Source organism: Myzus persicae, unplaced genomic scaffold (genome assembly GCF_001856785.1).
Source record: "Myzus persicae strain clone G006 unplaced genomic scaffold, MPER_G0061.0, whole genome shotgun sequence".
Lineage (NCBI taxonomy): Eukaryota > Metazoa > Arthropoda > Insecta > Hemiptera > Aphididae > Myzus > Myzus persicae.
In genome coordinates, this window is record NW_019100736.1 from 49,517 (window position 1) to 193,695 (window position 144,179).

Below are 144,179 nucleotides of genomic sequence, written 5' to 3' on the forward strand. Positions count from 1 at the left end.
AACTCGCCAAAAAATTAATATTGATTTTTAATAAGTAATAACCAGTTCGGTGTATTTTGTACAGTTTTCTTTACCTAATTAAAAACTATTATATTGACCATAAGAAACTATTTATTATACTAATTTCTTTTTACATCTATACCTACCTGTTTGATAAACATAATACACGCAAATAAAATATGGAGTTGAATTCTATACAAATTCCAGTTGAGTAAGAAGAAACAACAGCGGTCTAGTTCGCATAATGCCATAATATATCACCACAGTAAATATCTAGTTATATTCTAAAGGTTTATAAAAATTAATGTTTAGTTTGATGAGGTATCTAATAATTATTTTAAGAGCAGTAAGTTGATGTATTATTAACTAATATTGTTCGGATGTTTCCTGATCTGAGTATTACTATAACGAGGCGCTCTGAATTAAATGTTTTTCGATTGGTAATTTTGGTTCAATATTTATTTTCTATTTTACAGTTTAAGCAAAACACAAAAAAATGTATTATTTATTTTCATTATAATTTTCAACAAAATATCATTGTTAAAATGCAGCATCGTACTTCTACTTATTTTTGCTTTTTCAAAGTTGTTAAATTCAATCTTAGTGATTGTTGCTCTTTTTACAATGAAAGTTACTTAAAAAAAACGTTGTAATTTCAATAAAAACATGTAAAACCGATATTTTCCATTATTTATTATTCTTAGAAGGAAGAGGGGATGAATTACAATGATCTCCTGTTGCAATGGCAATTTTAACTTAGAAAAAAGAATTTTATGTAGGTAAATTTATTTTTATTTTTTAATGAATAAACTTAATGTTATTAAGTTTTTGTTGATATTAATCATTATAGATAACAATAATGATTATAAATACATTTTTTTTTTTTTATTGAAACCACTACAGTTTTGGTAAACTTCCAATGTATTCAAGAGCTACAATTTTTTTAATCACTTTCAAATTAGCTGTCTGTAACATACATTGTTATGTATGAGTACTAAATAATTGCGTTTATTCTATACTAAGTATTAATTACTAAATGGATAATATGTATAAAACAGGTTAGAAGATAAATAGGTAATTTTATGCAATATTGTCTTATCGAAAGTATTTTTCTCAAAAAGTAAAAATATATGCTACATACAGTATTAAAAATTAGTTAAATTTTTTTTTACATTTAGATTACTTTTAGTAAATGTTTACATGCCATTATATAATTTAAAGGCATTATGATTAAATTGGTTTTTTTTAAGGGATTTGATGAGCCTATTAAACTTCATGATTTAAACAAGAGGTTTGGCAAGAATCAAGATATTATGTGTTTTGTGTGATAATTGATCATGCTAGTGCAGCTGCTATATGCTACATTTTTATTCACCAACATTGCTAGATCTTTCAGTTTGATCATTCATGATAGTTTTAAACGAAAACTTATTTGTTTTAATTAATAGTATAAAAATAATTATTTATATCTTTGTTTTGTTTATATACTTGGTTCAATAGTTATTTGATGATATACAAAATGGCATGTAAATGTTGTGGAAAAATAAAGCGTGAAGGATACCCATCAACTTGGAGAGATATAAGATCATTAGATCCATACCATTATGAATCTATATTTTAATGTTGATGTTAAAGTGTTAAAATTAATTTTTAATGTTTATTTTTTTAATATTTACAAGTGTCATTCAAAACATTTTAAAATGTATTCCATAACTCAGAATAGTATTAACTGTACATTAATCAAATTATAATTTTAAAAGTGAAATAAATGTAGTTTATTATATTTAATATGAATACATAACTGAACTATTTTATAAACAATTTATAATGACATTTTTTTTTTGCAATTTAGCATTAAATCAAATCTCCTATTATTATTTTTAAATGATTCATATCATTGATTTTCCTCATAGTTCATCATACTCTTTTTTCATTTTATTATGTTTTTAAACTTAAGTTCTTAAATATTGATGTTGTGTCAAATTGTATTGAAATTTCCTCCTGTAGTTTTCATATTGCATGTAAGTAGATTACATAACTTTTACTAGTATAGTAGTATATAAGTATATACTAAATAGGAAATAGTAGTCAAATTACCTTGACTTGGTCAAGCTATTTCTATCCAGGGGTCTTCAGCCTTTTTATACAGCGGGCCACGTATTATTATTTTTTAAATCTTGTGTGCCACATTTGTAGTAAAAAATGTATTTTATACAAAAATTGAGATTAATTATTACAATTTTTATGATTAATTACACACAATACAAACTATTATTATTTTAAAAATAACCTAACCTAAGAAAACAATCTCTAAGATTTTAGTAAAATCAGTCAAGTAGTAGTTGAATATTTATAAGCTACAAATATACATTCGTTTTTAAAATATAGCTTCGAGACTATGTAAGTGCAACAAATTTATGCATTAGATGTTTAACCTCATTTGTACTATAGTAACCAATTAATTACCATTTGAAAGAAATAATATTAATTTCTACTAATTTTTTATATTTCTAACATTATCTGTAACCCATCGTAACTTGCAACTAAAGTATAAACAAAAAAGTGTTGATGATAGTTAGCCATAGGGAATTTCAAAATCCTTGTGTGAGCACCTTTTTAAAATGAGAGTTTTAGAAAATTCTTACTTAGTGCACCCTTATATGCTGGTACCAATTTACTCTGAAAATGTCAAGTATTTAGCTAGTAAAAGTCTAGTAGTATTTCACTAGATGACCTTTTTTGTGTGCCACTATTCACTACAATTGGCCCTTTCTGTGCACCCATAATACATCGCCCGAAAAAAAAGCTATCCTCATATATACATCCTACTATAATTTGTTTTGCTTATTAAGGTACCTTTAATGTTAGTTACAAACTAATCTCCTAATATTGTACATATGTAAACTAAACAAAAATTGTATATTACCTACCTATTTTTTTTACTATATAACCTTCAGACGGTCATACCTATCATTAAATGATAGTTTAAAAATGTAAAAGTGTGCACTCGCCGCTCTTGAACATTCGCTAATGCAGTAGCTCTAGTGGCTTACTCCGCTTTTTTGAAAGAGAAGGGGGATTTGAATTTTGGCTTTTTTCAGACCACGTTATAATATAATAAACATCCTTTTCATACATTTTATACTTAAAAAATAAGTCAAAGGGGGGATATGACACCCTCCCCTTGTAAGTCAGCTACTGAGCAGCTCAAATTTGTTTTGGTGGAAGACGTAGGCGCCAAAATTAGAAAGGTTCGAAAACAAAGTCGTATCGTATACAAAAGTGCCAAAATCTTATAGATAGTAGGTATCTGTGTACCATTATAGTATATTTGAGTATATTAAATTTATACTTATTTGTTGACATATTATTAATTTTGGCGCGAATGATATGTTATTTTTGCATCTTTGACTTTTATGTCATAGATTGGGTATAACAAATGTATAATATTAGATTGGCGCTTACGTGCTACACATTTTGGAGCAAATGATGAGTTATTTTATATGTCATATAACCATTTGCATTTACTTGTCTTCATTCATCTCCCATTTCTTATTCATTATAAATTAATGAGGTAATATAATATAAAAGAGGTAATCAATGTATTATATTTTGTTTCTGGTATAGGATTGTATACTAATTACAAGCTGATCCTACAAGGCGTTAGATTTCTTGTAGATTTAACTCTTATTTATATTCCGTTAAGTATTGTACACATTTTTTCACAGTTACTTGGGTTGTTTTTACTAAATTTAAAATACAAGACTAATACCTATGATATAATACTATTATATTATACTAATACCTAATACTAATGTAAAGACATTTTAAAAAGTTTAAAGTTAACAGTTAGCCTATTTTTTTTTTAAATCCAGTTAAGTTAAAAGTTATATGAAAATTTTCCATTAACTTATTAACTTAAGTAATTTTTTTTTTAATGTCTATATAAATAACCAGCAATATGGTATCAAATAATAAAAATCATATATATTATTGAACACAGAAAATAGCCAATAGCTTTTCTATCTATAGAATTAAATTATTAGATGCGAATGAATAAAATATTAGGTAGTAGGTACCAAAAGAATAGAAAATACAGAAATAAAAACAACCTTTTGATTTATTAATACATTATACATTTTTTTAAATCATTAAATAAAAATGGCATGTTATTAAGGAATGTATTTAATTTTAAATTCTGAATACTTTTTCAGGGAACTAAAACTAAAAGAAATCTCCAAGTCTCCAATTGGAGTGGACTGAATGTTGTAAAAATTTAAAATTGTATAATTTAATATTTAATTTAATCAAAAACATAAACCTATTTCACTTTACACAGATAATCACATCATACTATCTTAGTAACACAACAACTGAAACACAATATTTAATATTCTACATTCAATATTGTAAATCTTGAGTGCTAAGAGAACTGAGAACAAAAATGTGAACCCATGTAGGCTATGACTATTTTGTTTACTGGCAATATTGGCTGCTTATAAATATAAACGTTTGAAATATAAATATAAATATATATGAGCAATAACCCAATTGGTTTTAATTTAAAAATATTTTATTTATGGCAAAAATATTAAATAATATGTTCTTGAGAATTGTACATTTGTGTTTACTAATTTGTATCTAAATAACTATCTCAATATAATAATATAGTATCATATTACTCATTAGTTATTAGTAGTTATTAATTATTATTACTGTTATTATTACAATATGCCCATATGCCGAGGTATGGTATGAAATATATTTATATTATATACGATACAGTCGTATATCATTGATACATCTTTACCTATATGGCTATATATTACGTATTTAATTAAGTTATTTTTCTTTAAGATTTGAATTTCTGGTAAATGGAACAAGAAATAAATAAAATTATATTTTTAATTTCCTATTCTAGTAAAATGGTTTTGTAGTATGCATCATCAATAATAATTTTGTTATATTTATTGTTTGATCATTTATAAATTAACTTAACTTGAATTTGATTAAAAGTAACTCGTTAATTAGTAAGTTAATATCAATTAAAATAAGTTACGTTAAAAATAAAGTTATTGAAAATTAAATTCAAAACAGTTAAGTTAAAAGTTAAAATTAACTTAGCTTTAACTTTTTAACTTGTTTATGCCCAGGTTTGACAAAATCATCAGCCCCGCCTCCACTACGACGTCTACTACTGTCTAGAAGAAGGTGATCTGGTTGTACGTGCTCCAACATGACCATGTGAATGGCTACGATATCTAAGTGTTCGATGGCTAAGAAGATATTCATGTACTTCTGGTGATATTGGTTTCCAGTGCATGAAATTACAAAATCCACTATGTGTACACACTCTAGAAATTAAAAATTACTTATGTCTTATAACAGATATTACAAACATTTACAATAAATACACACATTTTAAATTGACAATTTATTACAATGACAAAAGTATTATGAAAATCATAAATATTATTATAACTTATTTAGTTCTAAATAGTTCTTATATGTACCGATGTATTGTTTAAAGTTCTATTTGAAACTCATTATAAATTAATTCGACTGTTTTATTTTTGGTTTCTATCCTCACCCCATTTCATGTGGCCGATAAGAAGCATCTTCAAACTCTGATACAGGGCTTAATTCAGCATAAATTGGACGTTTACCAAACCAACGGTTATTTAAATCCTTGACAAGCTGCATCTGCATGTTCTTCTCGACAAAACTAGTATTTTTTAAAAAATAAATATAAATTATGCCGAAAAATAAGAATAAACCACTAACAATGTCTGAGTTTAATTGTATTGTCGTGAAAAAATTCAACTCCCGCAAAAAATTTGGTTAGGCTCAAAAAAATAATTGATGTACAAACAAATGAGTTTGATATGAATAATAATTCTTAATATTCTGTCTATACATAAATATATTTTACCTTGATATAAACATTGCCGGCCAGATGTCTTACAAAATTGTCACAAACTTTCATTGCTTCAATTTCACCATACTAAGTAAACAAATGGTTTGATTTAAAATGACAAGCAAAATTTAAATACAGTAATACATATATTAATTCAAACTCAATAATTTAAGTAAAAACTTGAGACATTTATTATGAACATTAACAAATTGGTTAATTTTAATAACCTTAACTTGAATGTATTCTATATTTATCCTTAATTTGAGTTTAACTTAAAAAATGTAAACAACAAAGTTTAAAACTTACCTTATCTTCACATTCTATGAAAATATCTTCGAAGAAATCATCAAAATGTTTTTGCATTTCTTCATCAGTTACATTTGAAACCACTAAAAAAAAATAATAATAAATAATAGTTACAAAATATATTATGTCACATGCTTAAATAATAATGTTTATTTTTAATTAAAAAATGGTATACAATATTGTATAATTCAAAATATAATAAAAACTAATATTTTTGGCTAATAACAAATAGTGGCTTATAAGTTATAAGTAACCACACAAAACATAACATAAACACACTGAATTACTCATATTACCACATTTATAAATCAACATAATATAGTATTGAAAAGTATTTTACAATTAGGTAAACTGAATAAACAATGATCGACAAAATAATTAAAGCTGGTAGCAAACATGGAGAGGTCTAGGTTTTTATCCATGGTTTAAATTAACCACCTACGATTGAGCATGGGTTATTCAAATTACATATTATTCAAAAAAGGGCAGACAACGGCCTTAAACCACAAGGGTTTTTTAAAATCCCATTGTTAAAAAAATATACTGTATAAATTTGCCCAACAAAAAAAAAATAAAACATTTATATTTTTGCATTCATGCAAGGAAACTATTGCACTTTAGTTGGTTATTATTACTTACAGTGTGATCCATCAGCAGACTTTGCAGAATTCTGTGGGTTTAAGTACAGATTTTTCATTAGTATAGTCTAAAAAAATGAAACCAACAAAGATTAACTTAAAAAATACTAACAATGAAATCATAAGTATAAATAAATAATAATAATAATCATAATAATTCTATCCATAATAAAAGTAAAGATACTTGTGACTAAATCAAGGAGGGTGTTCAAGCCCCTCCCTTGACATTATTTTCACTACACATAATTAAGTAAAAATATGTAATTTAATAATTTATAAAAAAAAGACAACAATAAAAAATAAAATAAACAAATTGCAGTGTTACCATTATCATCGAGTTTCGATTAAAAATGTGGGAAGAACATTGCCAACAAAGTTATTATTAGAATAATTATTGAATATTGAATATTATTCTCCATTACATAAACGATAAACTTTGCTGTAGACATAACTGAAAACTGATTACAAATTAGTGAAATTATTGGAAAGTTTTTCAAACGTAAACATGCAGGCCGATGATTGACGAATATACTTTATAGAACTGTGTGTAATCTGATGTAAGCATATGAAAATCATTATAATATCTAAACGTTTCAATTACTTATCACTTGATGTTTAAATTTTGATACCGCAGACGTTTAATAACTATTTAAATAACTAAGAACTAATATTTATGATTAATTTATTATACGCCAATACAACTTTTTAATTAATTAAAAAATTATAAATACAAAACTGTAGATCTGATCAACTACAATATTGCTAAATTAATATGGAGCCTATCATAAAGGATTATTTTTATTTTCATTAAGAAAACTAAGGTGCTATACGGATTGTAATAAAATTGTATTAAATATTATTAGCTTACAGTAAAATGTATGATATATTTAACTTTAATTACTTGTAAAACATCAAATAGTAAAATTCAAAATTACAATTCTCACAGAGTCACGGAGGTTATCCTTTAGAAATTTAATTTCCATATTTTAACGATACTTAGTACATTATATTCTTGTTTGTTTATAATATTTGTATGTAATGGTTTATATGACTATCAATAGTTCTTTATAACAACAAATTGTATTTATAAAGGGATGATTAACGAAGGAATTCTTAAGTTTATGTAACCCAATTTACTTATAGTGATTGAAATGTTAGACTAACGTTTTTCAACAAAAATATGGTTTTATGAATTTTTAAAATAAAATCTACATAATTTATATAATTAGCGTTCTGTAAGTACCTGTACAGATACATTGATATTTCTAAATGATTACTTGATAACAACAATATTATGGCCTATTAAATTTTAGTGATGAAACAATTAATTTGTTAATCAATCTTATAGAAAATAGAAGCCACTTAAATGAAAACTTACCTGACCGAAAGTAGGCTTAATAAGGATTCTTGAAGAGCGTTTACCATGACGGCAGGCACCGGTTTTATAATAAAAAGAACAGTTGACCTTAGGGTGAAAAAAGATGACAATTATAAAAATGCCTGACTTAGTTTTAAGCAAAAGACTCACTCTGCTTTATAAAATTCTAAATTCTATCGAAATAAATATAACTACAACTGAACAAGCCAGTTAGTTTTGCTTACTTATCTTTCTCGGTTCGAATATAGATGCCAGGAACTCTGCCATGTCGACAGTCTAAAATCCAAACTAGAAAAATGTTTTTAAAAAAGGCATAAATCATAAATGGTTGAGTAAAACATTGTGTAATAAGGGCTTGCAACTATAGCAAGCTTGCCTGTTTCATATAAAGATTGATTATAAAAAAGAAGAAAATTGAATAGTGGACTGTATATTTATTTTAAAATATAATGTAATAATAATAATAATCAGACTATTGTAATAATTATAATAATGAACCAAGTATTGATAATAGTATAAATATTTATAATTATACGTATAATAATAGACAACAGTGACAACAACAAATTATTAATTATAATAGTAGATATATGAAAATAATAATACAGCCAACAGTGACTTTAATAAATTAATGATTATAATAGTAGATAAATGAAAATGAGGTGCACCAGCTTACCCTGACTAATAATAATAATGATTTGTATGCACATTGATGCCGGTTGACAACACATATACAAGAACATTGACCACGTGGAAAACAAATAATATCACAAAAACCCTAACGTTGGAAAGCTCAGATAGATAAATAAAAAAAAGACAAATAACATGAAACGATATTTACTATGAAGTAATGTAATGTAGTCAGAGGTCTTATAGTTAGAGCGTGACTATACAATAATGCACAGTGAACTACAAAATGTGTTGAAGAAACAAAGAACAAATAAGGGACGGTGTTGCTGAAACCGTGGAGTAGAAAAGAAAGAAAGAGCATAAAAAAGATCAGTTACATATAATATTAAAAAGTTCGTTAAAAAAGAATTGAAGTTTGCAACGAAAAACTTGACAAATTACATTATCGTGGTCAATGATAATATGATTACAACTTTTAACATAGTGATTAACAGATATGTGACTGGTGCGTTTGGCGGGCAGATTTGAAATGGTTGTATGGCGCCAACATATTCCCACCCCGTGAAAATACAATGGGTATTTCGACAGAACATAAAATTACATTGAACAACAATTTAAACTTAAGACTTGAGGGGTAACTTGAACTTGAATAGATTGAGTTGATTGAATTGAATGAACTTGACTAGATTGAATTGATTGATATTGTTGATTCTTCAGCATTTACAAAGGGTAGTGGACATAGTTTCACTAGAGGCCGCCTCAATGATTTGATGCCAGGCATAGTAATAGTTACAACACGAATGATGTCGTCGGCGCCAGGATGAACTTGTGTCACTCGACCAATGCGCCAATTTAATGGTGGCTGATTGTCTTCTATAACCAGCACTAGATCACCTAATTTTATGACTGCATTTTTAGTCACTACATTCCACTTAGAATAGACTTATAATGTGCTAAGATATTCTGTGGATCACCTGTGCCAAAAACTTTACGATATTCCATCGCTTGAGATGATTATGGGTTTCTAGGGATGTTCTTCCTCTGGAGGTAAAGTTAAGCAACCTCCCGCCAAGAAGTAGGCAGGTGTTAATACTGCCAAACTTTCAGGATCACTTTAGTGAAGAGTCAATGGTCTGCTATTTAGGCATACCTTAATCCGACACAACAATGTGGATAATTCCTCAAAATTGAGCTTTGCTGACTTTAGTGTTCTTACAAGATGATGTTTAATGGATTTAACCATAGACCTATTAACAAATGGACAGCGCTACCAGTACCACCGACGTATCGATAATTGTCACCAAAATAGTGTAAGGGCAATCATGGAGGGATTTATATTATTGATTTATTAATCCATGATAAATAATTTTCTTATCGAGTGATTATGACTGATAATTAAATTTTAATTTTTAAGTGGATATTGGATACTCGAGTTTAAATTTTATTTTATTGTTTTAACGTTTTTAATATTATTTAGAGCAATATTTTCTATATTTTGAATTCTTCTTATAATCATTTTATATACATAAATATTACAATAACTGATTTAGTTAATATCATAATATACACAAATAAGTAACAACAAATGTAACATTTAGTTAAAATATGACACAAAAACTATAGCTATTAAATTTCAATTTTTACTGGTTCTTAAAGTGAATAATTTTGGTGAGAGATGATCGTATTCTTTGTTGCGGCTGACTTATACAGAGGTTATAATGATGCACTCTTATTTTGAAATAACATTGAAATTACATTTTTATTAATTGTAATAGATGATTATCTAATGGAGATTGATCTAAAATATGTTCAGAAATTTCGTTTAAAATATTTGTAATATTTAATTTTGAAGTTGCTTTTATTGTTAAGTATTCAATAATATCATTCTTGATTGAAGGTAAATTTTGTTGGAAAGTCCGAAATGTAATTTCTGTTGTTTTACACAGGTATGTCATATCTTTTGTTGGTTTTGTTAAGCCTCCTCTGTTTTTAATATCCAATAATGATACTTGTTTTGGAATCATTTTATCATCAGATAATAATTTCAGACATGTGTTACAAGTTATTTTTGTTTAGCTTTCTTACTACAGAACCCGCAATATATTGAATTACATTATCAAACATTAATTCTTTAATAAACAATATACATATCTACAAAAGTATCTGTTTCCTCATAATCTTCCGCACATAATAAGTCTAAATTTCCAATTGCATTTTCAAGTTTTTTATTTGAGCTTACAGTTAAAATCGGTGTATAGTCTAATACTTGGCGTTGGCAATTAGCTTCTTTTGAAACTTTTAATTCTGTGTGAATTATAAGGCGTTTATATGATGCCTCAAATTGTAAGGTTATTACATCATTTCGGTGTTTTCCATACAACTCTTAACTAAATGAAAATGGGGCATACGTAAACTGCGGCCGAATGATCTTTTTTTTTTGTAAGCTGCGCCCGAATTTTTATCTATGTTAAAAATGTATAGTGTGAACTGAGCCCGACTTATTAACTTATTAAATTTTGACTTATTAAAGTCTCTATGTTTGAAGATTGTGTACTTTTTCAAGTATATCACAGAAATTTTATTTTTGTCAAGAAATACCAACATGTTATTGAATATCTACATTGCAGTAAAATGACAACTGATTGTAATATTTGTATTTATTTTGCTTTTTAAAATTTTATTTTATTTTTAATTATTCATATTATATGTCTGTAACGAATTAAGTATTTTACCAGTAATTTTACCCGGGCGCAGTTTACATGTCACCTTTTTACACTTGATAAAAACTCGGGAGCAGGTTACATGGGTGATTTTGTGTTTAACTATATGTTGGGCGCAGTTTACAATCACCAAGTATAAAAATTGCGTTATCAACAAATAATAATACTTTTCTTCTCAATCAAACACATCTTAACTGAATACCTTTCATACGAAACGGAGAGAAGAGAAGCAGGCATCTCAAACATTCTGTCAGAAGCCCTCCACCCGGACAACATAAAACACATTATAACATTTATTTTTAAATCCAACCTCATCAATAATATTTAATATGTAACATATATCATGTAAACAATTTAAACACTTTGTTGCCAATGGCCATATAGTTGCCGAGGCTTATTTCAAATAATAAAAAATAAAAAATACTTTTCCTTATCGATACGCCATTAACGTATTTAACTATACAAATCATAATTATAACTATAGAATCATTTTTTAATAACAATATGTAAGGGTGTAAAAGGGTTTTTTATATAGCTATATAATACACAGACAACGACGTTTATACGTCGTAAATTATAATATGCACGATGGGACATCTAGTACTATATAAAACAATGAAATAATAATAATAATCAATTTACAAAAATTATATGTGTGAAAACAAGTTTTCTCATAAGTTGTTGTTAGTGGAAATTAAAAAAAAAGTTGAGCGTAATTTCACAATAATTTTTTACGAGCGTTTTAATTTATAATTTTGACAAAATTCGTAAAAATCACGGAAATTAACAAATTATTTAGAGTTGGGAATTCATAAAAATTTTACTTTTTATATTTAAGATTAAAAAAGTTAATACAAGATTCTTTATAAGTTTGTCTACCTTTTCAAAAAAAAAAAATTCCTACCGAAAAGTCAAACTAAATTTTTATGAGTGTTTAAAGTTGAAATTTTTACAACATTGGATATTCACTCGATTTCTCATGCTACGATTTTCTTTTTTGTTGTAATTCAAAAATGAATTACTGTAGACAATTGAAATTTATACGAAATATTTATTTCATCAATTTATATACTTGATAAAATTTTCAAAATATTCTGACTCGTTTTAGGCTGTTGATGGACATTTCCATTTTCCTTTTTTTCATTTTTTTTTTTTCATTTTTTTTTTTTCTATAAATGTCAATACAATTTTATTGGTTTGGTCAAAAAGCATGCAAATTTAATATAAGACTATTGATAACTTGTTACAATAGCAGTTGAAGAATATTTAAAATATTAAAAATACGAGTACATAGACATGATTTTTTTTATAAGCATTTATAGTTCAAATCTTGACAATATTAATGAAATTGAAAATTGAAAATGATTTTGTGGTTAAAAATGTATAACATTTTCAATTTATATAGCTAAGGGTTGAAAATTTAAAACAAGGTGCAGGTGCTTTTTTCCGGAACTAAGAAATCTATAAATACATAAAAAAAGTTATTTTTTACAGACATTTTAAGTTCGAATTTGGACAAATTACATATTAACACAGAGAATAGCGATTTTTGTCATTTTTTTGTAATTCGGTTCCAAAACGGCCCAATTTTACATAAGTTTAAGTAATATTTTTCCAGCACCACTGATAACTTAAGAATAATATTCATTCAACTTACAGCTATCTTATTAATAATAATTAATAACAATATGAAGTATCCCAGACTGACATACTCCGAGTCTCCGCTCTGAATTGTTTTTCATATACAATGATTGAATCACATCATTGAATTTAAATTTAATACCATCCATTACAGCGACCTCCTAGATACCTTATGTACAACAGAGCGACATCCACTTACCCGCTTTTTTTAAATCAAAATTTTTTAAATGTAGCTATAGAGCGAGAGTATAGGAATTATGACGGTGGGGGGGGGGAGAAAATAAAAATAAGGGCGACTTAGTTCCCCAAGCCTCCTCCCTTATAAGCGCCTATGGTCAAGTGTACCTCGTCAGTCGTTATTGAGTAGGTATCAGAAAATACGACTGAGCGGGGATAATCGTCTGTCAGCCTATATTTATTAATTAAAGGATATTTTATTTTATACTTATATCACTATTATCATTATAATTTTTAAAATATCATTTGAGTTTATTATCAGTATACTCATTTGTCATTACTCATAGAAAAGTAAATATCTACCTATAAGAATAATACTATAGGTATATACCGTGTGCTAATAATTTAGATCACAAGACAACTATATAATACTTCTCCTACAGTCAACTACTTTCTGTGAAGTAATAACTAAATGTTGACTTTTGTTTAATTTTACTAATACCTAAAACCTACTTGTATTTTGTCACTTTAGATTTTTATCATCATTTATAATAATTATACGTAGTTTGGAGACGTATAAGACGTAGGTATTAAGGATTTCGGTGCACTGTGGCATAGTACCATACATATATCCCCGAATAATTTTTAATTTATGCAATAAGACTTATAAATTTATAATATTTATAAATTACATTATTTTTTTATAATTATTTAGTTATCACAAAAAATAGTGGTGTACTTTTTTCTGCTACATAGCAGATATAGAGGCAACTCATTGCACCGGAAATTGTAATGAGTGAGTTGAATTTGAATTTGAATTCAATTATTAATAATACATACTTGAATACATATTTATATTGTTATATTTATGTTAATTTAGTAGTTACATAGTAACAAATAACCGTAGATACTTGATTTTCCACCATATGTTTATTTTGTCATTAAAATGATAAAAAAAAATTAATAATAATATTTATTAAAATAATTATAATATGTTTGACAAAATTTAAAAAATATTTTGACTTGTCTTGTGCTGTTTTTGGTAATTTAAAAATGTTTTTTCTTTAAATGTGAATAAAATGCTGTTTGTTCAGTCTTTTGAAAATTTAAAAGAAGGCTCTCGATATATTGTTACATATAAGCGATTGAAAATTATTAAAAATAGGTAGGTGCCTAAATACTCGTGGTTTTATGAGCAATTCAATTAAGCAATTTAGACAAAATATATTTAATTGAAAATTTACAAATTATTTAGTAGTTAAAAATGTGTAAACGGTTCAACTTTTATAGCTAAGGATTGAAAGTTTAAAACAAAACAAAAAAGAGTTAGAATATAAAACTAGTTTTTAGAATCGTAAAATTTAAAAAACGAATAACCTAAGATCATGGTTTTGCACCAGTATCAGTTATTCGGGTTTCTGGTGTTGACAGAGAATTTGGGTGTAACGGGTTAATAATTTTTTCTGGTTACAGTTAAATAAAAATTTATTCTGGTTAATTATGGTTAATTATTGTTGCAAAAATCCCATGTTGTATATAATTAATATGAGATTTTCAATACAAAATTTGATATAGTAATCTGATTTTATTTTTAAAGTAAACATAAAGAAAATGACTAATAAGGTAGGTACTCTAAATTATATTTCTGATCGAAAATTGACAACTAGAGGTCATCAATATATCAATTATATTTGATACTTACACAAAATATGTTAACATTTTTACCAAACAGTTTTCATATCACGTAGTATTTTCTTATTAATCACATTTTTAGCTTCTGTCTTGTTACCCGTTGATTTTTATATTATATCAATGCTTCACATTTTCATATTTGTATTTTTCCAACATTTGTTGGCGTATCACACTATAAATTAATAATAAAAAAAATAGCTTGTAAAAATATGTTATACTGATAAGTCAGCCGTCAACTGACAATCAAGACATATCATATTAATATTATGGTACCGCAAGTTTGATTTTTTAAAGATATTTGGATCGTTTAATACATTCTTGTCTTCCTTTTCCACAAAATCAAATACTTGAGCCCAGTTTACTTCCTTGGGTTTATAATGGTTGTCATTTATATAGTTAATACACTTTTCTTTTTCAATTTTAATGTCTAACTTCGACAGTTTTTGGAGCTGTGTCTTTAATATTTTTTGGTCTGCCGGTTCGTTGATTCTTTTTAAACCAGCATCGAACGTCTATCAGTAAATATTTTATTATATTGGTTTAATTTGTATGTATGAAATTACAATAGTCATTACATATTCATCTGTAAGATCAGCTGCCAATAATTTATTTATAATGTCCCTATACTTTTTATCAGCTTCGGATCTTATAATTGAAATCTCCTCAGTCTTACAGTCACTTTTATTTATGATTCCATCGTAATATTCATCGAATTGTTTTTGACTGACATTCTTTTTTTTCATCATAGTCTCCACCATGTATTGCTTTTCTCGTTGTATGTACTCGTCTCTCAATTTACCTAGACGAGTTTGTGGTCCTCTCCGATTTATATACCAACTAGAAAATATCGATGCGTATATGAGTTTTAGGATTGATTGATACTCTTATAAAATAACATTTATTTTTTTACTTGAATGTTTCGTCACAAATCGTTTTCTTTATTTGATCTTGTGACAATATTGGCTGAATGAATTCTCCATTAACCTCATGCTCGTCGAGTTGCATTGACTTGTAATCATGATCGTCCACGTCGTATTCTCCCGATGGCCCGAATTCTTTTTTGTACCTATCGTTCCAAGCGTCTAACCCAGTTAACCAATCTAACTCCTTCTGGAATAGGAGTCCGAGTTGTTCAATTTCGTTTGGTTTTAGTACCGACGCACGTACGGTCATCACCATTACCGTCCCGGCGGAATCCGAAAAGCAAATAATCCTGTTTTTCTTATAGTTCATAATATCGTTTTCCCTTTGAGCAAACATTACACTATCTGTGCCGATATAATGTAATGATGGATACGGGGACGACAACGCTGTAGAAAGTTGCAGAAATCGTATTAAGGTACATTTTGTTTATAACGATGATCGAAATTAGTATAAGGTTATAAGTACTTATAACAAATATTATATTTGTAAAGCATTTTCTGAGACTTCAGTTGCCACTTACATGCTATTAGCCCATCTTTGAGGAAAATATCTGCTGTATAGTACGGTTGATGAGTGTGCAACGTGAGATTCCAAAATTGTATAACACCACTATTGTTGAAGGACACGCGAAATTTCAAGGGATGAGTGGTGGACCATAAAATGCTGTTTGTAAAATCATTGAAACGTTTCCACCAAATTGGACCATTCTAGAGTAAACTTTTAGTTACTAACAGGCAACAGCTATTTATAGGCCATTTCATATTAAGATTTTAAATGTGAAAAAATGTATAACAGATTGAAACAAGATAATAATTTATATTATATTATAACTTTCGTAAATCGTATAAATGTATAAACTATTATGTAATGTGACATTTTTCTAAGCTTACACTATATTTCAAACTCCAAATGGACACTACTTTCCCACCACAGACCAAATGAATATGTGGTAAAAAGACATTTCTCTTGATGGAGTTGATCGGACCGTCATGTATTTGTTCCCACCAAATATGTTTGCATTCTGTCAAGTATAAATTCGTTTCATGGAAAAAAAAATATTATATTAATTTATTAATTGAAGTTGTAATTCTTGCCTTCTTCGTTTCCATCTTTTGGATAAGTGTCATATCCTTCCCAAGTGACAGCTCCGATTTGGCCCATAATAGTACCAACGACTAAAGTACGGTTTGGATCGCTGTGCTCTTTTGGTACTGTAAAACAAGAAAACACGGTGCACGAATTATAAAGCAATTTATTGTGTTTGGCTATCAACCATTTAGGCAGATTTTAAAATGTGAATTACTAAAAATTGAAAGACCATATTTGATCATATATAGCATGTATATGTAGAAAACCGATTTCGAACATACAAATTATATTAAGATAACACATTTTGATTATAACTAATGACAATATTTTATTATTATTATTATGTAAGACATGCTAATATGCATCTAATATCATTACAATTTATAATCATACTTTTATTTCATTTATTACTTTAGTAAATTCTTATCCGACAATTACATTATTTACGTATACTTCGATTAATTCGCTATTTTATATAATTTAACCAAAAAAAAGGCAAAACAATTTTCTAAATTATTCTATGTATGTAAGTAATATAATTGTATATTACATATGACGTGTACCTATCACTATAATTTATTTATTATATTTGACAAAATATATGGGCAAATTATTGTTAGCCGATGTGTTTTACCAATCTATTGTAGTATACTGTTGACGTTTACCGTATTCGAATTGCCGTTTGCCGATCTGTATTGGTTGATCACTAATGTATTTGTATTGCATTAAGGGTATTTCGAAGGACATCGCTGTTATGGGACTGTACGTGGTACTCTGCATTGGGTTTTCTGGTTCTCTGATTATGATCTAAAAATAAATTCATATACACCAAACTATAATATAATACAAAATACAAGTATAAAATTAATGTACCTACATATTTTGAGTCATAGGGACTTACTAACCAAATATTATTAGCCGTATGTACTTAGGTACATATACTTACATTTGACATTTTGTAAATTATTTTAAATAAACGTTTATGTCATTAAATTTTTATAGCTACCTAACGTTGAACATTTAAAATAAATTTTTTCATTAGTGTTTCGTACTGTAACCAAAAAGTTGAAAAATATATAAACACAGTTTTATTTTTAAATATTTTATTGAAATTTGGATGAAATTAGATATTTAAGCAAATAATAGCAATTGTAGTTATTTTGTTTAAAAATATTATTCGTGGGTATACCCATCACATATATTTGAAACTTTTTAAGTACCTAAATTATTATATTTTAAAAACATAATAACATTTTTAAAAATTAATTCAACCTACTGTAGCACTAAAAGGTAGGTAGGGAGTAATATAAATTACTTTTATGGCAATAATAATATCATAAATTATACGTAGTAATATAGACTGACAACCAGTCTTCGCTCAGAATCATTTTTCGTAAACAAATATATGATGATATTAATAAATTATATCATTGAATTAAAATTTAACAAATCCATCACAGTGACCCACCAACCACACAACATCTAATGTATAGAAGATTAGTACCCACTCACATGGATTTTAATTTATAAATAAACCAAGTAAATATAAATATTAAATTATCAAGAATTGAAGTCCACACATAATGTAGTTATTATTTTTTTTAATAATTTACTAGGTAAATAAATACATTAAGAATGCAATATTTTATTCTAAAAATAATTTACTTCAGAACTTCTATTACCTAGTATTGTTCTGTTTTTAATTATGTTACACTATAATATGTCATAATATAATAAAAATCACCCAACATTCAACCGGCAATCACCTAGTATCCACCAAGATACCCACCCACCAAACAAATTTTGTATGTGTTGGCGTGTTGCTTTACTATTGGATTGCCACCATTGGTTGAAAATAAAAAAATAACAATATAAATAGTACCAGTAACAACTATACCAGAAACAGACAAATGAGTGTGAAGTACCCGGTTCGTCTATTTAAAACGTTGTGGTAATATAATTTTAATAACGAAATCCATAAGGAATATATATTGTATTTGTGAGTTTGTGACCTCCAATAACATGTCATATGTATTTTTATTATAATTGTTTAATAAAATAAAATTATGGACAAATTCAGAATGACCCACAAAAATAGAGAGATATTGAAATGCGAGTGAAGACAAATAATTGTAGAAAAATCCATTAGTATCGAGTAAAATCACAGTACAATCTTACCGAGTACGATGGTTTTAGACGGTTGTTGAAATTGCTCAATGTTGATTTATTAGACAACAGATTTTTTGGTTTTCCAAAACGAGAATTTGTTTCATTTTTTTGATACGGTTTCTTCATAAATTTTGATTGCAAATCCCAAAATTTTATAGTCCCGTCCAAGGAAGCTGACATAAATTGATGAGAAAATGTTCCATCTGGCATAGCTATGAGTTTGCCCAATGATGTTACCTAAAATAAAAATAAAATGTCATGTTGAAAGTACGCGTGAAAGGCATATTTTTATTCGGGATCTCTTAATAAAAGTACTTTGTGTACAGTTTAGGATGTAACTATGTAAGTAGTAAGTACAAATAAAGAATAAAGGATTGATCCAAAATAAAAAAAATTTGATTTTTCATGAATGATTACAGTTTTTAATTTTTAAAATAATTTAATATTTTAAACTGAATTACTCGTTTGATGTAAACATACACTTAAGAATTTAGATGTCCTAGATTGTACAAAATTGTTTTTAGCAAAACTTAGAACAAAAATACGCTGAAGTAGCAAGAACTATATTTACCAAGTGATCTGGTTTTCCAGGTAACATATTATTATATTCTATTATAAATATTTTTTTCTCCATGCGTACAATAAATCGTATATAAATAAAGAAATATAACTACTTTTTTAAGCCTAAGCTTGTGACGGAGTAGAGAGTTAAGTAATAATATTAATTCAATATTTCGATCATGGTATTTCAAAATTACATTGGCTGTCTTATTTCGATTTAACGCGATACTAACATCCATTACGTAAGTACCTTCAGTCCTACACCTACTTGTATAAGTATATTAAAATATTCACTAACTTTGGTCATTGGATGAACCCATTGGATCGCAGTGACAGTAGATTCGTGAGATTCTACGATGGCGCTTAAGACAGTGGGTCTGATCCTAGTTTTAAAATTTACGTCTACCGACCATTTCATGTGCATGTGCTGCAAATATCAAAAATAAATTAAAAATTATTATTTCATATTTTGCGATTTGCACACAGTAAGCACATTTAGCTGTTTGTTTTTATAATTTTTACCAAATGTTTTTTATGTTGTTTTTCCTTTTCAGACATGCTCAAATTTGAACCCATGGCCTCCAATTTTCCTTTAATGTCCCATATGCAAACCTGCCCATTCGTCAACCCTCCTACAATGGTGTTGCCATCTCTATTGTTAAATTCAACACATTTTACTTCTTCGGGACTCTCCAATCTTAACTAGAAATGAGTTGTAAAATACTCAATAAATGTCAGTGAAATCTTTATGGGTAAAAAATTTTACTATTCACACTAAAAAGAGGGTAAGTGGATGTTGCTTTGCTGTATATTAAGTGTCTAAGAGATCGCTGTAATGAATAGTTATAAATTTGAATTTAATAATATCAAATAATTGAATACGAATAACGATTCTGAGTGCAGACGGTAAGTCAGTTAGGATATTTTATATTGTTATTACTTTTTATTAATATGGTACCCGGTAAGTTGAATTAATATAATTCTTAAATTATCAGTGATGCTGGAAAATATTAAATATACCTATGTAAAATTGGGCTGTTTGGGAACCGAATTACAACAAAATGATAACCGTTACTCTTTGTGTTAGAATCAAATTATAAATAGAACATTTTTTATGAATTTCTAACTAAATATAATTAGCCATTTTGGTGATTTTCAGGAAATTTTAAAATTCTAAGTTTAAACGCCTAACTTTTTTTAAATTTCCATTAACAACAACTTATAAGGAACCTTGTATTACATTTTCAAGTTTTTTGACCGAGCAAAATTTTTTTTATCGACTTGTGTTTAAAAAAAACAAATAATAATCGAAAATTTAATATGCCTATAAATACTTCAACACAAATCAAAATATTTTGAAAATTTTATGGTGTAGAAAATGCTCACACAAATATTTATTTCATGTATTTACGGTAATTTTTGCTAGAGTTACACTAAAAATCAAAATCGATTTTTATGAAAAATGGTTTTGGGTAAAAATTCTGGTTTGTCCTTAATTTTTTGTTAATTTTTCCTGTTGCTTTTGAAAACTATTTTGAATTTTAAATTTTGACTTCTCGTTTGCAAAAACTAGATTCATTTTCCTACCAAAAACGGTGCTATTTAAGAAAATCGAAGCACTTTTACTGCAAAAAATTGTGATGACAGACAAAAAAAAAAAATAAATAAATATAAAAACACACATCATTGTAAAATCAATACATTCATCGCTCCGCGATATAGATCAGAATCTAATAATCTAAACACCTGTGGGAAAACATTATCACTAATTGACCAAACGATGACCGCATTATTTTGTTCATCTATTAATGGTGTACTTTCTCGTTTAATCATAGATTCTTGGTCATTTTGTATCAATGCATATTGTTCTTTTAGTTTGCTCTTAGTTTTTTGTTTAAATTTATATTTTTTATAAATGTCTCCAGCTTCAAACAGATCTTTGGTTAACTTCATATTATTTATTTTAGTTTCTTCACTTCTATATGTTTAAACAAAATAATAAATAATCACAATATTTCTTTCAAATAGACAACTAAAAATATTAATATACTTTTTTTGTTTTTCACTTTCAGACATCAAGAGTTCAAACAATTTTTCTTCCTTAGCTTCTCTATTATATTTCATATTAAATTCTCTAATTAAATTATTACATTTTTTGAGATTAATAAAAGTAAAGTAATAATAATATACTTCTAGGTATTACTTATGTATATTTCTAACAACGTTCCTCAGTTCGTTATTATATAACCATTCATTATCTTCGCCCCAAATATTATAAAAACTTTCAGTATCGGAATCATGGTGATACACTTCGTCAGTTTCACTTGGGTCTCTATTAGTCGTAATCTTTTCATAGCTTACTGAGTAATCAGTATGATTACTTATTACGTCGTCTTCATGATTATATTCTTCTCCAGCGAACTCATTGTATGCAGAAAGTTGTTCGTTAGAATCGTAAATTAACGTATTGCGTAAATTTACATCAATGTCGTTGGTATGGTGTCTGTAGTTCATTTTTTCATCCTCGGCTATTTGAAGAATTTTTATTTTCTTCGGTTTATAATATTCAAATTTTAATAATTTTGATAATTTTTATCAAAATATAATATTAATATACCTGCACAAATTCTCTGTTCAAAAAATACAAAAGCTTTTCGTCATAATTATTATCCAAAAGTTTAACTTTTGGTGGTTTGTTCCAATTATCTTGGTCGTCGTCATTTTCGGTGTATGATATATTGAAACGTTTGTTTTTGGTGTTGGACGTAGTAGTTTCTTCATCCGTTTTTTTTAAGCTCACGGGTTTTACCAACTCATTGCTTTTGGACATGTAAGAAACTGCAAAAACACCTAATAATACAAGGGCATTGTAAATTATTTTATTTAATTACTAGGTATATAAATTATTTATTCGTTTACAGTTATAATTTTACCTACTATTGTAGGATGCCAAGTAAGGCTTGACACGTATTGTTTTTGAGTCATCTCATTCTGATATCCAGGATGAATTCTTATGATCTCGTCAACATTTTCAATTTTAGTTTTATTTTTATCTTTCATCTGTTTGTAGTCATCACGGTATAAATCGTACAACTCATTATATTGTAACTGATTAACTACACTATAAATGAATGGGTAATAAAAGACAATAAATTATAGTACGGGATTCTCAATACTATTATATTGAGACTCTAGTATGACTATAATAGGAGTAGTTAGAACTGCTAATTTTAGTTTTTTTTTTTTACTTTTAGAGTATTAAAGGAGTACAGTATTGTACAGTACTGTACCTACCTAATAAATTGCTATATTATTATATATGTATGTACTTACCTACAAATGAATTGTTTGAATTGTTGAAAAATGAAAATGTATTATGATTAATAGAAAACACATTAGGTATGTGTGTTTAACTAATTGTACCTATATAATATAGAGTGATTTTTTTGTTCTATTGTTTAGGATAATAATTAAAAAATATATTTACTGGGGAACATTTCTTAATAAAAAATCATCCAGCACTTTGTCTGTTTTAATTTTATGTTGTGGCTGATTAATTAGTTCTTCTTCAATAATTGACTGAATGCATTTATTATCTTGAATTTTTGGAATTGTCTGCATTTCCCTATCGACTGTTTTATTTTTGGCCTAAAAAAAAACGAATACATACTTAAAATTTAAAGTACTACTATGATATAGAATAATTATATAAATACTTGTATATTTGAATCCATTATTAACATATCACTCGTTTCAAATATTTCTTTTGACTGTGGTTTTAATTTAACATATTGATTTCTTACGGATTTTGAATTTGAGTTTTCAAATTCTGCATCAACTTGAATTCTTCTTTTTGGAATTTTCCATTTATATTTTATCTATAAGTTAATTATCTACTAGTTTTTAATACAATTTTTACATGTCTATATTTACTTATTATTTTATTTAAATTATAAGAGTTTGAACAAGTTAATAATGTATTGATGTTTTTTTATATTATGATAGATATATACTATATTATAATTTACTATGTTAGGTCTTAACCTAACGTAACCTGCCGAGATAAAACGTAGGCGGTAGGTACTTACAGAAACACATTAGATTTATCAGAGACCCCAGTTTATTAAACTAAAGTGGTTGAGTATAAGCATACCTTTTCACGCGTCGTAACTGGTTTCACATCTTCAATATCTTTTTCACTGCCTTTGGGATCCCAAGCACCTATTTGTCGATTCATGGACCTCTCGACCTGTTGTTCAAGTTCTTTTTGTACTTGTTTTTGTGCTTCTTCGATGAATTGTCTAGCTTTATCTGTGGTACATAATAAGAATTCTTCGTCTGTACTACCAGAGGATTTATATCCAATTAAAACATCATCATGTGTAATGGTCTGATGAAATAAATAATTAATTAAATCAAGTAAAAAAGTATTATTCTTATTTAGTGTAAATAAGAAAAACTTCAATGAATTTTTTTACTTCAATTTGTTTTCGAAATTCCCAAAAACAAGAGTTCGTTTTTTCTAACTGTAAATGTTCAATAATTTTTTTACGAGACACTTTTTTCCACGGGTTATTTATAAAAACGTGTGTTCCCACGCTACATTGAAATTGCTCATGTAAATATTTCGGTATGAATACAGTTTTTAAATTTTCGTCGAGATATTCCTTAATCGGATCTAAAATATTAAAATTGTACAAAATTATAAGCAATTGTTTAGTGGACCGATTAGTGGCATCATTTGGTGGTTGGCAAGGGGGGAATTTGATTTTAAAAGCAGCATGATGTCTGTTTGTTTCCATTTAACAATTAATATATTTTATTAATATAAAAACATGTATCTATAATTGTATAATCCTTTGAGAAAATATTACATTGTGCTGGTTCTAAGAAATTATTGTCACAACAATATATCGGTAACTAATAATTTATTAGTAGTTAAATATATTTATATTTAAACGCACGTGGGGACGTGCATATAAGTGTATATAATATATGTTTACACGAGGTACTACTGTGTGTAGGGGGAAAGAACATAATATTGTATGTACATTGCCCTATAATAATAATAATTAAAACCTTAATCCTACATAGTTTTATCTCTAAAATCTAAAATTAATACTAATTCTAAAGACAGCAATACCTGTCGACACTCTTATTTATCATTAGGGATCGAATTTATATGCACAAAAAATTCTCAAAATATTTTTCTAAAAATGCTGTTATATGCTATAAAATACACATTTATTTTTAAATATCCACTTAAAAGTGAATCGAAAACATTTTATTTAAAAATTATGTAAAAAATATGTATATATGTTGGTTAATAATCAACTAATTATTAAAAAAGGTATAAAAAGGATTTAAAAGTATAAAATAGTATTTCATCGTCTTCACTAAGTTCTTCGACTTTTAACATTCTTTATTTTCAATCTATAAAATATTATCCCACATTTTCGTAATAATTTATTTGATATTATGTGGTTATGAAAGTGAAAAAATGACGAAAAACAAGTATGTGTACTTTAAAACAACAAATATGCATTTATATGTAAAAATGTCGAAATATGCAAAATATGCAAAATACAGTTAGTGTTATTTTAATAAAAATGATCTAAATCGGGGACATTTCTCATCGGATTTCAAAAACCTCATTCCAATACACACATGCATTCGCATATATATCCGGTCACTATTTATCATTGATTTCAGACTTCCGTTAACTTAGAGACAGTTGTGAACGCCGTACTGTGAATTTCTTCTGTTGTATTTTATTCTCTATTTCATTTAATTTTGTTTAGTATTCCAAAATTAAATTTTTTCTGCGTGTTATTTATTTATTGACCATCCATTATTATTTTTTTTTAATGGTCAAATGTCTTCAACAAAAAAAGTGTGGTGTGGTCAAAAAATTAAACTATCACAAATTGAGCTCAGCTCAAGAATCGCAAAAAAATTTGATTATGTTGAAAAAATTACGAAACTTTAACCAGTAAGCAAGCAATAAAAAATAATATAATATTATAACTTAAAATAATATTAGTTTACAGAGTTATAATTTATATGTACAATTGTTAGTATCAAATTGTTACGATTAGAGTAAAAAATATTTGAATTATAAGATGTGTGAGGTAGGAATGATAATTTGACAAAAATGTAAGTATAGATTTGTGATTGTGAGCGAATTGGGCGGTTTTTTTTTAAATTACCAATTTGGGTTAGTTAAAACTTTTGCCTCTCTCTATTGAAAACTGAAATGACACTACTGAAGAAAATAATCTTAAATTTATCACTTATATTTAAAAAATATTAATTAAAAAAATATTAACCTTTTTCCAAATTTCTTGCAATATCAGTTGAATCCACATTTAGTACATTTTCCTAAAAAAACAACTTGTTTATACAAAAATGTATAGTTCGTTTGCTCACAAATTCACAAACAACAGAAACCTTTATATAAACTTTCAGTACTAGCTATGATGTAGGTACTTATGATTACTATACACTGTATACGGTGTACTTAGAATACATTTTATATTAAACAATTAAATTTAATCGTCCAACATTTTCCTTCACCCTGTTTAGTTGGTTTATAAGACTTAGGAAATTTCGTCAAATTGTATTGTGTCATTGACATGTCAAATTAAGAATATTGAGAAATGAAAGTTAATTTCCTATAGTTGTTATTTATTTGACATGTCATTAATTAAATTGCTTAGCGAATAAAAAAAAACATTCATATAGTATAACATGATTACATACTATACAAAGTGGGTGTAAACTTAATTCAAAATGTTAATAGTTCAACTTTTTTAAGATTTTTAATTGGAATAAAGATTTTTTTTATATAATCTTGTTTTTTTTTTTTTTTACTTTTTATTTGTAAATAAGTTTTGAATTCATGAAATTGGCTATTGAAATTTCGAGTGAACATTTTCACTGACTATTTTCGGAGTCTTACAACCATATTGTATAATTTATTGTATGAAACTCTTAAACACATTCTATTGATCTATATTTATTTCCAGACATAGCAAAGAATTTAAAAAAAAGGTTTCAATTGTTCGTAAAATAGTTGTGCACAAACTACCAGTCATGAAATCTGCATGAAATTAATTTTCGAGAAATTTACCACAGTTTCATTTTCCATGGAACCCTCATCATCAATGTTCATCGACGAATTGTCTGACCTTTGGGACGACATTCGGTTTAAAATATTTTATAATACAATGAAAAAAAATATATTAAAGTAATAAATTCATTGTGCACCCAATTGTTGTAAAATATAGATGTGACACTATTGATATTAATATTGTTTCATGTAACTCACTGTTAGTTAAATGAAGTGTACCTATAACAGTTATATACAAAGAACAAAATAACTTAGTAAGTAAAATATCCAAACGAATGTTCGATCACAAGCAAGGTTACCATGGTTACAGATTTGTGGAGTATAGCCAATAATCATGTAGTATTAGTATAGTAATATTTTTGTCTCAAAAACAAGTAAGGCGTACTTACGTCTTGCTGTGCTTAAGAAAATTAATGGTACCGTCTTGATTTGGCATATATTTATTGTTATTTATATTCGACCCACATATCGATTAGCGGAAACGATATGTTAAATATAAAATTTAAATGTCTGGTGGCAGGCAGTTGGTCATTAGGCGACATTTTATTTCCCAGTTGTTTCGTATACAATATTTGTTTAGATTTGTTTTTTAAATTAAGTAATATAAAATATAAGACTATAGGTAAGTAACAAGTACCTACATACAATTAGTCTAATAATAATAACTTTTTTTTTAAATAATGCTATACAGATTTCATAAATTCAAATCAGGTTTTTTCCCTTGTTCCCGTATTATCAATCGTCATAATGTTCACAAAATATTATTGTTGTACCAATATATGTACTTCCCAGAAATGTTTAAACTATTTTTGTTCATCTAAAAATATCAGAATATACTAATATTTATCTTAGTTCTTATTGTCACATTTATATTTGAGTAAATGATAAAAGAAGAAACGTCAACAAAGATACAGGGAACAAAACAGAAATAAATTGAAAAATCTTGAAGCGAAAAGAAGGCAACGTCAACAAAATTCAGAAATTAAATAGAACAGAATAAAATAGGTAATGAAGATATAACAGATGATAAGTTTCAAAGTTAATCTGGTTTGGAAGGAACACAAACATCATCTGTTCATGAAAATTAGTAGTAGATACACGGGTAAGTCATATTTTTTTTACACCATACAAATAATGTATTTTTCATTTGATGACTACAAAATTGTGAGTAATTTTGTAAAATTAAAAGTAAATTTTTTATTAGTCTCTCAATTTTTCTCATGTACTCTCAGAAGAATAGAAGTTGTATAATTTATACAAAATAAAAATAGCTTGGTACTTATCCAAAAACAATTTGAAATAAAATACAGATGCAGTGATAAAATCGTAAACAAAATCAATGTACTATGCAATTGTAATTGAGTTAATTAGTGTCAGAACAGTTTTAATAATTTAAATTTGTATGTACATTACACCATTGTACTAAATAATATCCAATGCGAACTAATCAATGCAGAAGATGGAATTAAATTTACACTGTAAAATTAGAGAGGGGAGCCGTGTTATTTTATGTGCACATTTCTTTTTTTATTATAACAAGCAAATTTTAGATTCTGAGCGGAACGATGAATGCACCTATTGATTTTCAATTATGTGTTGTTGTTTTTTTAATTTTAAATTGTTGTGTTTACACAACAAGTAGTTGAAATAATGTTTCAAAGATGCTTTCAACTTCAATATCTTTGCCGGTGAAAAAGTGAATCTAGTTGGTGCTCCGAGAGGTCTAAATTAAAAAAAATATTGTAGTAGATTTCCAAAACCCGGTAAAAACAAAAAAAAACATTGCTCTGCTCAGAATCTAAAATTAAGGAAAAATGTGAATTTTTACGCAAAATCGGTTTTTAACAAAATTGATTTTTGTTTTTGGTGTACTGAACTCTAAAATAAATTAGAGTAGATACATGACATTTTCACGGAATGTTTCAATTGTAAATTTCTAAGCACCATACAATTTTTGATTATTATTAGTTTTGTATTAATTAATGTCGATCAAAAAATTTTCTCTGTTAAAAATCTTGAAAAAATAATACAAGGTTCTTGTATGTTCACTCAATTTCTCATTTATTGATTTTCTTATTTAGTTGTAATTGAAAACGTATAACCGAAGATACTTGAAATTAACATCATCTGTTTATTTTATCATTTTCTATACTTGATAACATTTTCAAAAAAAGTCAATTTTTTTGAGGACATTTAAGTTTTAAATTGTTTTATGTAATTTCTATAAATGTAAAAACAATATTATTCGTTTGATCAAAAAGCATGAACATTTAATACAATTTTAATAAACAATGTTACAATATCAGTTTCAAAATATTAAAAATACATACGTAAGATTTTTTATAATCATTTAGGTACAGTTTAAATTGTTATGCAATTTATTTAATTGGAAATTTACAAATTATTTTCTAGTTGTAAATGTATAATGCGTTTACTTTTTATAGCTAAGGATTTGAAATTTGAAACAAGGTTGTGCATAAGTACAATGTAAAATTTTGGTTCAACCAAAAAATCTAAAACATATATTAACACAGTTTTTTTCTTTATAGTTATTTTAAGTTCAAATGTGAACAAAATAACATATTAAAAACAACATTATCGATTTCAGTTAATTTGTGGTAAGTATTTAAAAATATTATCCGTGGGTAATTAAAACTTTTAAGTAAGTATATTATTATACAGTAAAATAAATTACATTGATCACAATGATATCATAAAATATAACCTACTTAGAAATATTATAGGCTGACAGATCGTCTTCGCTAAAAATCGTTTTTCGTATACATGATTTTAGGTATATAATTTAATTCAAACTCAACACACTCATTACAATGACTCTCTAGGTACCTAGTGTACAGCAGAGCACTACCCACTTACCCGCTTTTTTTTAATTTAAAATAAAATTTACAATGCAATTTTTCTTAAGACTTTGTGGTCCATAACATGATCAATGTGACCTAATGTTAAATTCAAATTAATATATAGTTACTTTATTCTATGAAATATGCATGTTTGTCGATAATGTCGATTTGAGATGTTATCCCTACTCCATCTGGCCATCTGGGTATATAGGTATAGGTACTATAATATTTGTAACAACAAAGATGCTTGGCTGTGATAAGGTTATGGCATATGCGAGTTTCTATGGTACTTAGCTACATAAAAATAACGTATTTTTTCAAACGATTAAAATTCTTCATGTATAATCAAAACTATGAGCAGTTTATTAAGAGAATGGCTCATACACCAATTAGGTGTAGAGGTTAATTCTCTACACCCTAATAATTTAAGTTCTAAGTTTCAAAATGGAATGTTCATTGGAAAAATACTTCAGAACTATGGCATAATGAGTTCAAAAGATTTTTCTCTATTGGTCGATGAAGAAGATGAAGTGATAAAAAAATCGAATTTTCGGCACCTCAAAATGTGGTTGAACGTGTTACATATTCCATTGGACAATGACACTGTTAATGGAATAATATGTGGAGAAAGTTCAGTCATTTTTGCATTTTTGTATAAATTGTGTTTTCTTCTTGAATGTCCAAACAATTTAAATATAATTGGACACGCCAGGAAGTTATATAAATCACTCGGAAATTATGATTTCTCACATAGATCATTTACGCCTGGAAGAATTGCCAATTTTCCAAACAATAAACAAAAACTAAATCAGAAAACAATTGGTTCAAAATTCAATGAAAATCTTAGTACGCTGTATGAGAATGATAGGTTAGCTTACTTTGAGTGTAGTTTATCAGGAAAAATCAATGCATGGACTGCCAGGGGATACCAGTCTTGTAACAGGTAATTGCTAAATTGCTAAAATTAAATAATTTTTCAGCTACCTATCTATAGTTTAATCAATTCATAAGACATAAATATATGTGTTGTTGGTTGTGCTCGTGACCATTATTGATCATTTTTTTACACATTATTATTGTTTTATGTAGGTAATATTATGTTAGTACATTTTTTTCATACTACATCGTTCTTAAATTTTTTAGTAAAATGAAAAGTTAATTGGGTGCTTACAATTGAACGTAGGTGTGAAGCGCTTCTAGTTGTTTTAGTTAGGTATCTAAATGCCATAGACCGAATGAGCCTACAAACTTTAGTTGGATTCTTAAGCCTTATACTAATTGAAAATTAAAATTATTATTTATTAATTTTGTCAGTAGATTTCATTGAGATTGTAATAATACACAAATCACACAAGATAAGTACTCGCTATCACTGACCGCTCTGAGCTTACAAAAGGCTTGTCTATCAGTATAGTGTCCATAATATGGAAGTGAGTGCCGCAACTAGGCCTAAAATGTTGGGGGGGGGGAGTTGCCCTTACCTGGTATTACATGAAAAGTAACCCCCATACTCCCTATTCACTAAAAATATAAAAAAATTAGACGAAAAAAATATGTTTTATTCAAGTTTCATTCTTCATAATAATAGGATTACTGATTAGTATTGGACATTGGTACTATCTGTATATTATAATTCAGTGAATATACTATAAAATCATGTATAATAATTGTACTAATGAACTGACATAAATTGTTTCCTTAAAACAAATATAGGCATATCTATAGCTAACGATATTTACCATGTTTATCATAGGCAATATAAAATAATTATCAACTTTAAATAAAAATTTAATAATTTAATTGTTTTACAAACCTCTACCTAGTTGCGCTTATGGTGGTAGTATTATACATAAAATAAAATACAATCTAAACTTGTGTATCCAATTAATTCAATAAAAATACCCTGTCAACAAGTTTTATACATTTTAAATTTAAATGATGCAAATGTTTTTATATTTTTTTACGATTATGTACTCAATTGATTTAATACATTTTTTTTGTTTCATTTTTAATATGATTTTAAATGATGAAAGAAGATATTTATTTAACATTAAAACCCGGAAAGAACACGTAAAAGTATATGAATTGTGGAGAACAGAGACCACTAATACATATCTGAAAAAAAACTTGGAAAATAACATTCGTCATAACCAAGAAGTTTTAAGGAATAAATCTATATTGGAAAGGCTAAATTGTATGTCTGATTGCGAAGAACAATTGTTAAATAAAATCAATGATTCAAGACTGGTTACAAAAAAACGTAAAACATTTTTCGTTAAAAATAATGTGGAGTTAATTAAAAGTAATATAGTTCATGGAAAACATGACATAAGTGAAGAACACAAATTAAACATGAAAATAAAGGTTTGCTGAAGGAATATTTTTCTAAAATTATTTTGTATTGAATTTGATTTTATTATAGCTCATAGAAAAAAATAATGATTTAGAGAACAAGGAAAGAACAATAATAATTAAAAGTGTAGTTCGAGATTTGTTTGATCTTAGTATCAGGAGTGCTGCTTACATTAAGACTTATGGTGGTAATGTTCCTAAATATTTATGGAATAATTGGATGAATATGTTTATAAAAGGAAGACCACTGTTAAACACACTGGATGATACACTTGGACTTTTATTAGACACCAATTATGTGACTGAGAATAAACCTTATTCTGATGAAGAGTTGGAAACCCAGGCTATACTTGATAGAATAGATATTATGGACTATGTAGAAAGGAAGAACGATTGGTCTGAAAATCAACGTTTGAAATCTGAATCTCATGCATCAACAATTTGTCGAGCTCTTGGATTCTTGGTCTATGATGTTTTTACTTTGTATTATGCGCTACCGCCTTCATCGATTTCCATAGATGATTTTATACTTGGGCCGGTCTTTGGGGTTTTAAGTGGTAAAATCAAGGAATCATTAAAACAAGACATTTGTAATGCACTTATCAAACGGAATATACTACCTGTGTTACCAATAGCAGCTTTACAGTATTGTTCGAGAGCTTATTGTCAGCTAACAGACAATGATGAATTAATAGAAACATTAGAAGATTTAGAAGATTCAGACAATCAAGACGAACCAGAAGATCCAGATGTGCCAGATGGTAATAGTAAAAATCATTCAGATCGTATTTTTTTGTAAATTTTAAGTTTTTAAGAAGAAGTCTTTATTACTATTAGTAACTGCTGCGGTAAAAATTATGTTTCTGACTCCGCAATTGGTACAATAAAACAATTATTATAATTTATTAATTTTTACCATAAAATTACAATTAAGTATGTTTTAAATATGATAATAATTATTGATTTTGATTTAAATATTTTTTATCATGACCTATTACATTTTTTAAAGTGTTACAATAATTGTGGATTCATGCATTTGTGTATCATATTAAAATCAAGACAATATGAAATGGGATTTTTCATTTATTGTATTATAGTGTATTTATGTAATATTATATTTATATTACCTATGTTGGTATCCATACTTTCCACTTTGATATGAAACACAATATACTTTAATATAAATGTGGGTACATAATACATTAAATAATTTGTATTGCATTTAAAATTTAAATCACATCCATTGTTACCTCAATATTTATTGAAATTTGAAGTTTTAATGCATGTTTGCATCAAGTAGATATCACATATAGACGTATTATGAAAAATATACATTTTTATATGAGGTAATGAGATTAAGAAAAATATAGCTTTTCAGATGATCAAAAAACATTTATTGAATAAGCAAATTTATAACTTTATAAGTATATAAATTTATTGTAAAATATTTTTATTTTATGTAGCAATCAGCAAGAAAATATATGTAGGCAATTTAAATTGATGTTAGTCTGGAATTGTATTCAAAATTATTTTCTTGAGCTATATTTCTGTAAGTTACATATCATTGTTGAAATATTAACATTTTAGATTAAAAATTGCATTGTTATTACTTATTACCTGTATAAAATTGGAAATGTAAATTATTGAGGTTAATGTTTTTTAATACCTACCTTCTTTAATAGCAACTATAAAACCACCTAATCATATTTTATTTACATTCGGTACAATATAATATAACTTCATTAACTCATTAATATTTTTGAAGAACCTAACCTTGAAGAGCAGTACAAATATTAATATACCTTAATATTAATATTAATATTAATACATGTATTTATTAGCAAGTAAGTTACAGTTAATTTAAGTCTTGATGCTTAACTATTTAAAAAAAAAATGTTTTTGCACTGTCTAATTAGTAATTAGCTCATTTTACAAAGCATACTCATTGTTATATAAAATCTAACACATACTATTTTTTTATCATATCCACCTATTATGTTCATTGCTTATCAGAACTAACAAATGGTAAGGATTCTTTAATGTAGGAATGCTAATCTAAGTACCTATGTTTATATTATTATTCTTGAGCTATTGAAAACATGTAAAGGTATTGATAAGGAGTCTACAAGCTACAAGTGTTATTTGCTTGAGAAAACTATGCAGTACAATATCAACACATATTAAATATCAGAATGGAAGTCATTTCAAAGCAATGATAAATTATATGATGTACAACTTTTATATAGCAATATCTGTGTTGTATAGAAGATATTCATATCTAGCAAAGCATGAATGACAGAATATCTAGTATGAAGTATGCGAAATCCCAACTAATGTAACCTATAATATGATACTCATAATATGCAGAAATTCCTAATTTTATTTTTTTAAAAAAAAATGCAATTAGTCACGTTCAAACACCCAAGATGCTCCCAGTATCAGTTTAACAGTGCAGTTTTTTTGGTATGTTTTTCAAAAGGTGTTTGGTCTCCTTAATTTTAGTCTTAATTTATTATTGATACCTATATTATGACCATTGATATTATTTACAATAATTGTATAATTTTGAAAATCCTCAAGTGAATTAAATTTTTGGCTAATTATTAATGACTCGGTGAATGATTAATGTATTTCATTATTTTTTATGAGAAATAATTTGTCTAGAAAGCATACAAAGATTATCGGAAGGGGGGAATGGAAAAATAAAAATAAAAATCTGAGTCTGTGGATGTGCGGTTATTGAAAAATGTGTTTACAATTTTCATTAGTTATTAAAATATTATACAAATTTATTCTGTGAATCACAAACCAAAATTGTAATGATTTAAAGATTATTAAAAAAAAACAGAAACATAAATTCAAATGTTGAAAAAGTGTAAAATACTACTTACCTGTATCATGCTTTTTAATAATTATTAAATTAGTAAAACTATTGTTGAACAGAAAATATATCAGCTCCCGAGAATCCAAAGATACCAAATGAAGCAGAAACATCAAAACAAACACAAACAAGCAGGAAATTTGAAAATTATCAAGAATTAGTAGAATGTGGAGAGACTGCGTTCCTTCATATTTACAAAGGCAAACCTTTACCAAAACATTGTCTTATTGACTGTGTACTGTATTATATAAAAGCAAAAAAAGTGCCAGAAGGTTATGTATTTATAGAATTTTCAAAAGAAGACATAATAACTTTAGAAGAAAGGTTGTCTAATAGGAACTCACCACCTTTTGGGACACACAAGTTTATGAAAGACTTAAAACCAATTATTTTGGCTCCATTTAAAGGGCCAGATTTAGTTGGTATAGGAAGATATGAGACCTCATTTACCAGATATTTAAAAGTAAGGCATAGATAGTTAAATAATATTGATAACAAGTTATAGTAATTCATATATATATATATATATATCAATTTTAGATTGTATCTGATGAATATGATTTGGATAAATTTAATGATTTACATGAGTATTATAAATCTCATAAGATATTAACATTATTACAAACAAAAAGTAAAGATGTGGATTTGGATAACTATAAGATTGAATTAATATGTGATGTTTTAAATGGTCAAAACGTGAACTGGTCTAACGAGAGTAATTGGGTGAATTGTATTCATGATATGAAAAAATACCAAGACAATTATGAGGCTGCAAAGAGTTCAAGTGGATTTAAGAATAGTTCAAGTTCACCAATAAAAGTAACAAAAAGTGTGTTTAAAAGAAAAAGATTGCATGGGAAATCAGAATTTGAATATTTGGATTACATATCATCCAGTAAAGTAAACATGATTTCAAATGAATTACTTGACTCTAAAGGTGATATAACTAGGCCCGAAGAAGTTAAATCGAAATTGTTCAATATACAAATCAATGCTGACATTGGAACAGTATTAGTACAGTTTTGGATGTCAATGGAAAAAAACTTTATTCAGAACATGGGATTGTGTTTCTTTAATAGAAGAATACTTATTTCTAACCAAATGCCTTATATGTCTTCAATTAATAACTATATTAACGAAATACTAAAACAACAAAATATAGAAAAAATAGAACTCGTTAAAGCATTACAATCTGACTTGTTAAAAATACCAAATGATGCACTGGTGATGCCTGATTTGACTAGACAATTGATTTCGACTGTAGCGGATACTAGAGTTATCCTAACACAATTGACAAATCAGAAAATAAAGGATTGTAGACAATTTATAAGAAATGAAAACATTGATAAAAGGCTTGATGATGCAATGAATTCAATGATTCTAGTTTATAAGCATATGTTACAAACCGAAGTTTGTTAAATATTATGCGTTTTATTGAAAAAAATGACTTAAACACTGATTTTATTGAATTAGGTTGATCGAACAGTGAATACTATACTTTTCATTCATTCATACATGTCTAAAGTATACAATAAAAAGTTAACTGCATCAGTAATTCCAAACCATATTGGAGTTACATTATCGAAAGAGCTAGAATTTAAATCAAAGGGGGTAGAACAAGTGGCAAGTGTTGAGTATTATTTTAAATGGCTCGAAGCCAGTATAATCATGGTTAATAATAAGCTCAGAGCCACATTAAAACTCACATATGAATGGTTAGCAGAAATGAAGAAAATCCACAGTGCAAATCCATTAGAAAGCAGTTCTGTGTATTTGAAAATATGGAAATTCTTGACAGATAAGGAGAATTTTAGATCTACCGATCAATTAAAATTGATACTAAACAGATTTCATAAGGACATTAAGGTAATTTTCTTATAATATATTTTTGAACATTAAAATATTTTTTTTAGTTATTCATTTCTGCATGTCATTATACAACCAGAGAACATTTTTAGATGTCTAAATTAAAAGTGTATGTAATCCGACAATAGGAAATGGAAAGTTATATTGTGCAGAATCAATTAGATATTAATCGACGAATAGATGATTGTCTACAAAAAGAGCTTTCTGGAATTGATTGTATATGTAATTTATTTGAAGCTGCCATAAATGAGAAACAATATGTTCGCCATGAAATCATATTTTTCGACAATAATTTTTATCTGAATGCTGACAATGTTCTGCAGCCAAGTAACCCTCCACCCCATCCCTTTCCTTTATTAGAACCTGAAGATCAGTGCATTGTAACTATTCATAATCTAAAGAAAATTACAAATAAATTGGTGGCAAATTGTCCGAATCGACGTATTTCTTTAGTTGCACTTTCTAGTTTACTACAAACTTACTTAAAACATCATCCTGAAATTGAGTAAATTATTGTTAAAAATGAATAAATACTAATGAAATATTAATTTTAATATTAAGTGGTTAATAGGTGGTTTAATACAACCAATTTTGTACTGCGCACTATGTTTGGATACAATGTAAACTTTGTTGATTGGTCCGATTTTATAATACATTGTTTGGAACTTCCTAATCCTAACGTTGAAGATTTGTTATATCTCAAAAACCAATATTCGGAATTGGAGAAAAAAAGACAAAAAAATCCTAATCAAAATTATACAGAAGGTATCTATTTTCAGTTAGCTACTTTAACTTGTAACTAATTTAATAATTTTCAGGTACCATAGATAAGGATGAATTTGATTCAGTTTTGCTGTGGTATCAGAAAATTTTACCACCAAATCCTTCAATTTATTTTCGATTTATAAAAATCAAAGAGTTGTTATTTAAAACTTTTTCTATTAATGGAAAATTAGATTATGTTACAATGCTACTAGTTCTATGCAAAGACAACCACTCATTTGTGGGATTAATGAAAGCCATCAGCTTAGTAACGGATCAAAACATTATGGTTGATGAATTGGATAGTTCTAACAGTATGAATGAAAGACATTCTGTTAATTTGCCTACAGATACAATATATAAGATTTTAATGATCTGCCTCAAAAACTATAAAGTAATTATTTTGAAATGTTTCTTTTAAAATAAAATTGTTTTAAATATGCATGTACAAATAGGATCCAAACAATAGTGACATCGAAGATTTGGTAAATTCCATATTAAATTTAGACAGTGATATGCTTCAACATAATGGTGATACATTTTCCATATTAAAATTACTTCAGAATGATGAACTTAAGACGGTATCTGAAATTGGATATAGATTTAATTCAAGGCCTTTGTCTAGTATTGTGAACAGTCTTAAATGATTATAGTATTGACATGATTATTTTGTTATCAATAATAATGAATAATATTATCTTGTAATAATAAAACAGAAATTCCCTCACCCTTCTAGGTTCCACATTTTTATGAATAATTTGTTTATAAAATATACTACATTTTAGTATTTTTACCTGGATTCTTTCATTTTCCTATCATGTGATATAATTTGATATTTGATTTAGTGGATAGTAGGTTGAGTAATGAGTATTTAAGTTGCACTGAAAAGCTGTAACTTTGAATTTTTAAATTCAAACATTTATCGATTTACACTTAATAGAATCATGGATGTTATCAATTTTTTGTTGATATTTGGTTTATCTGTTCTAGTTTGGCATCCAAACAAATATTATAACCTAGATTATGACATAGTGTTACACAAATAGAGAGCAAAACATAGTTTTGTACATCGAAAAAGCGTTTATTAAAAATATTCCTGCACATCATTATGCTTAAGATAACAATAACTCCTTATATACATAGTTAATACTTAACATTAAATAATTGGCCTCTCAGTTTTTTTCTTTGATTTTGTGTCGTGTGTAACAAAAATATATAAAATAAAATAACTAAGGGACATATATTGTTGAGTTTAACAAAGATGACGATTTAAAAACATTAATAAATGGCACATTTTTCTAATGGCGACAAAAAAAAATAGTAATAATAATAGTAGTAATAATAGTAATAATAATACAATAATAAGTCGCTCGGACAGCAAACATGCGTATGGTACGCACTGTCAAGTGGACGACCGCGATATAATTTATATAAATATTAAATTATAATCATAATAATAATTAAAATAATAATAATAATAATAAGATATTAAAAATAATAATACACTGTTTAGTAATCCTCGTCTGCGACATATCAACAGTCTGGTGTCCCCGAAACGGAAAAACTTGTATTTTATAATATATTTTTGTTTGTCGATAGATAATATTAATAGCTTGGTAATACAAAGTTAAGAATGCGTGTGAGGATGTGTGTAGGTCGCTTGCGTGTTTAATTAAACTTTTCTTGAAATGCTTTCGACAAAAAAAAAACGGATAAATTCAAAAATCGTTGATTATGTCTATGCTATTATATTATATACGTGTGTGAAAGTCGTAGTCGACTGTCGCGGCATACGGTATCCCGGAATCAGGTGTTCTATACAGGTTATGTGTAGAATTACATTACTAACACGTCTTAGGCAGACGCGTGCGGTCGTCCAAAAATCATCAAAACGTCACTTGCAAACATATTTTTGTACACAATAATAAAATATTAAACTTAATTTTATCAATAATATATATTATATTTATACTGTATATTGTAATATTATGTAGGTGTATTGTGTAAGGTAGATATTATATCATCAAATACTTCACAAGAATATTGGAGTATCGATTTATTGAAACATCGCGTGCGAATTATGCAAACAAAATTGATTTTTTCTTAAAAGGTTATTTTTATAGGTATATTTTTTAAATTATTATTATGTTTAGCGAGTTAGTTAGGACAATTTGTTTTCGGTTGTCTCGGAAATCAATTAAAAAATTAATTGAGTAGGCACTAAATAAAACCAGCGGAAAACGGTTTAGTGTTTCACCGTTGAAAAACTTTCGAAACATTAATGATCCTATCTAAAATAATTTGATTCCCGATAGATTTATACAACTTTGATTAATATTTAATTTTAATTATTCGATGATTATTATCATCAAATTTCAACAGATTATTAGGCCATTGAATTATTTTATAACCGCTCACCTTGATTAGTATTATGGGTACAATAATTTATGTAAAATAATATGAGTGTTTTGGTCCTTTGAAAAAATACACTTAGTTTCGGTTTTTATAAATATTATATATAATTGAAAAATTCAACAGATATTCAGTAAATTCGAAAAACCAATTCGTTAAAAAATCAGCAGTAAAAGAAATCGGAAAATAGGCAATATGAAAATCACGAGACGAATGTGTAATAATTAAACGAAACAGAAAAATAGAACTTAAGTATATAATATTTATTATATTTTACATTATATTCGTGTGTATCACGAAGTGCCTTCGCCTGCTAGCCGGAAACACAAATTCACGGTTAAAACTAAAAACGACGAAATAGCTATAATATTAAATGTAAACCTATATCATATTATATTCATAAAAAATATATTTTGAGCAAAAATTGAAACAGGAAGAACGCGGCAACGGAATCTCCCCGCGGGGCAGAGAATAAAAAATAAATAATGAAAATACAAAATATAAACGCCCTCTGCGCGTTACAGTCCTGGGGGTACGTTTTAACGTATATAATATTATCTATAATATATTTGATTTTTGTCGATGATTTTTTTTTTTTTTAAATAATTTCCCATATAACGTAACATTTATAACAATTCGTATAGGAGTACATTGTGTGTGTGTCCGTCTGTCATTATGTGTTAATTATTTACTACTGCAGTCATTTTCTCGAGTTCCTTCCGTTCACACTGCCGCTGGACGAACGGTATGATGAACAGCATCACACCACTGGCGGCGATGTTCGATCCCGAAAGGTAGAAACCCGGGTTGTAAGAGCCCGTCACGTCGTACAGCCACCCTACATTAATAAAAAAAAATTAAGTTATTTAAAATTAAACAGGCATCTTTATAATATCGATATCAATATGTGATATTGCTATCGAAATATCGTAATATTATCAGTAGTTATATGGCATGAAGTTATCAATTTACGGCAATCGATATTATTGTATTTTACTATACCATATGTATTATGTACCTATAAGTGAATATTGGGAAGATTATTTTATATATTATACTTGAAAAAAAAGTTTACCTAAATAATAGTCATTAATACAATATTGCTGTATAATTCGTTATAGGGAAATTGGGGTTCCACAAGACACGAAACTTTTTCCTAAAGGTGCCGTGGTCGTAAACGTTTGGGAACCACTGGTACAAATGATATGCCTACAGGCACAAAACAATACAGGATGCTATAGGATGTTTCACTGCGTGTTAGTTTTTGCCCACCTCCCCCAATTGGAAATAATGTCTCACTGATCAATATTGTAACGTATTGCAGCTTCAAAATCTGCAAGTATGAATCTTTTTTATCATCATAATATTTTATCTTGATCACCAAAACATAACATTTTTAATTTTCTACATATTTATGTTTACGATTCAATAATAATAATAGGTGCAAAATTGTCTAACAAAGAAGTTATAATAGTACGTATAATATAGTAGTATAAAGAAAATTAATTATAGTTACTTCTTCATTAGACTAAATTTTATAAAATATAAAACCAAATTATCTCGAACATATTTTCCTCTTCAACTTTGATAATAGTTGTGTAAACTCTAACATTGTCCTAAATGTAACAGATTCTGGTTTTGCTTCAGGGAATTTTGGTATATTGTCGGAAAAAATATAATAATTATACGATGTCCGAGGGACATTGGGACACTGATGTGACTAACTGATATCGCTCTACAATAATCAATCGTTGAGGTTTAATATACCTATATGATATATTTCATGCGCACCCATCACAAGAACAAATACCGCACCGACGACTTCTTAATGGATTTACATTAAAATTCTTGATGCAGGATTAACGTTTTCTCGGAACGCATAATCTATCGATAGACGTCGGAATGAAGACGAGCTTATTCGGGAGGTCTTACATACCATTATTAATCATCATAATATATTACCGATTGTCGTGAATGCATAATAATGTAATATGCAATGCGCAACGGATTAAATAAATGGGTTACCGGCTATGGGTGGTCCGACGAGTGAGGCAATGCCCTGAAACATCAACAGGATTCCAAAAGCGTTTGTCAATTTATCCAGGCCCAGCAGGTCCACCAGGATCACCGAAGTCAGACCGACGTACGCACCGATCGTGGATCCGAAAACGATAGTGTACAAGGATAACGAGACTATGCCCGTGCAGTATGTGCTCAACATCGTAGCTGCGCCATGAAACAAACCAAAAAATCATATAATTGACAGAATATTTAAAATATTTAAAATAATTAAATATTATAATAACTAAATGGTTATAGATAATACTACAATAAGTGATAGGCGAAGATGTGGCAGGTAAATAGTAAGCGATGTGCCATGTGCGTACCACAAATAGGGTTCGGTACTTAACACTTAAAAATAAGCACAATTGTATGAAACAAATACACTTTTATGTAATAAAGAACGCCATAAGACACTTCTTAAACGGCTCACAGAATTATTATGTTTAAAAATATGGTCTTTAAGCAAGTATCTATGAGATAGAAGTTATTATTTTTTAATTAAAACAAATTAAGAAAGTTGATTCAGTTAAAACTGTTGCATAATTACTTCCGTTTTTCTGAATTTTTTTTGGTTTTTTCCAATTATATTTAAAAGAACAATAAACTTTTGATTTTGAATTCCCAAAATACAAATTTTTTTTTAAAACTAATTTTCTTACAGAAATCACCCTCAAAATTTAATATTGAAGCATTTTTTTCTTCCTTAAAGGTAATAACTGATGAGTTTAGACTAACAAAAAAAATTTAAAAAATATATATTATTATACAAAAATATTTTCATTTATCCATGAAACTGGTTGCCACATATACTGTTCTAAAAAAGTTACAAAACAATAATAATTTATGAAAAGTCAGTTTAAAAAAGTGGGTATAAGTAGTACCATCTAACTTCATTACATTCTTTACTCCCCTTAGAATCTAATAGGTTGAAAAAATATTTATACTTTATCAAACCAAACATTATTTTAAAATACCTATTATAATTTAAAGCTGTATAATATATAAGTGAGCACAATACCAATTACACGTAATTAATAGGTGTTAAAATGATACTCAACTTATACGTATAATTCATCATCACTTAGCCAAAAATGATTACCAAATTTAAATTTTGAAAAAATCTATAAGTATATAACACTGTTTATGCTTCAGCAGTCAAGCAAACAGTTTTTGTCTTTTGGCTACAAGGCTACAAAGGCAATAGTGATTTGCTGTGACCAATATCGACCGTTTGTATATGATTATAATACATATATATATATATAGTTAATACTCGATATAGGTATACACTTATTTGGCCACAGTTAGAATCAAAGCTGATAAGACTTATGTCCTATACATGTTTTATTTTGAACACGTGCCTGTATAATACAATAGTATAAAATAATTGATAATATTCAATGTGCGTTGTCAAAACATCAAAATGTATCACATTAACACAACTCCTTGACGACAGCCTTATTTGAATAAATTATATAATAATGCTGCCAATAAGACACGTCCATAAAAACGCGACTTCACATTAATGAATTTGTTCAAATGTACATTGCACCCTGAATCCGAACTACAGCTGTCGTATTTGTCTGGGAAAAAAGTGTTAATAGAAAATGTACGCTTACCTATACCACAAACAGTTAAACACAGATTGTACACCATGAGCCTATTTATCCACGGTTTGTCCGATATAAATCCGAGTATGATCCTTCCCAATGTGTTGGCTATGCCCAATAACGCTAACAGGTAACTTGAATGATTCGATGCTATGCCCATCATGGTGGCTTGAGGCTGGAACAAGTAATACTATTAGCACGACATAATAATAATAATAATTAATAATAAATAAATAATCGAAAAAATAACCTGTTTTTACATTAAGTATATGATGAACTAATAAAATGTAATAAATTATATAAATTACATTGAAAAATGTCAATAAAAAAGTAATTTTTTCAATTTAATTGCAACCTAGGACTTGTTATTCAGTTAAAATTATTAAATTAGTATTAAGTTTTTTGTACATTCCAAAAATGTAATATTTAAACCGTGGTGAACAAAATGATTGCATCAGTATGAATAGAGATGCGTACCTGCTATACTAACGCAACAGTGTATATAATATATTATATTTACCACAAAGTACCTACAGGTATTTAAGTAGTCTTTATACATACTCACCACCAAGTACAAGTACGGTATGTTGAAGCCAATGCTCGTCAAGAAGTTGGATATTGTGTACAGTATGAATACGGGGTCTTTAAGTAGTGAGAAATCCAGCATTGTCTTTATTGTGCTCTTGGCATCGGCAGAACAACAGATACCGTCCGAAAATTGGTCGCTTTCTATGTTTGTGTTGGTCATTTCGGTGGCATAAGCACCAGCGTTGGTTGACTGCGATATGGTCCTGAGGATACATACATGTGTTAGGTTTGCTTAGGTGTTTTAACTGTTAGGTATATCAGTATTTAGAAAAGTATAGGAGATATTAATAAGTGTAGTTATATGACAAAATAGGAAAACCGATTTTTCACCGAATTAGGCACCCATCTCACACATTCCCACACTACACACACATCCACAGACAAAGACTTCCCAGATTTCAAAAATCAGTCATACAACATTGACTTGAATTCTAATTGAATAATAAAATGTACTGACGGTATTTTCATTAAAGCTAGTTAAAAATGATATTATTTAATTTATAATATCATGGTTCAATTGCATTTGTTGCACTTTTCATTTCAGGCGAATTGAAAAATGTTGTATATCTTTAAATGCAAATTGAAAATGAGATTATAAATAATTCAAAAAATATTAATTTTTAGTTCACTTCTTTGTTGATATTAATTAGAATAATAAGATTTTTAGATTTTAATATAGGGTTACCACTGGGTATCTTCCCTAATCTAATTACCCATATTATTTTTTTACTTGTCACTCACCAAACCTACTTATTGTACAAAAACCATGCATAGATTGTAGATTTCTTCAAATAAATAAAAAAAAGATTTTAATGATCAACTTTTGACGATTCGTCCACAGCACACCAGTCAGAGTTACGTGGAAAGAATCACTGAGAAAGTTTTAAACATGCCAATAAATACAATTCATGTTATTATTACGATTAAATGCATTTATAAATTAGAATAAAACTCATATATACTACATAAAACTTGCCAAGTTGCATGAACAATCACTAATCATTTAATGAATCAATAGTGAGCTTTAGGTCCTTTAAACATGATTTAGTGACCAATGATTGTTCCATTAAATTTTATTGGACCGTTATATGAATACACTTTCCATTGCAACCCGGCATAATTGGAATACAATTAATTTCAATGGTATAATTCAATTATTAGAGACTCCAATTTTCAAAGCTAAAAATAGACCCATTGCAAGCAGAAAAGTGTTGTTTCTATTTAAAATATTGAAGATTATTTTACTTGAGAGAACTTATAAAATTAATTCTAATAGATGAAAAACCTAACCTATTTATTATTTCGGTACATGTACTTTTTCTGTATTTTTAATATTTACCAAAAAAGTAAAATATTAAATAATCATTTTAGCGAAAAATATGACAAAAAAAAATCCGAATTCAAAAATATCTTATAAGTATTTGTAGAAAGATAATGATGCTCATTTACCAATAGTCATATTTTATATCTTTTAAGTTAATTAAAAACCAACTGTAACTTTTTCGAAAATCACTGTCTCTCATGCAATACTTATTTCATGAAGTATATTTATAATTCTAGATAACTCGAACACTTGAAAATAAATGTGAAACCTAATACAAAATATCATACACAATTTCATGTTATGTGTATACAATTGTACGTGGTTTAATGTATTTACATTTTACAGTAGAACTCAATACAGAAATCGGATATAAAAAAACCTTTCTTAAAAGATTTATCTTCCCTGATAGAGCACGAAAATAGTGTTTATTGAAGCGTATCTACATTTTTTTGTTTTCATTAGTAAACAAAGTGTTTGTATTTCATGGACATTTATACCAGTATGAAATTAGAACATGATAATATGACAATGAAGAATTTTAACGGTCAAACATTCGAGCAGTGTATATTATTATTTATTACATACTATATACAATCAGCAATTATATTCAATTGGGTGTAAAATATATGTGGAGCTGAATTACCGATAAAAATATTTTTTTTCACTATATTAAGAGATAAGAAAACGTGTCTATAAAAATAAAGAGATGAATACGGAACAAACAAATAATATGTGACTAACACATTTTTCAAAAGTAGGTACCTATCTAATACGGTTAAATATAATATTGAAAACAAGATAAGAACTTGACACGAGTATTATGATGCAGACAGGTAACACCTAGGTACTATTTTGGATAGTATTTAAAGCACGAAATTCACCTATAATAATAAAAAAGGGGAAAGTAGACATCAGCTGTGCTGTAAAGTGGGAAGTAAGTGTACCTGGTCACCGAGTAGGTCATTGTAATGGATGTATTCAATTCGAATTCAATGATAAATGATTACATGCATGAAAAACGATTCTGAGCGGAGGCAGTCTGTCAGCCTAAATTATCATATATTTTAAATTGTTATTAATTATATCTAATAGTAATTTGTTTAACTATTAGTAATACGGTATCAACTATAATTAATAGACAACAGCGTAAATTTAAAATCTAAATGGTTTGAAAATGTCAATGTGTGCATAAAATATAATAATACCTATATGCAATAAATTCCTGAGAACAATATTTTTGAATTACAACATACTTCTCCAAAATTTGATAATCGTGCCTTAGGAACCAATATTTTTGAATAGCTATAAAAGCAACATACGAGGATCCTTGTATGTATACAGTTTTCAAGTCTTTTAACAGTTCGAATGTTTGTCGATATTTAAAGAAAAAAAAATTTAAAAAAATCAAAATATTCAAATATCTATACATTTATGAATACAGTCAAAATATTTCGAAAATTATACTCTGTGTATTTAATGAATGTATAAAAATGTTTGGACAAAATGTTGAGTGCCTATAGTTATTCAGTTTTTAGTTTCATCAAAATACAATTTTGACTATTGTTAATTTTTTTTCTATATTTGAAAGGATTTGATTATAAAGGGCACATTAGATTGATACATTTTGGTTATTTTCAAATCGCAACGTACAGCATTTTAATAATGAACATTGAACATATTAGCCATTGTATTTTTCGAACATAGACCACGTAAATTATCTGTTTTGAAAATCAGCAGAAGTGTTACAATTGTTGAAATGGTGTTACCAACACGGAAGAATAGCTCTCAACGCGATTCACACGGTGCGACGAGTTGAGAAAAATCGAAAAATCCCACCATTTGTTAGGGTTTAGGTCGATTCTGTCAACAGGGCGTGCCATACTAGGACGTACTTTAGTTTAAAAAAAATATTAAACCATCTTCATACTTGAAAAAAATGGACGAAAGCCCTCACGCGCAGAAGTACACTACACGCGAAGGGTGGTTTTAGCCTGCAGTACAATAATTCATACATATCCATATTATAAAGGTCGATTCGATACTACACGAGACAAAACTTGTGATTGTTGCTCACGCAGTGTACATATCGTTACATAATAGTATAATATACATACCTATCCTAACTACAGCGCTACGAAAATATATAATACAAATGTATTATGCAGTCTTTCGTTGTATCTCGTTGTGTTGTTTACAAATAAATCAAACACTTATTTTTATAAGAATTAACGTAGGTACTAACTTTTTTTTTTTGCAATATATGTCGGTAAACATGTTGAGGCAAAGTTACAAACACCTTTTGGGTTCATACTACTGCATTTTAATACTGCATACATAAATAGGCAAAAAATAAGCCTCAGGCTGTACTTATATAAGTCAGCCACCAAAAATTATTATTTTTAAGTTTATACAAATTTACCGAACAAGTACTTAAAATCATAATAAATTATGAGAGCTCTTTTATTAGAGCACAATAATAATTTAAAAAAAAAAGGTTTTTAGTAGAAAATTATTGACGGAGACAAACGAAATGTGACATTATGTTTACACTTCTCGCACGTTTACACTAGAACATTGTTCTATCGTTTAACTACATTAGAAATATTATGGATTTTATATAAGCCGTCAGTTGAATGCAACAAAACCTAGTATGTAAATTATGTTAACTGAACAAATATTTTCAGCACAGCAGTTTCGAAAAGCATTAACTCGGTCAAATGCAACGATGATACTTTTTATAATTAATAACAACTGTTAGGTAAAGTTTTTATTCGGTAATATAAAGTTCAAAATTGTTTTAAAACTAGGGGAACAAAACAAATCTTATTATTTATTATTGTGTTAACGTATTTTTAAGGGCAATAGTTTCTCTTAATAATTATATAAGTAGGTACTTTAATTAGGTTTTATCTGCAATCATTATTCATGACGCACAATAGTTTTTTTTATCAAATAATAAGAAACACCGATAAATACTTTATTTTCATAGAAATTCCAAAAAGTAACATTTGTTTAATCGATTATTGAAAAAAGATTCCTACTATGGCAAAATAAACTTTTCCTAGTAACTGACATGTAAAAAATAGTTCATTGTTTAATGCTGAATAAAAGATAATCGTCAAGTTATAATCTTATTATGATTCTTGAAAAAACAACAAAAGTAAATAGATCTTCATGGGCCAAGTGCCAGTCATCGGAAAGTACAAATGTATAATACAGGAAGCTGAAAATTGTATTCGTAATTTACGACAAATTATTTAAGTACCTATATAAGCATCAAGTTAAAGAAAAACATACTAACTCGCTCAGCAGTATAGTAAGTCTTGAGTGTAACTCGTCATTGAATATAGGTTACTGTAATAATGTAATATATGTGTTGAATTTGAATTCAATTTTAACTTATAAAACATTATATAGGTATATACGAAAAACAATTATTCGTCGAGAATGTGGGTTTATAAGCAGTTATATTTATATAAGAAATAAGGATAATATATTATATTACACTAGCAGTATTCCTTACTTCACTAGGGGAAAAAATGAGTAAACATAATATATGGTGCTTGGTATATTTCAATTTCAGTGTTCTTCATACTTTCCCGAGCAAGTCGTGTCAGTGAACCTATTGTTTAAAGGGTAAATCCAACAGCGAGATAAAAACTCCGTCTGTGGAAAATTGAATAAGGCGATTGTTATATTTTAGTTTAAGTGTTATAACTTCAAGAGTATCGGTTTACCTCAGCTCATAAAAATAAACAATAGATTATGTAAGAAACATAGATATTTATCACGGCCAAGTCATTGGAATATTGGATCCAAAGAAATTTTTACATTTTAAAATATTGCTGTGATAACTGACTGATGGCACCACAGATGCATTTCTAATTACATCGATTAAATTTTGAGGAGAGGAATCGACTCTATAAAATTATGCTCAGAACTTGCTCTGTAATTGAGCGTAGTATGCTTTATAAATTTAAAAAAAAACCGTTTAAATGATTGAATAAGTGGTTCTAGAGCCAACTCTTGAAAAAAATAATAACTTTGACAACACTTTTAGATTTTTTAGTGGTTAAAATTACGAAAATCATTTCTTGGGCTAGACCTAACAGTTAATAATATAGTATAAGGAATCCTCGTGCAACATTACAAATTTCTAGACCCAGCAGTTTGGCCGTTTGAGCTATACATTAATATATCAGTCAGTCAGATTTTTAATCTATACATGGGTAAATAGGTATGGATATTTTTATATTTTCTGTCCAGATAATTATTTATTAATTATTTTTTATGTATTTTTACAACCAAATAAATGGATTTATTAGATTTTATAGTTAACACTAGAATTTAAATAGCTTATTATTCTTAAAAAAGGAGACAAATCACGATTATATTCTAGTTTTTAAATTATACAAGGTTAAGTTGGTAAAAAATTACTATACCTATTTAAAACGTAATGTTTACAAGAACCTGTCTTTTTAAATAGTTTAAAATTAATTGATCAAGGTCATTAAATTGTTAAAGTTCAAAGTAAAAACTTGAAGACTATTTTAGTTATTATATATTACAATATGAGACAACTATAAGCTAATAACACCGTACATTCTCTGAAGAATCTAAAGGTGAAGTATTTTATCACTTTAATGATAAGAGATTTTACAAATTTAATTGACAACTTATGAGGAACCGAAAAATATTTTGAAAATAACACCTTGACAAGAAAATACTGATATGAATATTTGGCGAAAATGTCAAGTATCTACAACACAGTATTTTTTTTAGAATTATGTCAGTTATTCCTATAATGACATATAAAGAAAAGTACCGGGAATTTCCAGAAAACATTTTCATAGAATCAATAGCTCCGTCCTAAATAAAATATATAAAATATATTAATTGCACCAAAATATCAATAATGAATTTTGAAATTTGCGTATTTAATTGATGGTTACCTATTTCTACTAATTTATTATAGCGTTGATTTTTCTCAAAATATTTGAAGCTTATTATATATGTGAATAAGTATAAATTAATACCTATACATTTTATTTTAATCTAATTATTATTTTACATCCTACATCCACCACTGGTGTTTACGCCCTTCACTGCAATAAACGACCACACTACCTACGCAACACGCATAGTATAATATAATATTTATATAGGTTACAGATATACTATTTGCAATATTTACCGAGCATCGGTCATTTATCAGCGTAGTCAACATTGGACTATCAATATATTTGAATAGTAATCATATATAAATCCGAGAATTTAAACCCAAATCTGTATCGCATTAAAACACATCGGTGCCCACGCATTTTAACCCATCATATAGCTTAAACAATATTAATTAATAATTACTATCCTTAAATTTATGTAATCATAACCGGGTCAGTACAAAATATTAGTACAATTTAGTCCTCGCCCGCACTTCCGGGTATATTTGCAGTGGTACAGAGGAAACTCTGGTAAATAGGAACTCTTTGGAACTCATCTAGGAAGTATTCTGTCATAATAAACTCCTATAAACATATTATAATGATTAAGAAAACTAGGGCACATAATAAATAGACCATCGTCTACAATTCTACACGGAAGATATGTTTTTTAAGCTTTTATTAGATTATATTTTTATAGGTAATGTTCTTACGTCGCGGCGTAAATACTAAACGACATCCAGGCCAACAATAACGATTCGTCGATACTAAATTTTAACATCAAAAAAGCTATATACACTCAATTTAAAAAGACTACTTTTCTCAAGTTAAAAATATTTTTTATCTTTATAACACCACGGCCATATACGTACAGTTTACAGTTAGATACGCATACAGTGTGATTCATTCAAATAGCTACATACATTTTAAAACCACGCTTGATAATGTAGTTTTAAGTATTTATATTTTATGGCACTACATTTTTACAAAACAAATTTAAACGAATACTATTTTATCAAACCGTATTATGAACAACAAATTTTTGTGTATGTTATGGTATACCTACCGCACGTGTACAAAACATTAGTTTTCTGATAAGATAAAATTATAAAAATCGATCTTAGTCTGCAGATGGATCAAAACCCACACCAATATAGTCAACACTATAGCTTAAGCATATAACATACTAACCTCCTGCGGTTCACGTTTATATTAACCAGGCTACCGCTGTAGAATATGTCTTTCTGGTACATGATACCGCCGCTGCCGCCATTCGCGGACGGCTTTAAGTTCTGGCTGGCGTAGCACACCTCGTTCCGCTGCCGAGTATTGAGCCGACAGCTGAGCCGGCAACTGGATGCGGCGATCAGCTCCGGCTGGCTGAGTGTGAACCTGGACTGCTTGTCCAGATCGTTGCCGATTCTGGCGGAGTCGGCCACTGCGTTGGAAGCGGCTGCGGCCTTGGCCGAGCTTTTGCTGGTCCGCCTGCCGTCCGACAGCAGCAAAGCGTCATGCGACATCTCGGCCTGGTCGTGGCCGGCGCCACGCCACTCGTCGTCATCGTCCGAATTGGGTATGTGCTCGTATGACCGGGTGGCCGCGTCCACGCTGCCACAACCGTTTTTCAGCGGCTGGCTCTCGGCCGCCGGCGGTTCGATAATGTTCAGTACGACTGTGGTGGCCACGGCGCCGTTCATCAGCGCCGGTCTTTCGCCGTCCTCGTCACCATCGTCGTCGGCCGCGGATGAGTTCAGCGGCCGGAACAGCATACCGAACAGCGTACACATGAACACCAGGCACGATATGACGGCCACGGTGATCTTCCAGCCGTACCCTTTCACGAGGTAATCAACCAACGGCGCGAAAATGAACGTGCCCAGCCCTGATCCGCAAACTGCGATACCGGTGGCCAGTGACCTGTACTTATCAAAATAGCACGTCACGCTCACGATGGCAGGCAGATAGATCATACCGAAACCCAGACCTGCGAACAAGAATTGCATATATAGATGGATACGTTATAATGACATAGATTTATATTACGTATAATATATAACATAATATTTTCATATTGTACTTTTTGACAGTATAATATAAAGTATAAGATTCCACAATAACACAAAACGAAAATGTAAAAACCCCGTAACTTTTTCTTTAGACAATAATATTTTATTAAACGTGATACATGATATGATATTATCTCGAAAATCATACTTAAGTTTAAACCGTAACATTTACTACCAAGACGTAGTGCAAGTTGTACTGCAAGTTAGACATAGACGGAGACAGCATATATGTGTATCAAGCATTCGAGCCCACTTAAGTTTACTATGCTGTTGTCAATAGTTATACACGAGTTTTAAAAGATTTCAAATAAGACAAGTAAAGTTTTATGTTACCCAATTATATTAAATTTCCCGTATTTCTCTATTTCCCAAAATTGTATAAACACACTTGTACACTGTATAGGGACGTAAAATAGGTGACCATACCCTATAATATAGTTAAAATATTAAAATATATAGTTGAGCCACTGCACAGAAATTCCGCATTTCGTAACAACGCGAGTGACTGGTGGAGTATAGAAGCCCACACGCGATAGTGTAATATATATATAGGTACCAATGACGGATCGTTACGATTATTTTTCCAACATCGTGCGATATCTCTTCCAGTTGAAACAGAGATTGATTATCGTGTGAGATAAACTCAAAGCAAAATTTAGTTGTAGAGATTAATATAGACCCGCTTCACTATGAATATTGAATTGGGTTTTTATTTTCTCACTGCGAATATAAAAGGTAATATATCATAATTGTGACGTACTCGTATACGCGGCACATTGTCCCAAAACGAGTCGTTAAATAAATGTGTACGCATAGGCTTACCATACTATCAGTAAATACAATGCCTAAGTATACCGCATGCTTTTTCTCCCCGGAGTAGGCAGCATTCGACCGGGCCCTCAAGGCTCGAATCATGGAAAATCTTTGCTACCCATTCGTATAGACACTCCGCTACTCATACTACCACCGTGTAAAGAATCTATATACCCTGTATAATGTATATTATACCACCTTGTATAGAAATATCCGGTTTAGTATATTTTATTCATTATTCAAGGCCTTCCCGCCAGTGGCCGGGGTAAATGGACAATTATTGAAGAAATAATAAACAGTGCCATTAACGATTTAAACAAAAATAAGACACACATAATACGTACAAATACGCGTACCTATACATAATGCGAACTACCTTAAAGTTACACGAGATCCAATTTGTTTTCTTACAACACGATCTGCTGATCTTACAAAGCTCATATGTACCTACTCGTAATCGTTGATGCTCCGTAGTATATTGACTTGACTATGAGTATAATATGAACGCGATTATTTTTAATTTCTTTGATTCTTGTCGATTTTACCAATAACCAACAAGGAATTCCTTTAACCACGAGTGACTAGCCGAGTCAAACATAACGGTTATATTATATTGTACGAATAAAAAACCTTTATAACTCGTAAGCACAACGATTCACGAATATTCATCAAGTACACGAGCAAGCCACGAAAAATGGTGTTTAACAAGACCGGTATAACCATATATAATAATATACTAGCCTAAGGAACCTCTGTATGAAATTTAAAGTCTCTAGACCCAGCGGTTTGGTCTGGGCGTTGATGAGTAAATAGGGGCGGTTTCCTATATGTATATAGATAATAGATATACCTATAGACTATAGGTACTTACCAAACTCCAGCCATCATTTCAATTTAACATATACCTACTTTACTCACTATATGTCATCCATTTTTCCCTATACATACACTCTCTATATGTCCGATTTTCCGTCACCGTAGTTTTTTTTAGATTATTACTCTTCGAAAGATGAGCATTTAATCTGCGACGGTCAGTTATATTTAGTTGTTAACATCGTTTAAATTTAAAGAGAGGCATAAAAACATTTTTGATTAATTATTACTACCTAGGTACCTACGTACATAGTAAAATATAAAATAGGCACTGCAAAACACTACCAGGTAAACTGTAGTATAGGTTGCAGGGAATTGGTATTTCTTAAAAGGTAGATAGGTAGTTTTATTATGAAACCGAATATAAACAGTATATACAACTCGAGAGCTTTACAATTTCTAAAACAATTGACATTCCATTTTTTAAAAATCCTATTTATTGTCGAATAAATTATTCGGCAAGCCGCTTATTCTTTGTACAATATTTATATTCAATATTATACACAAAAAAAATGTTTTTAAACGTTTTTATGCTTCCGGTTATAAAATTAAAAACATAACAGTATTATAATTTAGAATATCAAAAGTTGATAGTGGTTTTTCTAAGAAACAAGAGGGTGGAAAGGATAAGGGCAATGTGAAATTGAATATAATTGAGATTATACCAATTTTACCAAATAATCTGCGACTCAGAGTTTTTTTGAGAAAGTCCAAGATAACTTTGGTAGAGCATTAATTTCATAAGTTGTATCCTTAATTCAACACTTACATTTATTAATTTAACACTTTATTTCAGTTATTCCTATAGATCACACATGTTCAATTCTACGTCAAGTACCTGCGCATTGGATTAAATGGGAACTGGTATATATTGTTCTAGTTTGATGTTTAGTTATAAATAGTTTTGCCTAAAAAAACCAATGCGCATATATATAAGCCACACACTCGAAACGTGATCATATTACGTTAATGTATGCATAGACAAGTACTGATTTCTCATACGAGTTCGGATTGTGAATCTTCCATAACAATGTTCAATAAAACAATGTTATATATTTAGAACCATTTAGAAAAAACAATTTAATATTTAAGTGGACATTCCACACTCGCATTTTAGAGCAACAACTTCTTTTTTTTTAAATAGCTTATTTCGTTAAAGTGGTATTGAAAAAATAAAAACGATTCTGCAGCCAGAGTTTTCATTTTTTTATGGTAAAAATTAGTTTCATTCACAAGACTATATCTAGTTCTTGTCCAAATTAAACCGGTTTTAACAAACCATTGCGATGTACCTATTATAGCTATTGACATAAGTACCTACCTATATACATTGAATCTAGTCATCTAGACGCCTAAACATTAAACACTAGAAGTTATATACTTCAGAAAAAATTAAAATGAATGAAGGTATTTTGTACTGGGAGCATATATTTGTAATTCGTATAATTAAAAATGCGCTTTAAAGCTGCTAGAGAGAACGGCGGTATCAAAGGAGTTGTTTACAATATGAGTTTGTACAGAACTTTTACAAAACGAAGATGTATTCTGTCTAATGCAATTTTATACCCAAGTAAGACAATATCCATCATTTGCATATTTATATGCATGTACAAGCATGCTTGTAAACACTTCGGGAACAATTTATTTCTCTACCGAAGAAAGTCTTACAAGACGTTATATTACCTATAGACTTTGGTATAGTTACAATAATACAAAATAGAGACAGACGCAGAAACAGCAGTAAGTATAAAGTATACTGGATTATTGAAGTGTTATTTTTTTACTCAATGATAAAAAAATGTTACAATATTTGATGTCAGAAAAATAAGGAAATAAAAATATTGTTCGATTGGCTGTGCTTTAAAATGGGATGTATACTGATATGTATATTTCACGCAAATACAATAACTTAACAAATTATATAGACACTATATTGCGGGAAAAATGTTTTTAACGTTATTTTAAGAATTATCACTGTAGCTTTTAACTTAGTTCTAAACGTCATAGCACATACACACACACACACACATATATATATATATTGTAATGAATATAGAAAAAATGAGGTAAAATTCGAAATGATGTATCGTATTATAAATTATAATTATAATTTAACGTCATGAAATAATTCAATAACTGCGCGGGAACCTGAAATTAACAATTATTATGTGACGCATAGCAGGAACCCATTTAGCTATGTACATAATATTATTCTCCGCGCGTATGTAATACAGGAAAGCGACGAGAAACGTATTATAATATTATATAGCAACGGGTGAACGGGGCAAGTCGAGTGACGGGAAAGATTAGAACGGATTTGTTTGCTAAGTACCTACGTTATATCGATCGAATAATTGTTTCGTACACAATACTCCATAACTCAATATTATATTATAATGCATTGCATTATAGACTAAATAACTTTAGTTAATACAAGACGTTGAAACAGCTACGAGTTGTGCTTTACGGGATGCAAGAGTATATCCATTTGTATCCCAAATTTAATTTTTTTCTATACTTATCGATAAAAAAATCTTTAAAAATGTTATACAAAGCTCTTCGTAAGTAGTTTTAAGGCATTTAAAAATAAAAATATACATAGTGACGAATTTTGTATAACTTTATGAGCAGTTGAAGTATACATTTTTATAAGATTCGTCAAAATCGTCAACATTTATAAATTATTTTATAGTTAAAATTAAAACTGTATATAGTAATGTTATAGCTAAGCTCGACAATTGGAAAAAAGGTTCTTAATAAAAAGTTTATTTTGTAACCAGGAAATCTAAAAAATATTTTGGGACATTTTTTATCATAGACGTTTTAAGTTACCTGGACGAAGAATAACAATTTTAATTATTTAGTTACAATTTAAAAATATTATTGGCGGAGACTTGAAACTTTTACTTATACTATTATATTTCGTGTACATACTTATTATATACATTTACACAATAAGTAGATTAATTTTAAGCTATTGCCTATTTATACCTGAAACCTAATATTCAAGCCGTTCTACGGTAAGGTGATAGCTATTGACTCGAAAGTTAATAATAATAAAAATAATAATATAGAACATCAATTTATACTATTATAATAATTAAATATTAATTAAATGTTTTTATAAAAAATTAAATCAACCTACCTACCATTAAACAAACAGAAAAATAAATTACTTTGATAGCAATACAATTATACCATACAATATACTTAGTAATATAGGCTGAGAGACGGTCATTACTCAGAATAGTTTTTCGTATGCGACAATTTATAATTGAATTCAAATTTAACACATTCAGTAGGAATGTGTTCAGTCACTTACTCGATGACGGGGTATACTCGACTCCTACATACAACAGAGCAGAGTGATTATCAGCTTCCCCCTTTTCTTTTTTCCCAATTATTGAGAAAAGTACTGAAAATATTTTAATTTTGACAATATACATATTTGTCCATTTACATATTTTGTCATAAATACATATTTTTACATATTTCACAATTTTTCGATTTTTCTTACATATTTAGACTATTTTACTGTTTTATCGTGTTTTCTTCAGTTTACAGTAATCGAATGCTTATCATGAGTAAGCCAATACTTATTAGTTTACGACTTGTGTAGTATAATTGTATAGCAAAATAATATAACTGTTATAACTATCGGTTCGGCGGTGTCGACGGGACACATTTTTGATTTGGGTATATGTACGTCGTACATAAGTACTATATATACGGTATAAAGCAATTTTACTACAGAATCGGCGAACTTTTGAATTTGAAAATTTAAAGATGCATGTTGTTATAAACTTCATTCAAGATAGTTAGATAATTAATCACTTTTTTTTATTACTTTTTTTAAATTGTATTATGTTAATTATTATTTTTTTAATTTCATAATACATATTTTGAACTTTTTAGCACATATTTATATGCATAGTTTTGTTGTATAAATACATACTTAGGCATATAAATCCAATCCGTATTAATAAATAATAACCATAAAATGGTTCAAAATTAAGAAACCCGTGCGAAATATTAGCGAAGAGCAGTAGAGTTGTAAAGATTGTATCACAAGTATTGAATTATACTGCAGGTTACCATTTACACTAAAAAAACAGACACACAAACGATACACCCGGTGCAAGTTGTGTTTATTTAATCGAAACAGCAGTATTGTCTCGAAATAGTAGGAAGACTAGACTTTTGCATATTATGACATCATGCTCTGGAAATGCCACAAGCATTTCTGCCCCTATCAATGTTATACACCGAAATATAATATTGTGTTTGGTATGTATTGATGTTGAACATACATACGCCTATCTTTTGTATGTAAAACGTGAAAAGTACGAAATATATCAATTCGTTTATTCATTTTAACGTTACAAACGTGGAATTCAAAAAAATACAGTCTAAATGTATAATATTTGATTAGTATGTAGGTATATAGGTATATTATATGCTCGAGAAGCAGTTTACTATACATCGCACGATAACGTGTTAAGAGGACAAATATTGTGTTGTGATGGGAAGACACGGTGGCGGAAATGGCTTATGTGCAGCCTTTGACTTATAGCGTTTTATATAGTTATATGCTTATGCTGTATACACATCACGTACCTATATACGGATATACGGAGGAATTTTGTCACCTACAACACTATTTGTCGTTTCGAGGTCATTAAGACCTGCAAACGATAGATAACTTTTAGCTATTTTTATTTTGTAGCAAACAGAATATTATTTTTTTAATAAGATATAATATAATAGTATGTGTTTACGTGTTTTTCAACCCGTCCGTGTCAAACGGTTTCCAAGGCTATAGGGCGGTGCGATAAATGTCAACTAGAAACACATCAAAGATTAGACATCAAAATATAAAAGCATATAGGAACAAATATGATTTCAGTCATTTTATTTTAATAAAATAAAAATCTCCAGTTCGGGTTGAATTTGATGCAAAGCAGTTGCCAGTTAAACTAAAAATCAAATTAAAAAATTTCTAAAATCACAAAAACTAATGACTGAAATTTGCAAGTCAAATATGCAAGTAAAAGAACAAGGTAGTATTATTAGATGAGTTTTGAATTTTGTTAATAAGTTAAAGCTTGAAATGTTTAAACTTATTTAATGTCTTACCCATATTATACTGTATTTGTAGATAAGAAAAAGCCACAATAAGAGGCAATATTAATATGCTGAAAAAAACATTAGTGCGCTTAACATTAAATTTTATCATGGGCGTTAAATTAAAAACACATGACACTTGTTTCATAATCTTATTTTTTAACGGTATACGGGATATTATACAATAATTAAAAGTAAAAAATTCCCAGTACTTTATAAATGTGTCAAAAAAAAAAAAAAAATAGGGAAGCGGGAAAATCAAAACCTGTTTTCTACAAATTCTATAGTTTTTTTTTTTATTCTAAAATTAATAACTGGAAGGACTTAAATTTTTCAACAAATATACGTAGGTATTTATATTAGCATTTTCCAGACAAGGTACAATTTTCTAAATAATTCTTGAAAATTACTACAATATAAAAAAAGTTTGCCGTTGATGTTTTTATTAAAAATTTTGAAGACATTGTATGTATCAAATGTACTCAAATGTAAATGAACATTTATTTTTATTCAAAAAATATTAATTGTAACATCATTTTCTATACAGAATGACATTTTCAAAATATTTATATTAATTTTAACCCATTTATACCACGAATCTATTCACACAAACGGCACGTCAGTATTGACTTGCATGGTATAATAACTCAGCAAGTAATATTATACGAATTAATATTGTAATCCTTATTATATAATACAATATACGATATGCTTTTGTCAAAAATTATTCAATTTACCGTTTACAAAGAAAAATAGGCTGACGGATTCCGCTCAGAATTGTTTTTCGTATACAATGATTTATCGTTGATTTTAAATTTAACACATCCGCATTACAGTGACCTACTCAAAGACGAGTTACACTCGACATGTACTATATCACAGATCGACTTCCCCAATTTTATTTATTTTTTAATTTTAAACAGTACTTTGCATCGGGAATTTGATATTACACAAAAGCGCATGCACGTCAATATTTTTTTATAACATTTAAAATAATATACAGGTAAAACACAAACGATTGCCATATTTGAGTATGTATACTTAGTGGTAAAAAATAATACCTATAATAATCATATAATTATCATATAGTGGTAACGCGCCGCCAACGACACCGCTTTATCATTTCGCTATCGCAGCGTAAGCGTCTCGATATCAAGAGTAGGCACAAGCGTGTAACTACCACAAACACAGAGCAATTAGTAAGTAATTAAGGCAAGCAGTATTATATTACCACCCCCACCCCTCCCAACCAATAGGTGTAACCCAGTATGACGATGATTAGGAGAAGGAAGAGGACGATTAAGTGGAGCGGTTCTATACTCTATAATATATTATAATACTATAACGATAGATTAATGTCGAGTGTGTTGACCTATAACGCGCGAAATCTTCGTTGCATATCAATTGCAAAGGCCACCACGACACGTGGTCGATCGTCATCCGCCGCTGATCTCTATAGATTCTCACGTAGGAGCAGTGGAGCTCACTCATTTAGGCACCCTAGCAAAATAACAATAACGGCACATGTTACGCGTACGATCGTAAATATACGACACGGAAATGCGTGAATTGAAACCAATATAAGTTTAAAATTAAAATATATGTGGTATGACTATTTGAGTTGGACAAAATTTATCTTGAACAATGATTGCATTTTTAATCACGGTGTATGTTAATTTCATTAATTAGTTTTCATATTCAAATTGTATTTATTTTAACATCAACACCATCCTATAAGCATTGAAAAATTCAATATTCATTAACTATTGTAAATTATAAATGTAATATTTATATACTTTTATCATTGCAGTCAATCATAAAGTATTTTTGCTCAAAACTACAAACAACAATTAAATTAAATAATAATACTAATAATTATGGTCGATCAATCAACTGGGACGATCAGCCTTATGTCCTGCTCCTCACCATAATGATTCAAGAATAATTAAAATGTAGAAATATACAAATACAAAACAAAAATGATCAATTAATATTTAATTGTCAACACGTAACAATTTACAAAAGTGATAAAACCAAATTCAATCATAATGATGAATATTAATAATAATAAATAAGTAATAATCGATGTTTTAATACCTATATGTACATAATATTATAGGCACCGTGTAGTTACTAAAAAGTGTATTCTATAGAAGTTTACAAACTCTTTGTATTTATATCTTGTAAAAAGGTGTATTGGCATGTTAAAAATAGTAATCATAATAAAACAATAATTATAAAAAAAAAATGTAAAAGCTTTCAGTTTTTTTTATAGTGTACATTTATTTATAAAGTACCTATATGACTACTTCATTATTAATTTTCATGCAGTAAACATGATAGGTATTGTGATTTTATCTTATTTAAGTTAATTTTACATAATTTCACATATTTCGGAACTTTTAATGTATGTCTATCCATTTTTGAGTGCATACCTTTTTAATAATTTTTGCACATTGAATTCATAGCTATGGTTATTATTTATAGTACCTATATAAAATCAAACGATACTATCTTTATTATTTTACACTAGACATTACATATAGCTAATATAACACCTATATGGCTATAACCTACATCAAATATATTGTACATAATAAACTTATCTAATTTGAATATATCTTAAGTCTAGATGATTTTTTTTTAATTCACTCGTAACTATAAACATAGTTATACGAATAGTTATAAAATTGCTTATGCAATAACATATTATAGAGATGTATATATAAGTTTTATAATAAAAAAACCTTCACAAAAACATATTATTATGTAAATAAAAATAAATGCATTTTATAGTTAACAATCTATGAAATGTTTAATTTGTATAGCTAAAGCTTGAAAATTTAATACTAAATTCAACATACGAACTCCATATTCAAAAATCTTAAAAATAAATAGGCACAATTTTATTTATAGATATTTGAAGTTGACATTTTAACGAAATAGGTATTTAAAAAATAATAATATTTTAAGAAATTGAATTGTTTTCTTTTTGTTTTTTATATTATTTGAGGGAACTTTCAACTTTTACATAAAATATAATATTTTACTGTGTACAATGTAACAATACGTCAACAGTACAGAAAGTTATATATACCAGGACATCGAGAGTGAAATAGACGCGTATACAATCCCGATCATTAGAATGAAAGGTCCCTTTGGCCCGTTTTCGACTTAATTTATTATATAATATAGTGAAATATATAGTCATCAATACTTTAAAAGATGCGATAAAAACTATATGTTGAAACTATTTTTTACACAAATTTTCTATTATTTAAAAAAGAGACCCAATATATTATTTTGTGTTGGACCCCACAAACCTACTAGTATTATAATATATTTATTATTAAATATTATTCGCTTTAAAATAAGAATAATAATACCGATACCGATCGACTGCAGTCTTAGGTATTAGTGGAAAAGTTTGAAGAGTATAAGTCGTTGAATTGTGAAAACAGTGGAAAAAAGGTCAATAAAAAATAATTAAAAACCAACAGTAATGATTAACTTTTAATACACACCGAATATACAAAGAGAACGCCGAACGTGACCATTTGAATATATTGACAAATAGTATTATTTATATTATAAAAATAATAATTGATAAGCTAACGAATCGTATATAGACATTTTAGTTTAATTAAAAAACTACAAAAGAGAATAGTTAAATTAAATCCCTAGAAACGTTTCAATTTAATTATATACACCAGTGTATATATTTTATACATACACCATCGTGGGATGAGTAATTGATAATTATAATTTATAAAACCTTATTAAATTGCAAAAAACGGATGGGACAATCAAAAACTAATTCAGTTTTCACAACAGAAATAATAAGTTTAATAATAAGAAGTTATAATAAAAGCAATAAATTCGTTTTCGACGAACTCGAAACACAAAAGCGAAAAACATCGTTATAGTGACTATAATATAGTGGAGTACCCGAAACAAACAAAAATAATACGTCATTTATACCAACAAATATTTTTTGACATCGCGTTATTACATAATATTTTGGTTGTGTACTTATGTATTATATATATATATTAGTTATATAAGTACGGTATTACTTTAAAATACCATTATAAGTTAGAAGTTTATTAAATAGTCAGAAAGTAGAAACTAACAAAGATTAAAATCAGAAAGAAAATGTATGAACATTAATATCAGAAGAACATCGTGCAGCAACAGTACGGATAAATACACAGAAATAGGTACATGTGTTTCGGACACGACGTTGTTAATAAAACATTTTTAACTTTGTTACAATAACGAAGTTTAGTGAGTTTTGAACGACTGACTTAATGAAGACGTCAATAAAGCAGAAAACCAAAGAATATATCAATTTAACTGAATACACATGCGATAGATGTATTAAACACTATTACCAATTGAAGTTAATGTAAATATTATAATATAAACATTACAATGTATACGATAACTGTATTTTAAGATGGGAGGGTAAAGTATATAACAAATGTAAATGTTCGAAATAGATAAAAGTTAATACGATTTATGAAACGTAAAAGCAAACGGCAAATTATGTATTAAACGAAATAATTTCTCATGAAACGATTTTGGTTGGGTGGAGTCTCTGTGGTTACAAGACGTTTTAACTATACAGCATAATTTAATATTCATAAACCTACTAGTTTTATGATATAGAATTATAATATATAGATTATCGGTGTTCTGTTGGTTAAAGACAGATGGTTTAAATTTCAACCGACACAGACTACGTTAAAAAAGAAACATATAGTTAAACGCTTTCAAGTCATCATACTATGTAGTATGTACTATGAACTTATTTTATAAAGTAGATAAGGCGATCCGTGAAAACTAACAATTTTCACTCCTGTGAATTACGGTCACCCCTATGTCGTACACCGAATCAACATTATAAAGTAAATATTCGAACTTTAAACATATTTTGAATGATTATATAGACAATATTATAGTAATAATTGCAGTTTATTTTGAACGAATTGTTTATGGTGGAAATGTTACATGGTATATTGGTATTAATTATAAAAATGTAAATATAGGTTATTGCTATTTATTATCCCATAACACTCTTATACAGTTAAACCTACTTACAGCAACTGATCGTAAACAAAAAATACCTACATAATTACATTACAGTATTTGTTCATGTAATAAACACACAAAGGTTATATTTTACAAAAGCGAAGTATACACTGTTATTATTTATTATACATATACACATTAGACGTTGAGTACAAAAGCAAATTGATTACATAAATTGACATATTATTTATAACACAGGAGTAAACATTTCAAATAAAATCAACAAGTACCTACATGAAAATAGTTCTAATAAAGTTTTCATTACGATTACATTAAAACTGTAGTTACGGCTATTATTGTGCTGCGATCATATGTCCTATTTATTATAAACTACAAAGACGTCTTGTTCCCAGTTTCAAAAATAGTGACACACTTATGAAAAATAATATCTCGTGATTTCTTTCATTGGGACATTGGGACAAAAAATACTGCAAGACTAAAATGCTGCCATTTATATTGAAACATCATAAATTTGTATCAAAAATTTTGATTTTTTAACTACAAAAATTGTTTTTTTATCTACCAAACATCTTGTCGGCTGAACGATGATCATTATTGATAATTATTAGCTTGCTTGCATTTTTTCTTAAGTTTACTTATAAGTTATAACATATCTAATAGTTATCTGATATTTAATTTATAATATTATAATTATTTATAATACATATATAATTGAAAAATTATAAGGGAACAACTCCTATATACAAAGTTATAAATACTAAAACCTGCATTAAGAAGCAATATTGTTTTAGTTTCAAAAAAAAAAAAAAATAGTAACAATTAAAGAATAATATAATTTGTATATTTTTTTTAAATATCTTACTAAAGTTAAAGGGGCGTTACCTATACCTCTCAATAATTAGTGTAAAAATACAACCAAGGAGAATAGTAATTAGTTTTAGAGGGGGAACACAATTTAAAGTAAATAATATTTTGAAGATAATAACTTATTCATTTCAAAAATTAGATTTTGTTTAAAAAAATTGTTTTTAAAGATTAATATTTATTATTTTTAACTCAAACTGTTATGTCGTATTATTTTCACATAATATATGGTAGTAAAAAGTTTCATAGGTACTTACTAAAATATAAACTCAATATAGATGCCACGTACCATGTACGACTGTACATAACTTATATTATAGAACTATTGATCTATAGGTACTCAATAAACGATTGAGTGCTTTAGATTAATTTAAAATAATTAATTGCATATAATATAATCATGCATGTTATAATGTACACACCCTTCTAATAATAGTATCTTCTATCATAAGACAAAACAATTTCTCCACTAGAACAAGTTTATTCCCTATTATTATTATTTTTTACAATTTTGTAATAGAAACCTTTAAAAGTTGTTTTTCTACAATAACCCATAAATTATACAATATAGTATCAACCAAAAATATCTTAAATAATTTCAACACACATAATTTACTTTGATAATTAAAATAAACTGTGAATGTATATATTGTAAACCACGATAAAACAAAAAAAGACCACTCATATTATAGAGATAGTGTTAAATTAAAAATTTATTAAAATGATTCGAAATATTCAGAAAATATTAAGTTATTAATATGAACATTAATATTATACATGTATTATTTTAATGTGAAAAATAACGATATAATGTTCGTATTCAAAAACACACACATTCAAATGTATAATATGCTATCTAAAAAAAAATGTTAAATATAAAATACCTACAAATAAAACGCTACAATATTATCAATATTTACATAGAATAATATTATATTGAAATAATCGTATTTGTTTCGGTAAATAATATTAATACATACTCACATCAGTACGAAAAAAAAAAAAAAAACAATGAACAAAAATTCAGTCTACTGCATTGATGATTGATATTTGATAGACTGTTTTTAATGCACATAATATTTAATGTTTACCTTTACTTAATAATTTTGTAAAAACGTATAGTCTTTCAAATTACTTATTGCTTATTCACTTTATCAATTGCGACGCATGACATTACGAAACATTTATTATTTATGTCGTAATTCTGTAATGTTTCAACAGGCCAAAAAATCAATAAAGGCATATAGCAAGAACATAATATTTTATATACAAAAATTCAATATCAACGGAAATGATATAATACGTAACGAAAATATTTTACAACAGTGTTCGATATGTCTCATTCTGTAATTAGCGCGCTGTGGTGTAGTAGTAGAAAAATGGGTATATCATTATAGGCAAAATGAAACTACATGATGTCACACGGATTTGTGTTTTATACCTTTTAGACAGTGTATCTTATGAAATAAAATAGAAGACAGTCGTCTAACCACGTTCGACAACCCGATTTACCACAATATATTGATAATAGTTGTACCCGAGTGAGGAGGGACGTACAAACCATATTTAATAGTATTAACAAATAGGATAATATTTACAGTATAGATTATTTATACATATCATTAACAAATGCAAGTATAAATCAAGGGGGCATGGTTTTCTGTCCACGAGGATAACCAGCTAAGATATTAATTTTGATTTAAAGTTAGCCGTTGTATAGCTTAAGAATAAAAAAAATTCTATGTCAATTGCGTTGTGAACAAAACGTCAGTACGTTACATTATAATTTTTAATTTTTAATATCATGTTCGTACTAAATGCAGTTTATTATGCTTTATTCCACAAGAGAAAATGCAGGTTCGGCATCCCCCCTCCCCCCGAATACAATACTATCGAAACAGGTGGCTCTACAGCATGGTGTCAAGTAGGAATGCGCAGAAAAACCAATTTCGGTCAGATCGTGACATATTCTTTCGTGGAAGCTTTTGTACAAATCGATTTGGTGTAGAATTGCAGCTAAATAATAGTAATAATAATAATCCTTTTTTGACTCCACGAAAATTGTTATATACATATTTATAAAAAAAAATCGAAAATTGAAAATGCATATAAATTGCTCAAAAATTTTAAACATTAAAAAAATTACACTATGTATATAACAACGCTCATTTTAAGATTGGGTGAAAATTTCAATTACATATTATAGTTAATCGGTTTTGGATTACAATAAAATAAAAAAATCGTTCATTAAAAGGTGAATATCCAACGTAAAAAATTGAACTTTAGTCGATAATATAAATTAAAGTGACTTTCCAGAAGACTTTTACGTTTGTCAATACTCAACAGAAGAAAAACTTATGATGAATCCTGTATTTAATTTTCAAATTTTAGCAATGAAAAGAAAATTTTTTATGAATTACCAAATCAAAATAATTTGTATACTTTCGTGATTTTAACAAATGTCTGTCAAAATATTTTGAAAATTTAACCGCTAAATTTACCGCTCTGCTGTACATGTAATGGATGTTTTGTATTTGAACTCAATGGTAGAACATTGTACCTATACGAAAAACAATTCAGAGCGGAGACGTTGTGTCGTCCTGGCATACTTGTTGAAATAATCAATTTAAATAATTTAAAAACAAATAATAATAATCGAAGGAGCTCGTGGCTATAAATAGCTCAACAAAAGTCAAAATACTTTGAAAATTTGGCCATGCATAGAAAATAGTGAATTAATTTTTGGTGAAAATTTTGAGTGTCTACGGTTACTCGTTTTTGAATTACAACATAATACCTAAAATTCGTCAATTTACCGGTGAAAATCCAACATTGTAATTTCAAATTCAAACACTCTTAAAAATTACTGTTACTTGACGATAAATTTTGTTTTGTTGTAAGTAGAAACATTTTTGAGTTATCTTCTATTCAAAATTTAAATTAATTATGTTAGCCATGAAAAGAATAACTTCTAAGAATTTCTAACTAAGAAATAATTTTAAAACTTTCGAGATTTTTGTGAATTTTATCAAAATTTGAATTTTAAATAAGTGTAAAAGATATTTGTGTAATGTATCTTTAATTATTTTTGAACTTCCATTAAAAAAACTTAAAATTCAAAAAAAAAATTTTCAGGGCTATAAATAACTTCAAAAAAATTGAAATATTTCGGAAAATGCTAATATAAATATTTCTGGACGTTTTCAAGTTATTAGTTTTTAAGTTACACAAAAAAAAAAATGTTTTTTTTTCAAAATCGGGGTTGCATAAAGATTACCTACTCTTTTCACCATTTTGACAAAATCGAAGATTACTACCTCCTAAATGTTGATGAAGAAAAAAGCATTATTGTAGTGTATTATTCATGTTTTCGATTAACATTAGTGTACAGACACAAAAAAAAACACATTTTAAAATTAATATACCTATATCGATACGGTAAGAATTAAAAACACTATTGTTAATTGTACAACTATTTTTAATAAAATAAATCTACTTATCTATTTATTATTTTAATAAAAAATAATAAATTACAAGGCAAATCAACTGATTTAAATTATATGTAATTAATTTTAATTTACCATGAGGTTATGTACAATAATAGTAATGTATAACAATAATTTCAACAAATATTGTAAAAAAGACAATTTTGTTTTTATTATATTTCGAAAATTGATTGATTTCCCTAATTTTTAATCTAGCGGTAAATAACATTTAACATTTAGAAAAATGTCTCTTAGTGTACTAGTATGAGTTTACAGGGTTTTAATGCTTCACTCAAGTTTTTTAAGTATTTATAATGACCGTTTTACATTTTAAAATAATAATAAATACAATATTGATTTTCTCATAAAAGTATTAATATTTTGACCGTACCTATATTGTTAAATATATTCATCATAGTTAAGCCAATAATACTCTGGTTAAATTGTTATTAACAGATTGACATAAGATTTTCGAATTGTTTATAAAGACTACGTTTAATTTAATGAGAGTAAATTCAAATTAATTGAGAACAATATTTAAAAATAAAGTATGATAATATAATAGGTACATTATACTGGTGATCTTAGGGCAGTTGAAAAATTAGCTTCCTGAATAGTCTCTCTATATAGTCTTCCCCACAATCAACTATCGTAGTTAAAATATTTATTTTTAGTTGATTATCAGTAGTTTGACAGATATATAATAAGTAATAACTAACAAGTAATAATACTCACTGGACATGTCATAATCATCCGTATAGTGTACCTATACCAATCTATTATACAATACACATACTCAAAAGTTAATGCTATATATCATAATGAGACACACTATATCAAGTTCGATAGTTTAGGGAATCTGGGGCAACAACATCTACCACAATAAAGAACACAGGATGAATAATATACTTAAGTCTTTAGCAACACTAAAATATTCAATTTTGATGATGCATAGATTATTATATCAACTAGAACAAATTATTTGAATTCCATTTTCTGAAGCTCTCTTACTACGATTAAAGCTTTGGAAGTAACCAAATTGGTACCCGTTTGAAAAAGGTATTTTATTCAGTTGAGCAGAATTAGTCCCCGTTTGTGTTCAGGTCAAATAGTTACAATTTTCGTTTTTAAGCATCCCTTTGCAATAGTAAATTATAATATGTACCGATGTATAATTAGTATAAAATATAAATTAGTAAATATAAAATATAAATGTACCTACACTAGGTGTATATAGTATATACAATAAAATGGCAATAAATTGTTGTATTAAATTCCGAACTAATAATGCAAAGAAACTATTACTAGCAAACAGGAGAAAGAAATAACCAGTACTGGGAAAACTGTATAACTGAGTATATTAGTAAGAAACTTACACAAATTGCATATTTGAAGGAAGTTTGCTTCAAATTTGCAAATCCACGATTTTATATTATATACATTATATTTTATTATTTTTATTTTGAACACCTAAGTGATGACCAAATCAACGGTTTTCAATTTTATACATAATACTTAATTTTTGTAGTACACTTAACCACACATTTTTAACCAAGCATACTTTTAAGTTGACAGTCCTAAACCTGTAAAATTTAGAAGGAAAATGTGCGAATAATTAAACGGGAACCAATTCGGCTCAACTAAATAAAATACTTTTTAAAACGGGAACCAATTGGTTTGCCTTAATAAAACCTAGGGATTATTATTGATTGCAATTTGTTTTTCACTTCTCAAATAAATACTACAGCTAAAAAAGCATTTAAGATGCTTGGCTTTATCAACCGAAATAACTATTATAGTTATATATATTAGTTTATTTTAAAAATATTAATTACTTTAAAGCTTTATTTTTGGAGCTTGTTAGATCTCATCTTGAGTTTGGTTTAATAGTCTGATCACCTAATTTATACGCTAGTTATTTCACGTTTATTGGTCTTATTGAAATTGTAAAACATAAATTCTGAAAATGATTGTATTACAAACTAAATGTTCCATTTATTTCAAATAACTTGTATAAACTTCGAATAAGTGAATTGGGCATATATCTTGTGACGTAAGAAGAAAAATTACAGATATTATGTTTATTTATGATTTGTTGAATGGTAATATTGTTTCCCCAGATCTGCTTTCTACGATTGAGTTTAATATAAAAATCACAGCTGAAGAATTTTAAACTTATTTCATGTAACGTTTTATAAAAATAATTATAGCTCCATTTCTTTCTCCCCAAGAGCATTAAACTAGCAAAGAGTCATGAAGATTTTTTCTTTATGTCACGTATTGTTTTCAATAGAAATGTATATTTAACCTTAAACTCATTTGTAAATTAATTACCATTATTATGTTATTATTGATTTAGTGTTTGTTTCTTTGCTACTATTATCATTTACCGTTGTCAAATTATTATTATTTTGTATCTGTAATTTCATTATTACTGTTTTAATTTTAGTTCTCAATGTAAAATACTTAAAAATGTAAGGCTGATATTCCTTACACAAAAGGGTTATTACCCGTTTATAATACGTTTATAATTTATTAATAGAAAGTGTTATTAATATTTTGGATAAATCCGTTGTACAACTGTACAAGTACAGACAATATATTGTTAATAATAATTGTGAACAGTCATAATTGTTCATAACATTAATGCAGCTGCAAAATATCAACGCATTATTATATTAACATAACTAAACTACTGTAATAAAATACTTTAATAATGGATCAGGCACGTTTTTTTTCTTTATTTCAGTTAAATTAAAATTTCTACAGTACAAAATAAATTTTATCAAAAAATTAGGGGCCATTATGCAATGAACAAGGTGTATACCTGGTTGTTATTATATGCAGACAGTAAAACCTGTCTTGTAAGGAATTGCACGGGACCAATAACAATTTCCGTTTTAGGCAGATTTCCATACAACTGAATAAAAAGGAAAATTCCGTAATATAGAGTTATAATATTCTGCGTGATTAAGGTTGTAACATTTTCCGGCCATTAATAAAATATATCATAGAACTAAACTTAACAAATCTTTGAAGACATTATGAGAGCAAATACAACGATACGAAACGACAGGTAAACTACGACTACAGTGACAGTAATACGCACTGATGTGTAGATTCAAGATAAAATGTACTTATCTGTCGATACGTATTAATCGCTGACCTTAATAATTGTTTAGTAGAAAAATAAATATGTGCATCAAAAATATTTTTGTTCATTTTATTTTATTTTATTTATTTATATATATTAACAGGCGAAGCCCTTTACAACAATTTAACACAAAACAATTAAAATTTAGATACAATATAAAAGTTTAATCATTGTGATATGTTTTTCCGTGTATATGAGGTGTATATGATTTGTGGGACCAATAAATAGCTTTCCGTTTTACGTTAGGCAGGTTCCGTTTTATCAAGGATTTAATCCTATGTTAAATTATAGAAATCTGCCGGGACCATAATAAATTACCGCACAGAAAAGGATTCCGTCTTATCAAGGGTTCGGATAAGACAGGTTTCACTGTACATAAATAAAAAAACACTTTATCCACATGGAAACCAATTTGGCATGTGGGATTGGAGCTCGGGAACCAATTCGGTACCAGCCAAAATTTTAATTCAAAGGATCCTGAAGACCCTCATTAAATTTTGAATTTACTTAACGATAACAAGTTCTTAAACCCCGTTACAGTAAATAATAGTAATCATTTTGTATCTTATCCATATAAATCCTAACCCCTAAATAAAATTATCGGATTTTTTAAGTCGTTACCGCAATATTATTACATTACAGGATATTATTGCGAATTAATATCCTAGAACATTTTATCGATCAAGTATAACGTGTAAGAAATATTTCATAAACACGTAAATTAATTAAATTCGCAAGCAATATTTTTTTATGGTACATTTTTAATGGATTTAAATGATCTATCATTGTTCATTACACAATACGATTATAAACGTATACATACACACACATCAGCACCTACATAAATAAATTAACATAATGAACATACATTTTTAAAAACATTGTGTTGCAGCTCTCGAGTAATAGATATAATAACTAATAATAATTTAATCAATCAACAGATCAACTACACGTCGTGATGCAGTAGTAGTCAGGCCATTTTGGAACACATTTAATATGTATCTAATCCCGTTTAAAGCTATGTGCCTTGTAATCAAACATTGAAAATAGTTACAACCTAGTCTGAATATTATACCGAACGTGCGGCGCGACGGTGGCAACCCGCCCAATTTAGACGCGCGTGGACGTCAAAAACCACAATGGAAAACTGGCAAAACATTTTATCTCAACGGTGAACACATATTTTAATGCACAAATATATTATTATTGTAGGTACCTATGCTACGGACATGCGTACGGCGCCACCCCACACGAGAATCCAGATACACCCAGATACGACTAGTTTAATAAAGCATATTACAAGTCAGTAATAAATAATATAATATATAATACCTACAACGACACGGTTGTCTCGAATTAAATAGCAACAGTACGCTCCGAATTCCGAAGTTCGAAATATAGATTGCTTTTTGCCCACACAAAACACTTACTCCACGCACACATTATAATAACATTATCCTTCTTATTTATAAATTATATAATATTATAATATTATTAGGTATGTTATCGAAATATCGAAAAAAAATATGCTCTAGGCAATTATAGTTTTAAATGATCATTGCGAAAAGTTATCATCCAAGGCTACATATAATATTAAATGTTAAAATAACCGATAACAAAATTGCCTGGCGTATATAAAATATTAGTCTCTTCTCGTACATACATTTATAATAATAATCGATTGTTGTATACGACTATTATTTTAATACCGAAATTACACAGTGGTAGTGAATTATATGGTAGTGACATGTAATGTTCGAGAAGGTAACCAGCTTATACTAAAACGAATAATGATATAAATATAATAGTATACATCTAACAGGTGAGTAAGCGCGCGCGGTCAATGTTCGACTATTTAGGTACGTTTGTAATACCTTCATTGTTCTATTTTTTTCATGATCGTTTTTATTGACTACATTACCGGTTTCATGCGTATGATAATCACCACGTCTTAGTCTTTAACTACCAATAAGTTTTTTTTTAGAATGAGGACGCAACTTATTAACGTTAAAATGTGCTCAAATAAAACGCATACGAAAAAGTTATTAAATACCTGTAGATACACTAAAAACGCAGTAATAAAAACATTTTTTTTAAACAAATAGGTACATTTTAAATTAATATTTTGGTTGACTCATACAAATAATTAAAAGTAAACATAAAACATCATAGCTTAAAATAAGTGAAAAAATTATTACTTAAATATAATTATGTACTATAAAAAGATTTATTTTTCAAAGAACCTGGTAGGAAATGTATTTAAAAAAGAAAAAAAACATTTTCGCTAAATCTGCAAGCAAAAAAAAATCTGATGTTTTTAATCAATCAATGAAAGTTTGAATAATTTAATGTTTGGAAATTGTCTTAGAATAACCTGATAAATGGTTAGGTTAGGTTAGGTTAGGAAATGGTTGAAAAATGTAAAATGTATAAAGTAAAAGTATATCATTTTTATTTAAAAAATGTCTTATTTGAATTCATTCTACTTTGAAATATAGCTTTATGCTACTCTTCAGAATTATAATTTTCACCAAAATTAACTTAAGAACTTTCAGCTTGTACTAAAGTGTAATATACTATATAAGCTAAACGTTTTTAAAAAGGGTTTAGTAAATGTTTGAACTTAAAACGTACAGCACGTTGAAGTTTTCAAGACATATTTAAAATATTAAAATTTGAGTATATATTTCTTAAGTCCTTGCCACTTTTTAGAAAAACATTTTTATTGCATTTTGGTAATATGACATTTTCTACTCCATGTCTACATATAGCATATACTATTCGAAGTACGATGACGTGAAACTATCGAGATAAGCGCAACAATTTTAAAGCACATATTTCTATACCATACTGGACTTTAACAACTCTCAATAGAACAAGTACAAAATGATTGAAGCTCGTCCGCCATGTTTTGGGGTACAAAAGTGTACATAGATATAATTAATGCAAACTACTTAGGTAACATATCAACAAAAAAACCAAGACGTGCATAATGCATATTATAATTCACATAATATTATATATTCATCTATAAATTCGGCAACGGAGAAAATGGCAAAATATGATTTACTTGATGACACAAGTTGCTTATCAAGTGGTGTAGATTAGAAGTGTGCGTATTAAGGGAATGTTAATAAATATATAGAACCCAATTCTTTGCTCATTAGTTTAAAACGGATGCATAATGTACCAATTGCAACCACATTGTACATATTATTTTTAATTCTTCAATTAAAATTTTCATTAAAATTTCGTAATACGCACCGCCATACTATAGAACTTCTTAAAATCGATACAATTGCGTTGATTTATCAAATTATTATTAAATATTAATGTTTAAAAACTGCAGTTTCATAAAATATATAGAAATAAAACTATTAATTTACCTGTTCCGAGTCCGATAGTTATGTACAGCGTTACCAGACTGTTGGCGAATACACTAGTCATCAAACAAATGCTCGCAAGTATGGCTCCTGCAATAGTCACCACACGACAACCGTATTTGTTTACGAAAATACTAGCGATGGGTCCTGTAAAAAAAGGTCAGAACATTGATATTAGATCTTAATCAACACTTTTTAAGAAAAAATAATTCACAAGATTAATTTAAGCAACAATAATAATTTTTTTTTTAAATAATAGCTAATTTGATTACTTCGAACTAATAAAAAAATAAATTATTAACTAAAATAATATACTTTAATGAACTAACTACTTAAGTGTACGTAGATTTACATTCAATGTACGGCATTGTTATTTTCTTAAAATCAAATAGGTTTAGGGTTTAAAATATATTATGGCCGGTGTCGCTAATATATAAAGGCTGTTACTAGAAATGATAAGGTTAACTAAACATTTGTTAGCATCATATTGTTAAATTATCTTTCGAGTTAAGAAATGCATTATTATTCGAGGATAAATGCATATCGTCACTGTCGCTCTTATGAAATCATACAATTTACATAATGTTTACAAATTTAGGATAGAAAATTCATAATACCCTGAATTATTTAGGTTTAGTAAATAACGTCCAAGAAATAACATGATGCATTTATGCGACAAACGGGAAAGAAAAATTATTTTGTTTCATTGTCTCTCTATCCACGCGTTATATACACCAATCATACTCAAATATTCAAAAATAATATGGCATTTGTCCAGTGAGTTATGAATGTATTTAATTATTTTTATTGAAGAGCTAACAACCGTTATACGACAATGTCACCTCATAACTAATAATTGAAATACCTAGTCAAATCTACATTACCCAGCCCACTGGTTAGTGGACAAAGATATAGAAATATATTATATGCATGATTATATAAATATTAATTACATGTAAAACAAACACAGAATCTACCTATACCTACTATTATTATAATACAACAAATAATATTATTCTGAATCATTCCCATTGAAAATTAACATATTTTTTCAGTGGTATGAAATGCGGCAGCGTGTTACTACTTTCCGCTCGAGAGAATTATAAATTACATTTATTTCTTTAATGACAACCGATATGCACAATTTCACCACTGTACTTTAAAATGTGTACAGGTTTCATCTCGGGGAAAAAACTCCTATATCTCAAACAATAAATTAAACATGGAAAAAAATATTTATTATTTTACATAACGAGTTTTTAAATTAAAGTTAATCTTTTAATTTAGACCTTACTGAATACTCGTTTCAGATTATTTTATTTTATTTCCCCAAATGCAACAAAGGACTGATGTTATGACATAATAAATACTTATGAGTTATATTTATTTAATTTATTTATTTTATTTAAATTTAATGCAGTGTATATAACTTCGTAGTTTTCTTTAAAATTAGAAGCATCGTTTTATGATCTAAAGATGTAAAATCAATAAACACAAAAAAACATAAATTTGAAATTAACAAATACATAGATACCTAAGTAATAAACAATAAAATCTATGCTGTCTAAAATTGGTTCGTCATATATTACTGGCTAAGGTTATTAATAATAACAATATAACACCGTTTGAATAGGGCTATTGAGAGCGTGTTCTACACTTGTATTACCAATACCAAACGAGAGAAACGTTGAAAAGAAATTCAAATTTAATTTGCTGGTGTACAATGATAGTTTCATATACACATAAGTAGGACGTGGGTATATTGTAAGACACGATCGATAGGCGATTGAAAATGTTGTATTGTTATAATGCATATAATTGGTATTTTTAATTCAGACGAATCTAGAAAATCATAGGAAATATTTAAAAAAGCTCAAGGCCAAAATTTTTACAATATAGGTACTAAGATAGTTTACAAAATACAAGGTAATAAAAAAGCGTATAGATCGGTTGGTAGAAATACAAACTAAAACAGATATCACCTCAAGATGATTTTACTTCCGAAGTCATACAAATATTGTTACAAATAAACATTTCAATAATTGTGCGAGTCACGACTAGCTGTCAGCGATAATATTATGCCAGACAAAATTATAAGATGTTAATATTATAAAAAAAGACGAAGGTGCCAGAATATTAATGTGCTACTACTTTTTTTTATTTGATGCCGCAAATTATCAAAATATTTGAAAACAGTAATTGGTTTTCCTGTAACATGATTTCGTAAGAAGAAAATAAGAGTAACCGCAACTATAAAGGAAACCATAAAAAACATATCAAACCTTTTGTGCCAATTAATCACGAACAAATTGTATATATTTCCAAGAATATTTGTTATTTTTTGAAAAGAAATTGTACATACAACCAAGCAAAATAAAATATATAGATAAATGTTAAACACTTATTATCAGCACTATTATTATCGATCTGTAATATATTTTGTATTTTAACTTAAATAATACTTGTATGACTGTAAGCCAGTTTTTTAAGCATTGTTTAAATTAGAATACTTGCCACTTAAATTAGAAACAGATAATTTTTTTTCTAACTTTTAATAGTTATACTTATATTATTAATGATTTTAATTTAGGCAAATTAAAAAAGCATTACTTTTGTTATTTCTAACAATTTTACTCAAAATTCAAAAGGTGAACATTATGATGTAATAAAAACAGTAAGTAACCACAAGAAAACCCGTTTTTCCTTTTGCAAAAGTAAGTTCTACACATATCGAATTCTAATTGTATGAATACAAAGAAATAAGAGCAAATCCACACTTCTCTTTGACTAGCAGAATCGTTTTACGTATTTGCAAAATTATGATAGTTCAAATTTAACATATTCATTGCAATGGCCTACTCAATGGCTATTAAATACTATTGAAACCTAATGTACAGCAGTCAACAGGGCGACTTCCCTGCTTTTCATTTGCCATTTTGCCATTTGCGAATCGATCTATGATTGCTTGGTCTTCCGCTCAATACCTTTATATTGTATATATTTAATAAAGCCATACCAGTAAGTTTGCAAAAAAATTGTTTGACACAATTATCACTAATATGCCCAAGAGTAAAAGTTCGTTTTATTTTATTACCTTTACTATTTTTCAACCAGCTTCTAAAAGATAAAGTAAACAATTTCTATACAACATTTCATTATTTTAATTACGACACAGTATAAGTATCTAAATACAATCATCCCTTTTCATTTTACAGTGTTCAATTTTACAGTTTATGTATATTTGAGTACATTTTAGCTGTTTTGTTTATTTTGCATGTATAAAACATAGATACCTATTAAGACTAATAAAAAAAACCTTATAAACAATATAACTAAAGGTTATACAAGTGGGTACTTGCTGTACAGTATAGTTGTCGTTGTAATGTATGTATTATATTTAAATTCAATGATAAATCATCGCATATGGAAAACGATTCTGAACGAAGACATCGTGTCATTCTAGCACACTTGTATAAATAATCAAATTGAATTACTGAAAATATCTCATAGCTATTATAGCATAACTCTCCGGTGAACTCTTTTTTTATAGAGGAAGAAAAGCGTGTTGTGAATCTTCAATCAAAATTCATAATGTTAGATATGAAAAGAAAAACGTTTATAAATTTCTAAAAGAAAAATAGTTTGAATATTTTCGAAAATGTAATGAATTTTGTCAAAATTTGAATTTTAAATATGTATAAAAAACAATCGTGCTTATGTATCTTCAATATTTTTTGACTTCCTACAAAAGACACTTATAAGGAACTTTGCATTAAAAATTCTTATTTTTTTTTTAAGTAAAAAAGTTTTTATTGAGAATAATTTTCAAGAAATTGAAAAATTTCTAAAAATGTTTCAAGGCTATAAATAGCTCAAAAAGAGTTGTAATATTTCAAAAAAGCTAACACAAATATTTTATACTAATACTAACATTTTGAGGGTCTACGGTTATTAGTTTTAGAGTTATACCTATCAAAACAATAAAAACGATTTTTTCAAAAATTTGTTTTGCATAAAATTACCCCTTTTTTGTTTTTTCTGGAACTTTCCAAAACTACTGAGAATTTTCAATTTTGACCTCTCAAAAGTACTAACTAATTTAAATTTTTTATCATAAAAGATGCTGATGTCAAAAAACACAAATCATTGTGAGTACAATACATTATATATACTCACTCCGCTCAGAATCTAAAAGTAATAACTAAAAATACAAATGAGATGTACGGAGTAATAATGTTGTTATTATAATATTCAAATAATGTAAAATTCATTTACAAAACGAACGAAATTCAACTTAATTTAACTGCTGTTTTTTGTACATTTGAAACGAACGCAAAAATAAAACTAACTTAACCGATGAATACATGAAACTCAGAAAAATATTTATCTTTGCTTATACCTTCGTCTCCAAATAGCTTTTTTTGTTTTTCCAGAATAATGTATATTACATGTATATTATAGTTAAGGTTTAATATTGAAAGGTTTGTAAAATATTAGAATACAAAACACTTCCAAGTTACAAGGTTTATACGTATAAATAAAAAATGTATTTTATATTAATTACCATATAAGGTTTGGGACTTTTCTTGTCAGTAGCTCTAACGAGATAGAACATAAAAGTTCAAAAACATCATAATGGGCTTAATACGGGCTTATTACTTAACAACATTATACCTCAAGTTTAAAATAATATCTTAAAATTGTAAATAAACTGAAATAAATAATTATAGATTATAATCATAGATATGCTATTTTATTAATTTATATTAATATTCTATCTATACTTTTAGAAAACAACATACCAAATGCAATAGTTTCGACATAAAATTATTTTCCAAAATCTTACTATAGTTTTTATTTTGTGATTTTTTTTATGAAATTTGTAAAATATGTCCACCTCCACATTTATTATTTGAAGAGCCAAAATAAGTTACCCTCAGTTGCTTTAGAAATCTTTAATACTCAATAATAATATAATTTAAACTGATTGTTTATGCATCATAACTAAATTGTAATTTATGTTATATTATTAACCCTATACGTTAAGCATTCAATATATTGTAATCAATACTAATTGATTATAATAATAATAATACTTGTTACAAACTTGTTTTATTTTTGCATTAAATCTTGTAATACATATTTTATAATGTAAAAATAACAATATGTTCGACACGGATACACAATTAGTTCATAACCAATATTTATTTTGAACAAATACGAGATGAAATGAATAAATTGAACACGGGTCAAAACAAAATTAATTTCTCAGCTCCGTTAGTAAAAACAATTATGAACACATAATCATTTTATGAACTTGTGTAGATGATTTTATTAGATAACCTTAAGCTCTATAATTGCAGCTTTAATAAATAGAAATGCTACACGTGTACTATAATATATAAAATATTCTATAAAATATAGAGTAGGTACTAAAATAATTATTCATAGTTGTAACATCTAATTATAGATGTTACAACTATGAATAATTTTTTTTTTAATTTCTTTTTATACATTACAGGTACATTATAATTTGATTAGTCCGGTTACGGTTATAAATCGATCAAGCGTATCCGTTAAAAATAAAAAAGTCAAATTTATTGAAACGACTTAACCATCTACAAGTTCTTATTTTAAGATCCTTAAAAATATTTTGTCGGTAAACTTGAAACAACAATGCTATACATAATACTTTATTACTGCTTTTGGATAATCGAGTCTCAAATATAACTATGTTAGTCCAAAGATATTAACAAAATATGTCTTATTCAAACAATTAAATTGTATATACTATTTATTGAGATATTAGCATTACACTCATTATTATAACTTATAAGTTATAACATAAGCAACGGCGGTTGTCTGCAGTACGCGCGTCCTACATAATAATATATTACTATCTCCACTGCATTCACGCGGTTCATACGACGGAACCAGCGTGCGCATGTCGTGCCATCATTATTATTATTATTGGTCTTGGAAAAATAAAATATTAAGATTAAGATTAAATCACAGATATCGGTTTGAGCATCACATAATATAAAAGGTTTTTTAAATAAAATGACATTTTAATAAAATCATTCAAATACAAATATAATAAACAAGTGTTTTAACGATTTAAAATTATGATTTTTGATTTTACTTCAGTTGTAGGTACAATTCGTGTAGTGTTTAAACATTTGACGAAATTAATCACAAATGTGAAATGTTTATTATAATATTAATATATTATACTTACAAGACAACACAATCGTTAATATAGTCTAACGATAAACACTGAACACACATGGTTTGCGTGCACCGGTATTTAGGAATTTGGCACCCTGTGGCAGTACACAAACAAATCACCCGCCCAAACAAAATAATAATAATAAAAGGAACCGATGTGTTTAAATTCGAATTTTATTACGATGATAGATATATATTATATATCCTAACCTATATTATAATATATATATTATATATTGCATACCGTCTCCACCCATTAAGCAGTACCGCCTGAGGCATGTGCACTATAAAATCAGACTATAGGTAGGTAGGTACTCAACTAATATGAGCAGGACACCGAGTTCTGTTTGGATTCATGAAGGATACCTTTACCTGTATTGTATAATACAATATAATATTATATAAGATTGTCAAATAACTTATAATATGTAATAATAAGACACGCATAATATACGTACTCAAAAATGAATACTAATAATGTTTGTAATACGTATGGGGGTAGTGAAGGGGTGGTGAAGTGCACATTATTTTAAAATGATTCTCGTTTTTTATCCATAATAATATAATATATTGTATTTATTATATTGTAAACTCGAATGTGAAACGAAACACGTCGTCGATGCGGACGCACATCTTGTGGCGCTGTGTGATTGTGATAAAAAAAAAAACTAACAGCGTCGAACGCTAAAATGAAATTTTTTTATTCAACTCACATAAGCACAATGTGCTTAGCACATAGATCCATGCGGTTTACACCGGTTCTCGAACGACAGACGAAATAAACGAAAGAAAACTGATTTTTTCAAGTCAGACCAATAATGGAGGCAGTTGAGCTGTTGACGATGTACAGTTTTTTTTTAAACAACACCGAACAAAAATAATTATATAACAAACCGAATACAGGTATTAAGTAAAGAGTTGGGGAAGTTAAGAGTTAGGCAGAATCGTTGTTGTGTTGAAAATTCTGAATATTAATTACTTAGCATTATAGCACAAAAAAATACTATTGACAGTTGAAAATTGTATCAAATTGATAATGAACTATATAGTATATTATAATATACTGTATCGGGAATACAACATAACAAATAATTAAATAGTTAATATCTATAAGACTATACACATACTTAATAACTTAAATTATGTCTACCTACACACAACAAACATAAAAAAATTACAATTAATATTTTATTATTTATTTTTTATAATAAAAATATAGGTATCTAATTACCAAACACATTAATAAACATTTTTAAATTACAAAACAATATTTAAATTGTATTCAATTGTAATAAAAAATGTAATTTGAATTACTGCTATACATATCAAACAGTGTCTACTCTCTTAATTATACAATTTTGAGGTTTTTAGTTTTAAGACACAAATATTATATTAATTATCAATAGTAAAAATTCATAACGACATCTGTGATTTCATAATATAATTTACATACATTGAAGAGATCAAAATGCAAAAAAAAAATGGACAAAACATGGAGAGCAATATTATATTTTGTCCATGATAACTATACTTTCAAAGGTCACACATAATCTGTAGGTATCATAATAATATTATATTTATACTATATACCTTAAAGTTATTTTGTTATAATGAAAAATATAAATAGTTCTTGAAGCTTATTAACTAAAAGAAAAAATAATAATATGAAAGGTACTATTTTTCTAATGAAAGTAACATCAATCTATATTTAAGCAATTTATATCAAAAATATTAAATTATTACCTGAACATAAAGTAACTCCAACCAACAAGGATGCGATCCATGCAGTTGCCCCTTTACTTTCTTTGAAAACTTCTAAGAATTCCGTGTACAAAACACCAAACGAATAGGTTACTCCATCAGCTAGAAAAAAAGAACACAGATAACGGTAATTATTATTATTTATTACTTTATTAGGTTTTTTGTTTGATTTTTTTTTCAAATAACAATAATTTATATTTGAAACCCTATGAAAACATACTCATTTGAAATCAAAAATTTAAGTCCTTAAAATGATAATTTTTTTTAATTTGATAAATACATGAAATGTTATTTATTTTACTAATCGTTGATTTTATTCTTTGTTACCAAAAATAGTTTTAGATATAAAGTAGTGGTATATTGTTTAAAAATGTACACAATATCACTAAAACCGTAATTTCTGAAATCAATTGTCTATACTGTATAACAAGAAAAAAAGGATAAAATAGGTATAAGATAAATTTTTTTAATGTAATTTTTATAAGTAGGTAATCATAAAGAATAAAATAATTGATATTCGTGTACCTAGTGATTCTTTTCAATGCTTAATGATTATTAGTTAATAACATATAGTATCATTAATATTTTACAAATATGTTAATTTTTAATAATGAAGTACTTTTAGATTCTGAGAGGAGCAGACAAATATATTGGTTTTACAACCTTCTCTTAAATAGTAATAAACGTCTTAAATATTGCATGTAACATATAATTACGAATATAGGTAAATCATGATTATTATATTATTTATAGTAGCCAGAACAGAAGAACCTTTGTACAATTTTGTTTCAACTAGATAGTTAATTTGAGTATGACTATAAATAATGTAATATACTATTATTTATATAAGTACAAATAATTGTGTACAACTATATGTAAAAATCATAAATTGGACAAAACCAAAATGAATTTAATACTTAAAAATATTTCTTTTAAATATATTATACTAAAATTAGATGCTAACATATTTAATAGTAGATATTCAATATTCATAAATCACATTGTTAATGAATACCTCGACATTTATTTAGGAGGTATTAATCAGGTTAGTTTTCTAATAGATATTAATGTAATAAGAATTAATGTTAACGTTGATTTACAATTGTTTTCAACAACTTTTCCATATCAGAAAAAAAATGTAATTATAGTTTAAGTACTACTTAAGATTAAATATTTATATATTAATATTGATTTGATTTATTAGCAATCTGAAATAAGTATTCTTTAAAAAAAAGGCAATTAATTATGCATATTTTAGTTTACACAGTCACATAGATACTGCCTATACAGTCAAGTACTTTATTTTAAAAAGAATCTGTAATAAATAAATTTCATAGATTCTTATGTATATCAAGCTTATTTCATCAAAGCTTTTATCTATTGCCTGCCTTGAATTTTTTGTCTAGAAAATCGTGGAGTAAACACTAGGTACAATCGAAATAAATAAGATTCTGAGTTATTACATAGTTAATTATGTCATTAATGAGATACCTAATAATTGTATTAGGTATATCTTATTGAATTTTTTCTAATAACTATTATACTTAGTTAAATAAGCAATTACTATGGAATAGCATTAATACAAATTTAAAATCAATTCTAAAATAAATAATCAAACTAATATTAATAAAATATCAATTATGAATAAACTTTTTAATTTTTAATTTTTTTTTATGCTACTTTAATCAATCAAAATATTTGATTATAATTTATGTTTTATCATCAACAATAACATAGTTTTTAAAATAATAGCTATAATAGTAAGTACATACAAATTAACAAAAACAATTTTAAAATTGCATAAATTATTCATTTAAACAACAAATATCAATAAGAAATAACAAAAAGTATGATACTGTGCTAAAACTATTTTGTGTTAATCAAAAATCATTATGTTACTACAACACATTAACAGAAATAATAGTTGCGTTTGTACGAGTATACTAAGCAAATTTTAAACCTTCAAATTTTAATTTTAATAAGTACCTGTAGCCTGATAAGGAGGTATGAGGATTTCTAAGAGTCAATTCTATTCCAAAAACATTAGAACCCCCCCCCCTCTCCTCTGCACACTTACTAGTTAAACTAATTTTAAAAAGTATTTTCTCCCTGCTGGACTTTGTAGTATATAATTATAGTTAAATAATATCAGTATTGTCACTGTCTAATGACGATTAAAAACAAAGTAAAGTACTCAATACATTAGTTTGTCGACAATTCGACATACACCTTTAATTTGGGTAATTTATATGAACCATTCAGCTCATTTAATAAGAACTATTAATTCTGCAACTATAAGTAATTAAATAGAAGTAAATCTTACAAGAGAATTTTTATATTTAAATAAAATTAACCTTTAAAATTATCTGAACTTTACACATAAACTATTGCTTGTTTATTAGGATTATGTTCAATAAACATAGATCTCACATAAATTAGTTACTTTGAATGTTATAAAAAAGACGAAAACCTAAATTTCAAAAAAAAATTATAGTTAGGATACAGATTTGTAAGACAAAAATATTGCAGAATGTGCTCATATTTTCTACATATTAATTATACATCAAGCATTTCATAAATATGCAAAGGATATTGATCATAAACATATCATATTCATATTTGTATTCATACAAATATTTGGAAAATGGTATGAACATTTTAAAGATGTACAAATTGTAAAGTATTTTTAATAATTTATTATGAAACAGTTGAAATAAGATTCAAAGCAAAATATAGGTTTGTATTTAGTATAGTATATATATATATATATTAAAGTATTGTAAACAATATTCAGAAAATGAAAAATTTATCTGGCCAACCTTTGGGTTATCTAAGGTTCATAGTAGTTTAATTAGCCCATTAAAATCAACATTTTAATAAAACTGAGCAAAATATAAATTATTTTATTTAATGTTTATAAATGCTGATTAGGTGCAATTGTCTAGCAAAATAATATAACTTTATTACATTTACATACAAGTTTGACACCAAGTTAATACTTTTTGTTTAATTGAATACTTAGCTAATGAAAATTTTACAATTAACCTTCAGTAATGCATGTGGTATCATATCACATGGTTGCAAGCTGCCCGAGGTAATTTTTTCCATTGAAGTATCTAATAATAATATTTTTAGTCAAATTGTAATAGTTAAAAAGTTTATTTTTATACTAGAAATTATACAACATTTTTTTAAACTCTAATTGAAGTAAGTATATTAATTGTTAGATTAAAATTAATTAATTTTTTAATTTTTGTGAGCTACACTTGAAAATTATAAAACTATATTTAAATATTTTTGTGATTGTACAATAATTACTAAAATATAAAATTACTCAATGAAGTAATGAGTATGGAAAATGCACAAAATAATTTATAGCATGTTAAAAATAGAAGGGGGTAAATAGTTACACGCCTGTCACCAAAGGTTAACATTTTATTTCTATAAGATAATCATAAAGTACATAATATGTGTAAACATTAATTTATTATTGGGTAACTAACCAAATTAAGCATTTTGTCACATTTTATAAGTTAGAATTATGAAGGAACATGGAAAATTTAAAATAAACATTAAAATTTATAGCCAGCCCATAGATAGTTAACATATTTTTGGAGCACATTTGGTTTTAAGTACCCAACTCTTTCCCAGCTTGAAATATTAAAAAATGTCTGATGAATTATGAATCATAATCTTAATAAATATTTAATTATGAATTAAACCACAATTAAAACAAAACAAAATAATTGTTAAATTTATAAAATGGAAATTATTTTATGACTAATTAGGTGATTTAAATAATTGCTGCTTGCATAATATCTAAGCATCAATTAACTTATAACTAAACCCATGTAAATAAATATTAATTAGTTTAATTCATATACCTAATATTAATCAATCATTACTTATCATTAATTATAAGTTATTAATACTTATTATTCCTATATACAAATATGTATACATACACGTTTATAGATTCTTTTTTAAAGTTAGTTTCTTATCTATTCTTCATAACTGTCAAGACAATTGTGATTAGAATTTAATGATACCCGACCTATGAGGTCTAATATTATCGTACTAAAATTTAATCTTGGAAACTGTCATTACACAATAACCAAGCATTTCTATTTAATAAATCTAATAAATACATTTTGAAATAAATCAGAACATATTCAAAGACAAATATTATCATATTTATATTTATTAATAATTATTATTTTAACTCGTAAAATGTTAATTGTGTGATAAAATTTGACCTACAGTGTACTTGTTAGTGGAAATTGACAAGATAAATCCAAACTATTAGATGTAAGATTTAAATAATTTTAAAACTATAAAATATTAAATATTATAACAAAAATTAACATAGATAGTTGATAAATTCTGCTTTGTCCTGTTCTTTATATATATTATATTATACATAATTTATAGGTAAAGTTCAGTAAAAAAAAAGACACCAGGTACCTAACACACTGTACAAGCCAAACAATCGCAGTTATCATCATAAATATTACAATGTAAGGCGGTGTACACTGAAATCCTATAAGAACTGTTTGTTAGTTTGTTACACGAATAAATAGTTTGAACTATGACAATCATTTTGTATGGCAAGTGTAAATAGAAATTTATATTCATTTCTATTCATTAATTATCAAAAACACATGTGTAAGCAAAACATTTCAACAAAATGTTTTTTTTTATATTACATAAGCACAATAATGTTTTCATGAGACTATAAAATAAATATCACTATATTATGATAATTTCACATATTATTTTACTTACATTTTTAGTATTATTAGGTACATATAATACTCAAGACCAAAATATAATTAATACCTATGATGATTTCATTAATTTTCTAATTTTTATTTATTTTCAAAAACATATATTTAGATAGGAGACATGTGTACCTACTATTTTCAAATTAAATTGACTTTTGAAATGATCTAATAGTAATCTAACTATTAATAGATATTATGCTCAGATTATTATTAACATTCAATACATTTTAACAAATTTGAATCATATCAAAATTGGATTATTTTTTTTTTTTTAATAAATAGGCTAACTAGGAATAAATCAAATAGATTTTAATTAATATAAAATGATTTATCCATATTTAAGAGAATAAAAAAATAAAAAAATTTTAATGAATACCGGGATAAATACTTAGTTTATATTATCTACCTACCTACCTACCCCAAAATATTTATTTAAATTATATTTGACTATATCCATTCACTAATACATTAAGACATAGGAAGTCCTTGTACATATTTCTGATATTTCTTTACTTAAATATTTAAAATCATTCATACCCGATTCCTCATCCAATAACAATAAAATAAATAGATCCCCAATAGTAAGCAATGTAAGCTTAAGAATTGGAAATCGACCAAATAGATAAACACATTTCATAACGGTTTTTGTCAGTAATATTTGTATTTAAAAATTAAGCAAAGTGATACAATATTTTAAATTGTAATAAAAACAATGTATACCTTCATCATATATTTTTTAGCAATTCGATAGTTAAGAATAGATTCAAAACTACATAGGCAGGTACAGACAACGGTAGAGACATAATTTTTTTTTTAATGTGGTTCCTATTATTTTGAATTTTTAAATTCTCAAAAAAATAAGGGAGGCTAATAATACCTATTGTATTTTGTTGTTGTGTATGGTGAGAATATAACAGGCTAGTGCTTTTAAATTATTAAAACCAAACTGTAGGTATATTGGTCGGAAAGGCTGATGATTTAACTCCAACAGGATTAAGCAAAAATATACATCAAGTACACATTAACACAAATGTAGGATATTATAATAATAAATTTTTTTTTTAAATCTGATAGTGGCTTTGTGCCAAAAGGCATCGCGAGTATAAAATTAATGAGAATTAGCAGAGTCTAAAATAGAATATAAAACATAAACATATTATTATATAATCGCGTGTGTTGATTTTTTTTACGCATTTATTTCTGTCGGTAAAACGATCTATTATTATAATTCGTTAAGAGTATCTATAAAAATTATTTGTGATATTATTAAGAATCACTCACTGACTACGTGTATCATGAACGATCCGAATACGACAAACCAGCCCCAACCACCGTCCGGGGGTAGTTTACTGATAACCTGCACCGACGGCGTCTTCTTTTCTGGCGGGTTCTTGGACCTCATTTTGTTGGCCATGGCTTCGATATTGAACTTATTTATTTCTTTTCAATAAAATCGGCGACAAGCCGTTAACGAAATCGTATCGTCAGACGTGAATGGTAGTGCAACAGCGTGATCGTACGTACACCATTTACTCGAGTGCACGAAAAGCAAAACCGTGGGCTGTCACCATTTGAAACACGTTTTTGAATAATCGGATAAGACACAATGCACCTACCTATCATGTTGGGAAAAATAAAAATAAAATGATTCATTAGACTTGCGAGATCCAATATTAAAAATCGTGATCATAAAATAGGTAAGTGTTTATGTTCAAATGAAAAAAAAAATCCCCGAAACCGTTTACCGGTACGCTAAAATTTGGGGGGAAAAAATTATTAAAAAAAGTAAATACTTCGTGTGCAGAGGCAGCAACAGCAGCAGCAATGACGACAGCCACAGCAAGAAGACGTCTCAACCGGAACAGACCACGACTCACGAGCCGGCCGATCAAACGCAAGACTGATCGAAGGAACGGATCGAGTTTGAACTAATATTACGAAAACGCATCGGCAGCCCTACCATCATTATTGTTCTACTACTACTACACTGCCGCTGCTGCTGTTCATTCGTTATCGCCGACAATCGACGACCATGTGACCGAGCCGACGATTTCGACGTTGCCGCTGCGCAACGCCCTACCGATGCGAAACGGACCGCACCGTTGGACTTTTATTATTATTATTATTATTATTATTACGAGCGCACCGTGACCGTGGATCGATCGTTGACGAAATGCTCGGGCTGATTACGTCTCTCACTCTATCCCTTCTACGCGGACGTTCATCTCATGGGCGACAACGTTGCGATACCGCCTTGTCGATCATCTCTTTCGTTCGAAATGTGCGTTTATTTTTCTCAACATTTTTGATCTGTCAACTTGAGACTGCGAACTTCAACATATTTCCCGCTATTAGATATAATACGAACAAGAATAATAACTCGTCTGGAACAGTTATCCGGGTTAAGTTTTCGAAAATTTGCGTCGCGCCAGTAAATAATATAATGTTTGTTATATTTACCTAACATTATTTCAAACACTATACACTCACCGGACATTATTCAAATAAACACCTGTTATACACTTATACCACATAGTACATGATATCGTACCGGTGTACATAGAATGTCGGACACGGTACACGGAAAAACAGCATGAAAATGAGTGATAACGCCACGTAGTACTATCGATGTTGGGTAACTCTGATAGCCTTTACGCGATAGTACGTTTTTATTCTTTCTATCGATCATAAAATTACAATATTAATATAACATATTATTTATATTACTATATTTATTATGTACCATAAATAAATATGTATACTGTTTTTAAAAACCGGAAAGAAAGTCGAATAATTTAACAGTTAGAAAACAATAATTGAATAATATAATTATTGTCCCTAGTGCAATTAACTCAAATATACAGATAGGTACCTTGCATGCGAATGGAGTTTGAAAAGAATTTTTTAACTAACGAAGCAATATGTGATCTGCTATGTTACGTACGTGTGAGACGGAGACAATAAAATAAATACCAGTATTACGTCCCCTTAAGTTTGTAACGATCTGCTGTAAAAAAATCATTGTGGACGAAAAAAGATTCTTTTTCAGTCAGCCTATGGTATTAAAAAGCATATTTTATGATATTATTGTGATTAAAGCAGGGACGGAAACCAAAAAAAAGTTTGGCGGTTTCGGTTTTGGTTTTTAAAACCGGTTTTTTATATTTAAGGTTTTGCTCCCCGGTTTTAATACTCAAAATAAAAGTTGTAGGTTTTGGTGTCGGTTTTTAAAACCGGTTTTCTTTTACAAAGGTTTTGGTCTTCGGTTAACCGCTCATATATAGGTAAAAAAAAAATTAAGTTTTTTTTTTGAATTTTTAATGCAACACCCTTTTAATTTAGGTTCATAATTGAATAACGTTTATTCACAATTTTTTCTCCTGGATACAAAGAATTTAAAATATCTAGAAAAAACTTAAGCCTTATAAAGTTATGTTATAACTAAAACTTAAATAGCCTTAAACTTATTATTTACAAACCAATAACGATTAGACTTGACATTTCATTAAGACACTAGGCAATTGTAATTTGTTACTTAAGGCTTTCTAGTTTATTACTTTTAACTTTTTGATAAAGTTTCATTCAAATACAATTATAAAATAATAACCTTTATAAACATTAAACAATATATTAAATGTTAAATATGTGAATTTTTTGTAAATGTCTCTCGAGGTTCGATGCATGCCTCCCAGTAAGATAAGTAGGGCAGCCTTCAATTAAACATTTTGATTTGTTAGAATCGTTATCGAATTTAAAATATAACTTTTCAACTGGATTCCGCTTGCCCATATTACCGTTTAACGTTTTAACAAAATATTTTAATAATAATTTAGTTACCTACTTGACATTCGCACGACAACTTAACGCGAATTGACAGTACGCACTGGTGTATTTCAAATAAACACCATGAAAATACGAAATCACATTATCACAAATCGTTATACCGAAAATTATTAAGCTAATAAACTGCAATGATAATAGTATCAACATTTAATTATTTAAGTTATAAATAGCTATAACTTTCAATACTCATCGAAAACCTTATGGCTTATATTATTGATAGAAAATCACAAATACCAATAACTTAAATGAATTAATATACGACATTAGTCATTACGACTATATACGGTCTATTATTAATTTGTACGTATATTTTTTTCCAATAACAAGTTATTGCGACTACGTCGGACACTAGGTATATTATTTATTAATAACTAATAACTAATAACTAAGAATTAATAAGTAACCAGTATTGATAAACTTAAACTAATCACTAAATCAATTAGATAGGTACCTATCAAATATTCTGAGAAATTCAAAATCTTAATCTATTGATCAATACCAGCATAAGTGCATAACAGACGGTGTTCACAAAACACGAAAAAATATATAGCAATATATACTAATTACTAGGTGTCTAGGTATATAATATATAATATTTACCTACCTAATAGTATAATAAACTTATATAACAAAATATAAGTGGAATTCAATTTATATTTATTATATCTACAGAGAATTATATAGTTTAACCGTTATATTCACAGAATATCGACTCTCGTTTTAATGTTTTATGTTCGGATATTTCTAAAATATTAAATAACATAATAGTATCAGAAATCATTTAATTTAAAAAACCGGTTAACCACTAAGTAAAAAAAACGGTTTCGGTTTTGGTTACCGTTCAAATAACCACGGGTTTCAATCTCGGACTTGAAAACCGCTCTCTTGTTTTATTGCTCCCGCTCTGGTTACGGTTAAGATAAATCATCAAAACCCAATATTAACCGGTTTTAACCGGTTTTCATAAAACCGGTTTCCGTCCCTGCTTTGAGCGAAGGGGGTAAGGGACCATTCATTGGCTGCACTTCAACAGTGAGTTAATAGATAGGTACTTGATATTTGATATTTGAATGGCTTTACTTGCCGAAGATTCATTTAACACTGATATTATATAATATTATTCTCATAACCAATTCATAATAAATCATAGAAAATAATTATAGTTGGGTACAGGCATGACTAGAAAAAATTACACGTAGATAGATATTGCTATGCGTTATTGTCCGGCATCGATTATCGAAATATGCAGGCAGCAACTGGCAACTACGGGAAAATAAACTTATATCTATAATTAAAGGTAATAATAATAATATTATGTAAAATGTAATATTACTATTGTAAAAATATACCTAAGCATTTAGTGAGAAATTAATGTATACAAGTATACCTTCATTAATTTTTGACTTTTTGAGTTCAATCTAAAAAACTAAATCGATTTTGCATTTATTATATTATAAATATTTAATTATAAATTATAATAATATGTATTTATATCATTTATTATTGACTATTGTTATTCACTTGAGAATCAATACCACTTTTACCTTAGAAAAGTATAAATTACAGGTTCATTTATAAAAAGGCAGTAGCTTAAAATGTATATCAGGCATATTACAAATATAATAGGATAGTCTGTATGAATATTAATACGTAATACATTACGTATATAAAGTAAAATAATATATGTAAAAGTTTCAATTCAATAATAACACTTAACTATTTTAGATTCTGACAAAGCAATAAATACATGTATTGATATTACAATAATGAGTTTTTGTTTTGTGTGTGTATACGATAAGTGTAGTCAAAATAATGCTTCAATTTTTAACTTCAGTATCTTCTCCAATGAGAAACTGAATCTATTCGGTGCATTTGTGAGGTAAAAATTAAAAATTCAGAACAATTTTCAAAAGCGCAGGGAAAAACAAAAAAAAATTTATGGAAAAACTTGAATTTTTATGCTAAAATGGCTTTCGATAAAATCGATTTGGTTTTTCGTATAACTCTAAAAAAAATTGGCTTAGATACATTAAATTCTTACTGAATGTTTATATAAACAATTTGTATACACCATAAAGGGTTTTAAAAATATTTTTCCTCGTATTGAGCTATTTATAGGCATATGAATTTATTATATGAATTAAAAACAAAGTTAAATCAACAATATTTTTTATGAGCATCTAAAGTTCAGTGAATTTTCGTCAAAAATAATCTCGAAAGTTTTCAAAATATTTTGAGTTAAAAATTCATACATTTTTTTACATCTAAAATTTGAAAATGTAACACGATTCCTTATAAGTTGGTCTACTTTTACCAAAAAAAGTATATTTTAAGAGTATATTCACTCGATTTTTCATGGAAAGATTTTCTTTTTTAGTAGAAATTTTCTTATTTGGTAATTTAAAAACGAACTTCGAACTTGAAATATAAACCACATATTTGTTTTATCATTTTCTATACTTGATACAATGGTTAAAATATGTTGACAAGTTTTGAGCTGTTTACTGACATTTTCAGTTTTCAATTTTTTAGTTTGTTTTTTCTGTAAATATAGTAATAGTAATAGAAAAAAAAATTACTTTAAACACAATTATATCATAAAATATACTTCGTAATATTAAATGCTGGCAGATCGTTTTCGGTTTTTTTTTTTTTTTTGAAGGAAGCACTAAAAATAACTAAGATTGATATTCTTAAATCAAAATTTAACCTTTAAACATATTTAAAAAATAACTGCTTATGTATTTTTATATTTTTTAATTCATTTAGAACAAGAAATAAGTTATGCTGAATCGTTTATACTATACACCTAGTACCTACTAAGCTTTTGGATCGAAAAAACCGTGCAAATACATAAAAAAAATACACACCATAGTAAAATCAATAAGTGTAAACATAACGTAGTTTTCCATTGGTTATTAATTTTGTATTAACTTTGCTTAACCTTGCATAGTTTCATCATCTAAACTCTAAAGTTCTAAAGACTGGAATAAAAACTAAAAATATTATCGTTTTTCGATAATAATATGAAATTTTAATTTTAATGGGAGCTTATAATCAAATCTTATAAATGCCATTATTTGTGTACTAAGGTCAAAAAATACATAAATCAATAGGTCAGTATATTATAAAAATATTAGACACGATAATCTGGATGAAAAAAATTACATAACTTTTCAGTATAGTCTCATTAGACTTTTATTAAATATTTTATATTTATTGGTGAATTAACAACATAATATTGTATTACTATACTAGTGGCCATTTTCACTTATTCATGCTCAGATCAATGTATAGAAACTAATAGGAGGAATATAAAAAACAATTCATTATTGATATAAGGCTAAAATAATAATTTAAACCAATAATGTAACAACTCTACACTTTATTTAAAATCAATGTTATGTCCAATGGCCATATAGATGCTAGATGCAGAGAAAAAAATATAATTTTATAGAAATAAAGACTATAAGTACCATAGTATTATAATGATATATCCAGTGGTGATCATACTCTGGTGTCCCCCTCCCCCTTTCTTGATATTTTTTACCATAATATAGTAAGTATTATGTATAGATGCTTAAAACTTTATACAATTAAAAAATATTTTGATGTTTAATATTTATACATATTATCACCTTTCCCATTGTAAATATCTAAGTACGCCACTGATGGATATTACAATTTATAATATTTTGACAGTATTTATGTGTGCACTTAAAAATTATATGTTTCAATAACATATTTTGTTTATTCGATATAGGTAGGTACGTAAACTTGTGCACGCTGCCACTCGATCTGTGGTCGCATTAGTTTCACTTTAATGGACGTGTCAGCAGCAAGGTAAATCTTCATTCTTCGTGGACCTGCTTGTGATTGCACATATTTTATATATTATTATAGTTAACGATTGTGTTTGAATGTACTGCTTACTCAATGAACTACACTTTTAGGGAATTTCATCTACCTATTTTTATTGAAAATAAATTAAAACTGAACTACATAATACGACTTTAGGTAAGTCGTAATATAATTTATGTGTTCCAACACTTCGGCTTGTTTTACCCTCATTTCTGACTAATGACCATATATGTATATCTTTAACAGGTTTGAATTTATTCACTTTTATACATTTTAACACTGTAGGTACACTTTGGCAATTTGAAATTTCCAAAAACAAAAACATTAATTCTTAAAAAACATAAAGTGGGATTTGGTATCTACTTAAGAAAATGCAAGCAGTTCTTAAAGGTCTATTGAACGGTGTGGGAGTGAATCTTCTTAAAAATATTATTTCAGGCTCAGGCATGCCTAAAAACTGCAGTCTGTAATTTTTAAAAACAATTACTTAATTCAAATTGTCTGATGGTCGATGAATACAAAATAAGTTAAGAGTCACACATAAATCGATAAATTACTTATATACTTACTTTATTTTAGCAGGATATTTGAAGAGTTTCATACACAATTTCTCTAATAATTGTTTTTACTAGACGTCTAGACAGAAGCTGAGCTTGTTCAAACGAAAAAAATTAGAATTGCGTTATAATTTATTGTTATCTATATTCAAATCACAAGCCAACCAATTCATAATAATAATGCCATATGATATGTATTGTCTAAGAAATGAACCGCAAGAACAAAACTATTTTTCTCAGAGATATCTAAAATTTGATACAAATCCTTTTTAAGGAACGGTCTTTGAAAATATTGATTTATATAACAATTAAAAAATATTTGTGTACGTAGTCTCATGAGTCATGAGTATGTTGGTAAAATTAAAGTTGGCCTTTATCCACTAAGGCATTTGTTTAAATCGGACGTCGTGACAGTACCTACTCGTATAGTAACCTGACATAAGTGGAGGAGGATAGAAGGAGGTTCAAAATATATTTTTTAACTACCGAGAAAACCATCACGTATTTTCTGAAAAAACTTAAAGTTTTTTCTAATGGCTATTTATGAACTCCTCCCTAAAAGCTACAAACGTTTGTTAGTCAACGGTGACAGTACATATATATATAATGTATAGTATAAATTAGTAGTGTAAGAGTGTAACCGACAAAAATATTTGGGTGTTTGCAGTTTAAACTTATTGAGCAGTATCTTGATCGAATTATTAGTTTTTTTTAAATAATATGTAAAAAAAATTTTAAAAAACTTGAAAATGAAATACAAAGTTGCTTATAAGTGGTTGCTGGTGGAAATTTAAAAAAAAATTCTAGAGTAAATCTACAGCAATATTTTATGAGAGTCTGAAGTTAAGAATTTGACAAAATTACCAAAATCATGAAAATTGAAAAATTATTTTGTGTTAGAAATTCATAAAAAAATATCTACCTATATCTAAGATTTGAAACATTTGTACGAGATTTCCCTTAAATTTTCTTAAATTTAACAAAAAAAAAAAACAATTTTTGTAGGTAGTTAAAAATTTATAAAATGTTCAATTTCTATCGCTAAGAATTGCAACTTTAAATCGAGGATTCTTATTAATACTCCATACTGTATAGCCAAAAAATCTGATAAATTTATAAACACAATTATTATTGTTTACAGACATTATAAGTCTAAATTTGGACGATATTACATATTAAAACTTAGAGTAACGATTTTGGTTGTTTTGTTGTAATTTTAAAATATTATTAGTAGGTACAAGGGTTAAAACTTTTAGAGTGCATTATTATATTGTATACCAATACACACAATGAAATTTTCAAATGCAATTTTTTTTTTTGCAAGAATTAATTTAAACTACTTTATCTAGGTATAATGCCTAATAATAAAATTAATTACTTAAATCATAATATTTACTCAGTAATATTATAGACTGGCAGACCGTCTTCGCTCAGGATCGTTTTTCGTACCAATACAATTATCATTTAATTTAATTCAAATTTAAGACATCCATTTCTGTAACTCTCTAAACATCAAATGTACAACAAATCGTTACCCACTCATCTGTTTTTTTATAGATTTATATTTTATAGACACCACAATAAATTAAAAAATTTTATATTGCAAACTGGAATATAAATATATAATTTACCATTGTTAGGTTAGGGTGCAAAAATGTTGTAAATATGTTGATGATATATTTTGTACAAGACCCATTTATAGGTTTGCTAACTTTATTTAAACTCTTAAATAGTTAAATCCACCACTATAGGTAATTAGAAGTCGAAATATAACTTTGCTTGATAATGGTTTATCTTTATTATTACATAAATATGTATTGTTAATATTGTGTACCTATTTGTGCATCACTATAATATAAGTGCGTAGGGTACTTTGTTTTTTCCTATAGGTGCCTAACGCCCTATATCTATACTATACTTTATATTCTATAACATTAAAATCTACAATTTTAGGCATAGGCTTGAATTGATTTTGAATGTTTAAACTACAAGGGATAAAATATTAATTATTCGTATATTTCAAATTAAACAAATTATCATAGTGTTTTTAATTATAAAAATAAAATTGCCAACTTATTATTAACTAAGGTCTGGGGGACTAGAGCGTGTGAGTTTGTTATGTGAATATACTGAACGAACAATTAAAATACAATTAACATTAACAATTGTTAATTGTTATTAATAATGATAATATACTCGCACAGCTACTACGTTATTTTTTTTATAAAAATTCTAAATAATATCATATTGCTTCCGAAGCAAACTAAGCAATAGCCATTACATATAGCTGTTAACAACTAGAGCATTTATTATTGACAATGATTTATTTTTTGATTGATGACTGAATATAACAGTATCACATATTATTATAATACATCACAGGAATGTCATAAATGTTTCTTAGAAACGTAATATAAATAGCATGCGTATGCAGTAGTTGAAGTGGGAGGGGGGATAAGGTGGGATCCCTCCGCTTTTTATAATTCACATTTTCCATCTATCAAATTTTGAAATGTTGTAGTTTTATTTCTATAAATTAATATTGATAAAAAAATTTCGCTGGATAAAAAGGCTAGAAAAATGAATACAAGGTTTCTCAGAAGTTATAATATTAGTACAATTGAAAGTTCAATTTTTGTTAAAATCCATCACTATCACGAACATTTGCAAATTATTTTTTAGTTAAAAATGTATTTTATGTTCAATTATTATGGCTAAAGATTGACAATTTAATATGAGAATTCTCATAAGTATTTCATTGAGTAACCAAAAAATCTAAAACTTATATAAACAATGTCTTATTTAATATATATTTTAAGGTCAAATTCGGACGAAATTAGATATTTAAACCGAAAATAACGATTTTAGTTATTTTTTTAGAATTTAAAAATATTAAAACATTGGCTGACTGTTTTTGCTTAGAATTGTTTTTCGTATACAATGATGGTATATAATATATGATTAATATCTTTGAATTTAAATTTAACACATCCATTACCAGTGAACTACATGACACCCAACTGCCCGCCTTTTTGAAAAAAGCATAGTGTAAATTTAGATTCATAAATAAGGATTTGTCCAGCTGTATACATTTTTAGAATTTTTTGAAGATTATCATACTTTTCTAACACTGTTTAAATAAACATAGTTTTATAATTTAAATTATAAAAAAGGGGAGAGTAGGTAATCGCTTTGCTGTACTGTTATAAGTGTCGAGTGTAGCTCGTCATTGAGGAGTATAATAACTAATAATTATATTATAAATATAATATTGTATTCAATTTGAATAATTAAATTGACACATCTTTACGATAGCAATACTGATCCAATACGGATAAGAAAAGCGATTCTAAGTGAAAACGTGCCTACACGAAAAAGTCAGCCTACTTCACTAAGACTAAAGTACCTACATTGTATATTTATATTTGATATATTCATATTGCTATTAAAGTGTTTTATATTACTATTAATATCACAGTAGGTTGAATTAATGTTTGCTATCATATTGCATTTGAAAATGTTATTGTGTGCATGAAATATAGTAATAGGTTAGTAGTATACATTTAAAATATGAAGTAGTCACGAATATACATAATATTTTTAATTTACAACAAATTAACTAAAATCATTATTCTTCTTTAAAATATCTAATTCATCCAAATTTTAACTTAAATGAAACTAAAACGAGAACAATTTTTTATGAGTGATTTAATGTAAAAATGAGTTTTTTGGGATGTGGGGGCAATGCCCCCACGGGTCTGTTTGTCATCAAATATTTGAGCCCCCCTCAATATTTCACAAGATCTCCGCCTATGTGCTTCAATAACAACTTATGAAAACCTGTATAAATGTTACAATCTTTTTGAACAATAGGAAAAAAAAATGTAATGAATTTATTGAAAAAAATATTAAAACTATTGAAAATGTCTACAAATTCTTAGTCAAAATATTTTGAAAATTTTATAGTGAATAAAAAATAATCAAATGAAACTTATAAGTGAAAATATCAACTATTATTTGAGGTTATTCATTTTTGAATTACACCAAAAACAAAATTGTTTTTGTCAATTTTTTTTTTAGTTACCCTGGTGCTTAAAAAATTTTAATAAATATAAATATTTTACTTTTGATTCCTAATTAAAAGTAGGAATTTAAAGTACCAATTAGATATAAAATCACAAATGATTGTAAAAACAAAACATTCTTCGCTTAGAATCTAAAATATTGCGAATAAATGTGCAAACTTTGTTTAGAACAACAATATTTATTTAAATTTAAAATATCGAATTATTAATATCATAAACAAAGTTTAAAACTTAATAAATTTAATCGTAAAATATTATTGACAATTTTGAACTTTTCATAACCAACATTTATTATAGGTATACCTACATTTAACCTATAATGATTTCCACCAAAAAACATACCTAATATTATTATTATAACATAATCCAAACAGACTGTAGTTTACAGACCATAAAAACTTTAATATTACACTAAAAACAGTAAAAACTCCTATAAACTCACAACCATAACAGAAACTTGACAGATTATCAAAAAGTTGATAAACAAATTATAAAACAACTAAAACGATGTCTGTGACCTTATTCAAACTTGTACAACCTCAGATGTGGTTGAGATCCCATAATTAATAAATTCTCCTCTAAAATATGCTTTAAATTAGAATATGTATGAAGTACGAAGTAAAATAATAACAAGTGCTCTGCGTTGATCGTTTCGCAAATAACATGATTTAACGGTAAGTACATATTGTAACAATGTATATAACAGAATTATAAGCTTGAAAAAAACTCATGAAAAGTATAAAATTAAAAAATTATAGGTTAAGCGGTTTTTCAACATATTTAAAATAATTTATTAATTTGTATAAAAATTGTAATCATATTGTACGTTGGTGAACAATAACAGTCCAATCTGCGTCTATAGTACCTATATACATGGGTGGATAGGCCCATCGGGAAATCGGGATTTTCCCGGTAAGCTTCCATAAATATTATACTTAGAGGCCCCAATTACAAAAAACTTTATAAAAATAGTTAAAATATGAAAGTAAATTTGTATAATATTAGCGGCTGTATATAGCATTAATATTTGTAATATATTTTGAATACTCCATTAGGGCCTACTGGCCTCTGTAACTCGTCGATCTCCGTATAAATATATATCTATTTTGTTGTATGTACCTACTTTTGTACTTAAACTAAATGAGGTATAAAATGTAAATATAAGTAAATATAATCGAAATATAACCGAATAACAGAAATAAACAACTATAGTAAAAATTAATTTTTCGATTGTGATAGCTAAGTATGACGTATCTACTATCTACGTTAATATGCATATCTTTGTATTTAAATAAATTCGATTTGTTCTATTTTTAAACAATGCGTATTTATGTGAATATCTAAAATATCATTTTCTCTTGCATTAATATTAATAAACAGTATAAACTATAAAGTAAGCAAGTACAATAATATCAATTACCTATTCTTACTCTATGCTCTATGGACTATGGCAGAGGTGGCAAACCTTTTGAACACTACGTGCCAAAAATGACAATTTTTTTCGGGCATGCCATGAAAAATATTTTGTTATATTCGATATGGTAAAAAAAATTATCGTAATTTTATTGTATAATTAGTGTATTAGTATAAACAAGGTTAGTTTAGGTACATACAATTCTAATATTATTATTTTGTTAATTATTTATTTTAAAATTGTATTTTTAGTAAATATATTTTAGTTTTTCACCTCGGGCACTTGTGCCATGGATTTGCCATCCCTTTACTATGGTATTATATAGTATTATTTAATATTTTATTAGGTTTTATTTTTTTTATTTTACATTTCCTATTTGGCTATTGTAACTGTGGCTTTTTGCTAATTGTATTTTAATTTATTAAATTATCAAATATATGATAATCATTAATTATGTCTAAACGAAATTTCGAAAGTGGGGCATCAAAAAGGAAAAGAATGGTTCAAGATTTGTTAAGTAAATGTGCCAACGATAAAATTCAAAAGTAGTTACATTTTTTTTGTATACAATATAATTTAGACTCTAGGTACATGTGGGCATGTGGCCCTAATAAATATATCCCGATAAAGAAAGTACGCATCCACCCATTCCTATATAGCTATAATAATAGCTATATATATTATATTTATTCGGTAGTAGCTGCCAGCTGGTACCTAATATTTAGTTTTAAAACCTTTTAGGTTTATTTGACCAACAGCCTAAAATCTATTAATTTAAAATTTATACCATTTTAAACTGCTGTCTGTATACTTGATCATTATTAATTTTATATGCAGTAAAGTGATTCCCAGTTATACCTTCAAAGGCTGGTGGTCTCCTTTCTGTAGTCTGTTCTGTCGCCTGCCTACTGGCTATATAGTGCCTATAGAAAGAGAGAGAGAGAGGGAGAGAGGCTATGGCCAGGTTCTAACTGGTGATGACATGTGTTGACAGCTGACACTACCGCTTCATTCCACTCCACTACTCCTTATATTTAGTAGGTTAAAAAAACTTCTTTTTTCTATTAGGTACTAGTCTATTTTATGCGTATTATTATACAATACCATACAATACCATACAACTATAAACAATTTTTATTTTTATTAATTTAAAAAATACATTATTCTTAATATTTATTTTAATAATTTATAGTGTTAGCTAAGATAATTTTTTTTAATCATTGATAGTATCATTATGTGCTAAAATATGTAATTGAAATTTGATTTTAAATGTTTATGCTTGTTAAAAAATTAAAATCTAATAAATTGTAATAATCAAGGCTATAATCGACGTCAGTGTGTGTAATATAATTAATAAACGTTGTTATTTGTTTTAGATTATTAAATATATTATTACATAGATTCTAAATTAATTAATTATAAAGACGTGATATTGGTTGAACCTAAACATATTTAAGTAATTTAAGATAAAACGATTTTTTCCCAATCATATTTTTGTTGTTGATGAATATTTATATACAAAAAAAAGTACTCCAGTAAATCGTTTGAGAACTGTCTAACAAGACATTGTTAAAAGTCCATCTTTAGTGTACAGTGTATGTTTTATTTATTGCTTATATGTACAAGACATATTTAAAAATAAATGGTTACCAGCTGTCATTATTAAAAAAACAGATTTTCCGAGATCTTATATTATTAAAAACGAAAATGGTAGATTGGTGAGACGAAACACTAAGTTTATTAAGAAAATTGCGGACCATGATGAGGTGAATGAGTTTGATGATGAGAATAATAAAAATAATAATAATAAAATGTTAATGTGTAATGTGAGTAAGTCTACAATAGTGTATAGTGTATACAATATAACAGCATAAAGTAGGTAAATGGAAAATTTTGAAAAGCATTTATCGAAAAAAAATATTTTTATAGCGAATAATTATTCAACATTTAGCTATGACATCTTACAAGTAACGAGTGTTTGAACATCACTTAGATGATGAAACAATTGTTAATTACTATTTTCCAACATTTTTTTATCTCAATATTCTCAATTAGTTGTGCATATAATAATTACTATCAATTATAATATATAGCCAGATAGACAACAGTTATATCAGTAAATCACATTGAATATTCAATACATTAGCAAAATATAATATGTAGTCTGGTAGTCGTAGATTATTATTGAATTTAAAAATTACCAACTTAATTTATACTTGATGAAAGCATTAAAATATTCAACACAGCACAATGCCAATAATGCCATAATAATAAATATATACTTACTACTGAAGGTTATAATATTATTAAATATATATTGTTACTCGTTTGGTATTTCAAACCATTACATTTCTAAAAATGTATTACTGGAGTTCGTGGGGCATAATATTTTTAATAGCTGTATGGTATATACAGCTTTTGTCTATATATTAGACCTACATTAGCTATTAGGTAACTATTTAATCTCTGGAAACTAGGTAGAAAGTGTTTGTGTTTTTCGTATTAACAAATACTTTAAATTATAGTATTTGGTATTATTGATTCTTATTTTATAAATTTTTGTTACAAGTAGTTAGTATTCATTATTATAGATTGACGTATCTCAGTATCTTTAAAAATAAAAAAATAATAAAGTATATTCGAGTGGCGATGGAACTCCGCGTTTCATGTTCTACAGTTCGTAAATCAGTCATAATACGATTTTTTTTTTAAGTAAACTTTTGAGTAAACTCATTATTTGTAAGAAGCAAGTTTATCTTTACTATTACCTAATATAAGCATTTTTTCCTAAACATATGATACTAAAAACGTCCACAAAAAATGTCCCTAACAAAAACATATTTAAATATAAATATAATATAGATACTATAAAGATCTCTTTTAAAAAAAAATTCGAACAATATATTGCTAGATTATTCCATTTACATTCTTTATCTATGTCTAGAGTTTCAAACATAATACCTATGTAACTAGTAGCTACCTAATATAATATAAAACAAAAAACGTTTTAGATAAAATTCCATGGTAAAAATAGACTTACAAGACGGTAGGTACCACTTATCACATATTTTTAGTGTGATTTTATAATAAGGCAAATATTTTATTACAAAGTAATAAATCATAATAATAAATATTTAATAATCTTCATTTTTGCACGTTGCTCATTGCTTTACTCTAGATACTCTATATACAAAATTAAAAATTAAATAAACATAAATGTATACAAATTTATTTTATACATTATATTACATATTTATATTTTCTTAAACCACCTTTCAGCTATAATTTCCGATTTTAAATTATGGTTGACTTATTTTAATAATAAGTGTGTAAGTTAATACCTAATTAATATTTAATGACACACCATTGTGCAAGCTATATATTGATTTTAATTTGGTAAACCCATACTATTTAGTATTTATATTTGAATGTTCAATGAATGCCTCTTTAATTATAACAAGGTATTAATATTTTAAATATGAACTTTCAAATCTTATTGATCCACGGGTACCTGAATTAGAACTCACGATTAACTTTGGAAAAGTGTAAGAACATTGGTTTGATTTTAATTTGATATTTTACTCATTTGACTTTAAAAACTTTAGTATTTCTAAAGAAAATTTGATTAGATGGTTAAATATTAATTATTACTATTATTTTGTCATAACTAAGCAAAAAATAATGTAGAATATTCGTATAATTCGTGTATATTTACTCATACAATTTACAATTACTTGGTAAATATTTTAAAGAAAATGTGCCTTTTTATGGTATAAATGATTAGATATCATTTATTATTGTTAGTAATTTATTATGAAACAATTGAAAGGGCATCAATATTAAATTATGAATTTATTATTGTATAAAATATTTTGAAAATTATAAGTACATTTGTTTATCATTCATTCCTGATTTATGGAGGATAATTCATGGAATACACCTTATACTTTTTAATAGAATTTTAAAAAAAAATGTTGTATCAAGTCACATCATTTTTTTAAATATGGCTATTTAAAGTTGTAATCCGAGTTTTAATGACGGCATGTGATAAAAACTATAAACCATGTTAATAATTGGAATGGGTAACTGGCCAAATTATTAATTAACAATAAGTGATAACAACAAATTTCATGAGGGAACTAAAAATCAATGATATACGTTCATTAATTACGTCAATAATATTATATTACTGTCGTCACCAGACATCAAGACTGGGAAATAATTTTGAAATACATTTCGTCTTTCAATCAAGTAATCAACTTGGTTATTTTATCATTTAGCAAAACAATATTGTTTTTCTACTATAGTTGTTTAATGAATACAAAATGTTAACATAAATTATTAAAGTTCAATTCTGAAACAAATTGGTCTTCCCAATACACTTATTATTGGAACACCGGGACGTATTGGTAACCCATAGAATAGTAGCCTGTCGGGTAAACGTAAACCGGTATGAGTTGCGAACATACAGACATTTTTCTATACTACCTACGTACTTGAAGAAATTTATTTATGTATGCAATGATTTAAATTTAAATTGGCTTATCAATGCTAGTAAAAGGAAAATTTGCATTTCGTCCTTGTATTTACTTGACAATATTCGAGTTGATTTTCCTTCGAGTTGCAATTATTCACAAGACGTATCACATTATATCAAAGTTGTTTCTTGCTTAGTTATTTATTATCATTACCGTAATAGTTGCGCTCTCTAACGACCATGGTTGTCACTGTGAAGAATGCTACAGTCAGAGTAGATGTACTTGGTACATAATTTTAGGCTGAAACAAACGAGAAACAGTCGTATACGGTGAACATACAATCATAGGCGTAAATTGGAGGGGGAGAGGCTCCCCTCAAACTTAGTCGTAGCCCCCCAAAAATCTAGGACATACCATTTTAAAATGCTTTGTTGTAAATGTGTACAGTTTGTATTTTTAGATTCTGACCGGGACTTTTTTAGTCATTCTGTTGTAATTCGGTTCAAAAACAGCCAAATTTTACATAAGTATATTTAATATTTTTCTAGCATCACTCATTTTCTATAAGAATAATATCAATTCAACTTACCGACTACCGTATTAGTAATAAGTAATAAAAATATAAAATATCCTAGACTGACATACCGTCTTCGATCAGAATCATTTTTCGTATAAAATGATATCATATCATTGAATTCAAATTTAATACAATTCATTACAGCGACCTTCTAGATACCTAAAGCAGAGTGACATCCACTTACCCACTTTTTTAATATTTACACAATATTATATATTATGAGGCAGCCATGTTAATTATAAAATATAAATTATCGCTGATATATTTTAGAAATAAGTGTATAATTTTGACGCTAAATGATTTTGAATTATTATTTCAATGTTTTATTATTGCTATCACATAATCGCCACGATACATTTAGGTACTTACGATATGAATTTTGTATTTTTGTGGCACAACTGAACAAGCATTTTGCTATTTTGTAAGGTGAGTGATAGTGTACAGTATTTTAGTAAAAAAAATGTAATACAATTATGAAGAAATATTTAGAAGGTACGATAATATGAATTATGATTGGTGGGAGTGTAGGGGCAAAGCCAACACGGGTCTGCTCACCTTTAATATATTCAGCCTCCAAAGTCAAAAATTAAAGTTTCTCCTATGCCTACACAACACGCAGTGGCTGTACTTTTTTAATGTCTGTGTTTGTTCATTTTATTCGAAACTTTATTCAAGACACATAATACTCGTATTATACTGAACACGTTTCGTTCTGAAAACGGTTTAGTTACTGAGCCACTTAGGAAGGTACTTATAATATTTTCAGACACTCACTATTACGCAGTTGACAGTAGTGCAGTACAATCTCAATAATTATCAAATAAAAGTGTATAGGTATAACTTGTATAAGGTACATCGGCAAAAGAATAATATCCCGCTATTGCACACATCTAAATACTTAATAAGACCTAAATTTCGATAGGCTACATTTATTTTTTATGAGTGTTTCAAGTTCAAATTTTAACAACATTTTTTATTCAAACGTAAAACATTTCAAAAATTGTAATCGTTGACATTTGAAACATTCTTCTATAACTAAAATTCTACCTATGTACATACAAATGTCTAATACTCTAATATAAATACTAGTTTTAAGTTATTATTGTTCGCAGTTTGAAATTTTGAAATGTTGAATCTTATTCTCAATATAATATGTTAATAAAAATTTGTTTTCTCAGTCATAAGCGTAAATATTAAATTTTTATACACGATTTCTACACAAATTGTTTTTAATTTCATTAAACCTTTAACTTTTATTTAACCTTGCTAACATTTGAAATAACACAGCACGATCATTAAAATATTACTACCTATCATATTATTCTACGACTGATTAAAATAATTTCAATGGATATTACTGTCGACTATATGGAAGGTATGAAATATTCCCTTGACTGATTTTTTAAATGGGCATTTATGTATATTTAGTTGCCTATCTACATGTACCACAAAAGGCGTAAACATATGAACTGAATTATTAATTAATAATTACCTATTACCATTGATTATACTGTACAGGCGAGGTTAGGTTATGTTATGTTAGGTAACCTAATCTAAATTATGTAACGTAGTTAATATACTAAGTTAATATAGTAACTTAAATTTTCATCACAATATCATAATTTACTAGAAATCCGATCAAAAAATAATCATTTTTTTATAACAACTATTATTTTGCTAGGTAGTGTAATGCGTAGGTATACACTATATGCGAAAATAATATCATATGCTATATAGAATGATTATTTTGTTTCACATACAAAATTATTAATTATTATATTATAGTAAACCATGGTCATCGTTTGAGTATTTGTCTTTTGAGGAACTACATTTTTTTGTATTATTATATTATATTGTTTTAGGCCTTGGGAAAAAAATATTCATGGTCTTACAACTGTCTTAGTACCTACTAATCAGTTTTCTGTGGCAACATTGATAATCGTTAAGATATTCTACTCACTAATAGAATATGTGGACTTTAGACTTTTATATGACTATAATATAATAGTTTTATTTTAATTTTCGATAGAACACTCAGTGACGAGACTCAACAGCAAAAAGATTGGTCACTCCGAAATCTTCGCTGGATTTCGAAGCTCTATGGTTAGGATTTACATGAATAATTGAATCTACAATATTTTTGGGTAACTTATCCCGAAACGTGAAACTTTTGGACACAAAATCATACTTGGGACATGTGGCTGTGAAACGGGACTCATTAAACGATAATTTATAGTACTATTTTAATAGATTGCAATAAATTGAGTTATCCATATCACAGACAATATCAAAAATCCATCTGTTATAATTTCTGAAACATATTTAAAATTATTATTATATATATTATTTATACTATATTTTATTCATTATACTATACAAATTTGACGTAACACATTTTTCGGGTATTTAATTCATCATAAATATTATTATTAGTAATATAATATGAAGTTACTAAATATTACTTATTTTACTTCTTAAGAGAACGCTACATGTATATACTTCTTTCATTTTATGCCCAAATATGACGTCATCTTCTTAGGGAAAATGAGTGCCGAAAGGTTGTGTAGATTTTGAATATCGAACCACCGAACAAAAAGCGATTCCAAAGCGTGGATTCTTACATTAATATGGACGACTACGAATTGGTTCCTGGGTTGTCTACAGGTAATATACGAGTTGGTTCCCGGGTTGTCTATAGGTAACATACGAATTGGTTCCCGCAAGCTTTCGTGATAATACAGTCTTGTTAAATTAACTTTTCAAATTATTATGATATACTCAACCAGCAACAATTTCCTTCCCATTTATTCAGACTTAGGATTGTCTAGAATTCAAATAAGTTCGAATAGTTCAAACACTATCTAGAATAGCTAGGTATGGTTAAAAATGTTGCTCAGTATAATATACACTACATACGCGTATTTGTCAATAATAATAATAGTGCTTGTAAAAATAAGTATAATAATAATATAATAATAACTAATAACTAACCAGGGGCGGATCCAGAAATTCATCAAGGGGGGGGGGGGGGGGNACTTAATAATATACTTATTAATATAAACATTAATTACTTATTATTTCCTTATTAATATTCACCATTTAGAATTAATTCTTACAGACTGGTTTCAATGACAACATTTTTATAAAATAAACGAAAAAATTCAACCGACATTTTTTTTAAAAAATAAATTTATAAAATTTAAATATAATAAGCTCAAGGGGGGGGGGTATTTATCCTTTTACCCCTCCCTTGGATCCGCCACTGTAACTAACTAGTCATAATAGGTAAATAATATAAGAAAAAAATTAATGTCGATTGAACATATACGTATCTTGTAACAGTGAGTTGTATCCTGATAAACTGATAGGTAATTTTATTCGGGAACCAATTCTAACAGTTGCATACTGGAAAGTGTTTTTTTCGGGAACCAATTCGTACACTTTAATTGACCCGGTAACCAATTCCACGTTCTCCATTAATATTATATAGGTAAGACCCTCCTAACATTATTATTAGATATTTGTTATAATTTATAGCATATTGAAGTAGGAGTGGTACTGGTTATTTTCATTTTACGACGATTTTTTTTTCATTTATTAAAAACTTTGCTTTTAACCTACGATTTTGTTTGTTTTGTTATCATTGTAAAATATAAATACATGTAATGCAATATACGAACAGAATATAGGTATACTTACTTACTATAAAATTAAAAATAATTAAATTACAGCAATTTATGACTGTATAACTATATATGCAAGCAATAAATAGATAAGTATTATACCAGTGTAGTATGTTGTATGTCCTATGTGTATCTAAATAAAGATATTGTAGTATAGTATTCTATGACTTACGTAGGCACAATCATTACGCGATTGTAGCCGTGAAACATGCAACGATTGGTGTTTTAATGTTTTATACTTTTATCCTCTACCGAATACCGCGACAATGACCATATTACCTAGGTACACAGGTACACTATGTTATAAAAATTACTATTATACGTTTTAAAAGACAATAATAATTATACGACATTTTATTGACTATAGTTAATAAATTGATATAATATTATGTTTGCACTGTACAATTGACGTGTATGGATTATTACGTAGGTACTGTACCTATACATTATTAAATGATTGAACGGTTGTGGGAGAATAATGAATAATAACTAATAAGTACCAATAACCAATGACTAATGTGACAAACTGACAACTCACAGACAGTGTAGGTTACGTATATTGTGTATAGACGATATATACCTATGCATTATAAAAAGCACGTTATACACAATACAATACAGAGTGTACCTAGAGTATTTAACTATTAAAACAAATATTTGAATATTATGACTTATGAGCAATTTTATTTCAAATCCTTCATGCAACAATGCGAATAATATAATATGAAGAAATATTCTTATATATTTCCAAATGTATAGAAAAACTATAATATAGTATGATATTATTATGATTTATGTTTGTGCACGGTATTATTTTGCATTATTTACTATATATTATACTATCTTCGAATATCCGACATAGTTATGTTAATTGTGTCAGCAATACAGTACACGTAAGTACCTACGAATTAGAATAAAATGGCTGTATCGAGTATCGATCGATAATGCGGGAGTGTATGTCACATATTCAAAACGGAAGTGTATTATACATTTTCACAAAGCTGACAGGAAAATAATAATATATTATAAGATAATATCTGCAGCAGGTAACCTGACCTACTTGGTGTCGTAAGAATTATTTTAAAATATAATAAGCATTGTACATGTTTACAGTGTTATAAAAACTTAAAAGTTCAAATACCACCGTAATTTTTTGTGATGAGAGTACCTACTATTAATTATTAATTTTAACCCTGACAGTGATGTTTTTATATCATATTATTATTAAAATATAATTTATCTTCAACTATCGACATTTTTACATTTGGTGAACAATTAATAATATTTGTTTAGTGTATTTGCAGATCTAAACTTAAGTCTGGATCAGTGGTTCTCAAACATATAAACATATTTTCCTCTTGTTATATTACTATATAATATAGGTACTTATACCTACTAAAAGTTAAGGCACACATTCAGTAAACATTTTGTACTTCTCAATAAAAAGTAATTTTTGGTCCAGTAAAAATAAACGCCGCTGCAGATGGCTGTAAACGTTCATTAATTTATTAGTATGTATTTTTTTTATACTTATTAAAAAAAAAATTCTAAATAAGTAGGTAAAGTGAGTATATCTCATAAGTAATATTTATATTTTAAGATATTGAAAATGTTTTTTTTGAAATTAATTTTAATTTTCAAAATTTTCAACAATGTATTGTTATTTATGTAGAAATTGGACCATAATTCCTTAAATGTTATACTTTGTGTCAAAGAATGAAAATTGTAGACGAGATTCCTCGTAAGTTGTTACTAAACAAAAGTACATGTGTTATTCTATTTCCGGAAATTACTTTTAAAAATTCATAAAACTCCCTCTTATACCGATATTCAGAAACTAAGAAGGTACTGTGTATAGCTCAATAAACTCATTAGGTTTTCAAAGGCTTGGTATAAGTGTACACAATTGAAGATTACATAACCAGAGTAACAGTTCTTTGTTTTCGATATAATAACTATTTACATTCGTACAATTAAAAAAAAAACGTTTGCGTCTACTAAAAACAACACATCCGTATCACATATCAAACACTTTATTTTTTGCAGGACAAACCTCAGTGTTAGTCTTTTGTAATTTTAATAAATATAAATATAGTTAATGACTTTACGTATTATGGCGATGATAAGCAATCCATTCATTCAATTCAAATGAATAAGCAATTAGTTTGTGAAAATGATAAAAGATATTATATTAGTAGGTTTTGTGGTTAAGTAGGTATGACGCTCTGCTGTACATTACGGATCTATAGAGAGTTATACTGTAATGAGTGTGCTAAATTTCAACTAAATGATATAGAAATAGAATAATTGTATACGTAAAATGATTCTGAACGAAGACAGCCTGTCAGCCTATGTTAAAATTAAATGCTTAATGCTAAATGGTATATTTTATGATATTATAGTGATTAAAGTAATATATTTTACTTTTAGGCATTAATACTACAGTAGGTCAAATTCATTTTTTTTTTTTAAACAGCATTTGAAAATGTTATTGTATGTATTAAATATAATAATATTCCTATTCTAAAAGTTTTAAGTATTCACGAATAATATATTTTTAAATTACCACAAAATAACTAAAATCGTTGTTCTTGGTTTTAATATGAGATTTCGTCCAAATTTGAACTTCAAGTATAACTATTAAAAAACATTAAATATATTGTTTAGATTTTTTGGTTTCAGGAACCTTGTATTACATTTTCCAGATTTTTGACCTAGAGAAAAATATTTAATCGAGATTAATTTTTTTTAAACTAATAACAATCGAAAATTGCACATGCCTATGAATAGCTCAACACGAGTCAAAATATTTAGCAAATGTTATGGTGTATATAAAATGCTAATACAACATAAACATTCCATGAAAATTGCATGTATCCAAGGTAATTTTTTTCAGAGTTACACCAAAAACCAATATCGACATTGCCAAAGCCGATTTTGAGTAAAATTTCCTGTTTATTCAGTTTGGTTTCTCCTCCTGTTTGCCAAAAATTTTAACCTTTTGAAGGCACCAACTAAATTCACTTTCCCACCAGAAAAGTGAATAAAATTAAAAATCGAAACATCATTTCGATTAATTTCACGACACGGACTAAAAAAAATGTTTAAAACACACACATCATTGTAAAATAAATACATTCATTGCAAGTTGCAACGCTCAAAATCTAAAACATTTTGTGCGTAATTATATTATGTATATTGTGGACTATACGTTTACCCACAGCCTATTTAAAAAAAATTACAATTCACCGCATTACTCAGACTATAAGAATTATAAAACTGATGATAAGAATAACAAATTATAGATAATATTTTAATACTACGAAAATAATAGGTAAACACGATTACACGAGCATTGTGGAGTGGCCCGGGCCACAATAAGTAAGCGTAAACAGAGGTACATGTCTTAAAATACGTATTAGTATAGTAATATTACCTAATTAAAACGTAGAGACGTATACAAACGCACATGGCACACGTACTCGAGTAGTCGAGTTTATAGCTACCTACTTATTACTCTACAGCGAATAAACAGAGACTTTTGTCCAGTGTCGGGCATGCACTATATAAGATGAGCTTACAAACTATAATATTATGTAATAAAACGTACTCCCTTCTATGACGCTTATATCACGACAACAGTTTCACTTATGCAGTTTCCTGTTTCAATACGCGTCGCACGGCCCTAGAAGCGTAAAATATAATAATAATTAATACCAATACGAAAATAAACCGCCAAACATAATTGTTACGATTGTAACGATTATTCGACGATGTGTGACGGAGGTGATCGGTGGCGGCCCGTACTGCATAAGGTGCTGTATCGTCGTGCAACTTTAAAACGTAAACCATCAAACTTCGTGTTAAGCGACCTAAAAATTACTGATCATTTTTATTGAATTTATAATTAAAAACCTTTGTTTTTATTTTTCCAAGTGTAAGCAATGCTTACATGTAATAATATGTTCCAATGTTCCATGGCAAACTGATCATCAGATTACGTACTTGATTTCACTAGCCAAATGCCAAACCGTTCAAATTATTAAATAGGTAAGCTCATTATACCTACGACCTACCTGATAAACAAAAATGACTAGGTGTCCTTGTCAATATTTAAATTATTAAGTAAGCTATATTAATATTTATCTGTTGTCAAAAATAGAGAATTTATAAGTATGTAACTATGCGAGAACTAAAAATATTTTTAAATCGAACTAGTATCTAACTTACTTAAATAATAAGCTTAAAGTTAAAAACATTATCTGCATTTTACACTATAGTTAAATTATTCTGTGATATTATAATATGAGCATTTTTTAGTTGCAATATTTTACTAGGTAATAGTAGGTACTCATAAGTCATAACAAATTGAATAAAAAAACTAAAGCACAAACGTGGATAATATTTTAAATTTTAAATTTAATAATAGGTATATTTACTCTATAACATAATATGTATGCTGCAAGTGACTCAAAGAAAAAAAACAAATATTGTGCTAACATCCTTTTAATGATAATACATTGTTATTTGTTACTGTCAATAAATTAACCGGAAATTTGTTTTGAGTTTGGACTACCTCGTTTGTTAACTCGTCGTTGGCCAAAAAAATAGGAATTCGAGTTCTTGTACAACATTGTCTTATCTTAATGATGTTAATATTGTTTATGCATTTATGATATCATGCCGTTAAAATGTTATCCTATATATCGTTATTTCCATTTGCACCTAACTTATACTTTAATACCACTATACAGGATGACTTTTTAAGCATGTAATATAATTTAAATTATGCATTTATTCAAATTCTGATTTTAGAAATTTTTAAATACACTTGAAGCCCGTATTTTTAAATTTTTTAAATTTTTGGTACAACTTAAGGATTATCTTGTGACAATACAAACTTCCGTTTTTCAAATAGGAACCATCTTTTTTAATATTTAATTACTCAGCAGATATTTTTGTTGTGAATTTTAATGTATCTAAGTCAAAGTTAAATCGAAATTCAAGAAAGTTGTTTTTGAGTTATATACTTAGTGTACTAAGGATAATATATTTATAGTAATATGTTAAGTAAATAGGTGGCTTAGACGATTTGGAAAAGTTATTAGTCACTATTGATTTATCAATACAAATAATTTGTAAGAATGATCCAAGTATAATAAATACTAAATAGTAAATACTACACCTGATATTCCATATTATAATTATAACATTTTTAATCATTATTATCCTTAATATAAACATTTTAATAACTCAAAAACTAATCATTAGAATTTTTTAGGCACACCAAAATGTTCAAGAAAATCGTCCTTCAAATAATTTGCAGTAAAAAGTTCTCATTTGAAAAATAGATGTTTATATAGCCTCAGGACACTCCTTAAGAAGTACAAGAATATGAAAAATATGAAAATATGGTCTTTAAGTATACTAAAAAATTCTAAAAATCAGAATAAATGTAAATAAATAAATGTACTATTAACTATTAAGGCGCTACGTGGAGGTGACTATGCTTAAAAAGTCACCCTGTATATTCTGTTTAACATAATAATACTACATGGCCACATATCAATTACAAAATATTATTGAACTAATAATTACCGGCAACGGACATTACTAATAAGTAGACAAATATACCACAGTCCACAGACTTGCGTTATGGCTTATGATTATGTAAATTGTCTTATAAAATGCTTTTTTTTTTGAGAAGCAGAGCTCCTCTTCTTTAATTTTTCTAAGTTCTAGTTAAAGTATGTATAGAGAAATTAAAGTGTGAATATTTGTTCTTTTATACTCAAGCATAAAAACTAATATTTCTAGCCAAAGTAAAATGTTGCCATTGTAACCGTAAAATAAATATTTATGATCTTAGCCCACCCAAGTAATAGCAAATTTATCAAATCCGTGGAAAAAGTTATCAAGTAAAAAAATATTAAAAAATCAGTTTTTAAAGTTCGCAAAACGATTCATAGTTATATAATTTAAAAATATATTTAGTGAACAATGTTCATGCAGCCCACACAAACTAAACAACAGTTGTTAGTTACTATATTTTATTTTGACTTCAAAAATCTGTTATTATTAGCTAACTACTATAGCTTGTGGCCAATAATAAATACATTAGTACTTACCTAAAGTTCATGGACATGTAAAACGTGATGTTCACTAACTTAAGATTCTCAAAGGAACTATGAATGTTTATTTTTGCAGTGACGATGTACCTATTGATGTGTGTTTCTTTTATATTTTAATTGTTTGTGTATGTGTTCTGTACTTATTATAAAATAATGTAGTAAAAAGAGTTTCAATCTTAATTTAAAATTTACTTTCTGGAAGAAAATTTGACGTGGTTGGTATCTACTCTTGGAGAATTTTGACTTGAAATATTAACCAGTAGGAACTTAACTTACTGACCATACTAACCAGTTTTTGATCAAATCGATTTTTTTTTTTGTTGTAGTTCAAAAATTAATAACTGAATAAAAAAAGACACTTGCTCCAAACATTAATATTAGCATTTAGTAAAGATGATAAAATTTTCAAAATATTTTGTTCTATTTATAGATATTCAACGTTTTCGAAATGTTTGTTTTCAAGTAAAAAAGTTTGAACATTTAATACAAGGTTCGTTATAAGTATAGTCCAGAAGTATATGCAATGAATACGACCAAAATATGCATCTAATACGGCAATGCGCATAAAAACACTAACATGTAATACACTAAGAATTAAAATTTGCCCTTATACATTTTTTTAGACATTTAATCCATTGTTAGTTAACTTATAGGTTTGAAAAATTTGAGTAGCCCTCACCCAGCATAATATTATACCCCATGTGTTAAATTTATTTTTGAAATTAATAATTTCATAGATTATAATATTTTTTTGAAAAAAATATGTCTTAAATGCATGTATACCTAATTAATATTTAAATAATTAAATATGATTTTTTTTAAATATTTCACAGGTAAACAGTTATATGAACCTTAATATTCTATATTAATTAAAATATAAAAACACACTATCATATTAATACCACTCTTATCAAAAATGATGTCATGGGTGGTGGAGGTTCATATGTTTTTACCTCCAAACAAACGTTTTTAGCATGTCTAGGGTATTAAAATACTCCATAGTGACTAACAAAGAGTCAAAAATAGTACTGAAACTTTAAATAGAAAATTATAAAATAATTTAAATGTAAATTATATTTCTTTCTCAATCATTACAATTTACAATCAAAGATTTTGATAAACTTTCAATGCACGAACGCCGCGCAGGTGTTCGGCCAAAAAATGTTAGTATACGAAAAGCTCTGATAAATGTCAACTAAAAAAAACAGTGCATTTTTAAAATATATTAAAAAATCTGGTCGAAAATATACGTGTTTTACTATTACTATTATATTAGCCATTATCAAACCACCAGGCACAAATACATAATTATAATACAGTGAAATTTCCCTTAACGAACACCTCTGAATAGTGGACTTTTTTATGGGAACGGAGATATTTTTACCACTTTTATATAGGGCAACCCTTAAATAACGGACACTTTTATGGCAATTTAATTTATGATTTTGATAATTTAACACAGATATCAACGACAGTACGAATATGTTCACACTAAATGAGGTAGAAAGTGACAAAGAAAAAGATAAGACCCAAGATCAAGAAAAGAATCTAAATCCACAAATAGGAAGTCTACAAGAGGCACTGGCAGCAGTGAAAATAGTGGGTGAATACATTTCTTCTATCGATACACAGAATCTTTCATTGTTCCCCAACGCAGTTAAATTACAAAATGCCTTAATACAAGGAATTACTATATGCATCGAAGTCTCAAGCTAAGGTAACTGATTTTTTCAATACATTTTAATTTTTATACAATATGATATTTTTAAATTTTTTTAATTCAATTTTCATTAATCTTTACGTACATAGTATTATAATCATATCATAATTTTAAATAATAATATTACGAATATGTACAACTAATATTTATTTATTATTAAAATAATACAAAGACAATACATACCTATATCATTATTATTTATATGTTCATATTATATAGATGTTGTATATTATATTATGTAGTTATTATTTCTCCGAATTTTTTTCCCCCTCTGAATAGCGGACACCTCTAAATAACTGACAAAATTACGGCGACCGAGAGTCACCGGTATTTAGATGTTTCACTGTACAAATAATACATAGGTATATTTTATATTTTGTTTATTATTTGATTATATTATATTTAGTGTTCGAATTGGGTAAATTTAAGTTGAGGAGTTTAATTCAACGAAAAAATAAAAACTACATTCCAAGTGTAAAATTATTTACTCATATCCGTGGGGAGCAAAGACCACATCCCACCTTTCTAAATGTTGAATACTACATTTCAGCTTAGTTATATCATATTGACTTTATTGTCTTTATTATACTTAAAAAGTAACATATTATGTAGCATGTAAGTGACTGTAAGTACTGATTTAAATTCACTCAATTTTCGAATTTATACCAATTACTTTTCATATAATCACTTAAGAAATACATTTTTTATATTATTATAATTCCGGTTTTGTTGGCAATGTAGCGATGCCTATAAATTTCATTAGGGAATAAAAAAATAAATAATTACCAGTGACAGTGTCTTGATTCAGACACATATGTCAATTGTCAACATTGGGTACACTAGTCTACATATATTTGAAAATACAAAAGTTGATTGTACTAATCTGCTCACTACTGCACTATAGGAGAAGAGCAAGCGTGATAAAATATGAACAAATTAAAATAAAATAGCATGGTATTACTACTGTATAAGGTTGTCTACAAAATAGAAAAGATAATATAATCACAATTGAAATGAGCATTTTAATAAAAATTATTTTGGGCATAAATTTGTGACTTTCCCTTGTCCAAGAAAGAAAAAATAATTTGGGTATAAAAAAAATAGTAGTGGAGCATCGTCCCCCTTTCCAGCATCACTGATGATTTCAGAATAATAATATTATGAATAATATTATTATAATTCCACCTTCCGGCTACCGTATTGATAATAAGTACCTAATAACATTATAAAATATCCTAGACTGACATACTGTCTTCGCTCAGAATTGTTTTTAGTATACAATGATAATATAATATCATTGAATTCAAATTTAATACCATCCATTACAAATTTACAACGACCTTCTACACACCTAATGTACAGCAGAGTGACATCCACTTACCCACTTTATTATGATGGAATTTTAAATTTTGACGACATTGGAACATTGATATTCACAGTAATATAATATACAGTATTCAGTATTCACACTTAAAACAACGATTCCGCGGACTTAGCCTCTGCTCGTGTTATCTCCGTCTTACACAAGTACTTCACAGCAAATTTTCGTTCGCCGCTTTCAATAGTGTGCTGTTAATTTTTATGTTAGAGGAAATCGGCCTATTATATAATTTAAAAGTAAGATTACTATCTAGGGCCTCAAGTAGACTTTTATTGAAATTATAATTTTTAAGTAAGTTATGATAATTTAAAATGTACAGTTTCAAAAAGATTGTAATTTACGTAAAAGTATCAATATCAATAAAAACCCAAGTGGGGCCTTAGATAATAATCTTATCTTTAAATTGTAAAATTGGTCAGTTCACTCTAATGTTAAAACTAACAGCAGACTATTAAAACTGGTGAACCAACATTTGGCAGCTTGTACGTGTGTAAGACGGAGACAATACATGCGGATACAACGTCCTCTTAAATAATTTATGTTATTTTGTAAATTGTGTAGTTAATTCAAAAATATTTATAGAAGAAATTTGGAACATTTCAGTATTCTACTATAACTAAAATTATAATTTTTCACAATGTAATTTTCAAAATATTCAGACTGGTTTCAAACTACCTATTTATTATTTATACCACGAAAATATTCAAACCAGACTATGACGGTTTTGACAGGTACAAATAATCTAAAAAAAATTATTTTAATTGATATTCATTTTTTGCAAAAATAAGTTCAACTTACAGTACTTCCTAGTTCCTACAAATAGAAAAACAAATCACCAGAATAGTAATATAATATTTAAAATATCATTAGAAATATATGCTGACACAGTGACACGTGACAGACCACAGACCGTCTCCGTTCAGAATCGTTTTTTGTATACAACTATATAATAATATAATATATCATATTATTAATATTTAATTTAAATTTAACACATTCATTACATAGTGACCAACTTAATGACGAGGTATACCTACTCATTACTCAACACCTACTACACAACAGAGCGAGTTCTCTTTTTTTGCTAAATGCTTAGAGCTAAATGCTAAATGCTAAATGCTAAATGCTAAATGCTTATTGCTTATACGTTCATATTTTGTGTTTTGCTCTGTATAAATTATTCAAAGCATTTAAAATGCATTCTATCAATGTGATTTTTAGATGTAGTAAAAATATATTTACATTTAATTTACGTACAAAATACGACACACTGTGGTGCCCTGTCTGTATTTATCTATTTGAAGGACCAAATTTAAAATTTCGGAGCTAGAAACTTCTTATAAATTATAAACAAGATGTCATAAACATAGACCTATAGACTAGCTTACAGGACTATTAAAATAACTATTAAATAATACATGCATTTGGTGTAAATACTCTAGCTATGACACTCAAGCGTATCTCAACTCTCAATTCAAAATAATGCATTGCCACGGCCATATAGTTACATGAACTGAGCGCGATCGAATTTTGGGCAAAGTGAATTTCACCGAAGCAACGAATGCGTCGCGAGTCTCTACCGACATTCGGTAAAAACGCAGGTATAACTATTATAATATTATACAATTAATTTCATACAATAATTATTACAACATTATTGACAATGTTATTTTTTTTATCTCATTCAACCTGCAAACAAAAACTACTATTATTACAGTGTTGCAAGGATTTAGATAAAAATAATTAAATTCTCTATTTATTTCAGCATTCAGCTAGATAAATGCAACTACAGTTATCTGCAGTAATTTATAATTTGTATAGATAAATATTATAATAATTTGAATATTTTTAAATAATGAAGTACTTAAGCAATAATATACCCAGTACCATATATTAAAGGTAATAAATTATTGGTTGAATTGTATTTATAAATTATCTTATATTTTTACAATAGTAATATTACATTTTACATAATACCTATTATTATTACCTTTAATTATAGATATAAGTTTATTTTCCCGTAGTTGCCCGTTGCTGCCTGCATATTTCGATAATCGATGCCGGACAATAACGCATAGCAATATCTATCTACGTGTAATTTTTTCTAGTCATGCCTGTACCCAACTATAATTATTTTCTATGATTTATTATGAATTGGTTATGAGAATAATATTATATAATATCAGTGTTAAATGAATCTTCGGCAAGTAAAGCCATTCAAATATCAAATATCAAGTACCTATCTATTAACTCACTGTTGAAGTGCAGCCAATGAATGGTCCCTTACCCCCTTCGCTCAAAGCCTACATGCCTGTTTTTATTATATTTTAACACTGTTAATTAAATATCACGTCTGCATATTGTACACTATAAACAGTGTAGATTGTTGAATTTTCTGGTTAAAACAAAACACAAAAAAAATATTAGGTAACACTTTGATGTAGTCGACTTCGTTAAGAAATATTATGTTGTAAATTAAAATATGATTTTTGAAATTAAAAAATGTGCTCTCCGTCTTACAAGAGTACAATTAAGAAAAATTCGTATTCAGCAAAATCTATTTTGTGTTGTTAGTTTTATTACTATATTATTATTTATTACAGTAAATTGACTTGATTTACATGATCAAATTTAAAGCCTTAAAAGTGAAAATATTATCATCGTTCTTTCGTCGATTTTTTTTATATTTTAATTTTGAAACAAAGTATATGTATGTGATAAAATATTTTAAAAACTCTGAGGATAGTACATTGATAACATTCTTACTTCTAAATTTGATAATATAAATTACTGTAATGTAAAAACTATCAACATTCAACACAAAATGAATTGCGCTGAATGCAAATTTCCTACATATTGTACGTTTATATTACAACTAGAAAAAAAGGTTGTCAGTTGGGTACCACACTGCTGTACACTACTGAGAACTGAAATAGGTGTTGAGTGGGATACTATATTTTTTACATGAGAGCTGAGAGTACGACTTTTATTAATCCGGGATCGTGGGTTAGGTTGGGCGCCACATTATTATAATTTAAAATAACAATTAAATTCAAGAAATGTATTAACTTATAGTAATAAATAAATAAACATATTATCATAACAGGAACACCACTCCATACAAAAAGTATTTTCTAGGATTCCGTTTACTACAGTCGCGGACTAAACTAGCTCCAAGCAAGCATGACCCTTTTCTGTTTAAAAACTAGTTCCCTGATTTACAGAATGTCTATACAGTTCAAAATTAATAAGCAAAAACTAATATTATATTTAACCCACACACTAACTATTTGATTAATGCATAATAATTTAAATTAATTTACAATAGTGTTGGTCCAACGGCTAGTCGCCTTGGATTTTTGTTCTTATAGAAAAAAAAATACTCTTATCATTATATAATAGCATATATTATTGAACCGGTATCAGTTATATTTATATACTTAAAAATGTCACAAAGTTTATAAAAAAAACATAATTAAAAGAAACAGTTTTGACAAAATTGTAGATACTATATTTACTAATTTTATTGGAATCTTTTTTTATGATAGCATCTTCGATCTTCAGTAGTTTTTAACTGGTTTAATTTTTTTTTTTTATTTTTGGAATATTTTTTATAATAGGTATTATTACTAGAACTGTTAATTTTTAGGTAAGTATCTATCTGGATTGTCTTTTAATATTTTTACAAAGGTTAAAATTGATGAGTGCCTTATAAAATTGTAAATTGAAATACAAATGAAAACATTCACAATTATTTGTTGTTCTTTTTAATGTTGCTGTATTTCACTTGCAGCACACGTACTGAAATGCTCGAAATTTCGAATTTCTATCGATATAATCTTCCACGTTAAGGTATGGGTATCTATATAAGTATCTACCATACTTTATATGATTATCGTCGTATAAATTGTTGTATGACTTGTACCTATGGTCTTCGAAATTATTTACAAATGTCGGTGATTACCATTATAATAGCTGTATACATGTAAACATGTTACATTTCTATAAACATTTACCTGTGAAAAATGCTGTGGCAGAAACGGGTAACACACGTGACACGTCCAAGCGATAGCCCTCCTGTGTGTTTTTAGCATACCTACAAGTAGTGTATCGATTTGACAATCGTGCTAAATCTATCTGTTATCATAATGTTGACACACTATTTACATGAGCTAATTGTAAATTGCGATGTCCCCGTTTTCGATATAGGTTTTTAATTATTGTAATATCTATTTTATTGCAGTATGATGTTATACGAGAACATTGATAATTCATATTACAACAGTATGAATTTGTTTTCAATTCAATGATATATTATATAATTGTATATGAAAAACGATTTTGAACAAATTCGGTCTGTGAACCTATAGGATATTTTATATTACATTTATTTCAATTTGTATTTTATTGATCAAACAAATTTACCCAAAATACCTGCTCAAAACAACTCAAAAATCGATTATATTGAATTATTAATTACAGACTTTAATTACTTTATACTATAACACTATATTATTATTTATTATTATTCAGTATTAACTATGATTATAAGTCATGACTTATAACTTATAATTCAATCGACTTACGATTAAAGTGAATAAGGTCGTACAGGCATAATAGGTTACAATTAATTATAATATGTTGACAAATTTTTTTAGAAAACATTAAAATATATGGATAATATGTATATGAAAATCTAGAAATATGCACTTTTCCAACAAAATTGATGAAACATGCCAAATATGCATTTTATGTTTCCGATTTTTAAACTCACCATTGAAGTATAACTATGATTGTTAGCTTGGTATGCTATATAAATCAATGGAGAGCATATCAGGATTCCGTATTTGAGAATTTTCACTTTTCAGCCCTTTGATAACACATTATTGTACCGAATAAAAATTGAATACGTACACTTTCAAAACTTGAAATTTTCCAACCCTCATAATCAGCCACCTGAGAGGGGGGCAACAACACCACATGGCCCCCCTTAAGGCCTAAATACAGCTCTGGAACATATAGAATAATATGCAATTCCTACAACATCTGAACCCAACTTATGAGAAACCTTGAATTAAATTTTCAAGCATTTCAACCCGACGAAATCGGGTCGGATGATTAAATTTTTTAATTAAAAATTTTTTTATTAACATTTATAGAAAAAAAACTTTAAAAAAAGAAAATTGAAAATGACTATAAATAACTCAAAAAGAATCGAAATATTTTAAAAAATATACCACATTGTATAGAAAATGATAGTGTGAATATTTGATGAAAATTTTAAGTACCTATAAGATTATTAGTTTTTAAACAACAACGAAATAAGAAAATCGATATGTGAGAATTCGTTAATGGATGAATATCCAATTTTCCAATTCCTATAACTTCAAACTCTCATAAAAATTTATTTTACTTTTTTTGTTGTTTAAATATATACCTAGGAATATTCAAGGGAAATCTTGCATTCAATTTCTAAAGCTATAAGATATAAATAGAAACATTTGTATGAATTTCTTACTCGAAATAATTTGCCAATTTTCGTGATTTCGATGAATTTTGTCAACATTTTAACTTCCGACGCTCATAAAAAATTAATGTATATTTACGTCAAGTTTTTTTTGAAAATATAAACTAATAAAAACTTATGAGGAAGGTTGTATTATATTTTCAAATTTTTCGACCGAGGAAAACATTTTTTGTAGGCAATAATTAAAAAAAAACTAATAATAAAAAAAATTTTTTAAATCAATACCTGAATTTATCGCTCCTCTTAAAATCAAAAAAATACACTTTGTTATATATAATCAATCATTGTTCGTTTATATTGTTAAAACACTCAAATTGGACACACATCTTATATTTTACCTATTTTGAACACCGATCAGTTAACAAAAACCAAACTACTCGGTTTTTACTTTTTATACCGTTGGAGGTACTCATTTCCATTTTAAACCCTACACGGCATACACTACCCACTATCAGTGTACATTGTTTGAACACAACGAACACTATTCAAGGATAAATAAAACCGAAGTGCGTGGCTATAAGACCGAGACAACTTAATATGTGGGCATCAAGTCCACTTAAAAAAACACACGATTATACAAAATACCGATGACGTAAAACACGTAGAAATGTAGATGCAATCACTGATTATGAGGTGCCATACTGTCATGGGGGCACGTGAACGTAAATAATATCAACTAATCGTTCATACTTTAATTTAGTTTAGTATAAAAACCATTGATAACAATTTTTACATAATATTATTTTACAAATTACTTTTAAATTTTTAATACATTTTAATACTGAAACTTAAATATTACTGTGAACATTTTTTATAGATTCACTGAGTCATTATTTTTAATTAAAATTTATTCTAATATGACGTGAAGAGTTTAAATATTGCTGTATAATTTTAAAAGTATATATTTATTTTTTTTTTTTTTGATACCTTCATTTTAGTATTTTACCTTAATGATTCAATTAATTGTTTATAAACAGCCAACAGGCAAACAGCAGTTGAGTAGTAGCCAGTAGGTAATTACTAATTATAAAGTTTTGCACGTCGTGCCAATTTCATAATTAAAGCTGTGAATTTTTATCAAATGTATATTATTTTTTGGTACCCAAATAGTTGCAATCTGATTATCTGTGTATTATAATATAGGTAATATCACATACCATATCATTTTGAAACTTTTTTCTTTTTATTACCTAGATTTTTTAATTAGGTTAAGACGGTTAACCTAGATTTTCCAATATATACACTATACACATGTATTTGTTATCAAATTTGATGGCAACATCGTGAATTTCAGTATTTTTAATTTGTGTTGTATAACAGTCTATTGTAGTGTTTCCCAAAGTTCAGAAAACTATTTGTAATTTTTCATTTTTAACAAAGGTATAGGTATAGGTATATAGGTATATAGGTACCTATTTTCAGCAAAATTATGAAACATTTTTCAAATTTAAAAAATGCATTTTTATGATTTTAAATGCATCCTATAATATGGACATACTGTTTTATTTTAAATTTAATTATATTGGCAATTTAATATTAAGTAATATTGCCTATTTTGATAATATATGAACAGGAGTACAGGACTACAATTTTTTAAGTGAAGGGTGAACAACTGAGTATCGGTCCCAGAACCACCAGAGGAAAACTTTATCCAAACTCCGCCGACTGGCAATGACATTTTTTACTCGGATAAATTATGTTTATGTGTATGAGACATGTCATGGCGTCGTCTGTTATAGTAGCAGATCGTCTGGTGAGCTAGGGCTCAGTGACTTACAGTCCTGTTCGGTGTACAAATATTTGGGTAACCACTATTCACTAATCACTGACCAGTATCCAGTGACTACCATTAATGACTTGGAACAATCGTGAACATTCCTGTATAATACTGCAGACGTACATTATGTTATTGTAAGTATTTGATTATTGTTCCTATCGCACAACCTACGCAATACAAATCAATAACATTGTTTTAATCACAGTAATAATAATAATAATAATAATAATAATAATAATAACAACAACAATAATAGTAATAATAATAATATCAATAAAATAATTACGAGCAACGAGCGGATAAGATAACGAACGACCGACGCCGCGGCTGCGATCACGTCCGGCGAGTACAGTTACGGGCGGGGCCGTGAGGATGGAGAGGTGGCGGGCGGCCGCCGTCGCGTCATCAGTCGATCATTCGACGCGGTCGCCATCCAGATCGTACGACGTACCTACGCCGCCGTCCTTATCAAGTATTCCCGATTCCGATATTCGCAACTGCAGTGCTGCTGCGTCGTTCCAGCCGTACGTATTGTTTCACAGTATAATATAATATCACAAGATATAAACATCAAACTATTCAATATCATCGAACCGAGGATAGGTGAAATAGTAGTGCGTGGCCGACGACAACAGCAATCGATATAATAGTATAAAAGTACGGATACCGTAGGTACTACCTACGACTTTAGCTGCGTATTTACTCACTACAGATTAATAATTTATTTACGATCCATACGAGACCAACAATCACAATCATTGACCTCATAACAATATTAATAATTATTATTTTCCGAGTGCCGACACGAAAAAAATTCACTTCTGTTACAGAGATCTATTGCCGCCGCCGACTAATAATAATAATGTTGGTTTTTTATCTTTGTTTCTCGCACACGTCCGTGTGAGTGTGTGCGTTTGTGTGTTCTCGTTTGCGCTCCCGCGCGCATCGTATGAAACATAAAAATATTTTTCAATTTAACTGTTACAGTAAGACGCATTGTCTCATCCAAACGGCCGTGTAGTACTTGTTTGTTCCGATATCTACGCCAAGAACAAACGGTGGGTAGCATATGCCACATTTTATTCGCCTCCGTCGCCCGATCAACTTGTTACACATTAACAAACAAAATATCCGCTCTGTCGTCTTTGTTCACTTCCTACTAGCTCCATAACTCGCTCACCAGCCCGCCCTACGCCGCCTCCTCTAAGCGACTTTCCCGTAGTGGCGTCGTATCCATCTGGATATACAGAAAACGCGTCTCCGTCACTGTTCACATCCCATTCAGCCGCGTAAATGTAAGTGATTATCTAAACGTCGCCACTGTTCATCCCCCCCCCCCCTTACACCAACGCCTTCGATGCCAAAAGCCTCTCATTTTTTTCGTGTACGCTTAGTTGCCACTCCCCTCCATCGTTTGTATGTTTGATCGGTTTGTTGTTCTGTTGCAGAGTTCCAAAGCGTCTGAGTCTAAGATGGCTTCTTCACAGTACTCATATATATTCAAGTATATCATAGTCGGTGACATGGGTGTCGGTAAATCGTGTTTACTGCACCAATTCACCGAGCAAAAGTGTAAGAGCCAATTTCACAGCAAATATCCACTTCCAAACATTTGTTGAGGTACTTAGGTATTCATCTTTACTATTTTTTTTTTTCATGTTCAGTTACTGCTGATTGCCCACACACGATTGGTGTAGAATTTGGAACAAGAATCATTGAAGTATCGGGGAAAAAAATTAAACTTCAAATCTGGGACACAGCAGGACAAGAACGTTTCCGAGCAGTTACAAGGTTCAAACTTTTAGACAAAATATATACCTTTGTACTATAATAACAATGTCATTGTTGTTTAGATCGTACTATCGTGGAGCAGCTGGAGCATTGATGGTATATGACATAACGAGACGTTCTTCTTATAATCATTTGAGTAGTTGGTTATCTGATACACGCAATCTTACAAATCCGGGAACTGTAAGTATTCACAAATCAATTAAGTTTTTTAACCGCCTAGATGTTTCTACCAAATAAATATTAATGGAACTTAATTAACTTAATTGGGACTCTATTTTTTATATTTATACATACCCAGTAGTATATAATTGCAGATCTTTTTCTTTTATCATAATTATTTAAATATAAAATAACTCGGTGACACTATTTCAGGACATTTTGAAGGTAGGAATTTAAAAACCACCACAGTTAATAAGGGTATTAAATAAAATACTACCTATCAGGTAAAATTGAAAATAATTTTCATTAAATTGCTTTTCAAATTAACACTTTATTTGTTGAAAATAGGTCTATGTGAAAGGCAATAATGCAATAACAAAATTTATTAGCTAGGTTTTTCTGTGCTTATACCTCAGCTTCTACTGATACTGTATCAAATGTCCAGTTTACATACAAGTATTCATATACAATGAGAGGGATTCGTTTGAATTGCCTGAGACATTCTATAGTTATTTGAGAATATCTGGTTAAATGCCAGGCGCCTTAGACATCTTAATTACTAACTTTAGTAAGTTGTGTTTATATATAATTCATATTTTTATAATTTTTTTAAAATTAGGTCGATATTATTTGTCAGGAAAAATCTAAGTCATACCTATGTAACAAATATTATCTCAAAGAGTATTTTGTCAGTTTCACATATTTGAACAAACTAATTGAGGATACTGATAAACTGAGAAGAATGATAAGAATTAGTTTATTGTTTATTTACATTTCCTTGTATCTTACAGACATTTAAGGCCCATTGCTATATCAACAATATTTCTCCATTTTTTCTATGTTCTCCACCAAAAACATCCTGAAATCTTCCTTTAATCGCCAATGTTTTTGGGGTTGTTTTGAATCGGTCTCCACTTTGTTATTGTAATTTCTATTATACTAGCTTCTCCATAAAAACTTCTCAGTTATACATTTGACCTAATTTAAGATTTGTCTTAAATTGTCAATGCTTTTTTCGCTCAACGATTTCCCAGCATTTCTTTTTGAGAACACCCAATTTGTTTTTATCCGTTTTAGTGGTTTTCCAAGTCTTGTATGTATACAATGCTATTGATCTAACTAGGGCTTTTTAAAATTAAACCAACACGTAGCAGTCCAAGGTAGTATCTGTTAGAAATTATTCATGTTTCATATATGTTTTTGTGACTATTCGCAATTTTATTCAGTATGCAGCTATGCTAAAATGTATTTGAAATGCTCTACCCTTATATTTACATACATATCACAAATATCTAACTGTTGATTCTACCAACGTCTTATAAGTTAATTGTATTGGAAAGTCCAGAAAAAACTAAAAGGTTTGCAATTTTTGTATAATTAGTTTCCATTGGTTACATATTATAATAATAGTACGTATAATAGTAATGGTACAACTGTACAAGCAACGCCAAGCGTCACAACTAAAATAAAATAAAATTGGATCTTGGAAAACTCACAGTATAAGGAATAAATTATTAAATTATAAATAAGAAGAATTCATTATTAAGAAATGAGGTACCCAGTTAATACATTTTTTTTTTGAAATTAAGTACTCCTACATACATTTCAAACACTAATCTATATTTTAATTGGAATAAATAAGTAACATAAAATAATATTGTCTGATATGACGAAATGTTGATGGGTTAGTTGTAAATAAAAAATAGTGCATTACTATTTGTAAATTAATTATCTACTTTAATTTTACTTGGTCTGATGAGGGGATATAAATAAGAAAACCATAGAAGTCGCTATGCTGTATAATAGATTTTGAGTGCATCCCATCGATAAAAATGGGTGTATTATATTTGAATACAGATAGAAATCATTACATTTTATTTATATAAATCAAAACAAAGCAAAAATGTATGTCAGCCTATTCTTTGGATACTTTACTATAGTTCATTTATTTTCAATTTGTAATAATGTGTTTTGAACTTATTTTTGCTAAAACCTGCAAAATTCCATAGTAATATTATCTTGTATCATTGTCATTAACCTCTTAGTCAATATCGGCACGGTCCGATTTGGATCATGCTTTAAATCTGAATATTGTGTATATAAAATAGTATATACATTATGGTGAAAAGTTTCTATTCCCTACCATATATATTTGTGAATTACAAAAATATAACTAAAACCGTTGGAAGAAAAAATGTTATTTTTCATTTAAAAAATTATTGAATTTTATTAAAATAAAAAATTTTGAATATTAATTTTTGATTTTCTTAAATGTTGATTAAAACAATTTTGAAGATTCTTGTATTATATTGTCAGGTTTCTGATTAAAAAAAAAATATTGTACCAAAATAATTTGAAATGCAAATAATAGCTGAAAATAAGTCTAAATATTTTGAAAATTTCATTGTGTATGGTAAATTATTTCTTATTTAAATAATAGTACAATGTTTTAAGTTACTACAATTGACATATTTTGAATTATAACTAAATAAAAAAATTTATTTGGGGTTAAATTGTTATTATATGATTGACTCTATTTCAAATAAGTTTGAAAAACTATGCAACCTTGGTACGGTAGGACTTTTGTGATTGTCCAGTATTCTAGCCAACAAGACTGTATATGCGCGAGCCGTGGCATGTTTCCATGATAGTTTTTTTTAGGGGTGGGCTGATACTAGAATCGTTATTTGATATTGGTGGTTTCAGATTTATCTGTGTTGGTTTTTTGTTTAAAACTGATATTGGATAACAAAAAAAAAACCAAATCAATTAGCACAATTTATTAATAATTATAACAAATTTTTAGATTTTTTATGGCTGTTGGCAGTTCTATAGCCACAGATGTATAGAATAAACATTTATTCTATTTATTCCTGACTATAGCTGATATTGGTAGGTAGTATTGGTAATCTCTTAATGTTGGTTCATAGTTCATGAAGAAAATGTTGTTTTTAATATATATATCAGTTATCGGTTTTTTTTGGTAGCATAAATCAAAGTATCAGATAAATAGTGGTATCAGCCCATCCCTAATTTTTTTCCAAACTTTTTGGAATAGAGTATATTTAATTTTGTACATGCAGTATTTTATACTTGATAATCTATTATACCAGAGGTATTCAAACTTTTTCGTCCCACGGCTCCTTATGATCTTCTCAAAATGTTGACGGCTCAAAAATTATAAATTACAAAAAAATCAATGTTTATATGAATGTAATATATATTTTATAATTTATACTTATTATTTATTTACCATATTACATATATAAAAAAAATTAAAGTTGTATTTAGCGAATGATTGTTGTAGACAATTCAACGTTTCCCAATGGTAGTGCTTCAATGATAATTGCAAACGTTTATCGTAAAAGTATTCATTGGTTTTCAATTATACTAATCCCCTGGGAGCCGTGACGCACAGTTTGAATAACTTTTAAAATATTATTTCACCAACTATTCTATTTCAATTATACTATAAACTGCAAATTGAGCATTATAAAAATAATGCTTAATTTTAATTAAGTTTTAAATAAAAAAATCTTTGTTAAGTGTTATAAAGTCCTAAATAGTCTAAATTATTTGTATGTTTATAATTGTTTAATTTGCATAATTAAGTATTAATAGACAGTAATGATACTAACATCTACTCTGTGAACTTATTGTGTGTGAGTGTGTGTGTGTAACTATTTATTTTTGAATACAATTTTACTTATAAAGTATTTTACGTAGAGTAATTTTATTATATTGTATTTGATTGTAAAGGTGATTTATTTAATTGGGAACAAGTTGGATATGGAAAGTAATCGAGATGTGTCCTACGAAGAAGCCAAGCAATTTGCTGATGAAAATGGATTAATGTTTTTGGAAGCAAGTGCCAAAACGTAATTATATATTTTAAATAATAAAACTATTTTGTATTATTTTTTGTTTAATGATTGATAAATTATTATTTAATGTTTAGCGGAGAGTATGTTGAAGATGCTTTCCTTAAAACTGCTCAGATAATTTATGAATGCATTCAAGATGGAAGGTATGTTGTACAAGATATTCAGCTTTTGATATTTGTATAAGATAAACTATTAATTATTTACAATTGTATACTTAGCAAAAGTGCCATTGATTGCGTTTTTCTTTTCAAATTCAAATAAATATATCACTAAGAAAATTATATTAAAACATTATACCTATAGCTGGTATTTACGACAAAGTATTATAGAAAACTGAATGAAATGTGTTTGAAGTGTAACAATACTACAACAAAATTCCAAACATTATCAGTAACTTAAAAATACATTATAAGATACGGCTTAATCACTACCAGTTTCTTAAACAACAACACCGTAAATACATATCATGATTAAGTGCTAAGTAAAACTCTATATTTGAAATAAAACTTACTGCAATCTTTCTTAGCGAATTGAGGTTACAGCGTTTTTGCTAAGCATCGTTTATGTATTATTCCAATTATGGCGTTCCAATTTTTTCTTAAGTACGAAAATCTTGTCAATTAATCTTAGTTATAGCATTTTTACTCATAAAAACCGTTTAAAGCTAGTATATTATACGCCGGAAAGTATCTCATATTTAATTTTTTTTTATTTGCGGCATTCTTCCGTTGCAGGATAGAATTATGGTATCTTTTCTCACTTTTTTGAGATTTTTTTAATAAGTTTCTAAATTTAGAATTAGAATTTAGTAGATTAAGTATATACTATTTCCTTGGCTTACCAGTTGGTTGAATCTTGTGGCGTTTGGTTTAGTAACTGTTCTAATGTTTTCAATCCATTTATCTATGGGGAGTGGATGAAAGTGTTTACACCTTATTAATCCGGTAAATACTTTTTTGCAGCAACAAAATTGTTAACATGAAATAGTATATAGATGTATAGTATAATATCTTATTTTGTAGCCATTTTATAGTTCTAAGTTTTTACTAGTAATTTTTACTTAATATTTTACGATGAGCCAATGTCTATTTGCTATGATTGGTTTTTGAAAAGTGACGGGCATGGCAATACAATTTTTGAATTTGTTAGAAAACAGTAGAGATTCTAATAATGACCTGGTTTTTGTATTGTTTGCCAAATATCAATCAGTGTTTCTAATAAAGCTTCCCAAGTTTTAACTCTATACGCAGCTTCTGTTAAGCATAGTATTGCTGTTTAAATTAAATTAAACACTTAAACAGTTACGACTAGCAGCAACTTAAAGAAATGTTCAATGAGTTAAAGGAAACAAACATTTAAATGTATTTAACATTATAAATTATGATAATAAGTCACTTTGTTTCCATGGGTTCATTTCTATCTGCACTGCTAAGGCTATTTAAAATGTTTGAGTAATTATTTTTCAATTATTAGTATGCTAAGTTAAACTTGCTTTTACCAAAAACAAATCTCAATTATTATTATATTTTTCATATAATGTTACTAACTATCAATACTAATGTAGTATTGTAGTATGGTTTAAATATTTGTATGATATAATTAACTAACAAATAACTACTTTGAAAAATTCCTTATGTATACTAAAGAATAATATAAGTATTGGTATCAAGTTTGAAGTCCGTACAAACATTTTTTTAGTTAAGTAACACAAATTAATTAAAACTGTTGGGTGTTTTTAGTTTAAATATTCAATTTGAAGAAATGTTTTTAATTTATAAATTATTATTGTGTTTTCCATATTTTTTTAAATGCTGTAAAAACATTCCCGTTATCAACTGGAATAGATTTTTGAAAATAGAAATAATAACAACTGTCAAAGTGGAACTTTAATCATTTTCTTTACTTTTATAAAAAGTGTACACAAACCAGAAATTAATTTTAAAAAAAACCATTACATCCATTGCCACTCATAATTAAAATTGTTATTTTATAAATTACAGACTAGACTTGAATGCTGCTGATTCTGGGGTACAACAGAAAATCCTTCAATGTGAAACCAATCCAAATGTGGAAAAAGATAAATCTTGTATGCAATGTTAAGGTAAATAGTTGTTTATAAATAATGTTGGTTTATTATTATTTTTATTTTGTATTCTTTATTTTCAGCAAAATATTGTAGGATGGAATCTTTTAATTCTATATTATTTTATTATATGTGCTATTTTTTCTGTCTTATATTATTATAATAAGTTTCGTAACATTCTTTATTAGTAGGTATTATTTGTTATCAGTTTAATTTATATCTATTGGATCGTACACAAATTCACATTTGCCCACTCATATATATATATATATGTATATATATGTATTTATATATACCTTAATTGTTTTAAAATTTATATTTAATTTGTATAATTATTATTAACTTTCTCAACTAAAGATAAATATATTATAAGAAATTGTTAATCGAATTGTATTAAGTACATTTATATTGATGTCACATATTATAAATGTATGCATATCTAACGTAAAAAATGATTGTGTAAAATATATTATATAAGTATTTTTTTTTTTTGGTAAATGCTTCAATAGTCTTTAAGTATTGTATTTACTATTTTCACAAATGTTATTTACCAAAATCAAATTAAAAACTAAATCCTTTTATTGTCCTATAATATTGTTTATTGTTATTTTAGGCAATCTTTTATTTTATTTTTGTAAATTGTATTTTATATACCAACATCAGCCATTCTTATCAGTATTGAAAATTTTTAAAGTTAAAATGTATAACACATTATAACTTAAATTTTTAAATCAAAATCAATTTAATAAATGAATGCCTGTTTGTCATCAACAATTCTGGTAACTAAAACCAAAAAGGGATTAATAATTTATTTTTATTTTTAATATATGTTTACCATTAGAGAGAAACATTTATATATTCCTAATAAATTATTAAGTTGGAATACATTTCTGACCAAATATTATAGTGACTTTAGATTGTAACTTGTAAGTCAATATTAACCTATATATCAGCAGATCTAGAAACTACAAAATTATATTATTTAATAATTATTGTTTTTTGATACAAATAATTTGAATACACATTTAGTAAAATTCAAGGTTAAAATTGTATCTAACAAAATATGTTACATAATTTCATTATTTAAGAAATGCCTACATTAATTTGTTCAATTGTATATTAAACATTAAAAAAAGAGATGTATTTTATAGTACAAAACATATAATTATGTTGCTTGTAATTCACAGTCAACAGTCAACAGTTATCAATGTCAAGTGAATTAGTTGTATCTTACTAATTATATTCATTGCATATATTCTATGTGCAATACAAAATTATTAATCCATATTTTAAAAACTTTATTTAAATTTTTATGCATACTAATTATATTACCTTAAAGGGTTTTTATAAAAATATATTGGTTTTTATTTTTATTATTTTTGTTTTTATTTCTAAACAGTAAAATTAATTACTTACATTTTATTCTGTATAATAAAATATAAGGAATACAATTTCTGATCTACGATACTTGATTAAGTATACTAAATACCAATTTAATTTAACTAATGCTATTTTATTTCATTGTGATCTGGATAAAAATATTTTTTTTTTAACTAAGGTCATCAAAGGATTGTATATTTATACAGACAAATGATCAATGATTACAGTAGTTAATGCTAGGCTTTCAGTGACCATTCTGCTTGTGAACAAATATATATCGTTCAAATGAATTTGTAGATACACTAAACAAATTTAAATATATATTTTGAGTTAGAACAAAACAAATTAAACTAAAATGTGTTTTTCATTTTCTAGTGAAATGCAAATAAGTACATAAAGTCCTGTCTTTTATAAAATGATATAAATTTAGAAACATTTAAAATGTCATTGTTTTTATTATTATATGGTTTTGCCAAGAATATATTTAAAAATAACCTTGGTCCAAAATGAATGGATTAGTGTATTGAATAAAATTCATAAATCATCAGTTGAAAATTTGTCCTGTTTTAAATGTATACCAATTGTATCATGTGACTTACAAAGACATACTTATATTTTTACATACAAAGTTATGATATGAGATAGTCATATGATTTAAATCTTAAATCAATTTTTGTAACTTCATAATAGTACCTAATCGTCTTAGTCATTTTATAATAATGTATAATTTAAAATGATATTACATTACACAATATCATATTGAAATAAGTATGTAAAGATGCATACTATTTATGTGTATGTATACCTTTTAATGATGGAAATAGAAATATATATGAAGTGATTCTTTGTTTATTTATACATTTGTAAGTGTGCAGTTTGTGTATTTTTAATGCATTCACAAAGTAAAATTTTAAAAAAAAGTGTTACAACTAAAACATACATGATAATATTCTCTTAATACATATAAAAATGACAATCAATGAAACCTGTCTTGTCCAAACCCTTGATAAGGCGGAATCCTTTTCTGTCCGGAAATGTATTATGGTCCCGGCAGATTTCTATAATTTAACATAGGATTAAACCCTTGATAAAACGGAAAGCTATTTATTGGTCCCCCATATCATATACACCTCATATACATGGAAAAACATATCATAAAATGAACAAAAATATTTTTGATACACACATTTCTTTTGCTACTATACAATTATTAAGGTCAGCGTTAAATATGTATCGACATATAAGTACATTTTATCTTGAGTCGACACATCAGTGCTTATTATTGTCACCGTAGTTGCAGTTTACCTGTCGTTTCGTATCGCATTTGCTCTCATAATGTTTTTAAAGATTTGTTTAGGTCTATGATATTTTTTATTAATGGCCAGAAAAAGTTTCAACCTTAATCGTGCAGAATATTATAACTCTATATTACGGGAATTTTCCTTTTTATTCAGTTGTATGAAAATCTGCCTAAAACCGAAATTTTTATTGGTCCCGTGCAATTCCGCACAAGATAGGTTTTACTGTATATAATTACTACCAGGTATACACCTTGTTCATTGCATAATGGCCCCTAATTAGTTTGACAACATTTATTTTGGGCTGTAGAAATTTTAATTTAACTGAAATAAAGAAAAAAAGACATGCCTCATCCATTATTAAAGTATTTTATTACAGTAGTTAATATAATAATGCGTTGATATTTTGCAGCTGCATTAATGTTATGAACAATTATGACTGTTCACAATTATTATTAAAAATGTTGTCTGTACTTGTACAACGGATTTATCCAAAATATTAATAACACTTTCTAATTTTTCAAATTATAATATTAGAATAGTATATTGAAGTCTATTCAAGTAAAACTACGAGTGCTGTGTGAATCTATAAAAAAAGTTACACCCATGCCATAGTTATATACAATAAATAAAAAATAAAAAACTGTTGAGACTTTTTTGCCTACTATTTATATTAGTGCTTATTTTCTAGACATAATATATTTTTTAAATAATTTTTTTTGTGCTATAAATAATCATTTGAAACTTTAAATTAATTAATTTTTGTTTATTGTGTACGAAAAAAAATCTTATACAAGGTTAGTTGTTGTAACTTCAACTAAAATTATATCAATAATATAGTCAGTTTTATTAATTATTACTGTTTAAAAATTAAATTTTTATTATTACATCCGCATCAGAAAAATATGTAAGTAAAATAGTTGTACGTATTAGTTGTACCTAATTAGTTTTGGGTTAACATCTAAAACTTGAAAATTTTATAGAAAATCAAGAAAAGTACCTATTATAGCAGCCACTTATGTACAATTTTTATGATCGATTAAACTTCAGATGTTGACAAAATTGTTAATCAAACATATTACCAAGTATATTATGTATTATTAATATTATGTACATGCCTAGTTCCTACGTGTATGAACAATTTCTTCTCAAACGAGTTTTGTTCTATTGTTATAATTCAAACAATTATAATCATAGAGACATGTACAGTAAATTATATCATGTTATATTTATATAGGTAGGTATTAAAAAATTTATGTAAGATATCTATTAAAGTAAAAAATGATCAGTAGATAATCAATATTGAAAAACTTCCTTCTACAAAACGTCCAACAGGTCTGTACTACATAAATACTTAATATGGTATAGTCTTTATTTAGTATTTACTAAGTAAGCTGATAAACTGATAAGACATTGAGACGTGCAACTATGCGAGCTTATTAAGGTATTATAATATAGTCTCAGACCTCAGTATTGGCTAAATTACATTTCCGTTACCTAAAATTATTTTTATCACATTACAATACTTTTTCATTAATAAAGTAGTGCATTACAAATTAAATTACTTTTTAATTTTTTTTTTAACCATACTCAATTTATATGATTCAATTATTATGTATGTACTTTACAATCATAGATCTACTAGACCTAGTGATAATACCTATAATCTATGTCCATAATTTTTTGTATGGACAATAATTTATAAAAACTTATAAAACTCGAAATCGTTTTATGCCCACAAATAGCTCAAAAAGAGTCACAATATTTTTAAGTTCCATGTATCTACGGTAATTTTGTAATGAGTAATGACTTATACCAAAAACCAAAATCCATTTCATCGAAAACCAATTATGGATAAAACTTGCCCTTTTCCTTAATTGTTTGTTTGTTTTTCCCAACGATAACAACCAAAAGTATTTTTATTTAAAATTAATATTATACAATTTTGCCTTCTAAATGCACCACCTAGATTCACTTCCCCATTGGAAAAGATACTGAGTATTACCTATAACTGATATTATTTAGCAGTGTCATCATAATTTCATAATTTGTTCAAAGAAATAAACATAAATAATTAAGCGACTATTGTAACTTTTAATGTAACTAAGTTACTATAACTTAAATAAATTACTAAAGGACCCTGTTCTTTGTAGTTTGCACAGTATTATTTGAGTGCAACGTGTAACTTATAAGTATGTAACCTGCTATTAGGTAGGGACAACTAATCAAGTTGTATAATAAGTAGGTAATAAAATATTTTAAAGGTGTGTTTTGTTGTATATTTGTATACCCATGGTTATTGGCAATGATACATGATTGAATGTATAAAATGTTTCATGATTAAATGGTTTTATAGTTATGCTGAACTATAGCTCCCATGTGGCTTTTCTATTTGAAATCCATCTGACTCTCTTTAAAATTCCTTGGGGCTCGGGTACAATATGTGATTATATCATGCACTATGCACTGTTGAAAGTCTTAGTGTAAACATACATATATTTAATTACTAATTAACATATAATATGTGAGTACCTGAAAAAATAGGACATAATATAATAGTTACAATATCCCAAGTCACATGGAGAGCACGGTTTCATTGTACAGGTGCCTTGTGCTTATATCTATCTAAAGTATTTAAATAATAAACCATATGGTACATACTACATATGTACTATAACTTATGTCTTATAAGTATATGCATAAATAAGTATTCAACTTTTACCGACAATATATCCGTATATACCTACAACTAAACAACTTACAATTTATTGCGGTGGATGTGCATCAGTGCATCATATTTACATATTAAATATTCGAAATGATTAGGATTTATTCTTATTTGGAATAATTTTCTAAAATGTCACAAGGGTCGCGATAGACGTCTGCATAATTATTCTGTGACGCATTTTAATTTTTCTCGTTCGCTTTGCTACTTTGTAGTTTATTGTTTGTACAACAATTGAACGATACGAATAATCAAATGTACAAAACTATAGGTACGTCTTACCGACTATACCTACGTGACTTTTAAAAAGATTCTATGCATTTACTTTTAAACATATTCAGCCATAACCCATCACTCTTGTGGTGTATACTGTATAGGTACCTACTTGTGAATTGTGAATTGCGATGCATATAATAATTAATAATATAGATTATATAGACAGTTATTTTAAATTGTATTTACATCATACGATATTATCGTATTATACGTATTTCGGGCTATAGTTTATTATATTACCATAGGCACTTATGATGAACCGTGTATTCAATTTTAACGTTTTTGATTGAGTAGAAATGTTTTTATCGATATTTATAGAAAAAATCGAAAGTATAATATGAGTATATGACTAATAAATAGCTCCAATTTAGATGCTCCATGCAGAAGAGTGAAAATATTATGAAAATTGTATCATATGTATATTTTCATGATATAAACATTTAGTAAAAATTTCAAGTATAGGTTTTCTACGTGTCTATATATTACCAAGTATATTTATGATATTATATTTGAATTTTTATTAAAATAATTAATTTTATTATTTTGGATAATATACATATTATGTTTGTATACAATAGTAATATAAATGTAATCATAGCGGTGTATTATCTACATTCTATAAATAACTAAACTGTTGGTAATTAATTTGTTGATACAAATTATTTTATTCATTTGGAAATTACACTTGAAATAACTACTTTACCTGGTATAAGCTATAGAAAATAGATTGTCATAATTAAAGCAAGTTTCATGTAGGCGCAATTAGGTGGGGCTAGAGCTCCCTAATTGTACTGGGCTAAATAACTCAAATTCATCGATATTTTATTTGCTTGATTATTTTATCTACTCCGTTACGAATAATTTGTAAATAAATTATGTATTATTTTATACAACTGATATCAGTTTAGATACATGTATAATATACATACAAATATTGTTATTATTAGATTAAAAGAACAATAATTATTTTGTTAAATTTTGTATTTGAAGTAAGAATTGAATTTAAAATGTATTATGGTGTGTAACGCGTTATGATTTATAATTAAAGTACCGTGGATGAAGCCACCTAGTTGCGCCTATGCTAGGCTTTATACGTAATATAAAATAATAGATACTAGCTTATTACAATTTTTCGAGCTATATGTCAGAAATATTTCTAACAATCAATTTTCTTTAAAATGAGTTAATTTTTTCGAGAAGCAGGTGATTCAAAAAGTATACAATAGACATAATATAAAATGCATGAAAATACGAAAACAACTGAAAATTGTATGGATGAACATAATATTAGTTTATTACCAAGTTCATTAGAATGTGGTGGACAGTGGTTTTGAACAAAATTTAAATCGGCTGTTCAAATAACTTAAATAACCCACCTACTGCCTAGTACCTATCCATTTCAATATTTACCACCCAACTAAAAATTATTATTAGCGCATAGCTTTACGTGCCTACACCTTCAATTTGAAAAAATTATCAGTAACAAAATATTTTAAACATTTTTGATGATTCTGAGCAAAATATGGTGATGAAAATGTATATTGATTTAATTTTTTTTTTTTATTTTATACGAAGAAACTATTTAGATATAATATAGGTATGCTTATTCAATGCTATTTAAGACTATAGGTATACTTAACCTTTCAACCTTGATTTTCTTTTGGTTTACTACTTTTAGTATTGTACTACTACTATAGCTTGTATGCTTGCAGGGTATAGGTTAGGTTAACAGTAAAATGTAACTATATTTTTTTAAATAATCGGAAAATCAAAAACTAAATGATAGAAAACTGGAATATTTACACAACACCAGTTTTTGACAGTATCTTTTGGTTTTTTTGTTGTTGTACCTAATTGTAATGAAAAGGAAACTTGAAACTTTCATGATTACCATTTACAAGTAAAAATTTTAAAAATTTAACACGAAATTCCTCTACAATTTCGTTACACCAATAATCAAAAAAAATCTTTACTTTTTTTTAGATATTTTATGTTATAATTTTTATGAAATTGTATGTATAAACGAAAAATAAAGATTTTTTTCTATAAGGATGTTCAGATATCAGTGTAAAAATATACGTAGGAACTTCAAACTTTTTTTCGTTATGTATGTTGTTATTCTCTATTTAGTATTCACGCATGCTAACATTTAAAAAATATTTCGACTGATTTTAAAGTAGGTAAATATTACGAACATATTTCATACAATTATACTTACCGTTCTTGGTATTGATTTATACTAAGTTAATAACAAAACAATAAATCAAAATAATACTTCAACAGTTAAACCTACTGTCCAGTGTAGGTGAGACTGAGTATATATAGGAACCCTTGTCGTGAGTACTATTAGCCATTTACGTGGTCTTATATATTTATTAAAAAATCCAAAGTACAAAGAATATAATTAAAACACACGGGATTCTGCTGTATAGTAGGTACGAATGAACATCGCAAATGAGTAGGTAAGTCACTGTAATGGATGTGTTAAATTTGTATCCAATGACAAATCATTGTACACAAAAAACCATTCTAAGCAAAAATGGACTGTCAGCCAATATAGGTATTATTGTATTACTAACTAGGTAGGTACTTAAAGTATAATCAATATATATTGAAATCAAAGTAATTTATTTTTTAATTAGTAATGCGCGGTTAATAAGTTTTTGACGAAAACGTTACATTGGAAAATGCCATTGTGTGTATAAAATATAATAATATACATAAAAATTTCAAGTGTCCACAAATAATATGATTGAATTACAAAAAATAACAAATTTTTATTCATTGTTTAAAATATATCTAATTTAATCAAATTTATACTTCTAAGTTCTAATGTCCATCATAAGAAAAATTGTACACACATTTTATTTGTAAGTTTTAGTATTAAGTATAAACTACTTATGATGAACCAAGAATCTTGTATTATAATTTCAAGCCTAAGCTTTACAAATTAAAAATTGAATATTTTATACATTTTTAACAACAAATTTTCTTTGAAGAATATGGTATATATTTGTTTGAATTTCAAATGCTTATTAAGAAAAATAGTTTATCTGTATTTTAAATATTTTTGAATAAAATTGCTTTAAGGAACAATATACGTGTATTACCCGCCGATAAACTTTTGACTGAGCCAAATTTTTTCTATCAACACAAAAGAAAAAATGTAATCAAACTCGTACATTTTAAATAACTATTTAAATAGCTTGAATTGAGTCTTAAGTTTTACCGAGATTAGAAAATTCTAATATAAACATTTGGTGAACATTTCAAGTATCTATAGTTATCCGTTTTTTAGTTGGAACAAAATAAGAAAATCGCTACA

General features: G+C 27.4%; 3 protein-coding genes across 9 annotated transcripts; 2 read left to right on the plus strand and 1 right to left on the minus strand.

Moving 5' to 3' along the window:
• The first annotated feature begins 30,188 nt into the window (after positions 1-30,188).
• Positions 30,189-39,081, plus strand: LOC111042724. The gene is made up of 10 exons (XM_022327423.1): positions 30,189-30,778; positions 31,872-32,199; positions 32,258-32,954; positions 35,131-35,531; positions 35,609-36,478; positions 36,542-36,934; positions 37,063-37,439; positions 37,506-37,699; positions 37,753-38,090; positions 38,152-39,081. Exons 1-10 carry the CDS (start codon positions 30,189-30,191, stop codon positions 38,341-38,343), a joined length of 4,380 nt encoding a protein of 1,459 aa, XP_022183115.1. The 3' UTR covers positions 38,344-39,081.
• Positions 39,082-40,687: 1,606 nt separating this feature from the next.
• LOC111042725 lies at positions 40,688-90,224 on the minus strand. Its single transcript, XM_022327424.1, has 9 exons — positions 90,018-90,224; positions 89,506-89,840; positions 83,423-83,542; positions 75,455-75,598; positions 51,826-52,618; positions 44,348-44,573; positions 43,792-43,957; positions 42,134-42,334; positions 40,688-40,946 (listed from the first exon to the last, which is right to left on the minus strand). The coding sequence occupies exons 2-9, from the start codon at positions 89,636-89,638 to the stop codon at positions 40,789-40,791; spliced, it is 1,941 nt and encodes a 646-aa protein (XP_022183116.1). The 5' UTR covers positions 89,639-89,840; positions 90,018-90,224; the 3' UTR covers positions 40,688-40,788.
• Positions 90,225-127,652: 37,428 nt separating this feature from the next.
• LOC111042737 (ras-related protein Rab-14) lies at positions 127,653-135,335 on the plus strand. Of its 7 annotated transcripts, none has more exons than XM_022327439.1 (9): positions 127,682-127,915; positions 128,246-128,316; positions 128,707-128,830; positions 128,923-129,049; positions 129,112-129,229; positions 132,968-133,086; positions 133,167-133,235; positions 135,093-135,193; positions 135,259-135,335. In XM_022327439.1, exons 3-8 carry the CDS (start codon positions 128,731-128,733, stop codon positions 135,190-135,192), a joined length of 633 nt encoding a protein of 210 aa, XP_022183131.1. In that variant the 5' UTR covers positions 127,682-127,915; positions 128,246-128,316; positions 128,707-128,730; the 3' UTR covers position 135,193; positions 135,259-135,335. The 7 variants fall into 7 exon arrangements, with proteins under 7 accessions (XP_022183135.1, XP_022183131.1, XP_022183129.1 ...); XM_022327441.1 differs by lacking the exon at positions 127,682-127,915 and adding an exon at positions 127,968-128,122; XM_022327443.1 differs by lacking the exon at positions 128,246-128,316 and having other exon boundaries at positions 127,653-127,782.
• Positions 135,336-144,179: the final 8,844 nt, after the last annotated feature.

Excerpts from the sequence above, each read along its gene's own strand:
- LOC111042724 (XM_022327423.1), top strand. The coding sequence starts at position 30,189 with ATGAGCAGTTTATTAAGAGAATGGCTCATACACCAATTAGGTGTAGAG. Across the intron at positions 37,440-37,505 it reads AAACATCATCCTGAAATTGA|GTGGTTTAATACAACCAATT; the intron begins GTAAATTATTGT and ends AGTGGTTAATAG. Across the intron at positions 38,091-38,151 it reads TCTGCCTCAAAAACTATAAA|GATCCAAACAATAGTGACAT; the intron begins GTAATTATTTTG and ends ATGTACAAATAG.
- LOC111042725 (XM_022327424.1), bottom strand. The coding sequence starts at position 89,638 with ATGGCCAACAAAATGAGGTCCAAGAACCCGCCAGAAAAGAAGACGCCG. Across the intron at positions 52,619-75,454 it reads AACTATCGGACTCGGAACAG|GTCTGGGTTTCGGTATGATC; the intron begins GTAAATTAATAG and ends TCTTGTTCGCAG. Across the intron at positions 42,335-43,791 it reads TTTAACTGTTTGTGGTATAG|CTACGATGTTGAGCACATAC; the intron begins GTAAGCGTACAT and ends TTCATGGCGCAG.
- LOC111042737 (XM_022327443.1), top strand. The coding sequence starts at position 128,731 with ATGGCTTCTTCACAGTACTCATATATATTCAAGTATATCATAGTCGGT. Across the intron at positions 128,831-128,922 it reads CCAATTCACCGAGCAAAAGT|TTACTGCTGATTGCCCACAC; the intron begins GTAAGAGCCAAT and ends TTTCATGTTCAG. Across the intron at positions 133,236-135,092 it reads GAATGCATTCAAGATGGAAG|ACTAGACTTGAATGCTGCTG; the intron begins GTATGTTGTACA and ends TATAAATTACAG.